Raw genomic sequence first — 144179 nt, forward strand, 5'->3', positions numbered from 1 at the left:
AAGAAACAGCACTGAACGGTCTAAATTTCTAAATATTTCAGATTTGACAACTGTAGTGTAGTTACATTAGAGTCTGTGATGTTTAAAACAAACGGCCGTTAAAATATAATAACAAATTTTGACTAAAGTAAAATAGTTGGACGTGGCTTGGTACTTATACATCCCTCAAAAAATTAAGCAATTTAAATTGTTATATTCAACAGATTTATTTTAGAGATGAGTAAGGTGAAGAAATAGAAACGGAGACTGTAATAATAAGTAATATAACCCAGATGTGAAGCACTGCATGGTGTCGAACTACATCTTTTCATTTATCCCATTTGGTGCCAAAGTTGTTAATTTTCTAATCCAAAATCTTTCCCGAGTAAGTCTATCCTCCCTAGACCAAGCAGAGTTGTGGTCAATGATAGTAATGGTCAGTCGATTGAGATCTGCCTTAGTGTGGCCAGGGGATCTCAAATGTCGACTAAGAGGGAGGTCTGGCTTGCATTGGTAGTCGCTACGATGACCGTTCATTCGTTTGTGAAACGGCTGTTCTGACTCGCCTACATACTGTTTACCACATTTACACTGTAGGAGATACACAACATTTGTAGTCTTGCAATTAACATTGCAAAATATGGTGTATTCTGTACCAGTGGAGTGACTGTTAAAAGTCTGGGTATCCAGTATTTGTTTGCAAGTCAGACATCGTTTGTTTCCACAACCCTTACAAGAGCCCACTGACGAAGAGCCTGCTTGAGAGGATAACTCAGCTCTCACCAGCAAGTCTTTAAGGCTTTTGGGCCTGCGGAAAGCCAGTACAGGTGGCTCGGGAAAGATCTTGGATAGTTTAGGATGTTTTTCGATATCTTTCCAACTTTCGCGGATAAGGTGAGACAAGTTGTCAAATTTTGGATTGTAAGTCAACACAAAAGGCACCCTCCTGTTGACCTTTTTGACTTTATATTGTAAAAGTTCATCTCGGCTGATGTTGCTAGCACGAGAAAAACCTTTATCAATGTCTTTCCTTTTGTAGCCTCGATGTTTTAGGTGACCGCGAAGTTCTTGTAGTCGTTTTTTGGCAACATCGTTGGTGGAGCAAATCCTTTTTATTCGTATGGCCTGGCTGTAGGGAATGCTCTTGGTGCAATGTTTAGGGTGACAACTTGAAGGAGACAGATATTGATGTTTGTCTGTGGGCTTGCAATACAGATCTGTAAATATGTTTCCATCCCTCACTTGCGTTGTTGTGTCAAGAAATGTGATCTTAGAGTCAGAGATTTCATATGTGAATTTTATTGAGGGATGGGCATCGTTGGCATGTTGAATAAACAAATCTAGTTCTTGTTCAGTATTATCCCACTTCATGTCAATATCGTCAATAAATCGGAACCAAGAGAGGGGTTGATAAAGAAAAGAATTGAGAATTCTCTGTTCTAATTTCCCCATAAAAGTATTGGCATAAGACGGGGCCATCTTTGTTCCCATTGCTGTTCCATTAACTTGGAGAAAGTGTTCACCATTGAATGTGAAGTTATTGCATTTTAAAACCAAAGTTAGAAGCTGGATGAGACATTCAGTTGGTGGATGTAAGGTGTTACGAGAGTTCCAGACTTCCCTACAGGCTTCAATACCCTCATCATGGGGGATATTAGTATAGAGGGAGGTAACATCAAGCGAGACAAGGATCGTTTCAGGTGGGAGAGGGTTCAAAGATTCCATTTTTTTAAGATAATGTGTTGTGTCTTGTATATATGATGGTAAATATATATATGCATTAATAGAATGATGTGGGTGAATCCTAATGAGACAGTAATCAAATGACAGAACAATAAAAAGGTGTCTATCATTGTCTATACGATACTAATTGCAAGCTATCAATCGCCCCTAGTCTATAAAAAGAAAATGCGAATTGATTAAATTGTAGCAATTAAGTGCCAGTCTTTGTAAGAATCAGGCAATTTTGAAAAAAATCAAAACATGGCTGAAAAAAACACACCTACCCAGCCATCCTATTTTGAAGTAGCACTCATCCTGAGTTAGAAATGGTAAGTCTTTAGTGTCTGCGTGTCTGGTAACTTGAGAAATCTTTAGATAAACTTTGGTTAGAATGATAGCAAATGACAGAGTTAGCTCCCCTTAATTGTTAATTTCTAGTGCATTGTAACCAAATTTTATCTCCAATTACCAGAACAAGACAAGGAAACGAATGGTATATTTTTGCATCATTATACATTTTGAACATAAATTAATGTCAACTTGAGTGGGGTTTTGTTTGTCATGTTTTCACCACTGCCTGATTCTTAGGTAGACTAGCACTTAAATATCTGCCAGAAATTCGAATTTCTTGATGTAACATTCGACCACAATAGTGTCGGTTCCAATACTTGCGACACACAAGAAAACACATCTGGGGAAACATGATTTATATATCAGTTGTATAAAATTGGCCTTATACAAGCTTTTAGTGACTACTCTTAAAAACCTGTTTTGTCTCGTCTTATTTGAGTTTTTTTTTTGTGTAACTGGTTTGATATGTCTCGTTGAAAAGTTTCATGTGCAATAAATTATTTTAAAGATTAGACCAATTTGTTTTCGCCATTTGATTGGTTTTCACTAGTCATTTTGGGAGCCCTTTTTAGCTTGTTATTCGGTGGAAGACCTTACTGTCACCGAAAACGGTTTTCTTTTACAAATTGTGCCTTGGATGGAGAGTTGTCTCATTGGCACTCATACGACATCTTCATATTGCTATTAATACACGGCAATATTTTAATCAGGCTTGTGATGCCACGAAAAAGTTGTGTAGTTTACAAATAGTTATAGGAAAATGTGATATGAGTGCCAATGCGACAACTCTCCATCCAAATAACAATTAATAAAAGTAAACCATTATAGGTCAAGGTACGGCCTTCTACACGGAGCCTCGGCTCACACCTAACAGCAAGCTATAAGGCTTATTTTTGGATTGTAATTGATTATGGTAATGTATTTAAAGGTTACAACTTATTCAGGCAAAGTTGTGTTTCTTTGTTACATATGATGTGACTCTGTACTTATACATCCTGTTATTGTGCTATGGTAAATTTAAATTCTTGTTTTTCATTTTTGCTATTGTGCTTTGTTTATATGCCTTTTTGTGTTTCTTTGTTACATATGAAATGGCTCTGTACTTATACATACTGTCAATGACTTGTTGTGCTATGATTATTTCTATTTTTGTCTTTCATTTTTGTTTTAAGTACTTTGTTACATATTTGTTTGTTTACAAAAATTATAGTGATAAGATTAAAACACAATTTTGACTGCTGTACGCGTATTTTTGAATGTTTACCTATTATGTCTGTTTGTTTTGTTCATACAATATAATGGATATGTTTGCAACTATCATACAAGTGAGAGGTTACGATAGCTGTAAACCAGTTTTAATCCACCATTTTTTACATAAGAAAATATTGCCCCAAGTCAGGAATATGATACTTGTTACTCATAAGTTTGATGTGTTTGAGCTTTTGATTTTTCATATGATTAGGGACTTTCCGTTTAGAATTTTTCTCGGAATTTTGTATTTTTGTGATTTTAATTTTGATCTATACGGTTCTGGTTCTTCTATTCAGCCCCTGTGGATTTAGGCTTGTCTGTTTCGTCCATCCGATTTTATATATTTAAACCTTTATTTTACATTTACTTTCTAATATTTTGTAAAATTATTGCGACAATAGTTTACTGATGTTCAAATATAGTTTATTGAGTAAACAGAGACAACTGTATGCTACAAACAAAATCTGGGGGAATCGCATTTCCTAAAAAAATTAGCAAGAGTTTGTGTGTCGTCAGGGTAAGTGTCTCATGTGTGTGTCAACAGCTATGCGAGTTCATACTCATTCACAATGTCACAATCGGCAATAGAACAATATCAGTAAAATAACAGATCAGACGACTCAGTAGTTGTTACAGATCTGATACCACTAAAACATGTTGCAAGTGAGTTGAGACACCAACACATCTTTATTGTCAAACAATTCGTGATGGTATTCGTAAAACTTATGTAGTGTCGATTTCTCTCGTTCTTCCATAATTCTATTCGGTCAGTGTTTTTGTAAGTAGCACATCCTTGTTAATATTTACCTGAAGTATTATAGATTTTTATAGTCTGGGAGGCGTGATTTGTCGTGGACGGACATCGATATCGGTGTAAACATTTAAAATAGATCTGACAACGCCATGATAGCTGAAAAATAAAAAGACAAACAGACAAATAATAGAACAAAAGACACAACGTAGAAAACTAAAGACTAAGCAACACGAACCCCACCAAAAAACGGGGGTGGTCTCAGGTGCTCTGGAAGGGTAAGCAGATCCTGCTCCACATATGGAACCCGTCGTGTTGGTCTTGTTATTACAAACCTTTAAATAGTTTAATTTGGTAGATCACATTCGTCGTGAAAAGGGAGTGCATTATAGTTACGACATAAGAAACATATCCGATATAATATGTAAAACGGATATTCAGTAACGGTCATCCAACTCGTGATGGCGTTCGTAAAATTTACGCAGGGATGATTTCAACTTCACCGTTTGGAACTCTTGGTTTAATAGCTTCCTTGTGATCAGCAACCCTCTATCGAGGAAATCATGATAGGAAAAAACAATCCCGGATATATCGTACCAATTGGGAGATATATACTCAGGCGCTGCTGGAATGTTGCTACATGGAAATGGAAAGTTCACTATTGTGAAGCTTAAAACCATCTGTTTTGTCGTACAGTTTTGTTTTCAACCAACCCTCATTGTCAATTTCTAGATGCAAATATGAAAAAGAAGATGTGGTATGATTGCTAATGAGACAACTCTCCACAAGATACCAAAATGACACAGAAATTAACAACTTAGGTCACCGTAAGACCTTCAAGAAAGAGCAAAGCCCATTCCACATAGTAAGCTATAAAATGCCCCGAAATGACAATGTAAAACAATTCAAACGAGAAAACGGCCTGATTAATGTATAAAGAATGAAAGAAACACAAATATGTAACACATAAACAAACGACAAAGATATGAGGCAGACGTAATTGCATCTGTTGTATACATTCTTTATCTCTAGTTCAACGGGATAGATGCGTTCAACATAGTCACCAATAAGAACCGACATATAAGTACTAAGACAGTGTTCAAAGGGCAGTAATTCTATCTCAATCAAGTAAACTATTTTGGATATCTGGTTGGGTGTTTTTTTTTTAAACCGGAACTCTATTTGTAAAATTGTACAGATCTAAAAATATAACATATTATTGTATAGCAATATAATATTTCCCACAGAAAGTAACCAAAAGTTAGCGTGCAATAAATTCTAATATTGCACTAGTGCAATAAATCTTCAAAATCCATGACGTCATCAACGACAAAATCTTAGTTTAAACCAATTTTTACTTTTAAATATTATATTGCTATACAATAAAAGGGTTATTGCATGAATATTGGGGAATATTGTCCCTCGTAGAACATATATTGCACTCGCAAGCTCGTGCAATATAAAATTCTACTCGGGACAATATTCCCCAATATTCATGCAATAACCCTATAATATAAAAAAAATTATGTGTCCATGTAAGCAGTATTACATATGCATATGGTACTATACGTTCTTGGTAGAAACCAAACAAATCATCAATGTATATGATAGCGTTTCTGATGTCGTTTGAATTATTTAGGGTTGTCAACAAAGGGATCTATGAATTTAAGCATAATTCAATAAACTCATCATAGATACCTGCCTTAAATATTTGCAACAGACGAGCGTTTCGTCTACAAATACTTATCAGTGACGATCGAATAAAAAAGTGAAAAGGCCAAATAAAATACGAAATTCCGAAATATTTGCCAAATACAACTAATAATTTTTTTTCTGCATTAGTTGGCCATTTCGAAAATAAATGTCTGCATGTTTACTGATGCTCGAGGTCAAAATATTTGAAAAGATTAAACATATTAAAAAAGGAAAAGCTTTAAAACAAAAAAGGACAAACGTATAGCCAGAGCCCTGATAGAGAATCAGAACTCTGCATAAGTGAGACATATTCCTTAATGTAAAATTAATTGTTTGAACTTGAATAACACAAAATGCATATGTTCATGTCAATACATTAGTACTGGCTACTGGACTGATGATAATCTCGTGTACTAAACTGCTCACCAGCATATGTTTCGACTCAGTGATTGTCATTAACAGTACCATTTTGTCTGCACCAAATGTGCGTTTCGACAATAGATTTCTCTTCAGTGATGCTCAAGGTCAAAATATTTGAAAAGCACGAACATATAAAAACAGGGAAGGGCTTATGAACCAAAAGTAAATACTTTTTAAGACGGACAAGAAAGCAGAGATTTATATGAGGGGTTGTATTCCTTGATTCCCAAAAATACCCAAAATTGTGTTATAGCAAATTTTGAAAACACAATAGTCATATGGCTACTAGGCTGGTGATACTCTTATGAACTAAAGTGTTGACCAGTAGATGTTTCGACCCAGTGGTAGTAAAATCATTCCCGGTACCAATTTCTCTGCATCAGATGAGCATTTCGACAATAATTGTCTCTACAGTGATGCTCGAGACCACAAATTTGAAAAGTCAAAACACATTAAAAAAAAAGGAACAGCTTATAAACAACAAAAAAATGACAAAAAGTAAAGCGAAAGCCGGTCAAGAAAGCAATTTCAAATAATTCCCAAAAGTTTGCAACAGCAAGTTCAAGTTATACAATATCGGTACCAAAATAAGGTAAAATTGAGAATGGAAACGGGGAATGTGTCAAATATTTTCACTTTCAACTAAGTGAAAGAGCATAAAACACCCCTAAGCCACCAATACCTCTTCAACACCGTCTTCATTGACAAGGGTTGTCAGTTTTCCTATCGAAATCGGTGGTTTTCTCCGGACACTTCAGCTTCTTTCACCAATAAAAAACTGGCAACCGAGAAATAACCAAAATGTGGCGCTTAAAAGTGGCGTTAAAACACCAACAATCAATCGATCAACACAGCCAGAAAATCCTGCACCTGGAAACATACTTCAGAGGACCCTTTAACAAAACGAACATCGACATCGTTATAGTCACTTATGAAAGGACACGAAATGACAAATGTAAAACAATTCAAACGAGAAAACTAATATAACGGCCTAATTTATGCAAAGTATTAACGAAGGAAAAACAAGTATGTTACACAGCAAGAAACGACAACCACTGAGCTACAGGCTCCTGACTTGGGACAGGCACAAACATAATGTGGCGGGCTTAAAATCGTTTGAAGGCGTCAACCATCCCCTAAACTGGAACAGTTGTGTAGCAGTACAACATCAGAACAAACTAAAATAAATCAGATTAGTTCTCGAAAATAACGTTTATTATTATTATGAACATATAATTAGTTTTTGATATGCATCACTGAAACTAGACTATTCTCAACATCTGTCAAAATTAGCATGCAAGTCAACCGATCGGTATAACTGAAAGTTCAGGTTTGTTTTTTTCTAAAACAAGTCACCATTTCTGGACTAACACAGCTAGGTACAATGTCTGACGAAAAAATATATCTGATTCGAAAACAAAATAAAAGAAAGATACGAAAAATAGTTCATACAATGTTTATATAGTGATGACAAAAAAAACCCTAAGTACATATATAACAAACTGAAGAAAGTGTATAAACCTCAGCTCAGATGCAAAAATTGAATGTCCCAATACCATATATCATGCTAGATGTATGTTAGTAACAGTTCTGTATTCGAAATCTCGAATCGATCCGATGACAATCAAGTTATAAATTGAAAATGATAGGACAGATGCGATACAGGATTTGAAAAGACGGGATCTGGCCTCCAAACTAGAAAAGGGGAACCTGTAACTGACATGTCGTCATTAACCATACTATAGTAAATGTCGTTCAACAAGCAGGGGTCCGGACATCTCTACATCCGCCTCTGAAAGATTCAAAAGCAGGGGTCCGGACACCTATACATCCGCCTCTGAAAGATTCAAACAGATATAATAAAACAGCATTGAGCCAAATGGTGTGTAAATACTGAATTGCGTAACAAAATTTTAAAGATTAATTTATTTATAACTTGTGGATGCGATTTCTACCTCTCATTGCATGTTGATGCATAGCGGCAGTACTGTTTTCAATATTTTGTAATTTTGTATGGTATTGGTCAATTTAAATATTTGATAATAGTTCCTAAACCGTTATGTTCTTACAAGATTTCTGCTATATGAAATTCTTGAAAGTCGTCAGTGGGAGAAAGGATTATATAGTAAGATATCATTGAATACTATAAATGCTTGTTGGGAATAATTATCATGAATACAATAGACATAAATTATCCAGTCGGAAACCCGGTTGAAATAGAACTAAAGAATCGAAGCTCTTTGTTAGAGAAGGCGATATATATGTGTACTGAATTGTTTACTATAGTCACAAATTTTTAAAAGTTAATAGAAACAAACAAAATTACAATTTTCTTCTCAATTACGAGGTATTTTATTTTAAAAACACCATTTGCATAAGTTTTCAATTTATCTAGTACATAGTTAAGCAGAACAATTAGATTTCAAGTCGACGACATGGGTATCTTTCAAGTTGGATGAAGAAAATGCATAACATCCGAATTTTTTTTTAAATTACCACGGACGGAAAACATATCAATTTATTAGTTCAAAAATTTTCGTGTCTGCCCTTCCATTATGTGACTCAAGAAAAAAATACAAAAAAGGGGTAACAGTTGTATCGCAAAGAGAAAATCGACTGCACCTTTTCATGTTAGGGCGTGTTTGAGTTGAATATTTTGTCTTGATATCGTACAAAGTAAGATTTTTTCATACATCGTCTCGCTTCAAATTCTATTATTTTTATATATCAAAGCTACAGATTGACTTTATAACACAAAAAAAATAACAGTACTAAAAGATGAAAATATATGGGTCAAGTGAAATACCTATATAATGAGTCACAAAAACAGAGAAGGTGTGTTCGAATAGCTATTGTTTTACTGAAATAACTTCAAGTTGGATGATGAAAATGCATATCTTTCAAAAAATATAATTTTTTGTGAGTGAAAACTAGGGTTTATAGTCTTTAAACACTAAAAAAATCTAGTCTGTCCTTCCACGAAATTTTTAATTAGAATTTTTTTAAATGTTTATGAATTTTCCAAAATTCCACCTGACAACCGATCAGACAATACAGTCAGGATCCTACTTCGTCAAAATTATCTCCCCATTACGCCAGTCCATTTTCACAATCGTAAAAATGGAAGCCATTGTAGCGATGACGCGCTACCAATTTTGCTCTTGGAAACCGATAAATTTATCCACATTGCACCAATACGATCCTTATATGTCAGTTATATTTTAAAAGACAAATGTATCAACTAGCTAATGAGCATCAGTTAATGATATTGTTTGCATTGATTCAACTTAAAACTATTGTCTGATTGGTTGTTAGGTGAATTTTCGAAAAATCATAAACATTTGAAAAAAATCTAATTAGATATTTCGTGGAAGGGCAGACTAGATTTTATTAGTGGTTGAAGACTACAAACCCTAGTTATCACACACAAAAAAATAGAATTTTTCGAAGATATGCATTTTCATCATCCAACTTGTAAGACTGTCGTCAAGTACTTTCAGTAAAAAAATAGCTATTCGAACACACCTTCCCTGTTTTTGTGACTCATTAGATAGGTATTTCACTTGACCCATATATTTCATCTTTTAGTACTGTTATTTTTTTGTGTTATAAAGTCAACCTGTAGCTTTAATATATAAAAATGATAGATTCTGAAGCGAGACGATGTATGAAATATTCTTACTTTGAACGATATCAAGACAAAATACTCAACTCAAACACGCCCTAACATAAAAAGGTGCACTCGATTTTCTCTTTTCGATACAATTGTTACCTATTTTTTGGAATTTTTTCTTCAGTCACATAATGGAAGGGCAGACACGAAAATTACTGAACTAATAGATTGATATCTTTTCCGTCCGTGGTAATTTTTTCAAAAAAATCGGAGGTTATGCATTTTTGTCATCCAACTTGAAAGATACCCATGTCGTCGACTTGACATCTAATTGTTCTGCTTAACTATGTACTAGATAAATTGAAAACTTATGCAAATGGTGTTTTTGAAATAAAACACCTCGTAATTGAGAAGAAAATTGCAGTTTTGTTTGTTTCTATTAACTTTTTAAAAATTTGTCACTATAGTAAACAATACAGTAAACATTTATCGCCTTCTCTAATAGAGAGCTTCGATTCTTTTGTTCTATTTCAACCTGGTTTCCGACTGAATAGTTTGAAGTTGAATCAATGCAGACAATATCTTGTATTACATAAATAAGGCCGTTAGTTTTCTCGTTTGAATAGACAACTTTCGAGTTCGATGCATTTCCGTCAAAAACTCTGGTTTTAGTGAACGTCATTTGTGCGTTTAGGGGCGTCGTCACTTCCGTTTCAATGTTGAGCGAGTGGTTGGAAAACTATAATTCTATATTGTACGAATTATTCAGCAAATTAAATTCTCAAAACTGACAATCAGCACTGCTGTCATTAGGGAATTATCATTAAGTACCTACAGAACAACCATTATTTCTAGTTTATCCTGCACAACGACGATCACTAAGACGCTTGATGAACGTAAATAGTGCAGGGATACAGGCGATCCCCTCTATCTGGTAAATGACGTCATAAAGGCGCGCATAATTGACGAGTTTTTGCCGGTGACGGATGAACTCGAAAGTGGTCTATTGTTTTACATTGTCTTATCGGGGCCTTTTATAGCTGACTATGCGGTATTGGCTTTGCCTGTGTCATTTTGGTCTTTTGTGGATAGTTGTCTCATTGGCAATAATACCACATCTTCTTTTTTTATAATATCATTAACTTATGCTCATTAACTAGTTGATACATTTGTCTTTTAAAATACAACTGACATATAAGGATCGTAATGGTGCAATGTGGAGAAATTTATCGGTTTTCAAGAGCAAAATTGGTAGCGCGTCATCCCTACAATGGCTTCCATTTCTACGATTGTGAAAACGAACTGGCGTAATGGGGAGATAATTCTGACGAAGTCGAATCCTGACTGCATACTGTATATGTTTTTTAAATTTTATTTTTGTCATGTCTCAAAATTGTGTTTAGAGGTATACGAAAATGTGGTATGAGTGCCAATTAGACAATTCTCCCTTCAAGTCACAATTTATAAAAGTACACCATTATAGGTCAAAGTACCTGTCTTCAACATGGAGCCTTGGCCACTCACATCGAAAAACAAGCTGTAAAGTGCCCCCCAAATGACAAGTGTAAAACCATTCAAACGGCCACTAAAAATGTATAAAACAAAGAGCCTGAATCGCTAACTTTTATTTCAGAGAAGATATTTAAATGTTGGCAAACTTGATGAACAAATTGTGTAAAAATGTCTTTAAAGGGCAATAACTCCTATAGGGGTCAATTGGAAATTTTTGTCAAATTGAATTTTTTGTAGCTCTTACTTACTGAACAGTATTGTTGTTTACAGTTAATATCTATCTAGATAATGATAACAAAAAACTGCATAATTTCGTTAAAACTACCAATTCAGTGGCAGCAAACCATGCAACAATGTGTTGTTCGATTCGTATGAAAATTTCAGGGCTGATAGATATTGACCTATTGAACAATATTACCTCGTGTCAGATTAGCTCTAAAAGTTTTAGTTTTGAGATATAAGTCGACCCTTATGTTCTATTTTTAGCCATAGCAGCCATGTTTGTCAATGGATCAAAACTTCGAATACACATTATAAACAAGATACCATTAGGAACATTTAGTTAAAGTTTGAAGGTGATTGACCCAGTAGTTTCAGAGGAGAAGATTTTTAAATGTAAGCAAACTTGATGAACAATTGTGTAAAATTGTCTTAAAAGAGCAATATTAAACTCCTTAAGGGGTCAATTGACAATATTGGTCGTATAAACTTTTTTGTAGATCTGACTTTGTTGAACACTATTGCTGTTAAACAGTTTATATCTATCTAAAATAATATTTAAGATAATCATTAGCAAAGCGTGCAAAATTTCCTGAAAACTACCAATTTAGTCACGGGCATCAATAAAAAAATGGGTTGTTCCATTCGTCTGATAATTTCAGGACTGATAGATTTTGACATATTAATCAATTTGAGTTTTTGGCCCAGTAGTCAAGTTCAAAGGAGAAGACTTTTTAAATAGTTTACGACGAAAGACGACGACGATAGACGACGGACGCCAAGTGGTGGCATTTATCAGGTAAATACGAGAAACAAAAAACACTTATGAACCACTTCAACAAACGACTACTAATGAACATCAGATCCTGACTCAGGAAAGCGTGTTTTAACCAAAAGCTTCACCCTTATCTGAAACAATAGTGTAACATAACAACATAGAAAGACACACTATAAAATATCGATTGAAATGGCTTCTTACTCAATCAAAATACATAATTTACACTAGTGAACATAGTCTACACTAAAAGTTTATGAATCATTGACAATAGATATGGTCAGGCAGAGTGAGACGACTTTTGATCACTTTTTTTTTTAATTTAAAAAAATCCACGTGTTGCATTACTTTATTGGAAATGCCTGCAGCAGGAGTGTGTGTAATTGTTAGATCAACCAATCAACAGCCTGATTGACAGTCAGTGCGATTTTATGTGATCGGAAAAAACGGAAATCAGGTACCCGAAAAAACGTGTTGAATATATTCATATGTGTATAAATTTATTGATTAGGTAAGAAAACATCATCAAATACATTACTAAACAAAAATCTAACTAAACAGTCTGGGCTGCGAGAGTATCGATCAACCTATCGAACCGGTTCTTATTACAGATTCAAAAAGTTTTTGTCTTTGTGTTGACTTTTTGGATTCCAGGTGTTCGAAGTATATTTCGCCGTTTATCTGTTACAAGCTTGCAATTACATACATGAAAAAGAATCACACAAACATATTCTGACTTCAACTTATAATATTTATGCAACACAACATTCTGAGAAGCCCAAAAATAAATATGCAACTTTGTTTACAAATTTTCACCTGAAGCCGCCATGTTTGATTTGGAACTTACAGGTTGATTGAACTATTACTAAGCACATCAGCTAATGACATAAGCACTAGTCATATACAGTGCAGGTTTAAACAAAACCATCTTTATTTTACCACAAGCTGTATGTATCTTTTATTCAGCATTATAATTTTAAGTTAAAAACAATGTATTTTAGAGAAGTAAATAGTGAAATTATCTCCCTTACTGTAATACTGAAATATATTTTTTTAATGAATACATGTCTTCATTTTTCAATATTTATACCATAAAAAAAAATGCAGCTTAAGCACAGGCACTTGTCTCTGAAAAAAAATCTATCAACTTTATTTTATTACATCGAAAAATGTCAAATTGGTTGCAGTTTTCCGTTATATTTTGATTTTATAGTTGTTTATACCACTGAAACTTGTTATCCCATAAATCTACATTAAATTATCTACAAGAGGGTGTATAACATGCTTATTCCAATCATTCTTGGTAGGTCTTCCAAGTACTTCAACATGAATTATTTTGTTTTATCACGTAGTCCTACATGTAATTGGAAGGTATCCTTCAAGTGATTCAGACATCAAAGGAATATGTTTCATACACGATTGTGTAGATAAATCAATGTACAGTTTAGTGGGGTAAACACTTTATTGTTTTACCAATTTTCATTTGTCTTCAAGCGTTGTAGGAAAATACATTGTATCACGAGATCTGAAATTATAGGATCTCCTATCAGATTTGCTTGAAACAAGTTAATTAGTCCATGTACATAAAGTCATTGAGGAAACTACCCAAGTTATTGAAATTAATGGGCAGAGGTATAATATCTCGCACACTCAAATTTGAATATTCACATTGTGACATGTTATTTTGTTGTAGATAAACTATTGCTTCACCAGATGAAGATGTAAACAATGCCTGCAGGTCATTATGACCCTCAGACTTCTTACAATGGTGATGATTCTGCAGCTAGCATTCTAAAAACAGTACAAGCACAGGTATATACTAATCTACACATACATTATTGACCTATGATCGTTACTTTTACAAATTGTGACTTGGACAAAATGTTGGATGGACAGGTGTCTCACTGGCACTCATACATGTACATGTGCTACATTTTAAATCTCTGTACATGATGAAACAATTGAAAAAGGGTAATAAATGTTAGGAGTACTCATGTATTAACCTTTGTACAAATGTGTGACACAACTGAAGAACCTTGGAGAGGTTTGTTACAACCTTAACACTTCATAAGAACCAACTCTAAGATCAGTTGGAATGGACTTACATTTTTAAATCATCTGCCAGAATATTCATTGATTGAAATTTAGAAATGGAGTAACTTAGACCAGTACATGTACAAAACACTGCATTTTATGACAAAAATAATTGTTTTCTCCATTTTTTTGTAAGGCCCAATAAAAAGATGTGTGGTTCCTTGTATTTTCTCATAGAAAAAAAAGTCAGTAAGTAGACATTTTTATTGCCCCCCCCTCCAAAGCAGAGCTGGCATTAAGTTTAATCCATGTTAAACTGTATGTGCGGACATCCCAATTATTTTGTTTACACAAAACACAGATCAAGTCTGGATTTGGATGGTGTCACTTACCATTCTAGAGTTATTCCCCTTTACATTCTCTAATTTGCGTTTGCCTCAACTAAATGTTGTTAATCTTAAACAGGGCTTATTACATGTTTTACATGTACCACAATACATTATTATGTACAAAGATCAAGTTTGAATCTGCTGGAGAAATTTTTACCATTCTAGAGTTATGCCCCTTTAAAAATGGAAAACTTTCTTATTTTGCATTGTGTTTTATTTCCATTCTCATTCTAAATTTGACATTTTCAAATTTTATGAAATTCATACACCATGCTTACCACAACAAAAATCAGATAAAGTACTAAGTTCGGTAGAGTCACCTTTCCTCAGTTATATCCCTGTATAGCGTTGTATCCCAGTGTGGGCATCATCGGTGTCCCATAGACACATTTCCTGTTTATCGATTGTCTAAATCCTGGTTATTTCATAGAGTTAGGTTTCAGTATTATTCATACCCCTTCTGTAAGTTCACCACTTGGTGTTTGGTTGTGAAATAAACATGCATGTTATGCTTTTTGATAAATTTGTTGCATCCTGTTAGAAACTGTTGCACTGATATTTTTTCCCAGAGCAAATTTATTCAATTGATACATTTAGATCTACATGCAATGACATGTATTGCATTTGAATTGATACATGTGATATGTACACCATTGTAATTGTACATGTATGTGTATCTTAATTTTTTGGGTGTGTCCTTGGATTTATCAAGCTGTGAGTCTCTGCTGGTAATGAGAAGATTTTTGGCAGTCAAGATCACTGCATTTAAGTTTATATTACAGGGATCTCCATGGATGAAAATTGAACCATGGAGGAACTTTCACCATTACAAACCGTGTCTACGCTGTACAGTGTAGCGCGATCGGAAGTATTTTATCCCTCCATACAAGGAATTGTGAACATGCTAATTCATTGCTTATTTACATTGTATTTATTTGAATTTTCATTATAGAATTAGAAGTATCAATATGTTCATTTATTGCCGTTTTTAACCATTCAAATGCCAAGTCTTCATAGTCCCCCCTTAGTCGAGAATGACCAAAGGTGTCATGAAGGTCCCCATGTAGATTTCTTGTATTTTTGGTAATTGTTATGGGGGTTAAAAATCATATGATGTGGAGCTTATTTTTCGTGGACACTTTCAAATTCAGAACCCATTACCGGTATGGCTGATTTGCAGCAACAACAAAACGATTCGTACGGGTTATGTAAAAGGTTAAAGAGATTTGTAAAGCAAATGAAAAGGTTTTTAATGACTTTATCTGACAAATTGATGCTGTGCAACATGCATCTTTCGAGTCTGAATAGAAACCGGAAACGCAGATGTATCAATTTGATTGTAATATACGAAATGAATTCGGAATTACGATACGATATTTCTTTACAGGAAATATTTATAAGTTTTTACTTTTAAACTTTTAAAGTCATTCTAAATTATTGTTACAGCAGTACTCGAGTTATTTGTGATGAAATAATATTTACTGTTTTGCGTCTTATTTTGTACTTCTTAAAAAAGGGGGATGCTGATTGCGTAAGTCAAAATAAAGCACGTGTTCGACTTGTTAAACTGTTTTCTTTGTAACTGGATTATTAATTTATTTATTTAATCTAAATTATCATAATCATTAGCTAAACTTAGTTGATTAATTCGACAAATGGATCGTCTATCCTCAGATAGTATTCTCCTGTCTGGTTTGTTGATCTACCTGTACAAGCTCAGGTACAAGTGATTAGCGATCTTAATCCGGATATCCCTCAGGCGTTAGAATTGTGTTGGATTATAACATAAAAAGCCTGAGGGTTATGCAATTACATGCATTTGATTATAATTGATAAAACAAATGGCGTCGGGCTACAAAAATGATGAAGTTTTGAACGATGGCGGAAGACAATTTAACGATGGCGCAAGACAATTTAAAGATGGGGCGAGTCATTTGACGATGGCGCAAGACATTTGAACGATGGCGTGGCGCCATCGTTAAACAGGCCATGGAGATCCCTGTATTATAAGTCTGGCTTGTTTAGACTAGAATTGCAAAATTTTTATGCCCCATCTACGATAGTAGAGTGGCATTATGTTTTCTGGTCTGTGAGTCCGTTCTTTCGTCTGTCCCTTTGTCCTGTTTCAGGTTAAAGTTTTTTGGTCAAGGTAGTTTTTGATTTAGTTGAAGTCCAATCAACTTCAAACTTAGTACACATGTTCCCTATGATATCATCTTTCTAATTTTAATGCCAAATTAGGTTTTTGATCCCAATTTCACGGTCCACTAAACTTTGAAAGTGATAGTGCAAGTTTCAGGTTAAAGTTTTTGGTCAAGCTAGTTTTTGATGAAGTTGAAGTCCAATCAACTTCAAACTTATTACACATGTTCCCTATGATATGATCTTTCTAAATTTAAATGCCAAATTAGATTTTTACCCCAATTTCAAGGTCCACTGAACATAAGAAATGATAGTGCGAGTTGGGCATCCTTGTACTGTGGACATAGGCCGTGTTCACATTGACCTAAACTGGGTGTTGTGAAAGTGTAACTCACACGTAAACTAAACAAAATTACGTTCCCATTGATAAAACTCAATGTTTACATGTAGTGTAAATCATGTTTTGTCTACATGCAGTCGATACTTGATGTAGGCCTTGTGTAGATTAATTATATACAAGTGTACACAAAACTAGGCATTTAAAACATTAGTTTCATCGTGTATAGTTAAGGAAGAAACGATTTTTGAATAAAATTGAAAATTATAGCAATTATAAAGTTCTTTACAGAAATATTTGTCTAAACTTGATATATTTATTTGTTTTGTTTAGAAATTAAACTAAACTTAGCTTTATTAAGCCCTTATCAAGACTCAAAGCAGCATCATTGCCGAACACATAATTCATTTGAGTATTAAGGTCTTTCCAAATCGACTTGACTTACACAGAAATATTTGCCACTAGTTTTTACTCAACGATTCACTCATAAATGCATTACTTAAAAAGTGTGAAGTTAATGTATTGTTTATCTCGGATCTGTGAAATTACACTTAAAAATTAAAAAAAAAATTAAAAAAAATTACTCCCTCCCTTTGCCAAATACTTCTTGGAGAAGAAATACCATTTGAACAAACAGAAAAGATAAAAATATAGTGATCCCTTCTTCTTTGTCTGTAAGCACGCTGATGCAGCCTACATTTTCTAATGATTTAATCGAGACATCTTTAGTTTCTTTAAACTACTGCAAATCATCAAAATGGCTTTCATAGAGAAGCAACCACTTAACTTCAAAAAAAGGGGGGGGGGGGGGATATTTTGTTTATTTTTTTCGATGCTGGTAATACAATTTTTTTTCTTCAACATTAAACACTATAATGTATGGGAAAATTCTTGGTTCAGAATATTTTTTATTATCTGTAGAACCAGAATTGTTTTCTTTATCCAATTTGGGTTCGGAATATTTCCATCCCCCTATTTAGAGTCAAATGGTTGTTCCCTTACTGATAGAAAAGTTGTCGAAAACGTTTCATTCGATTCTACGTAATGAACATTTAAATAACATAGAGTTTACAAATGTGAACAAATCTTATGTACAGGTAATTAAACAAGGTGTATAGATGTGAACAAATTTAATGTGAAACCAATGTCCAGTACATTACAAGTTTACTGTACATGTAGTTTGGTGTGAACACGGCCATATTCTTGTATTTTTAACATCTCTGTAGTTTAGCTTGATAACATTCTGTTTACATCACTTTAGGGTACAATATATATCATGCATCTTTTTACCTTAAAAGTGGAGTATTGAATTAGCAGAAAATTAGTATTAATATAATTTGACAACATAAACTATTTTTAATTAATTGCCAAATTAAAAGTATATACATGTACATGTTTCCTGCTTTTATGTGTATCTTAATTTTTTTTTGAAGGTTCAGTTGGTCGCACAATGATCTAAAATGTACATGTTTATATTGAGAAAACTGTAGGTTTCCTCATAAACATGCTATTGGGGTATACAAATGATGTTTAAAATCCTAATGTTACATGTTTAATAATACAATCAGTGGTTTTCCTATTGTGTTGAGGGCCCAGGTCCATGCATGTACATACATTGTAGCAAGAATCATTTAAAATGCTTTACCATGCGCAACGACACTGTAGAACATAAACAGCTTCTTGCTCTAATATTAACATCTATTTGTCATATGAATTGTGGCATAATATCATGAATATTAGTAGACTTGATTCATTTTGGTTTCACAAATAAATCAAAAATACTTTTTCAAATGCAGTACAGACATTGACAGATACCTCATTCTAAACTCAGTGTGGTTATTCAATTCAAAGTCATGTGACTTCCTAAAGAAATAACATTATGAAAAATTTTATGACTAATTTATGACACTGTCACCTAAATTTTTTGGTTGATTGATCCAAAACAATGGGTCATAATTATATATTGCAAAATAAAAGTTAAAATTCAGTGTTTAGTACTGGTTGATGTAGAAGTGTATAAGCATGATATGTACATTTTTTGTACATGGCTTTACACCAACAAAAAAAAGAATAAATGTCTCAGAATTTAAAATATTTAAAACATTGTACGAAAACATGTATATGCATCATTTATCTGTCGAATCAGTTATTATATCTACACATAAAATATGCATGATATGTACAATGTTTTTCAAAAGAAAATATGCTTTAAAGTGTCAAATACAATTCACTCATGTTCACCAGTTTGCCTCTGGTTTAAATTTCTTGTAAAAATTATATACATTTAACAAATAAAATGTGTTTTCTAAAGCAGATACATTATATTCCTTAAAGTGTCAATTACTAGGTTGAAATTTCAGTCTCTGGTTTAAATTTCCATTAATACATGTAGGTGCAGTTGTACAAACTACATACATATGACATTAACATGTAATTCTTCATTAGATATGGTTTAGAGTGTCAAATATGATTTACTTAGTACACATGTCAGCCTCTGGTTTAAATTTCCATTAATTTGTGCAATTGTACAACCGATAAATAACAAGTTTCTAAATTCAATATTCTTTTAAGTGTTAGACACTAGGTTCCAAAGTTAGCGTCTTTTTTATTTCTAATAATTGATGCAGTTGTACAAACAATATATCATGTATATATACATTTGTATATTTAAGCTATGTATTTCTAAATTAAATTTTCTTCTATAAAGTGGCAGACACTTAGTAGGTTCCCATTTCAGCCTCTTGTTTAAATTTCCATTAATTGGTTTAGTTGTACAAACTATATCAAACATGTATTTCTAAATTCAATATTCTTTTAGAGTGAGACACTAGGTTCTCATGTTAGCGTCTTTTTTAATCTCCATTAATTGATGCAGTTGTATAAACTATTAAATTTCATTCCAGTTGCATTGTGGGTACATGTATTTTCTCACGCTGTAATATGATTGCAATAATTTATTATTAAAACGAACACAAACAAATTGTGTAGGAAATGATGTAAGCTAATAAATAGTGGAATAGTCACTGACATTCCAATCATTATGTATTTATAACACCTGAATGAGCACGCTCAGTGAGTCAGTTAGGAAAAGGGTTTTACCTGTAAACATTGCTTTTACCTGTCAGGTGTAAATTAAAAAATCAAATAAATTCGATATAAATTCAGTAATATTTAAATCAAATTAAACTTGTATCGGAACATTAAAATTTTATAGGTGTAAAAACATTTATATATGTTTATCTTGACAAACAAATATAACATACTGATAACATTTTTCCTTTTTTGAACCCTTATCAAAGGATTGAAAAAATGACAACACACATTTGAATACACAATACCTTGAACTCCCACAAATATTTGTGAACTCAAACACCCAGACACATTCTCATCATTGTCCTTTTGTCTAGGTCGTTGTAACATGTAAAAAATGTAAATGTACAAATATACATGTAAATAAATCAGTGCACATATTGGGGCATTATTGGAACGTAATTAAACCATTTTATTGATGTACAATAATATATACATTGATTCATTGTTGAATGACAGTGCATGTATAATGTGAATTAGGGAGTTATTATTCATGTAATCCTTTGTGGAAAAAATATATCTAAAGATATTCAGAGACAGTTACATGAAGTAAGAAAACAGGATTTATTGGATAGTATTATATTTGTGTAAACAAGTTTGATATATATAATATATATGATATGAATTGATATATTTGGAGATGCATGCATTTTAAAAATTGTGACTTGGATGGAGATTTGTCTCATAGGCACTCATACCACATCTTCTTATATCTATATATTTCATTTGTGGATTTAAAGTAATTAACCAGTGTTTGTGCTATAGTATAGATACCAGTGGATTAACATTCAAGAAATGGATTATTAATTTTTTCAGGAAGCAGAATTTGAAAGATTAACAAGAAAATTAGAAGCCGAAAGAGAAACTGTAGGACATAAGTTTAGGGAGGTGAGTGAAGGAAAGATCACATGAATAGTACTTATTTTTTGCTGTTTATTAGACCCTTCTACAACAAATTTTGTTTTACATGCACACATATAAAAATTGCAGTTTTTATCCAACGCAATCATAGGTTTGAACATAGTTTTCAATTTAGACTTGTTTATATATATATACTGTATATCATATTTTTTTCATTCATTCATTATTTTGCACTTAAATCAAGCTGTTAGTTTTCTCAATTGAATTGTTTTGAAATCTTCATTGGGGGCCTTAGGTAGCCAACTATGTGGTATGGCTTTTACCCATTGTTGAAGGCCGTACGGTGACCTATAGTTGTTGATTTTTGTGTCACTTTGGTCTCTTGTGGTGAGTTGTCTCATTTGCAATCATACCACATCTTTGTATTTTGATACATATTTATAGAGATAGAGCTAGACCAGTATGGAACACTTCGCTTTCATTATATTTTCAACTTCTTTCTGATTGTCTTCTCTTGATGTCTGATGATTTCCATCAATTACAATTCACTGTTCTCCCCAGGGGCTTTTAACATTATTGTAAGGTGATGCAATCTAAAAATTTTTCTTTATCATGTTTATAGATTGTGTTTAAGATATGATACGACAATTTTCAAAATGTCATTTCAAAATACGCTGTACAGCAGGATACAGTCGCTGGAAGGATTTCATCATGTTGATGAAGATGATATATAAAAAGGAGTTTTAAACGGGTACTTTTTAAGTACACATAAATACCAGGAGTTACAGACTGCTTGTTTAGCCTTTAGAAGTATTTACAAAAAAATGTGTATCAGTCATATCAATACCTGATTGAGTCTATTTTTCTCCAAAATTTTTTTTTTATTGAAAACTAAGATTTTGGTGAACATGACAAGGTTCGAACTTCTCCTGAAAAGTAGAAGATTAGCATATTCTTTCAGTATACATGATGTACATGGTTCAAATAAATATGATTTAAAAATCATCAAATATTTTTGTCAAATAAAAACTTCCAGATGACCAAACTTTTAATTGAACTTTTTATTTCTAAAATGCCTTTGTTTACACAATGAACAGAAGAAATGTGGAATATGGAGATAAAGTATACTAATTAACACGACCCAATTACTAAGAGGTACATGTATAGAAATAACATACCATATGTTTTATCTGACAGTGCAGTATTTGGCATATCTATAAATAAAGAATACAAACAATCTCTGATTTGAAGTAATTATGCTTTTTACTTCATGTACTTTGAACTCCTTGTCCTAATTGTAATTTGTATATTTCTTTCATTTAAAGAAATAGGTAATACTAATGGAAAGCTCTAAATAGAGTGCTCTTTGTAGGACAGACAACTTTCTACTTTTCTTGTCTTTTTATTTTGTTGTTGTAAAAAAAAGACGACACTCCATTATAAAACAATCATTGAAGTAAGACAACATTATTGCACCATGACGGATCATACAGCATTAATTTAACTTAATAAATAACATTTTCATGAAGTCATTTTTTATGAAGTTACATAAGAATTTTATGATTAAAAGCAGGATATGATAAATTAACAAGAAACTTATTATTTTCTAAAACTAAAATGAATTCTCTAATATCAAACATTGCATTGCAGTATTTATTTATGACTTTTGAAGTATTACACTGTATAAGCAAGCATGATAAGTTTATGTTAAGATTGTTATGTATAAATACAATTACTAAGTAAAAAGAATAACTTGACGTATATCATGTATATTTTTATACATTAGCCTAAAAAATGTATCAATTGAATTACTTGGTATACCAGATATTCACTGGCTTGTAGACCACTTTCAAAATGAAGACTTATATTGACTCCACACAGGATGTTTTGTATAGCTTGATTTATATGGGTATCTATCAGGTATTTTAAAGGTGGACCTAAAAATGTTGTATAATCGGTTTTAGGAATGCATTTGATTATTTTTTGGGCACATACATGTAGTTATTTTCACCTATCACTGATATTGGTCCTAAACAAAATTTAAATACACACTCAACAGCCAAATATTTCAATTCTGTGTCCACAAGTTGTAATTTATCAATGTTTCTGGTTATAAAACAATGTGTTTTTCCTACCTGAATACTTTTGCAATGTGTAAGCACTTTAAAGATTAATCTTGACTTTATACTAAAACATGATTTATTCACTTTCATCAAATTATAAAGACACAAAGGTTTCAAAAATAAACTTGGTTTTAGTTACCAAGATATTTGAGTAATTTAAATTTTTCCTTTATATTCATTTCCCTGTTTAGATAATTACTCGTCTGAAAATAGCCAAAGTTTTCTTTTTGTTAAAAACATGCATTTTATGTTCTCAGTTTACAGTTGAATGATATCAACTCTCATAAAGACATTTGATAAATTAAATCGCTACTGTCTGGGTCAGCTAGAGGTAAAATTTATAACATGTATAAATTACAATTGTACCGAAAATGATTTCATGTCATTAATTGATAGCTAAGTAGATGAAAGTAAAACTAATAAACAGGTGTTAAATGGCTAACAATACCTGATTGTACTTGGCTTTAATATCGCTGAGGTTCATATATTTAGCAAGCTAATTAGCAAGTTACTTGTGTGGTCATATAGGTGTGTACTAGAACCTATGATTGAATTTGTGCAAATATTTATGTTTTGAAATTGACATTTCCTATTAAATCTGAAAGTATAAGCCTCTTTGTGATATCACATTTGCTCCTATATGTATACAAACTGAAACATTGGATTGCTTTCATTAAATGAATATGATATTAGATTTCCCAGAATGTAATCATGTTAACCAATGATTAATTAAAGGTTTTTGACCTGATTGGGTTTCAATCTATCTTTATTGTTTATTGGGTACGCAAACAGTAAAAAAAGAAATCTTTTAAATATTTCAAAAATGAAAAAAATGCTATAACATGAAGAACTTTGAATACATACATGCATTTTAATACAAAGTGGTGATGAGATAAGAAAAAGAAAATATGGGGTCATCAGAAACTTATATTTCTTGCTTTAGAATAAAATAGGTAAATTTATAACACATTTTATTGTAAAAATTACTTTATTTGAGTCATCTCCCCTTATGTGGCAAAGTTTTGGGGGAATGAATCGAAAACAAAAACGTTTCTCTTTTGTGTGAAATACAGCTTAAAAAATATGAAACTACACATATTTTTCTACATAAACATAAAAAGTCTGACACGATTTAATTACTATCTTTGAAATTTGCAAAGGAGTATGTTCGATAAGATCCTGAAATGGCCCCCTTTTATAGCGTAAATTTCAAATTCGGATTTATCGACCAATATCACGATAAATTATAGCTAACACATTGACTAGCTAGGATATAAACCATTTTGTTGAAAATTTTACGTTTCTGCGTTTCATTATGACGTCACAAGTTGTACTCATATTGATTTTCTCGAAAAAATCAATGAAAATGGGTAAATTTCCATAGATTGTTTGACAGGAAACATAGAGCGCATACGTCGACAACAAAGATCTTTTAAAATAATGTTTGTGAAGACATTTCACATGTCTTATTTGAATCTTAAGCTTGTCGACGCCTGCGCTCTATGTTTCTTGGTCCTTTATTTGGTTGGAAACTAGCTGATTTTGTCAAATTTCACCAAAATCCCTTATCTTGACCTTTTTTGGATGTTAAATTCAACGTTTTAGAATTAAACTTTGACAAAAACAGTTCTGTTTAACTTTCTAACATGTCTTTAAGGCAACTTAAAACATTTATTGTCTTGTAACTATGAACTTTATAATTGGGGCCAAATATGGCCCTTACCGAACTTACTCCTTTCATTAAACAATTGGACCGATTGTTATCTGCAATTTCAAATTGCAAGCTGAAGGAAGACACTACAGCTATATAGTGTCACTGTGAGATTTTTAGGAAAAAACAATCATATAATTTTGTTGGGGTAATATACATTGTACGGTACTTGCATTACATAGTTCAGATAGAATTTATGAAATGGGTTTTCCATTGAATTAATGGCATGATCTGAATAATTATTTTTATTAATGTCCGTACATATTATATGTGTGCATTTGATGCCCGACAATATAAGTACATATGAATTTTAAAAAGCTTGTACATTTATTTGTACTCTGCATGTTGTATATGTACAATATTAGAATTGGGTTGCAGCTTGTTATGGATAGTTTATAACTTGTTTGCTTCTCCCAGAATACCATTTATTTGTTTTGGTGTTTGGACTAGTTTTTACCTTTTTAAGTATCCTATTTTACAATAGATCTTTCATAGTCAAACCTGCTATATATAAAGGTCTCGTGTATTTACTGAAAATGTCAGGTCATCCTCATTTGGAATTGTCCCACTGTATTGATACCAATTCATATTGAAGTAACTTTCAAAAGATCCCATCTCATATGATGGGTGACCTTTATACCAGGTTTGACTGTAGTTCACACATATCCAAATTTCTGTTAGGTATTTAGTTACCCTTTTTAGTTTTGCATGGATCTCTAGCAGTGTTTGGTTTTATATCATTGCAGTACAGGGTGGGAAGTCAGGCCGATAGTATGAATAGCATCAATAGCGCAGATGATTCTTATTGGCGTAGTCCTCACTCTGACTCACGACTCCATGATGATACTGTGGGGGACTCTAAAATGAGCTCACACCTCCTTGACTCCTGCCTGTAAGTATTTTTGGTAGAGGGTAGGTTTTACTGTTAGGAAGGTGGTACCTGTATTTAGATTTCAGCAGGCAATGAATTCCAAATATCAAGTTTGCCTTAGATTCTGTTCTCCTTGATTTCTTCACAAAGCATAACTCTTTGTTATCGTTCAATCAAATACATTTTAAATGATTGTTGACACTGATTAAAAGATATAAACAAACCTGATATTTTTGGGGAAAATTATTTTAGGATGAAGAAAAAAAACCATTGCTTTACTTGGCAATGATTTGATGGCAGTTCCTAGAGTTTTATAAGGGCTTTGCATAAATACTGCTTATTCCTAACCTTTGTTTAGTTGCATTAATTGTTGTAGAGCTTTAATTTTATAGGACATCTTTCTGACATATATGTTTTTGCATGATTAGTCATTTATGCATTTAAGTCTGAATCTTGAACATGATAATGTACATGTATCAATAACCATAAACATTATCCTTGTACATATAGATAGAACGGTATATGTATATATACTAATTATATATATAAGTACTCATTCTTATTCCTGGGGTATTATAAATAAAGCTATTGTTGGTTTCATGGTTACATGTACATGTGAAACAGGAATAAAGTGAACAAGAAGGTTCAAATTATTTATTGGCTTTCATATCATTGAAGTCATGAAATGAAGGACTTTCACATGTATAATTTTTCCTCATTCAATAAATTTGGAACCCAGAAAAATAATTAGATGGAAAAAGATTTTTGTTCATATACATGGTTAGCTGCGGAACCGTAGCTCTTAGGTCCTTATGTTATTTTTTGACTATTTGCGGACCATGACCTAAGAGCTACAGTTCCGCAGCTAATACATGGTATACAGTTGTTTATCCACTCTTATCTTGTTTGATAGAAGCCATCTTATAGGCAAACACCACTCAGTTCATAAATGGCAGTCATGAAGGGTAATTTTCAGCAAATTCATGTATTTCTGCTGTTTCTATTACTTTCCTAGCTAGTTTGTAAAAAACTTGATATAATTACAAGCCAAAAGGACAAAAATTGACTTCCCTTTTAAAGTATCAGTGTTTAAATCATCAGGCTAACATTTTGATTTGCCTATTTTCCTTTTTATTAATTTATTTTATTCTGTTGGCATGAATTTGCAAAAGATAGGGAAAGCTGCCAAAAGGCTATTTTGTTTTTTGTCTTATCCAAATTGGATTTTTAAAAAAGCACTGATAGCCCATATGTCATCATGGTCATTGATGTTTGGCATTCCATTTACATTCTCAAAGTCTCCACATTATTCAAACATTTCATTTCTGTTAAAAAGATACCTACCTTACAGGGGATTTAGGTCAAACTGTTGTGATTAAATTTAGTCACTGTTCAAGTGTCCACCAGGGTTAATTGATCTCTAGCTCATTGATCAAAGATCTTTTAAACTTTGCTACTTTTAAAATGTTCAGGACATTCCAATACAGCTGTGTATACAATGAAGATAAAAATACCGTGGCCATCAGAGCTTATCCTTCACTGCTCTGAAGTTGTTTAAATTTCAATTATGTGACACATGTAATACAGATAAAAGATTGGTTACGCAAAAATTAAATATTTTCAGACTAAAATAAGCTTTGGCATAATATGTGGTTAAAAAATTAATTACTTTATGTGATATTTTATTAGATTAAAATATTGGAATTTGTTGGGCTTGGGTTTATTTTATATACATGTAGTACCGGTACTTGTAGTCTTTATTTACATTAAATAAGTGGATTGGTTTTAAAATAATAAGCGTAACTTTGTCAATATTTTTCGTGTATCCTTTATGGTATAATTAGCATGTCATTCTGCAAGGTACCTGTATATGTAAATATTTTCTCTTGTATATTGATAGTGCAATGTTATGACCAAGGAAGTAATAAAACAAATAAACAGAGATTAAAGGACACTTTAGACCCGAGTGGTAAAAAACACAATCGTTGTACAAATGCAGAGTTCTACAAAAAAGTTGGAAAGTTGGTCTGAAGGTTTTGACAACCAAATTTTGCCAAGGACTTAGTCAGACACAATTTATTGTGTTTTGCAATAAAAACAATGGAGATATACCAATGAAAAGATTTTGAGAATTCTGCAGATGCATTTGCAATATCCATCGCCATTAAAATATATTTACCAAAATATAAAAAGTATTTGCAATTCAAATCCAATCAAAAAAGTTGTTTTTCTGTGTTATGTATTAGTAAGAATTTGAGTTTGTTATTGGCACCAAATTGGAAAAATATTTAAGCTTTAAAGTATTCCTTCCAGCTATCTGATGACATCCAACAATAATATTTATCATGTTTATATATGGTTATAAAATCTTTAAAAACAATTTAATTTGTTTAGTCTGAACCTGTAGCACTGTTTCCCTAATATATATAGCACAGCTTTAATATATGTTTTAATATTAAATCTATTCCAAAAGCAGCTTGAGAATACTGTATCTGTGATGTTGAAAGTGTTAGTTTAATTGACGGATATATTAAAATGTTGTAGCTTTAAAATATAAACTTTTATTAATATTTTTGAGAAAATTTCATTTAAACTGTCCAATTTTTTGCCCCTGCACAAGGCAAAAGGGACACTAACTATTACTTTTCTCAGTCCGTCTGTCAAAAAAGAATTTCCCCATATTTTAGCAAGCTGTAGAAGGGTCATTCAGTCCTCAGGCACCTTCTTCTTTGATTTATTGAAATGTTTCAAATCACATATAGCCACTTTTTACCATTGCTTGCAGTGCAAATATTTTTGTTTGAAAAAAAGTGAAGCTGTAGTGGATATAAGTTAATTGAGGTAAATATGGTTCATAGCTTTTGATATAAATATTGGGGACTTTATAAATTACAAACATAAACTCAACCAAAATGTAAAAAGTTTTGTAGATAATATAAGATGACTTGTATACAAGTTTGATCAAAAGTATGAAATTTGATAACTCTATAGACCCTGAGTATTATATTGTGTGTTCTGTTATAAAAGTGGCTTAACGCTTTATGTTATATTTATTTTTTTGTTACTCAAATAAATGCCTATTCATGTTTAAAATTTTAGGATTGAAAATTGCATTAAAAATATGTACTTCCCTTTGTTAAGAGATATTTATGTCGAGGAGTCTGCACAAAGGAGAACACTAGGTATACATTTAGGGTATATTATTGTTTACTGTTCTCGTGAGAAGAGCTTTAAACCTTTTAAATTCAGGGATAATTATGTCATTGGCAAAGAAAGAAAACTTGAATTTAAAACAGGATTAAATTACCAGGTCATAGTAAATAGTAAGTTGTCCAGGACATTAATGTCACAGTTGTAGCACTCCTACGGGCATGTAAGCTTCTTATTGTCAGTGGTTTGTAGGCCTTTCAGTCTGCGGGTACACGTTCCCACTTCTTCCATCACATATCATGCATTATGGAGGGCCCTCATGGGGTTTTTGATTATGTGATTACTTGGCCGTTTTTTTAATGATTATTTGATTATTAAGCCAAATATTTCATGATTATTTGATTACCTAGGACTGTATTTTTAGTTTATGATTATTTGATTACTAAAGATAAGCAAATATTTAATGATTATGTGATTATATTGGCAAAAAATGGTGATTATGTGATTACTAGGACCCCCCCATGAGGGGCCTCATTATGCACTGTATCAACTATGATGTGTTTGTGGTACATACCTTGTATTCTTTGTTCCTTTGATTAAAAAGAGGAAATAAAGTTTATTATTTTTTAGGAACTTCTAACTTGCATGTCAAGTCACATGGGTTCATCAAAAGATTCAGTTGTTTCCACCTGTGTATTTGTCAAAGAAAAACATCTATGTAATAAGGATTCATTACATGATTACCACCAAGTATTTAAACTTGTATACAACATAGTTTTAGATTCTTTTTTCTTTATTTGTAGGAGAGAGCTTGATAACAGGGGCACATTTGGGTATGTTTATTACATAAAATGACATAATATATTGCCATGAAATTAGTCTCAAGTTGAATTAGAATAAACTTTGATTACAGGTCAAAAGTGTTTTACATTTAAAAAATTCAGTCATTAAGTTTATAAATCATATAGAAATAAAACATTTAAAAAAATTGTCAAAAACTTGAATACAAGTACTGAATTAAATGAAATGTTTACTACTAAACTCATTAAAGTTTTTAATGGTTATGAAATACTTTTATGACATTTTATAACTTAGAAATCACTATTTCAATACAAATATTGAAGTTGAATGTTATTGCTTTTAGCTTTATTCCCATATCTCATTTTTTGTGTCTAGAAATACTATACTATATATGAGGTCTGTAACTCTTACACAAGTAACTGCACCTCTCCAGTTTTGCAGACTTCTAAGAGCAACCTTATAAATGGTTTGTGAAATCAGACCTATTGAACAATAAGTCAATAAGATGAAATTTCAATGATTAAATAAAGTATGTATGTATTTGATGCCAGCAATATTCAGTTATTGTGTCAGTTGATATTTTGAGATTATTTGTAAATGAACAAGGATTTTCATCATCATATTGTAAAACAAAAGAAAAAAAAACATACATGTTCACACAAATTTATCATTTTTAAACATTGTAAAATACTGCAGAAGATTGAAGGATTGAAAAGACATCAAGTAGTTAGATATATATTTGCTGAAATTACATGCTCTAAAAGATTGTTCAAAACAGAATTTTCTTCACTTAAAATTTTATAGTCCTGCCACATTAGAATAATTTTGTTGCTATTTTTCAGAGACAACAACATGGATTACGTGGAGGACCCCTACAGTGGTGGAGGGAGACAATTGTACAATGATTCCTACAATCAGGGCTATGACCCCCATTACATGGACCAAAGGTCACCTCACGCATCTCATACATCATTACAGAGTAACGACAGAAACAGAATGGTAAGGACAAGGATTTAGTGACCTTAGTTTGGTTCACTATCAAAGTTTTTTCCTTTGATAAAAACTTTGATAAGATTAACTTGGTCCAAGTCATTGCTTATCACTGTCAAAGTTGTTCATTCTAATATGACGTGCTTCTTTCGCTTTGTGAACAAACCAATGCTCTAAATCCAATAAAATTTGTTTGCACATGCGTATATTGACTTCTTCAGAATAATGAATTTATCAAATTATCATGCACTTAACTTTAAAACACATTCAAACTCTTAAATGGTACACATGATGTTACTAATTCATTTATTATGACTGTAATATGTTGCATTCCAAAATTGACATATTTGACCTAGATACGACAAACGTTCATGCTGGCTGTTCAAACTCCTCCCTCTGAAAAATCACAGTGCCAGCAGTTTGCTTCTTTACAAACAGAAAAGGGAGGTTCATGGAAGAGCCTACACAAATGCTTTTACACTTATACTTATTGGACACAGAAATTACCTTAATTGTCCTATTCAGAATCGAAAAAAACTTGATGCAAGCTATACTTTATTTACAATAAAGTAAGCTTGTATCAATTATTTCTTAATTAAAGACTTTGTCAAAGAAAAAACTGCAATGTAGTTGGACAATACTGTCCAAGTCTGTCAAAGTTATGCTCAATGTTTCCTTTGAAAGTGCCCCATTAAATTAATCTATCGAGAAGATTGACCAAAAAGCTTATAAATGACAACAGGACTTGACGAATTTTGCAACAAACATCTCACATCTTATTCCTTATTTCGTATTTTCTAATATAATGGGCAGATGTAACATTGTGAAGACCCACATGTGCTAATCCCAATTTTCAAGAAAGGCATAACAAACTGGTCTAATAGCATGAATAGAAGTAGTAATGAATAAATATCATATTCTCACCCTGATATGAATGTTACTTTTGACTTGACAAGTTCTAGACACCATTCTCAGTGGTGGTACAAATAACCTAGATAAGGGGTTACCTTTCCTGTCTATAAGGGTCAACTTCTACAAGATTTATGACAGTAACAGACTCTTATTAGGTACTTAAAGATTAGATAAATGATTGACATCTACATGTACAAAAACATCAAATTGTGTATTGGCTTATTGATTTTTACCTAAATTTTGAAATATTTGAAATCGTCTTATAAATCAAATAATGATTGATTTCCTTCTAAATGTTTTATCTCAAGACTTAAAACATTACTGGAATTTAAAAGTAATGACCATGTAAAACTGAATTTAAAAGAAATGCAAACTTTTCAACCTTTTGCACTTCTTAAAGTTGTTTGAAAGATTCAAAATTAAAGTTTTTGTAGATAAGGCAAGATATTGTAGCATTATATGATTATCATGATTATTGTATGCGTTGACATAAAAATAATTTTTCTGAAATGGCTAATAGATTGATTGATACTGTATGTGTATTGACAATTATCGCAATATTATGAAATTTTCCTTTGATCTTACTGACTGATAATTTTCTTTCTAGGCACAGTAGAGTGATATGAAAAATTATCGCTACAAAACTAAGGGAGTATGTGCCCATTGTCTGACAATGAAATTAACAACGTCGTCATAGGTTAAATAGCTATAAACAGTTTATCATTGGCCAAACCGGCTCAAGCAAGAAAATCAATCTGCTTAGATGATCAACAATAATCTATGAGAACTTATGGAAAATAACGATAATCTATAAGAACTTATTGAAAATAACCAATAAGAACTACTAGGTTTAAAAAAATAATTGCGCAGGTACAGAATGTTAATCTTATGTTTTGATAATAATAATAATAAAAATATGATTGACAACCACTATTGGCACTAATGCTGTTTTATTCTTCTTTTTAGGCACAGAGAGAAAACCACCCTAATGACAATTATACATCATACTCCTCATTAGCTAGACAGCCAGGGTATGACGATATGAGAGGATCGCCTGGAACACCAACAAGGTTGAACCAACAGCAATATGCTAGCGATTATTATAACGATAACTCACCTCGCTACAGTTTGGCCTCTAACGATAGCTTCCAGCGACCTCAGCAGCAGTATCATTATGATCCTAGGTAGACGGGTTATAGAGCATGCTCAGTTAAGCTCTAGGTGTGACACAAATGACCAGAAATCATTCTATTTTGAATTTGGACTCAAATTATAGAAGTTAAACTTAGAATATTTGTTATGATTTCTGGAAATGACTTGTCAGCCTAGCCTTAAATGAAAATGTTCAGTTAGGTGTCCCACCATGCAAAAATTGTTAAAATTTTATGTTTGTTAAATTATTAATGAGATTAAATTGTTTTTTAGTCATAAGACATATTTTTTTGACAATGTTGTAAGAAATGTTAGGAAACTTTACATAAAAGACGTGTTGAAAACATTTAAAAAGTATTTGTAAAAAGTAAATAAGTCAGTCAGCAAATAACAATAATTGATTTAAGTTTGTATTAAAGTGCATTTTGTAGCATGTTTTTCAGAATGTGTATTTAATTGTAAGCATATAATCGAACACATATTTTGAAAAAAATTGTATCGTATATTTTAAAAAAAGTTGTCATAAGAGAATGAAATGCATTGTGGGATTTTTGTGAAGTGTTCTAGGATTATAAAAGATAATTTAAAATCATCATCTCTTTGAAAAAACTAAGAAATATATCTCTGAATGAAATAAGAATAAGTTTGAAACGTTTTAATCTGTGTCTTCTTTATCACAGATAGAAAAGGGAGATAACTTGGGGTTGTATTTCCCTTTAATAAGCTTTTATTCATTTTGGAGAAATTCTTTTAACTTGTTAAAAATTAATTTGAATATCAATGTTTTATCATTAGTCTTCAAGGAAAAATGTATTTAGGACAGGATTCAAAGAGTACCAGTTTTACACCATGTCACCTTTTTAAACTTCATTTTTAATCTTACCAAAAAATGATACCACATGAATTCTTTTTTTCTTTGAACTGTAATTTTTTTTTCTATTTTGAAGAACTTTTGAGATATTCTAAACTTAAACTTCAAGTATGTTGTTGGTAATATTTATAAGAAATTATGTGTATATAACTTATGCATATTTTATAATCCTGGAAAACTTATTTCTCATGCTCATGATACTGCGAATTCCATTGTATGGAAGAGGGGTAAAATAACCAAACATGTTAACACTGTCATCATCATTATCATTGTCATCTAGAACAGGTTTCTCTTGTAGTTAGTTCATTGGAACTTGTTAATGGGAAGTTCTGTGGAATTCATGTTGAAGCTGAGAAGGGGCTTATTCAAAATTTTTTTCATATTTATTTATCAGTAAATTTATGATTGGGACTAAATAAAATGAAAAAAAAGATGTCAGTATTTTATTTATAATATTTAAATCAATATTAAGGAGTAAGGATAGTTTGTAGTAATTTGTCTAATAAGCAAGTGAACATGAGTTGTGACAAGAAAAAGGGAGATAATTTTGGTTTATTTCCCTTTGATAAGGTTCTATTTATTTTGAGTAAATTTATCTAAAATGTTTCTTTATCAGTTTTGATTTTGAGGTTGACAGAATCTGTATGCATGATATGTAATCATGTATTATATGCCTGGAAAATTAGCATGCTAGTGTGTATCAATTATAGTAAAACTTAGGCAACTCAAATTCATTACTTTTGAAAAAAGGGTGGTTAGAAAAAGAAAGAAAAGTATCAATTGAATTTATAGCTTTGCAAGAAAAATGTACAATATAATAAAACAAAATATAATTTTAGTTGCCTAGGTTGCATTTATGAATGGCTATTCTAAAGCATTGAAGTGTAGGACTGTTAGTTTTGCAAGCCACTGTATTTATTTTAGCAAAACTTTAAAGACTTCATATACAAATGATATATAACCTTATAAGAGACAGTTAATCTAATGTGAAATATTTTATGTAAGATAAGTTTAGGAATTTTTAGTGATAAAGGGTTGGTTTCCTTCTTTCAAGTCTGGAAAATAAAATATGTAGTATTATTACGGTTTGTTTAAAAAATTCTATAAGTTTATTGTTTGCCACTTATTTTCATTAGTCTTACCAGCTTAATTGAATGGAGAGAGGCCTTCATTCATAAAATCTGAAGATTAATACACTTTTTCTTATTAATTATGTAGAATAGGAACAATGCTTTTATATTTATATTAATAAATACCAACTATTTTAAAAATATTTAAAATTTTTAATCTTTAATGCACTGGTATTATACAAGGTGCTTTTTGATTCATATCATTTTGATACTAACATTAGACAAAACTTTGGGTTTTCTTAGTGATTTGTTAACAATTATTCATAATTGCTGCTTGAAAGTATTTTTTTGGATTGAACTAAAAAATAAAGCTTAAAATTATAACATTTATTAACTTATTTTCATTGTTTAAAATGATAAAAATGATTAATGCAGACAGTTATAAGAGATACAATAAAATAAAGTGTAGGAAATTTGTATAGTAAAGAATTCTCAGAATTTAGAATTGGAATTGAAAATTTTTAAATCATGTTATTTTTAAATTTTCAATAAAATTTTAAAGTTTGTCACAGATTAGTAAAAAAATTGTTAAGTATGTATGGTGATTAAGAAAATTATTTACTGAAACAAAAGTCGTCATGAAAAATTAAATATTTTAGGGACATGGGTCAGCCAACAGAACAAGTATCTTACGGTGGACCTCCAAACGATCGCTATGGTGATGTGTCTGCCTTTAGTGAGCATCCTCCAAACAATCCTCATAATGATTCTCATGTCAGTGACTCTTTCTATCGGGACTCTCCTGTTGGAGAAAGGTACAATGTTCAGAAAGGAATACCCCAAAATGATCCATACCATGACGAGGGTTACGGGGCTCCCTCACAGGAACGTTACAATGAACAGCCTTACGGTAGTGACCCAAGGGGAATAGATGGATACAGGGATGATAATCGTTATGTCGACCAGTATGGTCAGCCTCCAGATGATAGATACATGCCTCCAGAGGATAGACTTGCAGATCTAAGTCTAGACAACCCTAGGAGTCCCCATGATGGCCATGGTCCAGAAGGCTACAGGGGACATGAAGGTCCCTTGAATGATAGTTATGGGGAACAACCACCACAAGAACAAACATTTGGTGATTATGATGACAGTCCTTACAGACCTGAAGTAAAACATCATGGTCTTCCAATAGTTCATCAGGACCCTTTTGCTGACGATCCTTTCCAAAGTAAGGAAAACTTGGCCAATAGAGATCATTTTGATGGTCCAGGGAATGATAGGTATAGAGATAATGATCGATATAGAGATGAAGACCCATACAGAGGAGAACCTCCGTCTGATGAAGATGACCCTTATAGACGAGGTCCACCAGTGGAAGACTTTGGCAGAGAGCCTCCTGCAAATGACCCTTACTTAGGCAGAGGTCCACAAGATGAAGAAGAGGATTCCTTTATAGGTAGAGGTCCCCCAGGAGATGACAGATACAGGGATGAAGACCCCTACAGTGGAAGGCCACGACCAGAGGATAACCCCTATGGAAGTCGTCACCTACAGGATGAGGATCCTTATTCTGGAAGACTACAAGATAGACAACCATCACCTACCAATGACAGATATGGTATGGAGATATTGTTTTGGTTGAGAGTGTAGTTTACCAACTTTTAATGAGAGTACATTTCTTTTGTTGAATACTTTTTGATACTTGAATGCCAACTGATAGTCCAGAATCAAAATAAATAAAAAAATATTTTTGAAAATGTTAATTAAAATATACTAACAGATGAAACTATTTAAAATTCAATGGTAGATATCTTGAAATGAAATGAAAAAAAGAAAAGCTTGTTTGCTTCAGGCTGTTTAAAAAATATTCAAGGGAAATTTTGGAGATCTAAATTTTCCATGTGTGTTGCAATACATCCAACATAAGTGAGAAACAAACTTCAATTATCATATTTTAATCATATTCTTTCTGATGCTTAATTGAACAAATTCATTTTAGGTGGTCCCCCTCCTGGTTACGTTGACAGATACAGTGACGAAGATCCTGTCAATCAACAACCTATGTTTGATGATCGTATGGAGAGGAGCAATGAAGGCCTGAACATGGCACCCCCACCCCAAGATAACTACTCTGATGGAAGACGAACACCTTCAGATAGAGGTAGGAATAATTACTTAAAATGTATAATCTTTTATGGTGCATCATTTGATCTTTGTATCATCCAAACGAAGAGATGTATTTTAACAAGTGCATAAAAGTTCCTCTTGACTATCAGAAAAATTCTTGATTGCATTGTGAAACAGTTTACAATTTCACACTGTAGGAATCACTGAGTCACTGCTATGAAAAGAATGTCTCTCCTAATCAACTCAAGAAAAAGGTTGGGGAAAATACATGGACATGTCATGAGTATTAATGAAATCCCTGAGTGCACAAAAGCAAAAAGCCATAACTGTCCAAGATCTATATTACCCAGTGGAGTTGCAACCCTAGTTTTAGTATAATCAACTATAAATAACATGCTAGAAGCTAAATGATATATTTGTCTAAACCAAATGGTACCATTAGTTCATAAATACTTCATGTCTTGTGTAGTCCTTGTGAATAGAATCATAGTCCTTTTCTCAAGCAACTTATTTTTTGTGTTACAGTAGTTTAAATATGACTTTTAAATTTTTTTTTAAATAAAATATGTAATTATCACATATTTGCTTTTGTGCAAGGGTAGACAACCCAGTCTGTCACCAGTTTCCTTGTATTTTAGAAAGTCAAAGTTTGACAGGAATGAGGAACTTTACATTAAGCCATTATATATATAGGACAGGGGAGGCAACTCTAGTTGGTCTAAAGTTTCCTGTTGTAAGGGCAAGGGAAAGTGAAAAAAAAACACACAGGAAAGAGGAACTTTAACTATGGTTAAAGATGCTTTCTGTGTAGTCGTTGTAAGATACTTTGGAAGAGATAAATTAATTGTAGTATTTCTCATGAGTGAGTTTTTTTTTTAAATTGTCCAAAGATCACATCTTCATGTTTAAACAAAACTTTGTATAGAATGGTCAATGGTGAATATTTTATAATCTATATAAATGTATGTTTATGTTGAGTGAAATAGGGAAGTGAGAGTTACTTGTGACTTTTAATACTTCAGTTCAGTTTAGTTTCCTATATAATACTCCATTAATTGTGGAGCACTACTTTTGGGTATAGTGCTGAAGACCATATGTTTACACATGGTAAACATAAAAGTATCAATAGAAACCCAAATATACTTGAACGTTTAGAATGTGTCTCATGTTACAAAAAATTGTGCAGGTTTCATAAGATAAAGATGTGTATGAAGGACAATAAAGGTGCTAAACTGTACAAGGTCCACAAGCATAAGCTTTGACACATTCCCCTTCTCCATTCTTATTTTTTTTTATTGCAAGAAGTTAAAATGCATGTTGAGTGTATGTAAGTAGATCAGTGGAATTAATGTAGTAACATGTATGTATCCATAAAAAAGAAGCAGTATTTATTATATATATAATTAACTAAAATGGTTCTGAGTATGAAAGGTCGACAAGAATAATTATCTTTCAGGATGATAGAATTTAACAACAGATGTAATTTGTTATGGCGGGTGTAAGCCAGTTGAACCCTTTCAGGAGCACCTGAGATCAACCGCCAGTTTTTGGTGTGGTTTGCGTTACTAAGTCTAGTTTTCCATATTGCATTTTGTGTAGTATTGTTTGATGGTCTTTTATTTTTGTAGCTATGGTGTTGTCAGTTTATTATCCACATATGAATTAGAATGTCCTGTTAGCATGTCTAGTACATGCATCTTTCGCCCCTCTCTTATAGTGTTGATGTAGACGACCCTAACATCTTTAGGACAGTCACATTAAAACAACAAAATGCTGTCAAGTGTCATGTCACAGTTGGCAAGAATTGATTTTCTAGTTCATTGACTTTACAGTAATAAATCAAAGAAGTTATCAAGGTTTTATGTTTTGTAATTAAAATAGACTTTATTGCACTGTTTTGTCAAAAAAATTTCTAACTGTCAATTTACTAAAAGTTTCTGGTTAGGGTAAGGAACACGGGAAACAATTTGATCTCAGTTAAGGACTATGTACTCCTTGCTGATCTGGGCTCTTCAAATATAAGTTCCCTCACAGATTTAGTAATATGTTGAAAGAACATAGTTTTTCATCACACTTTTCTCCAGTGCTGATAAACAGAATTACTTCAATTTTGTTCAGAAACTTGACGAGTTTTTATACGACCGCAAAAATTTTAATTTTTCGTCGTATATTGCTATCACGTTGGCGTTGTCGTCGTCCGAATACTTTTAGTTTTCCGATCTAACTTTAGTAAAAGTAAATAGAAATCTATGAAATTTTAACACAAGGTTTATGACCCGAAAGGAAGGTTGGGATTGGTTTTGGGAGTTTTGATCCCAACATTTTAGGAATTAGGGGCCAAAAAGGGCCCAAAAAAGCATTTTCTTGGTTTTCGCACTATAACTTTAGTTTAAGAAAATGGAAATTTATGAAATTTTGACACAAGGTTTATGACCACAAAAGGAAGGTTGGGATTGATTTTGGGAGTTTTGGTTCCAATAGTTTAGGAATTAGGGGCCAAAAAAGGGCCCAAATAAGCATTATTCTTGGTTTTCGCACAATAACTTTAGTATTAGTAAATAGAAATCAATGAAATTTAAACACAAGGTTTATGACCATAAAAGGAAGGTTTGGATTGATTTTGGGAGTTGAGGTCAGAACAGTTTAGGAATTAGGGGCCAAAAAGGGGCCCAAATAAGCCTATTTTTTGGATTTTGCACCATAACTTTAGTATAAGTAAATAGAAATCTATGAAATTTAAACACAAGGTTTATGACCATAAAAGGAAGGTTGGGATTGATTTTGGGAGTTTTGGTCCCAACAGTTTAGGAATAAGGGGCCCAAAGGGTCCAAAATTAAACTTTGTTTGATTTCATCAAAAATTGAATAATTGGGGTTCTTTTGATATGCCAAATCTAACTGTGTATGTAGATTCTTAATTTTTGGTCCCGTTTACAAATTGGTCTACATTAAGGTTCAAAGGGTCCAAAATTAAACTTTGTTTGATTTTGACAAAAATTGAATCCTTGGGGTTCTTTGATATGCTGAATCTAAAAATGTACTTAGATTTTTGATTATTGGCCCAGTTTTCAAGTTGGTCCAAATCAGGATCCAAAATTATTATATTAAGTAGTGTGCAATAGCAAGAAATTTTCAATTGCAGAGTATTCAGCAATAGCAAGAAATCTTCAATTGCACAGTATTGTGCAATAGCAAGAAATTTTCAATTACACAGTATTGAGCAATAGCAAGAAATCTTCAATTGCACAGAATTGTGCAATGGCAAATATTTTCAATTGCACAGTATTGCACAATAGCAAGAAATATCTAATTGTACAATATTGTGCAATAGCAAGAAATTTTCAATTGATTGGAGTTATCTTTCTTTGTCCAGAATAGTAGTTGAATCAACTTAAATCATTGTTTTATACATTATACAATGTATATTTTTACTTTTACTACCAACTGATAAATTAAAACAATCTTTACCATTCAGTGATAACAAGCACTTTTTTTACATTTTAATATTTTATGATGTATTTAAATGAGTAGTTATTGCTATTTCTTCAATTTTTTTGAGAGGATTAAAATTCAACAGCATAGTGAATTGCTCAAAGGCAAAACAAGCATTTTAAGTTCATTAGACCACATTCATTCTGTGTCAGAAACCTATGCTGTGTCAACTATTTAATCACAGTCCAAATTTAGAGCTGAATCCAGCTTGAAAGTTGTGTCCATACTTGTCCCAACCGTTCAGGGTTCAACCTCTGCGGTCGTATAAAGCTGCGCCCTGTGGAGCATCTGGTTATATCTTAGAGCTTTTCTGAAATGTCATAAACCTAGGCTAATTTATCTACTGTAGAATATTTTTTTTCATTGGATACCAATTTTCGTGGTTTTCATGGGTACATGTGAACCACAAAATTTGAATTTTCAACTTGGTACACTTTTTTTGATAGACTTGTTGTATGAAAATTTTAGCAAAGCCAAGAAAACAAATATCCAGGAAAGTGTACATTTTCCAAAATCCATGAAAATTGGTACCCACGAAAATAAATGAAACTACAGTATTTAAAAATTTGGAATTACAAGTGGTGTATGTTAGCAACAATATGAGTGCAACTTTTTGTTATGTGTTCCATGTACAAATTTCAAGGGACAACTCTTCAAATAGATTCAGTTGGAATTATATTGCATGATAGAATGCATACCTGTTATGTTTTGGTCAAAATAAACTTTATTTTATGCTTGAGTGCCATAGGTCTATACATCAGAAAGGCTTTGTAGTATATAACACTGGTATTTAGTTGTAATAGTTCTCTTACACACAAGTTGAGTCATTATGATGTACATATATATGTTTGATTAACTTGTTTGATGATATATAACATTCTGTGGTTTCCTATATGTTTAAGGTGACCAATTTTCGTGGATTGAGGAAAACTTGCACTTTGGTGGATAATTGATTTTGCACTTTAGCAAAAAATCAAAATGCAAACTTGATAAATTTTTTTACTTTTTTGAATATTCAAACTAATGCTTTGCCTATACCCACAAAAATGGTGATTCAATAATAGTAAGAATCTACAGTATATGATTAAGTGGAGTTCTGAAAAGAATTTCGACTACTCATCTTGACATAATACAAGGGTGAAGGGAACATTTTATTCAATTGCTTTTAAAACCTATTGATCTTCCAGTTGATGTAGACTTACAGCCGATTGCATTGAGTGTGTAGCTAAAGGTAATATCTTTGGTTAGCTTGCTTGCTAGCTGAACGTGAAGTAATTGTTAAGTAAGGTATACTACCGTCCTTTCGAAGTAACCTAGTCATACAGAGAGATATATTGGTAACCTGTCGGACTAGTCTACTCTTAAAGGAGGGTAGTTACCTAACCTAATAATGACTTCACAATTCAGCTAACAAGCATGATAACCAAATATCTTACCTTTACCTACACACTCAATGCAATTGGCTGTAAATATTTGAGGTTCCATGAGGCCTTCCTTTTATAAAGAATGTGTTTCGAGTTCCAAAATACTTCAAAATTCCTAAATTCCTTAATCATTCCATCAAATTGTGTCTATAAATATATTTTATTCTTTGATACATAGAGATATCCCTTTAAAACGTACAGTAATGAATATTCTAATGAATGAAATTGGACGAGTTGTTAGATAGGAGATGAAAAGAAAAGTGTATTATTACGTCTAATATACTTATTAATTCAACACTTTAGGGCTTGATTTTCCTTTGTGTATATATTTTTTATGACATGAATGACTTAGATTATTTCTTGCCATTTATTAAAAAGATATAATAGAAAAATTATGATGACTTAAGCTGTTTTAAAAAACTTATGTACTGAATTGAAGACACACACATAACTAGAGAATGGGAGGTGAACGTTGGCGTAAATAACTTGCAGCTTGGACCAATGTCCACCTTTTAGCTCATTTTGAAGAAGGGGGCAGTCATCAGTGAGAACTCCTCATCAACATACATTAAAGTTTTTATTTGCCTTCCAACAATAGACAGAATCCAGGCTATGGACAAAAACATTGTACAACATCATCAGCCACTGAGTATGTCAGTTGTTTTACAGTGGATTCATTTAGTTTATTCTATTTTCATGGGTACCAATTATCAAGGATAATAGTAAATTCTATTTTTTGTTGATATTAGATTTCATGCTTTTTAAAAAAGTTTGCATACAACCCCTTAATTATACTTCAGAGAACATTTGAATTTGTTGTACATCTGGATCTATACTAACAGAATCCCAAGGAAGTTAGTACCTAACGTATAATAATGAATTAACATTAATTTTTTTCAATTTTGTGTGGTTATCTGGTCATGTTATTCTTATAACATGTCTTTCTTTTATTTTGTTCTTTTATGTAGTTTGCTTTGATATATATATAAACAGTTATCATGGAATCAAGTTTTTCCCATGTCCCCACCCCCTAATTCCAATGTTATTACAATTTCACTCACATCAGAGGTCAGCTAAGCCTATTTTAGAAAAATTTATGCGACATCTGTTTTTATAAGATTTATATTTACTGTAAATATGACCCCATAAACTGATACTAGGATAAAATATCAACTTTTAAGCACTTAAGTTACTGATTATTGTATATCAGTTGCATATTTTTGCTGAGATATTCATTTCGGGACATTTTTGAGCCATGAAGATTGTGGTGAGCGGTGAGTTTAAGTATTTTTTTCAAAATTTAATCAAGATTTTTTTTTTATAAATACATGAATAAAATTAGAAATTTTTAATCTTAGATAAATTGAAATTATACAGATGCTGTGTTTTAGTTATAAGTTACGATTATGGGAATATCATTAATTTTTAGATAAGATATATGTGTGAAATTTTTCTGTAGTCCTGAGGTAGGGATCGGGGTTGGGGAGGAAAATAAAAAAGATGCCAACTAACCATAAAATTTATGAATTGGATTTTAGCAGTCATATTTAATTTGATAGTTCGATCAGTCAAGGGTTAATTTGAAGAAGTTGTAAGATGCAGAAAAGGATCATGAATACATGATTTCTGACATTGAAAAAAACAAATTTACTTTTATAACAATTTTAAATTATTTCTTGTTATAAGATAGTTTTAAAAAGTTTAGAGAGATTTAATATTGAAAATTCTTAATTCGATTTAAATTATCTAAGTAAAGGTAATTTTGACCTGAATCACAGCAGCTATCAGATTGAGAGAAAACGAACAATAACTTCTCAATGTATAAATAAACAAACAAATAGAAAAGCCCGTATTTATCTACGATAAACCTTGTCAGTATGAGAAAGATGTGATAAATGAAAAATTAATGAAAATCATTCACGCCACATTTAACTGATGTTTGGCCTCAAGCCAGTTAGATGACACGAGTGCATGGTCAAATTTAATATGCAATAGTGTTATGGCTTGTTTCACAGATAATTTGTGAAGATTCTTTTTACAAGACAGTGGTGGATTTTAAATATTGTATTGTTCTTGTGAACGTCTGTGGAATGTTTAGAAAGATAATTACGGGATAATAGCTTGGGGTTTATTAGTCGTAATGGAGGATATAGGTCATCCTTATACTTATAATGGTAGGTAAAAACATGACAACATTCTTTTCTCATTAGTGATAAATTTAAAACGTGGACTTTGCTTTTGAATATAGGATAATTTTTACCTTGACGTATTTTCTTACGCATAAATCTGCTACTTGCAAAGAGAATTTAAAAGTCTTCAATCTTGATTTAAGAAATTCATAGCAATTTAATTTAAATTTGTTTTTCTGCTAAATTCATGTATTCAGACCGAAGACTTTTTTTGGGGAGAAAATTAGAAAGAAAATGCATTGTGTACATCTCAAAATAAGTTTGAATTTTACTGTGCAAAATATTTTAGTGATGTAGAGTGGACTTAAAAAAGAAGCATACTTTCAACATTTATTTTGTTAACAAATGGTTAATGTCTGAGGTTAACCAAGGAAATTTGTTTTATACGTAAATTCTTCAGTAGATCTTTCCCTAAAATTAATATTTGTAAAAAATTATTGGTATTGCTTGTCAGAAGAAATAGTTCAGTACTGTTGGAAAATGTTCAATAAAATTAGTAGAAAACCAAGGATATTATATGTAAATAATTCAATTATTAGTTATCTGATTATGGTATATTATTCATTCTGGTTTTTTCTTTAATCTATGTATGATTCATTAAACATGATAAACATGACTGTTACTTTTGTTTTAGTCTATGATCTCATTCTGTTTATTAAGTGAAGGTGTAGTTGAGGTCAGACTATTGTCTTCTTTTTAGCATGCTTCTAGCATTTCCATATATGTCGAGGTTGAGTCTATTTATGTATCCACAATTCTTCCTAAATAAGCATGATTCAGACTTCGTTTTCCTAATCTGTGGCAGAGTTGAACTTCTGACCACGGAAGTATTGACCGGCTTGCGAGCAACAATTATTGACAAACTAGTCAATTCCTGGTAGAATCCAAATTACAAGTGAAGCCGAAAATGACGCTTTATAAATAGATAAAAGTGTTTCTGCTTGTCAAGTGTTTGTTTCTGTCAATAAAGAAAATCACACACGAAATCAATTTCATTAACTGGTGGTAGATTTCATATTTGTTTTGTTTAAAGTTTACTAGTGCATGGGTGACACCTTGTGAACAATTGTCTTTTGTCTTTGTGCATCCATATTGCATTTCCAAATGACATACATGTAATCTTACCTGTCGTGTGTAGGAATATTTAAGTGCAAAAGCTAAAAAAAAAAAAAATGAAAGGAAATAGTTTGAATTCTTCTATTTAATTAGTAGTGTCTAATTGAAAATGGACAGGTTTAAATCAATTTAAATTTTGGAGAACTTTTAATTTTGTAATATAGTCTTGAGTAAGTTGAGTTTAAGGTAAAAATATCCCCCACCTGCAAACATATAAAGATTGCTGTTAGTTAAAGGCAAAATAATCTTTATAAATATTTTAAAATAGTTTGGACATATGTTGGTGGTGACTAAAGTCACTTTAATTCCTGAGCTTATAACCTTGCAGAGCAAGATTCATTGAACAAGTTGTAAAATAATGAATATGGTATAATCAATTTTCAGTCAGACCTTTTTGTAAATAGTCATTATAAAAATTCACTATTAAAATCTCTTAATTCAAATTTAATCTTTTTTTTTTGGTGGAACAGTAAATTTTATAGTTGTGGGAACCTAATTACATAGTTTACGATCTAAAAATTCAGGTTTTATTGAACTTGTATTTAGTTTGTGACCATTATCATAATACCACATGATATTGACAATTGTGAGGTCCTGATTTATAGTGTGCTGATGACAAGGGGAAATTATACCCTTAGTACAGATAATAGGAAAATGAGGTGCAAATTGATACTTCAAGACCATACTTAACATGGACTTGTTGATATTAAAGGGGATGTGTTAGTGTTGAATGAAATAATACCAATTAATAGAAGAGAGAGGGGAGAAACCTTATAATACATGTATACTAGAACACACCCGCGAAATCGCGGGCATATACAGCTTGTGGACTGTTGTAGGAAGATTTTTTGTAAAAGATATTATGTATGGAGAATTTCATAAAAGGTATCAAAAGCCCTCTCCCTTTTTCCAAAGTCCGATATTTGTTTCCTTTCTGTTAAATTCAATTATTTCTCTTGTGTCTGGCCTCAGACCACAATTATTCTTCTCCTTTGCTACAATGCTTCTTTTGGTAAAAGTTGAATCAAATTAACAATTTGCACCGTTTCAAACATGAAATAAATGAAACTGCTTATATATAGACCATTATAAGTCTGATAAAATATGCATCTAGGACAATCCATCAGTGTTTTTCTTTTTCTTTTGAGAGCCTTATTAACATGCCAATGGTAGGATATGAATCATGTATAAATGACTGAGGATAATTTTAGTGGTGATCGGAGGGGTCCTGATCCTGAAATCCCGGACTTAAAACCATGAAATCCCGAGATGCAGAATTTAAAGAAATGCATATCCCAAAATCCCGGACTTAAAACCATGAAATCCCGAGATGCAGAATTTAAAGAAATGCATATCCCGAAATCCCGGACTTAAAACCATGAAATCCCGAGATGCAGAATTTAAAGAAATGCATATCCCGAAATCCAGAAATTGAAAAATATATTCCTGGATCCCGTAAGGATCAATCCCCAAATCCCGAGCTTAAAAACAACCGATCCCGACGCCCCGAAAAAGGCCCTGCTTACTTCTAATCTCTACCTTACTTTCATTTTTGCCAAATCCCTATTTTCCCTTTTAACAATAAATTTTTATGCCCCATTTGTGGGCATTATGTTTTCTAGTCTGTACATCCGTTCGTTTGTTCGTCCGTCCGTCCGTGTCTGTCCCGCTTCAGGTAACAGTTTTTGGTCGAGGTAGTTTTAGATAAAATTGGGCATTTTTTTCTTATTTTAATATATATATGCAAGTGGTATGACCCCTTAAATAGTTAACATTTCAAAGAAAACAGTAGACAGAATACAGGGAGTCTCTATATATTAATTAGTCTAATAGTAGTTTACATGTAGATAAACGCGAAAAATAATTGTCCTCTATAAGGAGGTATAATAGTTGTGGTTCTTGCGATCTAAACACCATGATATGGAGAACGCTCTGATTGGTTTATTTATTTTTCATTTTTTTTTATCTATCATAAGGTTGGTTGTATTTGTGCATCTTTCAAAGCGGAAGTCTTATCTATGACTAAAAATCAGTCCGATGATGGAATCATATCCGGACTCCTTTTTTGTCGTTTTTCTCCCAAAATAGCTCAATCTGAATAATCATAAGAATGGATGACAAATGCGACTATGCATGTTACCTATAGGACACAGAGGCATGATGATTGATTTATTTTGGAAGGAAGAGAAGCGACACACAAAATAAGGTCTTCTCGTTTAATAGTATCGATAGCCTTGCCCGGGTTAACTGTCAGCATACAAGTAGACTTGGCATTTACTTTATTTAATTGTAGATGAATACATTTACTATTTTTACTAAATTATCTGAAAAGAGTATTTACGGGTAGATAGTTTCAATGTTGCCACACTGCAGGCAATTTTATATGATCAACCTCTCTCATGGTTATCAACCCAGCATTCAAACTTTTTTTTATATACATGGAGAATGTTGTCTCATTCCTAGTACACTTTTCAAGGATTTTGGTATATTTTCAAAATGCAATATTCTTACAGGATAGCTATCCATTTTGTGTAAGCAACACCTTATTTTAAACCCTGAGCTTTCCAAACATGTTAGAAATTTTGCATTACTTTGTATTTACATTTACAGAACATTTTCTGTATTAGCTAATCAATGTCACCCAGGGTACTATCTTTTCCTCTGTTGTTCAAAGTGCAGAATCATCTTTCTCCACAAGCTTTTAATAAATGCTCCCCTTTAATTTATATCAGCATTGGAAAAAAGGGCTAAGTTACATTATACAGAAAGTTGCAAATCAATGCTATATCAATGGAAAGTCACTTGCAGGAGAATGGCCCATTGAGAATGATTGCTTTAAATCTATATGTACTTAAAAACTAGGAGAACATGGGTATGCTTCTGAATGGGAATTTTATTTTATAGATATTCAAGAGAAGAATATATTGTTTTATAAAGTTTAAATGATTTTAACTGTTTTAAAGAGTGTAAACGATGTATCAAGTTTAGAATCATTACAAATCAGATAACATAGTTTAATCAGCCAAAGGCTATAGAGATGACCAGATATATGTATTGTTATTGACAAATAACATACATAAAGTTTATTTTGATCATGTAAATAGACCTTCCTTCTTTTCTATATAATAATATTGGAGTTGATTAAAATAGTGCTGTTCTGTTGGCAAGGTTAAATTATACTATAATACATGTATTTGCAGATTTCTGTTCTGTTCTAGAAACTTGCAAGTGCAAATATATTCTAAGATCATAAAGATAGAAAATGAGAGAATATCAAAAATAAAAGGACAATTTATTTTATAAAGTAATATATAAGAACACCATGTATAATGATGGTTAACATAAAAATTTTCTTACAATATTGCTCTTGTGCAATACTATAGAATATTGTAATTTTTATCAGAAGAATGTTATTTATTGAAATTTGGGAAAAAAATCACCATTTTCCCGACTTATTGAAACTTGCATTACTCACAGTTTATCTACAAGAATAAAGCCTACTCCTAGGATAAAAGTGGACCACGACGACGACATAATGATGATGAGATTATGCTGTGTTTTATATGAAGGTCAATTGAGATGGAATCTTTCAATTAAACTCTTAATTCTGTTTACTTCTTCCACCTTTCATAACTTCTAAATTACCTTTAAGAAATCCTTGATGAAACACTTGTTTTATATTGCATGATCAAGCATTTAAGTCATAAGAGGAACACATGAATATGATGAAGGGAAATAAAACTCGACATCAAAACATTGAAGAGTGTCAAAATTTACCAAACGATAGTGTACAGAAGAAGTTTTGAAATATATAAACGAAAAGTGTACTCTTGTTCCTTATTGCATGAGAGAGCTTACAGGCTTACAAGACATTTCATATGAAAATATCAAATACAGACTTAATATAAATTTTATAATTTAATTGAAAAAGTTTCAAATTTGATGGGTAAAGAAATGAACTGCCTTTCTCTTGTATTTTAATGCTAAGATTGTTTAATTGCATGTCATGAAAAAATTGCTTCTTCATGTGTATGAACAAGTGCACGTTTCCTATGTCTTTGTTCTCTGGTTACAATTTAAGAATCATGATGTGCATAGGCGAATAAAACTTGTCAAGGAATAAAGTAAGGTAAATGTTGCATATATAGGGTAATTCAGAATTAGGGAATAATGTGAATGTTGCAGAAGTTATTTTGCCATTAGTTATTTACTATTTATTTGTAATAGTACATGTTTTTACCCAAGGGCATAGACCAAGAATTTTGTTTATTTACAAAATATAAATGTTGACATTACACAGGTATTCCATTTTACCTGGATAAGAACCAGGTGTGGGACGGGGCCTGATGAAAGGGGAAACATGTGTAAGATTTCCTTAGAATAAATAGGTAGCTTTTCCTAATTATATAGGTTACGATAGTATACAACTGACCATTTACGATTAGAGATTTAAATGGGGATTTAAGCCTGAAAGATATCTACAAAGATAAAAGTTTAAATATTGCATGGGAGGAATATATTTAAATGGATGTACTATTAAAGTGTTATCGGAACTTTAGAGGTCATTCCCTATTTCACTTTATATTTATTTTAGTAGTTGAAGTATTTTACAGTAGTAAAACATTGTATAGTAACCCCAGAATGACTTGATAAAATGTGAATAATCACCCTACATGCTTTTAAAAGCTTTTTTGTCTAAAAAAACAACCTTTTGTTCCATTCAGATACAACAATTTATTATATTTATCATAGTCCATAAGGAATGTTGTTATTTATTTCATCATGTATCCCATATCAGACCTGTATGCTTTTATTCTTTATGTATTTCCCCCTCAGCAGCACTTTGCCAGGATTTGTATTGTAGTTTGAATTTATAGTCAGTTCAGACAATCATGTACAAAGGTTACCATATATAGACTGTTGTGATTTCATAATTACATGTATTTGAAATATTCCTCGACACATGCCAACATTTTGTAATAGCCATGTTGTTTTCAGGTAAATATGTTTTGTTTTCCTCATGATAATGTGCGACTTTAATCAAATCACAGTGTTTGATAAACCTCTTGGTATCATCTCACCATTTTACAAGGAATATTTGAGGTATATGCTGTGGATTCAATTATTTTCTTATATACCAATTTTCATGGATTGAGGAAAACTTGCATTTTCGTTGAAAGCTAAATTCATGGTTTTGGTAATGTCTGCATACATTACTTTTGGAAAATTGTAACTTGTTGAACATTTGAATATGTGGTTCTCCTGTACCCATGAAATCCAGGAAAATTGGTTTCCAAGGAATAATAATGATTCCACAGTAGTTCCAGATAGGTAAAAGTGATATTTTTTACTAACGCTATATTCGTTTATTTTCAGGTCGTTACAATGAGAATGATGCCCCAGACCTTCTTACAGTCATTGACTCGCTCAGTCATCCAGATGACAATGTTAAAGCCAATGCTGCAGCCTATCTCCAACACATATGTTTCCATAATGAGGACAATAAAGCTAAAACAAGGTATTTATATGCTTAACTTTATTTTAATGAAGGATTTAAAAACAAGATTTGTATATATGGAAATGGAAGAAAATCTTCAGATTTTAGGGAATCGTTTATATATATAATATAATTTATACAGGGGAAAAGGTGCCATATGAGATCTTGTGTGTACTATGAATATAATAACACATCTTTGAAAATTTTAGTTGTTTGTAAATTTTTTATGTGAGACATTTTAGTACCACTGACCAGATTTCAGCTCCTTTCCTTTTCTGTTGTCATTTGTTTTTTCGTAAGTTGTGCGCTGAAAATAAGTATTTCCATTATAGGGGGATGAATGGTATCCCACCATTGGTAGAATTACTGAGGAATGATTTCCCAGAAGTCCAGAAGAATGCCCTTGGAGCATTGAAAAATATGTCATATGGTGGAAAGACAGAAAATAAAGTAAGAGGCTGAAACCCAACAAGCCACATGAAAGTCAGTTTCTCCAATTCTAACACGATTTAACCTTTTCCTGGCATGTTAATCGACATGTGGTTCGTTTAAGTTTTCTGCATATTGTTTAAAAATCATTAGAGAAACCGATTCCAACACCAAATTTCGTGTAATACGATATTTATCCACTCAATACAGTTAAATTTTTAATATTTAAAACGCTCGGCAAGCATCACGTTTTAAATTTGAAAATTTAACTGTCTCGAGTGCATAAATATGTTATCACACTTGATGCAGTGGTAGAATCTATATTTATCTAGTTGTGTGGATTTATGCTTGAGCAGATTCATATTTATCATTAACATTTTGAAACATTAAGACTTATGAAGCACTATTCAAAAGAAAATGGATAAACACTCCACAACTCACTAAATAATTTTAACACCATTGGTAAAATGAAATATATGAATGAGCAAAAAAACTATAAACAATTTATAAGACAGTGTTTTGAAATAGTCTGATGTGCTTTAAAACTTTGACCTTTGAATTTATAAAAGACACAAATGATCACTTACAGTAAACATGCTTTTTTCCCATGCTGGAAAAGGCAGGGGTATGGGAATTGTGTCATGAAACAACAATCTAATGATAAACATATAGAATAAAAACACATTTATTGATTTTACAAAACAACAATCTCATAAAATACATATAAAAATAAATTATAGATAAGAAGATGTGATATAAGTGCCAATGAGACAACTCTCCTCCATCTAAGTCACAATGTATAAAAGTTAACAATATTTTTATGGCCTTCAACATGGAAATATGAAAATAAAAGCACATTTAATGATGTTTTTCATTTTGACAGTTATGGAAATGTTTACTAATCATTCTAATGACTTTTTAATTTAATTTTTTCTTTCACCTTGATATTTGGATTTAATTGAATTTCAAATGTTTTTCCTTTGAAATATGCTGTTTAGTTTGAAATTAATGATTTTATATAATTTTGAATTTGATGTACATTACAGAAAGCAATAGAGAATGCTGGGGGAATCACAGCGCTAATCAGATTGTTACGGAAAACACAAGAAAATGAAGTGCGAGAGTTAGTGACAGGAATTCTATGGAATCTATCCTCTTGTGAGGTATGTTTGTGGAGGAAAAATAAATAACTTTTGCTTGGATGTTTGCAAACAATAGGTAGTTGGAGTTTCATTCTGTTTAATATATGCTGGGATTTGATTTGACAATGAAAATTGACAAACAGTGTGGAAATTAACCTTGAAATAGATGTTTATTGCCCAATCAAATTCCAGTATATAGTAAACAGACTGAAACAGATTACCTACCTGTTGTTTACAAACATCCAAACAAACATAGCCAGCAAGTTTATCAAAGGTTTGCTTTGCATGCTTTTATAGAAAAGCTGTAAACATAATACAATGACCAAAACTGTATCAAATATAAAGCAAACAAACAAATTTATAAAAGCAGAAGAAGAAAAAAACCCCACCAATGACAAAAATGTATGAAATATAAAGCAAACAGATAAAAACAGAAGAATGAAGTATATCACTATAAATGAGAATGCCAAACAAATTGCATCTATTTATTGCAAGCTTGCACACAAAATGAAATGCATAGTTATCTGAAATTATCTATTCATAAATTCTAGAACCCTTTGTACAATGATATTTGTACAATTTAGGTCCTGAGGAGATATAATTATATATATTTTTGCAAAGCCAGATGAAAACAACTTTTAATTTGCTCAAGGAAGGTTAATTTTTTTAATATGACTGTTTTCACTGTTTAAATATAAATTGTATTACTATTTTATATTAAAAGTTTAATTTTATAATGTCAAAGCTCTAATCGCCAAAGGGAAGCAACTCATGCATACATAGGATGTGAGCCATTTTCTTCTGTCAAGTTTTAAATTAAACAGAAATAGGATCACTTGTTTAACAAAACCAGCAAGAATTTAAAAAGGAATGATTAGATGTTCAGCTTATCATTTAATTTGGTATGAGCATCACTGAAGAGACGTTGATTGTTGAAATTCGCATCTGATGCATCAAAATTGGTACCGTTTATGTTATCATTAGCTTTGATTTAAAATTTTGATTTCCCCTTAAACAATGAATTGGCCAGATTCTAATTTAAAATCAGAAATAGGATCACTTGTTTAACATCTAGAATTTAAAAAGGAATGATAACATGTACAGCTAATCAGTAGCTTTAAATTAAAAATTTATTTCTGTTAAACTATAAATTATATTTTTCGGCAGGATTTAAAGGAAAAGATAATCCAGGAAGGTTTGGCTGATATCGTGAGTAGAATCATAGTACCATACTCTGGATGGGAGAAACGGGGCACCATGGAGGAACAAACCACAGATTCATTCTTAACTACAGTTTACAGAAATGCTACAGGAATAATTAGGTTTGTATAAATATAATATCAGCAGTTCAAAACAGAAAAAAAATGTAAAGTGCTGGGAACTGCTGGCATAGATTCATATTACAGTGTCCGAATATTCAGGAAACTTGAGCAAACTCTACTATTGAAATAGCATGCTAATTGATATAACTGATATATCAGAATTGCAATAAATTTTAGAATAGCGTAGGCCTTTAATGCAGATTTGGCTAGGTGCAAGGAATGGAAAATGTTATAGTTGCCGTATTAAAATTTTTACAATTTTTATTTTTACAGGAATTTAAGTTCTGCTGGGAAAAATGATGAACGAACTGATAAAGGATATAATGTGAGGACACGATTACGTGAATGTTCAAAACTTGTAAATTGTTTAATATATACATTAGATATTTCATTACGTTTCCATGACAAAGAAAATAAACCAGTTGAAAACTGTACATGTGCATTAAGGAACTTATCATATAGAATTCAAGAAGTGTCGGAAAAGGATTTTTATAAGAAAAGGACTCAAACACTTAAACGTATGCAAAAACCACCTAACAAAAAAGGTAAGTTATATTTGATATAATTTATTTTTCATTTTATTGATGTGTTTTGCAGAGATGTAAATATAAATTATAAGATATCTAGTGGTAACCTGGCTAATATTTTTGAATGTCCAGTGTTTTAGAATCAAGAAAATAAATGAAAAAATAGTACATTGAATGGCTTCATTGCCATCTTTACCCCTGCCTTTTTCAATACGTGATTTAGTGCTGAGTATTGGTACTTTTTCTTCCTGCTGAATGACAGAGAATTCCTTTTTACTTTTATCATTTTTTAGGTGAACAATTTATTATATAACTAGAATATTTTCTAATTCTTTTCATCATTATCTGATGTATAATGTAATGGCATTCTAGTCTCTTTAATCAAATATATTGAGAATAATCGATCATTACAACCGATTTCAAAATAAAAAGATATTTTATGACTGCCAATACATGCAATAAGACAACTGTCCATCGGAGACAAAATGATATAGAAGGTTAGAAACTATAGGTCACTGTATGGCCTTCAACATTGAGCAAAATTCATACTGTATAGCAAGCTTTATTAGGGCCCAAAATGACCGACGTAAAACAATCCAATCAAGAAAATTACCAGCCTGATTTAAGAAAGAAAAAAAGAAATGATATACAGCAACAAACTACAACTACTAAAATATATAGCTCTTAACTTTGGAAAAGCACACACAGAATGTGGCGGGGGGTCAAACATGTTTTTGGGCGGACCCCTCCTTGAACCTGAAACAATGTTTGTCAGTGTTGCATCTATTAACAGTAACACAAAACAAAGATTTACACATTATTAAAACTTTCATTTTCAAGTTTTAGATGTATGTCAGAATAACACTTTTTCAAAAATGAAATTTGACAAATATTTGTTTTATTTATTACATCGTTTAGCATGGTTATGGATACATTCATAAATGAACACATATGTTAAATTCTACAACAGTGTTTACTTCTTATGTGATGAATTTTGTAACCATTGTTCAATCTTATTTGTACTCATACATGTCCTGCATGTTATATGAGGAACACTGAAGATGATGCAAGACAATTATCTTGTACTAAACTTTTCCAATTTTGAACTGTAAATGTAATAAGGAGAGCTTTAAAACTCTCTTGGTTGCCGCAAAATATGGAAATGAGCAACTAAGTACAAGCAAACACACAAAAAAAAAAAAACACAAGCATTTATTATCATGATTATAGAAATGTCTTATTTTGAAACATACATTTTAAGTTTAATTGTTCTGTTTTAGAAGATTTTGAAAGATGTGTTGATATGATAAAAAAATAATTGACAGTCGATTTTCTAACATTTTCATGAAATTTGATCATGTTAGAAGATTTTTTTGGGGGTTAAATTTACATGAATAGAGTGATTTTATCATGCTGTCAAAATAACAACTTATTTACAAATGTACTCTATGTCTGGTTTATGATTAATCTGTTCATGTTATTTCTATAATTGTATGATGTTCAATATTGTTAAATAAATTTGATTTAATTTTGTAGAATCGCCTGGTTGCTTTGGTAGTGGAAATAAGAAAAAACAACAGTCCAGTAAAAATAATTCAAAACAAAAACCAGATGTTAATCAAAAGTAAGTTTTATAGGTTGATATTTAACCTTTAAAATTGTAATGTTTAGATAAATGTACATAACCAGTGTTTATTCCTGCTGGATAAAGCATGGACACACTTCACTTCTGCCTCTGTGGATTTTGGTATATCTAACTTTCTATGATTCGAATGGGTGCAGAGTGGACCATTCCATGATGATTCCCTTTACCTGTTTGTGGGCATGTCATGAACATTAAGCATGCAGTACTTTGAAAATTGATTGAAGCTTTAAAAATGTTGTTTTTATGCCCCATTTATCATGTTTATGGGCATTATGTTTTCTGGTCTGTGCGTCCATTCGTTCGTCCAACTGGCCCTTTTCAGATTAAAGTTTTTGGTCAAGGTAGTTTTTGATGAATTTGAAGTCCAATCAACTTGAAACTTAGTACACATGTTCTGTATGATATGATCTTTGCGAGTGGGGCATCTGTAAACTCTGGACATATTCTTGTTTTTAATGCAAAAGTAATACTCTGGTCTGATTGATTTTAAAATGCAATATCAAATTTTGAAAAACAGGAATTAGTGTTGGGTTTGTTAAGTCCAAACTAAATGGGATTGAATAGGCTTGACAAGATTGGCAAGTGACCATTGTACACAGTGGACATTGATCAAGATGAACAATATAACCTCCTTGGAGACAATAGTTGGCCACAAGTTCTAAAAACAAACATCTTTATTCTGTCAAACCTTTGCAATTACAATGGTATACAGACACTACATGACATCAATGATACAGACATAAATACATGATTACACAGAGCAAAATATGTACACTATTTACAATTATACTGATAGTATTTAGTCAGGAGGGCACACATGGGAATTTATAAATCTAATGAAAGTACACAGCTTTCTCAATTTAGATTTTATATTTTTTTAATTCATACATTCATAATTTTCTTAAACATAATTATATTTGGACGATTTACATATTTTTTATCAATACATTTGTTTCTTTTTACTGACATCTATATGCACATCATAATATAATGATACTCATCTCCAAGATCTTTAGAGTTACATAATTTACAATTTCGTCTATCTCTCTGAATATTTGTCCATCTCCCTATCTCCATGGGTAATTTATGGTTGATGGTTCTAAATTTGCATAAAGTATAAATATCATGAAATTCTAAAATATTAAAATAGTTCTCAAACCCAAAAGTATCCTTAAAAATTTGATAATTTAATGTCTTCAAACATGCTTGCACCTTTGAAAACCATGTTTGTTGAAACTGATCTTAGAGTGATGTTCTGATTGTATTCTCCAATGTATTGTGTTGTGTATAATTAATTTCGATTAAAAATAATTCAAATAACAGTGAATGCAATTAACTTATTTGTGCAATTAGCATGTGTACAGAAAACAATCTTCTGTTAGGCAATTATTTAGTGTAAAAAGAGTCTATGATAAATAAAGATTTACTATGTAGTTCTTTCTATAATCATGATTATGATAAATTTAATAAAAAAGTCAAATGGATTAAAAATTTATATGTCAACTGTGGATGGGCCGCTGTGGATACATAATTACTTGTTGGATACCAATTTTCAAGGGTATCTATATATAGGTGAAAAAAGAAATTAAATGTTCAAAGAGTGACAAATTTCTTGACGGCTTGTATGAAATAAGTGAATCCAACGTACATTAATCTATAACTAGGATTTAGTAGATAAACTTTGTTTTGTTTTTGCAGTGGTATCCCTGCTTTACCTCAGAATGCTTCTGAGTACCAGGGATTATGGAATGCCCATGTAATAAAGTTATATCTGGGTATATTAGAGAATGGGTCTAATCCAGTCACAGTAGAGGCAGCAGCAGGAGCCATACAGAACCTTACAGCATGTTTCTGGAGTGTAAGTTAATATAGGTCTAAGGGTCTTTCTTCATTGGGTGTGGGGCCTTGGTGGCGGAATGGTCAAAGTATTTACTGCTGAAATTACTAGCCAGTCAACACTGAGGTTGTGAGTTGGAACCCCACTTGTTAAGGTGCACTAGAGTCAATCTTAATTGACTAGGATTGTTAGTTTTCCTGTCCAAGGTCAGTGGTTTTCTCAGGGCAATCAGGCTTCCTCCACCAATAAAAACTGGCAGCCACAAATAGCCCAAATTGGTGTTTAAAACATGTAAAAGTGGTGTTAAAACACAGAAAATCAAAATCAAAGTCTAAGGGTCTTTCTCTATGGGGTATTTCCTGACATGGGTTTTAATAAGTGAAGGCTTACCTCATGTGTGGCATTTGTGTTGAAAAGAAGTGCAAAGTCTGATTTACAAATAATTTTAGCAAAACAATAAAATAATAATAACAGTGTGACTTTATTAAACCTATGTCTAGTAGCTAAGGATGCATTCTCTTTTGTTGACTTTTGATTAGCCTCAATATTTTTGAGATGCTAATATTTGAAGATTCTTTGAGAAAAATATGTACTAATTTTTTCAAACATACAGATACCCACGAAGGCTTTTTGAACGTAGGCAACCAGCTATAGAGGAAATTTTAAGCTTTTCTGAAAAATTTAGCACATAGTTGGAATTTCGCAGTGACTTGCCTTGGTCCCACTTATGCTGGTAACCTAAAAAAGAATAATGATTCAAACTTGAAAACAAATAATACTATGAACAAGAACTTTTTCACACACAAAAATTGATATCCATGAAATTAATAAATTCATATGAATCTGATTTTCATGGTTTAATTCGATTGACATTTTCTATTTCAGTATGCAGAAGATGTGCGAGCCTGGGTACGGAAGGAAAAAGGCTTACCATTCTTTGTAGACTTATTGACACAAGACCGAGATAGTATAGTTTGTCATGTGGCCTTAGCACTTAGAAACTTAGCCATTGATGAGAAAAATAAAACATTAATAGGTAGTTATTACTCAAATACTTGTTCTGAGGAATTGTCTTTTATAATTTCACCATGAAATAATCTGTTTGGTGGAATAGTTCTTGTACAATATTGTTTGTAGAAACTTTTGAAAAATGAAGTTCATGATATCGTTATCTTTTTGATAAGGTAAACAAAGTAGAAATCATTATATGTTAGCCCTGTTCCAAAGTAAGGTTGCATACTGTATTTCCTCTTTTCGTCTGTTTTTCAGATAACAATTTTCTCACATTTTTCTCAGAAATTACAAATCTGAGATGCTAGAAAATCAGTGAGTTTGTAATCAATGTAAATATAACAGAATTTGATGAGACTGTCATCAAAGTGAGAGGGTTAGCGCTATAAAACCAGGTTTAATCCACCATTTTCTACATTTGAAAATGCCTGTACCAAGTCAGGAATATGACAGTTCTTGTCCATTCGTTTTTGATGCGTTTTGTTATTTGATTTTGCCATGTGATTATGGACTTTCCGAATTGATTTACCTCCAAGTTCAGTATTTTTGTGATTTTACTTTTTGTTCTACTGTTTGATGTGTTTTACTTGAATTGCTTATCAACTTTGTATTTGCTGAAAACTTCTATCAGTGGTATAATTAGTTAACTCTTGGTTGAACTGTTAGAAATATCCCTTTGCATATCAAATTTTGTAGATAGTAGTGTTGTGCATTAGGAAAGAGTAGAAAATAATCATTTTATTACCGGTAAAACAAAATCCACATTAATTCTTTGTAGACCTATACTGTGAAAAAAGATTAAAAAAAATAAAAATGTCTTTACTAGTATAGTTTACTTTATCTAGTAATGAGCAAAGAGTACTCGTTAGAAGAATATCAATGTTGACCTGAACCATTACTTTTTGTCATTTTGTGTTATTTATACGACTTGACCATTACATTTATCGTCTTTATTCAACAAAATTTAATGTGATGAAAATTCATGAACATGAAATATGAAATGAAAGAAGTTTTATTGTTCTTTATATTTCACAGGAACCTATGCAATGAAGCAGTTGGTCAGTAGACTACCACAGGAAAGAAGTACTGATGCCGTCTCTGATCCAACAGTATCAGCCATACTTGTCACACTTCTAGAAATCGTTACGTGTGATGAAAATTTCGCTAAGTAAGTTCTTCTGGGAATGTATTGCATTCCTTTATAGTGTTAATCATTTGAGATTTCGATAAGTTCACATTTCAGGGCTGTTCCATTAAAATGTATGTGGGAGAGTAAGCAGGGACTTTTAAAATATCCCTTCAGCCAAGAACTATTTGTTAGATATTTTTGCATGATTGTAATAGATGCATACTGAAAAATAAAAATTCAATAATTTAACCTCTTCCTGCCTTCCCACATATATTTTAATGGAATAGCCCTTATGATTATTATATCAGTTTATTAGAAGTGTAGAATATAAGCCGAGTATGATCTGTATGTGAATGAAGGATATTCAAAAACCTCCAGAAATGAAGACTGCGTTAATTTTCACATATTTGTTCATAAAAGGTTTATATCCTACTTAGAAAAATTGTGACTAAAGAAATAACTAATTAAACACTTTATTCAAATGAATTTTGACAAGAATTTTGTGCAGTATATAATTTTATACCTTTTAGCCTATCTTCTCACAGTATACAATAAAAGTTTGATTTCGTGCAGCAGACTTTCACATATTTAGCATGTTTAGGTGTTAGATGGAATAATTTTTTTCCATTGAATTTATACAATTTCCTTTGTGATCTAAAATGTGTTTGCTACAAAGAATAAAGTTTTCCCAATTCCTCAGACATGTAAACAGATATTCAGATGAATATTAAAACAGTTAAAAGTCTTTTTTGTCTGTGTGTGACAGGATTATAATAGCAGTTATTGCAGTAGTATATATATTACGTTGTACATAGAGTGATCTACATATATTCATTTAAATATTTTTATTACTTTCAGAACATTAGTTGAAGCTAATGGTTTACCTAGGATCAAGTTTGTAAAATTTGTGAATGGAAAATATTCTCGTAAAACCAAAGAAAATGCCAAAAAGGTAAAACACTATTAAGAATAATATTTTACAACACACACAGATTCTTCAGTAGTTTATTATAGTTTGGAAGTATTAAGCAATAATTGTTAATTCAATGAAATGTATGGTGTATTATGAGAGTAATTCTGTGTTTCCCAAATAAATGCTTTCTGATTTTGATTTATGAATAATAGAGAAATATTTTTATGGTTGTCTCTCATAGAACAAAATCTGACTTCACATTTAGTCTCAGATTTGACATACACCTACTATTTAATACTATGCTGCCAAGTGTCTACTTTATTATAGAGTTAGCTCCCCTATCTAGCATGTTTATGATCAATGATTATCTATGATTAAAATATTTTTAAGTAGGTAATAATTGCCATCACTGATATTACTGTTAGAACTTATTTCTGAAAGCTTGTAGAGTAAAATTTTGGTTGGCTTGCTTGCTTTGTTTGTATAAACATTAACCCAAGCTGTGTAATTAATGTTGGCATCTTCAAACAAAATCTAGTCATATTTTAACCTTTATACTTTAATTTAAATTTGATACATTATCCCAATTACAATTGTACAATATACAAACAAAGAAAGCAAGCTAACCAAATTCTTGCTCTACATGCATTAGGAAATTAGCTTTAAAAGTGTGGATAACAACCTGCTTAAAAAATAGCTCATATCTGTTAAATTTGTTTTAATTGGTTGTGAAAAAAGTTGTATATAAACATAAGATGTTGTATGATTGCCAATAAGACAACTATCCTCTAAAGTTTGAATGGATATAAGAAGATGTGGTATGAGTGCCAATGAGACTTCTTTCCAACGAAGTGAAGTCACAATTTGTAAAAGTAAACCATTATAATGTTAAGGATATAAAACTATGTTTATGTTTTTTCAGTTACTTGATTCTATGTGGGAATTTAAGAGCCTAACACCAGTTTACGCAATGCAGGGAATCACAGAAAGTGATGTGAAAGCAGCTTGTGCTCCTGGCAGGTAGGACATGATAAATAACAGGCATTAAAATTATGGAGACTTGTGAAGGATCAAATTTATGATTTCAAATCGATTGTGCTTTAGTAATTCATGTTTCAAGTTGTATCCAAATTCACGAATTTTTTTGAATAATCGAATTAGTGAATTGATTGAGATTTTAACCTATGAAAAAGAAATTTTAAATACCAGTTGTAGCAACAAATTTAATATTTAGAATTTGATAGGGAATTGATATGTTTACAATTTGAGATAGATATATTTTAGCAAAGCAGCCAAAGGGAGATAATTCATAATTTATTTGTTGATGCACTAAACTTGAAATAAAAATTTGAACAAATCCCATGGGCTGAAATGATATAACATGTACATGATTAGTTGTGTTTTACTTTCAATGAGAGAGATTATCTGTTTTCTGCAGAAAAATCTAGATTCTGTTACTCTGGATTCCTAGACCTTACATTTGTAAAAGGATAAAATGGCCCTTGAAAATCTCCATTATGGCATACTCTTTCTGATATTCAGAAATACAATTTATTATTGTTAGTGTAAAGTAAGATTGAAATCATAAGTGTAAAGTAGGGTTGATATTATTATGTAATGAAGAATTGATATTGTTACTGTACAGTAGAATTAGTGTTAAAATAACCAACAAGTTCTTCTTGTAAAAAGTTCCAATTATAATTTCAGGGAACCAGATAGAATTGGTCTTACCAGTACGACCCCTTATAACACCCTAGGACGTCCCCAAGGCAGTCAAGGTTATGATGATAACACAATATCTGCAGGAAGGTTACCAGCATATAAGGGTACCATGAATGGTAGGATGGATGGCACTATGGTCCATGGACATAGTAATCCTGCCATGAATATGGAACCTGGTGAGTTTTTCATTGTCAGTAACTATAAGGTGGCAAATGGTAGAAATATGTTTAAATCAGACTGATGACTTTCTCATTGAATTAATTTACATCTTGTAATGACAGACGTTTTATAGCTGACTATTAGTATGGGTTTAGAAATAGGAATTTTAGAAACAATTTTTATACGACCGCAAAATTTGAAAAATTTTTCGTCGTATATTGCTATCACGTTGGCGTCGGCGTCGTCGTCCGAATACTTTTTAGTTTTCGCACTCTAACTTTAGTAAAAGTGAATGGAAATCTATGAAATTTTAACACAAGGTTTATGACCACAAAAGGAAGGTTGGTATTGATTGTGAGAGTTTTGGTCCCAACATTTTAGGAATTAGGGGCCAAAAAGGGCCCAAATAAGCATTTTCTTGGTTTTCGCACTATAACTTTAGTTTAAGTTAATAGAAATCTATGAAATTTTGACACAAGGTTTATGACCACAAAAGAACGGTTGGGATTGATTTTGGGAGTTTTGGTTTCAACAGTTTAGGAATTAGGGGCCAAAAAAGGGCCCAAATAAGCATTATTCTTGGTTTTCGCACAATAACTTTAGTTTAAGTAAATAGAAATCAATGAAATTTAAACACAATGTTAATGACTACAAAAGGAAGGTTGGTATTGATTTTGGGAGTTTAGGTCCCAACAGTTTAGGAATTAGGGGCCAAAAAGGGACCCAATTAAGCATTTTCTTGGTTTTCGCACTATAACTTTAGTTTAAGTTAATAGAAATCTATGAAATTTTGACACAAGGTTTATGACCACAAAAGAACGGTTGGGATTGATTTTGGGAGTTTTGGTTTCAACAGTTTAGGAATTAGGGGCCAAAAAAGGGCCCAAATAAGCATTATTCTTGGTTTTCGCACCATAACGTTAGTATAAGTAAATAGAAATCTATGATATTTAAACACAAGGTTTATGACCATAAAAGGAAGGTTGGTATTGATTTTGGGAGTTTTGGTCCCAACAGAATAAGGGGCCCAAAGGGTCCAAAATTAAACTTTGTTTGATTTTATCAAAATTGAATAATTGGGGTTCTTTGATATGCCGAATCTAACTGTCATGACTGTGTATGTAGATTCTTAACTTTTAATCCCGTTTTCAAATTGGTCTACATTAAGGTCCAAAGGGTCCAAAATTAAACTTAGTTTGATTTTGACAAAAAATGAATCAGTTAGGTTCTTTGATATGCTGAATCTAAAAATGTACTTAGATTCTTGATTATTGGCCCAGTTTTCAAGTTGGTCCAAATCGGGGTCCAAAATTAAACTTTGTTTGATTTCATCAAAAATTGAATAAATGGGGTTCTTTGATATACCAAATCTAACTGTGTATGTAGATTCATCATTTTTGGTTGGTCTACACTAAAGTCCAAAGGGTCCAAAATTAAATTTAGTCTGATTTTAACAAAAATTGAAATCTTGGGGTTCTTTGATATGCTGAATCCAAAAATGTACTTAGATTTTTTATTATGGGCCCAGTTTTCAAGTTGGTCCAAATCAGGATCTAAAATTATTATATTAAGTATTGTGCAATAGCAAGTCTTTTCAATTGCACAGTATTGCGCAATGGCAAGAAATATCTAATTGCACAATATTGTGAAATAGCAAATTTTTTTTTAATTAGAGTTATCTTTCTTTGTCCAGAATAGTAAGCAAGAAATATCTAATTGCAAAATATTGTGCAATAGCAAGATTTTTTTTTAATTGGAGTTATCTTTCTTTGTCCAGAATCAACTTAAATCTTTGTTATATACAATATACAATGTATATTCACTTTTTACTACCAACTGATAAATTAAAATAATCTTTACCATTCAGTGATAACAAGCAGTTTTTTTACATCTTAATATTTTATGATGTATTTAAATGAACAGTTATTGTTGCAAACTACATTAGAAATTTTAATTGAGATTAGTTTTTGAATAAGGGAAAGGGGGATGTGATTAAAAAAATTGGGTTCAATTTTTCTCATTTGAAATTTCATAAATAAAAAAGAAAATTTCTTCAAACATTTTTTTGAGAGGATTAATATTCAACAGCATAGTGAATTGCTCTAAGAGAAAACAAAAATTTTAAGTTCATTAGAACACATTCATTCTGTGTCAACTATTTAATCACAATCCAAATTTAGAGCTGAATCCAGCTTGAATGTTGTGTCCATACTTGCCCCAACCGTTCAGGGTTCATTTTTATTGTTTTATACAATAAACAATGTATATTCACTTTTACTACCAACCAATCTTTACCATTCAGTGATAACAAGCACTTTATTTTACATTTTAATATTTTATGATGTATTTAAAAGAGTAGTTATTGTTGCAAACTCCATTAGAAATTTGAATTGATATCAGTTTTGGAAAAAGGAAAACAGGGATGTGAAAAAAAGGGGGGGGGGGTTAAATTTTTCTCATTTCAGATTTCATAAATAAAAAGAAAATTTCTTCAAACATTTTTTTGAGAGGATTAATATTCAACAGCATAGTGAATTGCTCAAAGGCAAAAAAAAACTTTAAAGTTCATTAGACCACATTCATTCTGTGTCAGAAACCTATGCTGTGTCAACTATTTAATTTTAGATTTAAAAAGTTTGAAGAAGAAATCTTTAATTGATTTGTAAAATCTTGACATTTGTTTTGTGTAAAAAAAACCCATGTAATGTCAAAAATTTGATCACAATCCAAATTCAGAGCTGTATCACGCTTGAATGTTTTGTCCATACTTGCCCCAACTGTTCAGGGTTCGACCTCTGCGGTCGTATAAAGCTGCGCCCTGCGGAGCACCTGGTTGCACTTTGTTTAGATGTATCATAAAATTCAATTTAAAAAATCATCACAAGATGGAAAGATCTGTTAAATATCAAATATAGATTGAAGAAAAAAGAGAAAAGAAGGTTGTTTATTCTTCATTCATTTCATTATGATTTGTATCAAACTACTATTTTATTGCATAGTTTCTGTCAAACATCTAATTATATTGTTGTTTGTTTTGAATTGTAGAGCGATATCAACATGGAGGCAGCAGACAGAGAGGGGTCAGTATTTTTCATAGGTTCAAAGTAGAAGTAATTTTAAGCACTCTTTTATGTAAGTGACATCATCATTATTGGAAAGAAGGTGGTCGTAAATGCATATTTTACAATTCTCCAGTTTACTTCTGAACTCCTAATGAATTGTATGAAAATGCTATCTATAAATAGGCATGGGTTATTTTTCAAACATTCAGCAATAATAAATACATCACAATAATTTTTGAATTTACAGTAGTTGTGTCTATCCCATCTATATACAACAAAGATAAGTGTATACTTATATATGTCATTTTATTCTGGTATCACCTAAGTTGGACAAAGGTATACAGAAAAACACATTAGTTTACATTACATTGCATATATGTACATTTGTTGAGGAAGCATTAAATATGAGTTTTTTACAACGGTATGATCAGTATAGCCGACAGGTTAACATCAGAGGTAGGAAATCAGTTCCACATACCAAGCTTCTCAATTGACAATATTTACATTGTATACTTTCAGATGGATGAGATCCCAATGACTGATTTAGGACCAAGTTATGCTCCTATTGAAGAACAACACAACAGAAGGAACAAGCCTCCAGTAGGGGGTGTCCCTCTCTTCCCTAATCTACAACCAGCAGTAAGTATTTAGATAGACAGTTAACATACACTCCATTCTATGCATTGATATAAGTGGTATCGTATAACAGGTTATTTTCATGGGTGTAAAATTTCGTGATTTTCATTGAATAAGGTATACGAAATAATGTGGCGGTTATTATTTTGGCGAATTCAAAACTTTTATCAATACCTTTCCATGTGCACTTTTAAATTGGTGGAATTTAGTTTGGAGATTTTGTTCTATCGGCGAAAATAAGTGAAAATTTACACGCCACGAAAATAACCTGCTATACAGTATGAGTGTCAATGAGACAACTCTCCATCCAAGTCACAACTTATAAAAGTAGACCATTATAGGTCAAGGTAAAGTCTTCAACACGGAGCTGGACTCAAACAAAACAGCAAACTAGAAAGAGCCCCAAAAATGACTAGTGTAAAACCATTCAAACAATAAAACCAACAGTATAATCTGCATAGAAAACAAGATATGAGAATCACCAAGGAAAAGTTAAGATCATTGATGTGGATTAAGATGTTACTGCAATGAATTCTTTCATTTTGTTTAAGACATGACCTTTCTTGTCTTAAGAATAAATTGTCTATAAACAGCACTGAAATTTAATGGCATTGAAGAAATTCCTCTAAAATTTTGTGTGTAAAATATCCAGACTTATTAAAATTAGGTGTTTAATTATACAATTATATGTAAGTTTATAAGAAATGTAACCAAATGTAAAATATTTTCATTGTTTGACCATGAAACGTCAAAAGGTCAGATGTTGAAATCAATCAATTAAACGTCATTTATTTTGTTTTGTAGAGTCCACAAGACTATCCTCCACATCAACAAGACAGACTTGAACCACAGTCTGGACACGAACCACTTTATGCACAAGTGAAAAAAGGACATAAACGACCTGAGGATGATATTGTCAGCCCTAATAATGTAATGTTAGAAAGTGGTGGAGGTGGTCCCCCAGGTGGAGCAGATTCTTGGGTGTAGTGCTGATTAAGGGGAGATAACTGCTGTGTCATTTGAGAAAAAGAAACTATTTTCTGTCATTTCCATAGATTTAAATGATTTAAAACGTGGAAAATAGATTCAATATTCATGATGAAGAGAAATAACAGATAGAGTCACAGATATGGGATGCATATTAAGTGTATTGCAATAGCTCCTATGTTTTAAAAAAAATTTCCCTATTTTTCTAGAACAAAGTAATGGACATGAGTTTCTATTTATTTTATTCATGTTAATATTGAATGTATAAAATATATAAAACAAAAATTAAGGGAGCCCCAAACAGCTGAAGTTTTCATATCAGACATGTACAAAGAAAGTGTTTTCCATATTATGATTTATCATGAATTAATCATTCAGAAGTTTTTATCAGAATCATTTTTTAATTTATGAAATATATATATTAACTGCCATGTTTTTTGTAAGAAATTTGGTTTGTGATAATTTTTATATAAATATTATATCTCTACAGAAGGAAGGTTGTATATACATATATCTATATTTTTGTCTGTGAGACAAGATTTTTAATAGAAACCATAACTATTTTACCTGACATTTTTTTTTTTACATTGTAAACATTTTACTGGTAGAGGTTGTGACAAAAAAGGCACAGTCTGACTGTGTTTCTAATCTCTGTTAGATTTTTTTTTAATATTCATAACAGAAATTAACATTTTCATTATAATTTTATGTTAAAGGTCATCCTTGGTTACTGTGGATTCATTTATTTTCGTGGGTATCAATTTTTCGTGTATTGAGGAAAACTTGCATTTTCGTGTATATATGAATTCATGGTTTTGCCAATCTCTGCATGCAAAACCTGTAGAAAATTTTCATTTCATTGAACATTTGAATTCATGGTTCAACTGTACTCACGAAATGCATGAAAATTGGTATCTAATGAATAATAATGAATTCACAGTAACTCTATTGATATATGAAAAGATTTTTGTGTTATTTGATATTAGTTTATTTATATTTAGTAATCTAGATCTTTTTGTGACCCAATTTGCCTCAAATCAATTATATAGATGTGTCGGAGAGGTAAGAATGTTAAACTTGAAATATATATGATCAAAAGCTAGTAGTGCTTACAAATAGTATAAATATGTATTGTAAACTGTGCCACTGTATTTATAGTTTTGCCATACATGAGTGTTATTATTTTTCTTTAAGGTAGCACAATACAAAGATTTTATAACTCCAACTCCCAAGTTTTAAAATGCTGTAACTTTCTTAATAATGCTTGAAAATTTACAAAAGTGGTAGTTTTGGATAGCTAACAGATTACTCTATCAGATTAATGCAATGCTAGTATTATGCAACAATTATGTAACCAATTATAAAGTTAACTGTGTCTAAAATATTTTTCACCAAATTTCCACTTTCAAATGAAATTAGCTTCTGCATATGTATCCCTAGAGGGTTGATTTTATTATATGTTGTTCCTATGGCCATTATCTACAAAAGGGTGTCTCATATTTCAGATAGGATGTATAAAACAAATTTTAGCCCATGATGTGTTGATTAAGATTTCGTTAAAATATTCTGTATAGTTAAAGAGATGATAGAGCTAAATTCATTCAAGTGAACTTAACAAGATTTTGCCACTAATTACATAATGATTGCATAATAAAAATATTGCATTCAATTAAAAGATTAATCTTTTATCTATCTATATATACCTCTTTTATTATTTTCTATGCATTCATAAGAAAGTTACAGCATTTCAAAGGTTAGTGATTGGAAGTAAAAAAATCTTTGTATTGTGCTACCTTAAACCATTTAAATTCTGACATAAAATGTTATTTTATCTTTATAAGGTAGAAGTACCTTCTTTGGTATAGTATGGTAAAACTTTAATGGTTTTAGAAATAGAATGAATTTTCTTATCCCATATAGTAGATGTATTTAAATTTTCTTCCATGTTGTGAAAAAGGCCATCAGGCTTGACTGACGAAAAATTATTTTATTTTTGGTTGGTGTATGCCTTCAATAATTGTTTGATAATTGGATTTTTAAAGAAAATCTTTCTTGATCAGTTATTTTATTATCCCCCTCTGAATGAGACATAGATTCAAACCTTCCTACTAAATGGAATTTCTTCTGTCTTCCATTTGAACCATTTTAGCACTAAGCTTAGACATATTGAGATGATGAGCAAACTTATGTTCGTTTTTATTTTAAACGGGGAAGATCTATCTTAGTTTTATTACTAAATTATACTATTTGGTAAATGTTTTGACAATTCATAAATATAAATACATGCATTAGATCTGTATTTATAGTACAAATTTAGTTTATATAAACTTTCATTATCAAATTTGGCCTGTCAGAGTTTAATGTCATTGTTGTGGATATCATATTATATAATTTATCACCAGCAGTCTCACAATCATGAGTGTATATTCAAAAGTAATAAATGTCCAGCTAACTTCAGGCTGATACAAGACAATGGAGAAATCACCTGTAATTATGTTACAATAGTGTACAGACCACTACTAAATGGTATCGTTGATAATCATTTTCATTGGGAATTTTGTAAATTTATACATATCATTTACCATGTATGTAGTAAATGAAGTTTCTTTTTATGAGGCATTTATATATTTTCTATCCATCAGATCCTCTTATAAGGCAAAGAAAAGTAGGACATACGAAATATATCACGATAAATGCACATAGATTTATGTCTCATTATTTTGTATAACATAATAAATCATGAAAAGACCATCTGTGTTTTATACTAAGACAACTTAGACAACTTTTAAAGCATAATTATCATGAACAGCTCATTGTAAATATTGTATTTTTCTATAATTACATACTTGAGGACAAAGGCTATTGACGATGTAGAAATATAAATAAAAGCAGATTGATTTTTAAGTGGTATATTTAAATTATAGAAATAGTTTTAATGAAATATTTTACGAAATCAATATGTAAAACTTTTTTATTTTGAAGGATTAAAATGAAAATAGCTACTTTATACCGAAGTTTATTTGGAAAATTGTGAGATAATAAGCAGTGTGTTGTGTACTGACTTTTTTAGTTGTATTCAAATTCAAATGGTTGTCTGAATTCTATTTACTTTATAGAAAAACGATAATGATGTCTGATCTAAAAAAAAGATTGTAGTTTATTTAGGAATGGGGACATTGTTTTTCTCCCTGACCATAATTGTTCTATCCACATGCATATAAATAAAAGTTGACTAAATTCATATTCTCCAGACACATATTATTTTTGCATTGTAATAATATCACATATGAGTATGGCTTCTGTCATTTGTAGAATTACATGCATATGAAATAAAACTGAAATGAAATGAATATTGTTTGTTTGGATCATTACAAATAAAACATTTCAACTAACTACACTTTCATGGGAAAATGGATTATGTTTGATACTGCTGCATACAAAGTTTAGGGTATATAAAAATCAACCGGTTTGTCTCTGTACCAACTGATATGTCCATTGTTTTGATTGGTGTCAAACTGAAGAACCATATTAACATTGCAATGTACTTGGATTTGTTATCAAGAATTATACTCCTTGTTACTTATTTAAAAGAAATGTCTCCTGGTCAAAACTCCTATGTGATTTCAAGGCTTTTGATTGTTGTATCAACTTGAAACTTTGTACACTGTGAGATCTTTTACATGTAGGTAGAATGTTCCAGGTTATTTAGTGTATTACCATGATTAAACATAAAGTATGATGTGAGCTATTTCAATTACTTAAATCATCCAAATTTTTTGTTTACTTTGTTTTCATTTCCTATTGAAACCACTTTTTCCAATGTCAAATAAATGTGAGAGCCATAATGTATGTAAAAACATGGTCTTCAAGGGCAAATTTCATAATTCCTTAAAGAAAAAAAACAAAAATGGACAAAAACACTTCCATTTTCAGTTGTACACATGAATGATGATTTGGAGACTTTTTCATGCTGATCAGGCTGTATGTACAGTGGCAAGGATTTAACCTTGAAACATTTCATTGTTATTGTACTCCATTGCAAATTAATTTTTCATTTTCTTTAACATTTCATGGCCTTTTGACCTCAAAACGTTTGCATAATCAACATGATGAAGTTTGTAATTAATTGTTCGTCTAGTTTCAGAAAAACCACACATGATAAGTCTGATATTTCGTTTGCAGTTATATAACCATTGGTACATGACATTCCATGGAAATTAATTGACCATGCCTCTCAGTAATGATATTTTAACTCTGATACTTTTGCATAGATAGATATAAGAAGATGAGTTATGAGTGCCAATGAGACTACCCTCCCTCCAAGTCAAAATTTGTAAAAGTAAACCATTATAGTTCAAACAAAGTATGGTCTCAACGCAGAGCCTTGTCTCAGACCGAACAGCAACCTATATAAAGGGCCCCAAAAATGACAAGTGTAAAACCTTTCAAACGGGATAATTAAAGTTTGTGTTTAGGTCAATTTAGTGGAACCACATATGTTAAGTCAATGATATTTGATATGCAGGTGAACTTTTTCGTAATCATACATTTATTACCATTAAGTAATCAAGATAATAATCTATATCACATTTAAGTTTATAATCCTGGAATAATTGAATAAATAATAAAACACTATTTCAGTAATATTTGAAATGAATACCAAACAATGTTTGTTTTAATATATTCTCATAATTCATAGTAATGATTTATTATAAACTAGTTTTCTTTGTAAATTTCTAAAACAATAGTAAATTAAGAAATGAATAATAGATCAAATTACACCAAAGAAAGGTTAACAAAATTGATGAAGTTATTGTTTAAAGAAAAGTTGATATTCAATTAAGATTATTCTGAGAGATCTGAAGTTTCAAATTTGAATTTCATTAGTATAAACAACAAAAGTGAAAAAAATGTAAAATGCTTTGAATTGTATGGGAAAATCTAATTAATACGATCTTTTAATAAATTAAAGGCAACAGTAGATGACTGATATTTAGATCTCATACATTCAACAAGAAGATACAAATTAACACTAAACCAAATCTGAGACAATAGCTTGATCTTACAAATGAGCGAAAACAATAAGTGTCTCCTGTATGTGTAACTTACCATTAAAATCAACAATCCGCTAAAATGATGCAAAAGGAAATAGAACACAATTGGAAATTATACACATCAAACTACTATTCTAGTGGGTAAAGATTCGAATCAAATTGAAAAAAATGCTCATAAACAAATAGACTGGTGACTTTTAAGAGTTTTGTTTCTGAAAAGTTCATTTTGTAATAGCGGCAGAAACCATTAAAATTATCTTTGCAGTTTGAGTATTCAGGTAAGAAAAAAATGGTGGTTTAAAGTTCAAAGAGTCGTCTGTACAACTATCTTTCTTGCGTTAAGGATGCACACCTCTAAGGAACCAAACATTTCTAGAATTGAACTTTTTTTCTTAACCTGATTTTTTGGGGAAAGACGGCTTCAAGCCGTCAATCCCCTATGGGATTGACCAGAGTGACACTCCCTCACATCATTCATTTTGATTTTATACATGTTATAGTGTGGAAAACCCCCCAACAAATCTTACTTAGATTGAAGAGAAGGAGACCCAGAAATGAATAGTTTGACTTTAAACACTTTTTTACACATTTCCCTTCTGTTTCTCACAAAATTATCGTATCTTGAACTCTCCTTTACACTATTAACGCTTATTTTACAATCCGGAAAAATTAGTATGACGAGATATTCTAAATATATCCAACCTACATTGCATTTTATAGTGACGTCATTCTTGGAAGAAGCAGGGATATCCTTCACCAGTTCACTGGTTTAATATTTCAATCATTCTTAGAGATCGTGCACTAATTACAAATTTGTATTTGTTAAATCTAAACATAATATTGTTTACTGTAGATGATTTAAACATCAACAAACAATACTTTAATTTGTAGGTCAACAACTTTCAAAATCAACAAAGATCGTGGGGTTACATGAGACAGGGGAAAGAAACGATTTTATTACTTTTTTCGAGTCCTACTAATCAGAGACAAGAAGCGTCAAAAAGCGACAAGAAGCGTCAAGAAGACTATTTAGCGACAAGAAAAAAATATTCTTCTTGTCTCTTCTTGTCGCTAAAATTCTTCTTGTCGCTAATTAGTCAGACCACTTTTTCTGTAAAAATTCTGAGAATCTTCCTCCAATTCAGGAGCACCTCAATTGATGAGTAATTATCCACTAAAATAAAAGTTAATGTATTTAAACACTTCAAATGTAACATTTCATTGGATTAGTAGTCTTCTATTAAAACTAAATTTTTGTGTACCTACATAATCATTGTAATGGTAAAAAAAATAATAATAAAAATTTGCATTTTGTAGTTTAAACATATTTATTATTTACAAATATTTCAAAATTAAGATTTGGAAACAAGCTTCACACAGTTTACATCTCTCATATTGTTTTTTTTTTTTATTAGTACCTGATTCCCTGTGATGAGAGTTATAACTCCGAACTTCATAAAATTCATTGGAAATTTAAAACTGAATAGATTTTTCAGTCCACACTTTCTAAAGAAAAAACCTAAAAATCCAAGAGAACTGTCACAAAAAATGGAAAATGGCCCGAGCCTGCAGTTCAGTAGTACACAATCAAGATTTCAGAAAATATTGTAGTTGTTGTGAAATGACAGAATTCAGTTGAGTTTTATAATTAGCTATCAACTTTAATCAAATGTTTAGATTTAGAAGATGCAGATCTCTTTCATTGGTCCAAATTGAATCCTAAACTAAGGAAATGAAATTACATAAACAACAATTGATTTCAATATTGTCAACCTTTCTACATGTTCTAGCTGTTCTCTTTTTCATTCTTCATATGAAAACTATCAAAAGATACCCCCCCTTTCCAAAAACATAATTAAATAGAAACAAGGGCCGTCTTTCCCCTCAGAGCTATTCAGCTCTTTGATTAGGTCTATATGACTAAAAAATATAATTGTCGAAAAAAAATCTTACGGTGGTGCACTTCTTAATTTTGCCACGGCCATTTGAAAGTATCCAAGTCTGATGATTTTCACATTTTTCATAAATTTTTAACCATTTTAGGGCGTCCGTCGTCCGTCGTCCGGCGTCCGTCGTCGTCGTTAACTTTTACAAAAATCTTCTCCTCTGAAACTACTGGGCCAAATTCAACCAAACTTGGCCACAATCATCATTGGGGTATCTAGTTTAAAAAATGTGTCCAGTGACCCGGCCAACCATCCAAGATGGCCTCCATGGCTAAAAATAGAACATAGGGGTAAACTGCAGTTTTTGGCTTATAACTCAAAAACCAAAGCATTTAGAGCAAATCTGACAGGGGTAGAATTGTTAAACAGGTGAAGATCTATCTGCCCTGAAATTTTCAGATGAAGCGGATAACCCATTGTTGGGTTGCTGCCCCTGAATTAGTAATTTTAAGGAAATTTTGCTGTTTTTGGTTATTATCTTGAATATTATTATAGATAGAGATAAACAGTAAACAGCAATAATGTTCAGCAAAGTAAGATTTACAAATAAGTCAACATGACTGAAATGGTCAGTTGACCCCTTTAGGAGTTATTGCCCTTTATAGTCAATTTTTAACCATTTTTCGTAAATCTTAGTAATCTTTTACAAAAATCTTCTCCTCTGAAACTACTTGGCCAAATTAATCCAAACTTGGCCACAATGATCTTTTGGGTTAATTGTTTGAAAAATGTGTCCGGTGACCGGCAATCCAACCAAGATGGTCGCCATGGCTAAAAATAGAACATGGGGTAAAATGCAGTTTTTGGCTTATAACTCAAAACCCAAAGCATTTAGAGCAAATCTGAAATGGGGTGAAATTGTTTATCAGGTCAACATTTATCTGCTCTGAAATTTTTAGATGAATCGGACAACCCGTTGTTGGGTTGCTGACCCTGAATTGTTAGTTTAAGGAAATTTTGCTGTTTTTGGTCATTATCTTGAATAATATTATTGATAGAGATAAACTGTAAACAACAATAATGTTCAGCAAAGTAAGATTTACAAATAAGTCAACATGACCGAAATGGTCAATTGACCCCCTTAGGAGTTATTGTTCTTTATAGTCAATTTTTAACAATGTTCATAAAATTTGTAAATTTTTACTAACATTTTCCACTGAAACTAATGGGCCAAGTTCATTATAGATAGAGATGATTTTAAGCAGCAAGAATGTTCAGTAAAGTAAGATGTACAAACACATCACCATCACCAAAACACAATTTTGTCATGAATCCATCTGCTTCCTTTAATATTCACATAGACCAAGGTGAGCGACACAGGCTCTTTAGAGCCTCTAGTTTTAGAACAAAAAGCATATTATTTCAAATATTTTATTATAAATGATTGAAAATAAATACAAATCTAAGAAATTGGAAAAGAAGCAATTGATAGGGAGGCACAAGTTTCTGGTAAAATCATTTCTTTTACCCCTCACCCATTTTCTCAAACTTTTGGCTATTGAGACTGACTAAATTTGTAATAACATTTGAAAATTTAATGTATATCTATCGATCCTTTAAATAAACTTATTCAAAACGATTATCAATCAAACAATGTAATGTTTTGTCGGTACAAATAAAGGCAACAGTCGTATACTGCTGTTTGAAATTCATAAAGCGATTGAGAGATAACACAACAGAAACTAAAATGTAACACACACAGCAACGAACTATAATATAACAATGGCCATTTACCTGACTTGATACAGAACATTTTAAGAAAAAAATGGTGGGTTGAACCTGGTTTTGCGGCTCACGCTTTTATGGCAATGTTAAATATAACATTACAATGACAACATTACATGACAGGACTATAGTACAAATAAATGGAAGAACAATCAGGATAAAGAAATACACACATAAACATTACAATAGGACATTTCGACATGCTAATAGTTATCTAAGGTATCAGGCTTATAATTTGATACACCATACGTGCGTTTCGTCCACATAAGACTCACCAGTGACACTCATATCAAAATTGAATTTAATCCATTGATATGAACTGATTGATATTTTAGTCTTAATATGCATGTCACGCATCGGTGACAATAAAATGGAATTTGATGCGACTGTCATACTAGTGAGAGGTTTAGCTAGCCATAAAACCAGGTTCAATCCACCATTTTCCACATTTGAAAATGCCTGTACCAAGCCAGGAATATGACAGTTCTTGTCCATTCGTTTTTGATGCGTTTTGTTATTTGATTTTGCCATGTGATTATGGTCTTTCCGAATTGATTTTCCTCTGAGTTCAGTATTTTTGTGATTTTACTTTTTTCTGTACAGCATCTTCCTTTTAACGAAGGCATACTTATCATAAATAGGTACCAGGATTATAATTTGATACGCCAGACGCTCGTTTCGTCTACATACGACTCATCAGTGACGCTCAGATCAAAACAGTGTGAAAGCCACAAGTAAAACAAGTAAAATATTAAAGAGCAATGCGGACCATAAAATTGAGAATGGAAATGAGGAATGTGCCAAAGAGACGACAACCCGACCATAGAGCAGACAACAGCAGAAGGTCACCAATAGGTCTTCAATGCAACGAGAAATTCTCGCACCCGGAGGCGTCCTTTCAGCTGGCCCCTAAACAAATATATACTAAATATATACATAAATTCCATGAAATTGTGCCAAATACGGCTAAAGTAATCTATTCCTGAGATAAGAAAATCCATAGTATTTCGAATAATTCATAATTTTGCAAACAGTAAAACTTATAGAAATTACCATATGATTTATATTCATGTCAACACCGAAGTGCTGACTAATTTATTGGGATAATTTGTAATTCTGACGAATACTATTACGAAACAAAATTTTATGTTTGGTTTTCTTCCGATTGTTCTACATTTAGAAAAGGTATCAGCAATCACTAATTCAAACCGACAACAAATTAAAAGTAAAGTCACAATATAGCAAATATCAAGCAGTAAGGAATTCTACATAGTAAAACACTTGTTCATAATGGAGCAGGTAGGTTTTCGATAATTTAGAGCAAAAGAATGTAGTAAAAACAACCACAAACAAGGTACATTGATATAGCACACATAATATATAACGTAGATATCATACATCAAATTCAGTTCAAGGGGATAAGAGTTTGAGGGAGTGTCAGCATATATGTGCATTACTTGAGTACCTTTATAATTTGTTTGTTGTAGTCATTCGGCTTGGTACTAGATGGTGATTCCTGCTACCCGTTCTTCCCGAAAATATATTCTGCTAAATTAGTAAAGCGTTTAACCAAGAATACTAATAATTAGTATCTTATCTCCTTATTCATGTGTAAATACATGATTCATATACAGATTTGTTATGACAAATGTCATATTAAACCATCATTCTATTTTAAATAGGAAATCAGAATACAATATCAACATTTAAATTCGAGAGAAAGAGAAAGAGAATGATATAATGGTCGAGTGAAAGAAATTCGACTAAAAACGTTAGTGTCTATGAAAAAGCCGATCAAAATAGAATAAAACATTATGATGATGTCAAACTTGATTATTGCTATCAGATATTATGACGTATGTTGAAATGTAGTTGAGAAAACCAAGTAGAAAATAATATGGCTAATACTTTTTTTTTATAACCAGTCATCAGAAAGAATAATGAGTATTTTTTTCCTAGAATAGCAGTTAAGCAACAGTTGAAATACAGAAAACAAATATGTTTTCGGATAAAAACTCAGTTGTAATGGAATAACAATGAAGAACATCATTAGATCGAACGTGCAATGCAAAAACTGGATTGTGCTATACTTAGGCAAGGGAAATCGGTAACGGACACCTTTGAATTTATTTGTCAGAAATTAAGAGCTTTTCAATATTCTTGAATAGAAATTTGTTGAAAAATACCTGATCAACTATATCTGCAGTGTCATTTTATTGTGTTCACGCATATGCGATTTTTCTTTTAAAACTATTTACAAAGAACACATACGTTCAGAGAGGGCACTGGTGGTCCAGTGGTGTAAGTAGTCGAACTACTGTTACACTAGCCGCTAGTCGACATTGATATTGTAACTTCGAATCCCACATGGGGCAGGTGTACTCGACTCCAATCTTAATTGACCAGTATTGTCAGTTTCAATGCAACATGGCTTAAGTGATTTTCACAGACCTTTTAGAATACTTTTTCAGTACTAACCCTTAAATAAGAAATGTAGTTTTGGAGGATCCTCCAATTTGTTTTCAATATATGTTCACCTTGTAATTTAAAATAATGCATCTTAACTTCTAGAATAAACATAAATGGATGCGAATTTTGCTCTGAAAAAAAAATGTTGTTCTGATTTTGGCATAAACATGCCCGTTATTTTTATGGTTATTTCCTTTGTAAATATCACTTTCGTTAAATACATCTACACAGAAAGCTACTTTACAATAGTTTTATTTTTTTTTAAAGGGGCACTAGCTACGATATATATATAAAATCTAAAGTATATTTTTTTGTTCAATCATTAATGAAAGTGAAATAGTGAAATAATAATTCACTTTTAGCAGCTAAAATGGTTCAATTTTGTCAAATTAAGCTAATTAATATTGATAATGAATTATTCACTTGCAAGACCTCATTAAACCTGTATTCATGTGAACTCCAATATTACCCCGTAGAAAGAGATAGAATACCGCATGCATTGTCCGTGTACAGTTATTTAAAGGAAAAGAATGTCAACATTGAAAGTGAAACAATGGTAAATAATTTGATTGACTGATTCAATCCACCAAAAAATCATTCTTATTTAGGAAAAAAACGTTGATAAACATAAATTTTTAATTTATAATACAACATTTAGTAGACCTATAAAAATATAACTGCACGATTTGCTTAATCTATTTATATCTATATTTATGTTTACATCGCTTATATGGTCATAGAAGGTCAACTCGAAATTTAATTAGATGGCGTCATTGCTAAAATTCACACGAAACGAAGCTAAATCTTATTCAGACCATGGCCTGCAAATAGTTTATTTCATACTTTTGATAGTTTGGAAAAATGTTTAACATTGTTATAAATAAAATGTGAGAATTTGAGCCAAATTAATGAACATGAATTTGACAGCTAGTGCCCCTTTAAAGATACTTATTAACATGCATATAACATGGTTTTCATTTCAAATATCACCAAAGAGAGATAGTGTTATTGTCCTTCATCTAATGAATCCAGGAAATAGACTTTGAAATGTGATATGACTTGTGCTATTTATTACCGAAATTAGTAATATGAGTAAGGTGTGACTGCATGTTCATCAACAGTTTAGAGAACCAGATGAACTATTTTTACAATGAGTGTAGATTGGTTTCATTACTTCAAGCAGAAATTTTCACAGCAATAAATAAAGAAAAAACCACACGATTCAAGCCATATAACGCTTGCAAAACAACTTTTAAAATAGTTGCAATATTTGTTAATTGAAAAAGACTGTATAGCTACTTAAGTGGGAGGTTACTTACTTTTTACAATAGGTAGCCGGAATTTTCTCAACTTCTGTCAAAGATGTCCTGCCCAATTTATATGCTCATTTTACGAATGTAATATCTGTATTTTCGTCGGAGTTCGGTATTTTTGTGATTTTACTTTTATTTTTTATAAGAAGATCTATGAATATTGTCTTTTTATCGGTACAGACATGGATTTCGATATAAACTTTATAAACTAAATCCATTGGATGTGTACTGATTGATATTTTAGTCTGAGATACATGATATATTTATTAACTGTAACTTACTGTGCATTTGCCAACAGTTAGTGCGAGTACTTTCGTGTCAGTACTTTTTGTCATAAGTCTTTGTGTTACATGTTTTGTTTTGTGTGTTTTGTGTCAATCTTATTAGTCAAGCATTTTTCAACCAATGTGATAATACTTTGAACGACAAACGACAAAATTATTTTACGCGCGTAGTAGTGTTAAACATATTTGGATTCTTAAAAATTCTGAAGAACTTGTGAATAATTTTTAATCTCTGTCTGTTTGTGTAAATAACTCTAACATAACTTTTGAATTTATAACCGTGCATACCACAATTCATCATGTGAAATTATAATTATTTTTTTGTATAGACATTGAAGGACAATTTTTTTCTATGTGACTTATGCATTTTCTGACGGTAAACACGCGAAACAATGAATTTGATTTTTAATTTGATAGATGCTTTTTGTGTGTTTTTTTTTTGTAAATGTTTGTTTTGAGATTGTAACACAGTGATGACCGCTGTAACCATATTTTGACTATTTTACCGATTATGTCTGTTTTATACACGCATCGTTGTAAACATAATGGAATTTGATGAGACTGTCATACAAGTGAGAGGTTTAGCGCTATAAGACCAAGTTCAATCAACCATATTCTACATGAGAAAATGCCTGCACCAAGTCAGGAATATGACAGTTGTTATCCATTCGTTTTTATGTTTGAGCTTAAGGTTTTGCCATTTGATTAGGAATTACACTAAAAAATTTACTAAAAGGGTCGGTTGGAAACAAAACTTTACGAAAAAAGAGATTTTACGGACGCCATCACGAGTTGGCTGACCAATGTGGAATATAGAATACAGATGATATCGGATATGTTCCTTAAATCGTAACTACAATCCCATTCCCTTTTCACGATTATGACCTACCGAATTAGAATTAGACTATTTACCGACTCTGTGATAACATGAGCAACACGCGCATACGACGGGTGCCGCATGTAAACAGCACCTGAAATCATCCCCAGTTTTTGTTGTGCCCCTATTTGTGACATTTTGTTCACGCATCTTTGTATATAATATAATAATGTAATGGAATTTGATACGGCTGTCGTAAAAGTGAGAGGTTTAACGTTATAAAACAAGGTATAATCCATCATTGTTTATATTTGAAAATGCCTTTACAACAGCAAGAATATGACAGCTGTTGTCCTTTCGTTTGATGTGTTTTATCATTTGACTTTACCATTTGATTGGGGACTTTCCGATTTGAATTTTCTTCGGAGTTCAGTATTTTGTGCTGTTTTCTTATGTTGTCATATAAACATATTAATTTTAATTAGAGCTTCTAATGCAGTTATTAAAAGTAATATTCGATTAAGATAAGCGTTGACATTTATGCTTGTTTTATTTAAAAAAAAAAACCCACAGAAACAATGGTAAAACATTTATAAAAGAGAGAAGAATGCAACTCAAATCTTTAACATTCAAAAAGTAGACTACACGACTATATTAACAGGAAATACAACAAATTGTATGTTGCCTCTTTTTATTGAGCCATAGTTTACCATGGGTTCAACTTGCACGTTTGTTCAGAAGTAGTTGTCTTTAAATGATAAAGGAAACTTCATATCGGTATACAAAAAAATAGTGTTATTGTGTATTAAGAATAATACAGGATATGAAGACTGAAATGTAATATGACGTCTGCTCTTCATTACCGTAATCATTAATATGTGTGACAGTTCATCAACAGTTCATTCAGAGAACCAGTTGAACCAATTGTACAGTATGTGAAGATTTTGTTTATTACTGTAAACACCAGATTTTCACTGCAACAAAAAAGCCCACCTGATTCAAACTATAATGTAGAGTACTTATTGCAGAACAATTTCTGCATAAAAATATGATATGTGTTAATACAAAGGTGTTATCGTCGATCTTAGCATATATCCTTCTGCTTTTCAACTGTTAACGGGAATGATTATAAAACATTGCAATATTCCGTTTTTCTCCATTGCTTGTCATTTGTTTGATGTGTTTAATCTTTTGATTTTGCCATTTGGTTAGTACCTCTCCGGATTTTTCGTTTTTCTTGAAGCTCGCTATTTTTGTTACTTTTTGCTACATTTCCTGAGAGGTGAGTCAATCGTCACTATAGCAGAAAACGAATTGTCTCAATTTTTGTGTCAAATAATATATCCTTCCTAATTAGATTTATATGCTCCATATTAAACAAACCACACTATTTGCTACCTACAATTAGTTAACTTGGAATATGAATTCACATCATAACACTTTTCACTTTTACTTATATTAAGTTATAATTCATTCAAAATATCTGGAAATAGATAATGAATTAATTAAATATTCAGATTACGGAAACGTCTGATAGATTTAATAACATACACAATACGACGGGTGCCACATGTGGAGCAGGATTTGCTCACCCTTACGGAGCACATGAGATCACCCCCAGTTTTTGATGGGGTTCGTGTTGCTTAGTCTTGTTTTCTATGTTGTGTCTTCTGTGCTATTATTTATCTGTTTGTCTTTTTATTTTTAGCCATAGCGTTGTCAGTTTATTTTCAATCTATGAGTTTGACAGCCCTCTAATATCTTTCGTGCCTCTTTTATAGATATTCATTGAGATTTATCCTAAAAGACTTGTAAAATATACATGTAGACACAAGTTGTTTACCGATGTGACAATCTCATCAATTAATTAAAGATGTTTGCTACTATGTTTCTAATTAACAATATTTTCAAAAGATTTTTATAGATTGATAGTAATAAATAAAGGAAAAAGAAAAGCCAAAACAAGAAAGAGAGACATTGTGCTTGTTTTCGAGATAAAAGTCATTGTAAATTTGGCGGGAAATAGTTTTCTCTAGATTTTTTGTAATCGAATTAATCGTACTCCAAAAGGAGCAAGACTGGGTACGTCGACCGGATAATCGTGTTCTGCTATGCATTTATCACCCGCCATGTAATTCTCACTCAGTTAAAACATCACAAACAGAAACAGGCACAATTGGTAAACATTACACAATAAAATTAGTAAGATGTTGCTTAAATAACACAGAATCAAACCATTAAGGTATTTTTCGGGTGTTGTTTATCGTCGCATAGGAATTTTGTGTCTTCATTTGGTATAACGTACCCTTATATTTTCACTAGATATATGTCTTAAATGACACTCTATAGTTTATGAAATAATTGTCACGATTTTACAACCACATAAAGACAGTATATACATGACTGGGAGAACATGATTTATTTATAAGTTGTATTTGACTTTGAACCAGCGTTCCGTACTCTGATAACGGTGTTATGTCTTTATTGACTTTATGTAAGTTTTTTTTATGTTGATGAAGACTGTTCGAGTTCAGTTTATTAGAAATTTATTTTAAAGTTTGTTCTTATGTTGTGCTATAACACCCCTGTACCATGTTAGGGCGCGTTGAATGCTAAAAAAAATGTTTAAGTACCCATTTGCCATGTGCCTGACAGGATCAACTTTTGAATAATTGATCACTGTATGATATATTGTTGTCGGTGAATTGATTTTACAATTTTTTTCATGTCGGATAATTTTGTAGCCGATTATGCGTTATGTTTTTCTTTTATTGTTGAAGCCTGTACGGTTACCGATAACTGCTGACATCAATTCCATCGAATGAAAAGACACAAAGGTTTGCCTATATTAACTATATTTTTTTCGCAGTCATTTTATGTTTGGATATCAACCATAAGTCGTACTGTTTCAAGTATGGTCAACCTCTAAATTGACTTAAAGGATTCCTTATTTGTTAGTCATCGTGTAATATGTTTTGTAAACGAACCATTACAAATCAATCAATATTTACGTAAACTGATTTTTAATTTTCATCTATAGTATCACCAAATTGATTTTAAGTACGAAAGTTGGGAACATTTAACCACTTAACTGAACCGTACCAATAATCGATTTTTAACTCCATTTCAGTTAATGTTTTGCTACCACATTCTCGATGTTTGACTTAGAATTTTAAATCAAGCATCTTATTTACTCACCATGTTTATTTTAAGATGAAAAAGGCATAAAAAATCTAAATCATTACCAGCTGCCAAAAATATTAAAAAGTCACTGTACTATGCCCTAATCGATTTGATGACATACCTATCTGTAAAAAAAATATTTGAAGTTAATATCTTATTATTGATTATTTTTTTATGTATATATACATTACGCAATCATGTAAGTATTTATAAAAACGGTAATATATTTTGCTATTCATATAGGTTGGCTTTGTTTCGATGATCTGGGTATTTCATAGAAATTTGATCAGAGTTAATTGAAATAAATATTTAAGAAAAGTTCCCTTGCTGTGTATTATACGTTATACGCAAGTTCGTGATACAGTATAGTAGGAACAACATCATGAACAGTTTTTCATTGCTTGAAACAAACATTCGAAGAAATTGTTTCTTATGATTATTTGTTCAGCAATCTAAAAATATCACTCTAAACTTATAAATGTATCTTCTTTGTAATTTTTTGGGGTATTCATTCCTTTCACATTTATTTTCGTTTAAATTGAACAAGACGTGGCATTTGAAACACATATATTTGATTATGTGCAATGCAGAATGTTTTGGCTGTCGTATATATCTCTTTGAATCTTATTTTTCTATGTAAAGGGCAGTCTTTCAATGACCTATTAAGTTTAATAAAATCTTTGTATCAGTAAACTCTTTGACAAGACATTTGTACTCCATTTATTTGATGTGTTTGAGATTATAGGTTACACTTTGTACAGCTATTTCAAAAACTACGCCCCGGTTAGAGATATATATGATATTCATAGATAATTGTTATGTTTACTTACGGGTTTCCAAATAGGATCTCTATGTTTCATCTTGAGATTCAAATCCGAGAAAGACCAAAGGTGAAGGGAGGGGTAGGACAGAATGTTAGTACAATTTAAATTTCAAAAGAAGTTTGGGGCATATGAATGTTGCAAACATGCCGAACACCTCAATTTTTATCTTTTAAAAAATAGCAGTGCAGATGAATTTTCTAGTATGGGATATTATTTTTGACGAAATGGCATAGTAAAAGGGGTGCAGTTTTAGCCAAAAAAAAAATAAAATCACAAAAATACTGAACTCCGATGAAAATTCAAAACGGAAAGTCCCTAATCAAATGGCAAAATCAAATAATATAAATAAGCTCATCATAGATACCTGGATTAAATTTTATATTCACGCAAGAAGCTGGTTTCGTCTTTAAAAGACTCATCAGTGACGCTTGGATAAAAAAATGTTAAAAAGGCCAAAAAAATTATGAAGTTGAAGAGCATTGAGGACCAAAATTCCTAAAAGTTTTGCCAAATACAGTTAAGGTAATATATTCCTGAGGAAGAAAAGCCTTAGTATTTCAAACGTTTTAAAGTTTTGTAAACAGTTAATCTATAAATATGACCATATCAATGATAATCCATGTCAGCACAGAATTTCTTACTACTGGGCTAGTGATACCCTCGGGGAATTAAAACTCCACCAGCATCTACCCAGTGGTTGTAAATAAACTCATTATAGATACACATCAAACGAATGGACAACAACTGTCATAGAATTCCTATGGGAAATTGCAAAATCTACATTTATAAAAGTGCAACCATTAATTTTGTTATTGGATAAAGGAAATTCCGATTTGAATTTTCCTTGGAGTTCAGTATTTTTTTGTTGTACTTTTTTATTTACTGATTGAAAGCCTTTTTTTCTTTTTTTTTTAAATTTAAATAAAATTGAGAATGGAAATAGTGATTGTATGAAAGAGAAAAAATAACGATCAAAGAGCAGAAAACAACCCAAGGGCACCAATGGGTCTTCAACACAGTGAGAAAATCCCACACCGAAAGGCGGGCTTCAGCTGGCAAAAAAAAAAGAAAAAAAAAAGACCAAAAATGAGTAATATTTAGTGAACTTAACTCCGAACGTCTAAATGGACTAAAATCGTATTTTAGCAATAATTACCCCGTTTCAATGAAAGCCTTCTTAAATTATTAAATTTTATTGTAATTGAAAAAAATAATTATCAAACTAACTCTAAAAGAAAAGTCGCATATTGTCAAATACAATTGGATGTAAATGAATTTTAAATATGAAAAATGCAGTGGCAACCTGTGGTAAAAAATGATGGACGTGATTGAATATTTATATTTTAACTCTATTAATTTTCAGAATCTCAGGCTATATGCTTGAATAATTTTTAGACGGAAGTTTTATACTTTTGACTCAATTGGTTGGTGTGAACAATCTTTTGAGAAGATATAACCGATCAAATAAGTGCTGTTTTTAGGAAGCTTGTCTGACCTCATAAAAGCAATAACGTAGCTAGACTATTGTTAACGTCTTAATATCCTGAATTAATTTAACCAATGGAAATAATATAAAATCTTCTGAGAAAGAGATAACAAATAATTTCAAATTTGATATACGTTTTTGCATATCGTATTTGAGTGCACTGTCATGTTATCCAACTTGGCATGGGCTTTTAAATTAATGTTCACCTATTTGACTCAAATTTCTCATATTTGATTTACAATATTTTTAACATATATATCCAAATTAAAAATGTCTAAAATAAAAAATTTCCAAGGCATAGGCTCGATAATATATATAACAGTTTTATGTTGTTTAAGTCTAGATGCCATCTTATTACCTATCGAGTTGCTCTCTGAAGACTGGCGACAGTCATACATGCAAAATAACATAAATGTTGGTACAAATAGATAGAAAACTCGTGCAAGTTGATTGTTCTAGGTCTGTTTAATTTATTTTAAAGGGTTACATAAATGTTTATCATAATTGTTACCTGTATCAGAATAAGTTTTGTTTTGAAGATCGAGTCAGTCAATTAAATGATTTACCTCTGTTTTACTACCAATGCTGATATTCATTTTGTTCCTTTTTATAATTGAACACGCACAATTCATGCGTAAACTATCTCTAGGTAAGAGGTTAAATAAAAGGTCACATTAAACGGATTCAATTAGGTCGGATTATTCTTTTGCACGTGAATATGATATCATTGATGTGTCTTACCTTATTTTGACAAAATTGAACCCTACTGGCTGCTAATAGCGAAATATTATTCCACTATTTCACTTCAATCAATGATTGAACCAAATAAAACTCATATTTTATCTTTTTTATGTATCACGTAGCTAGTGACCCTTTAATAAGTATGTAATTAAAATATCACATGGCAGATAACAGAATACATAAAACTAATATTTTGATGTTATTGTTGATAGACAGAATGTTTTAATTGCAATTCAATTATATACGAATATTCGAAAGCACAAATGAGAAACCAGTCATTTAAACTATTATGAATATAGCTACTTATCAAATGATCAAAGTCCGAGATATTTATTTTCATATAAAATGGTATAAAACAAAATTTAGTTTTGTGTTGCAAAGTTGGTGTTCGTTCGTTTAATTCCATCAATTTTAGACAATTCATGTTATGGATGTTAAAGATTTGCTTGTTATGAATTACTCTTGCAAGTAGCTATGTTTATATAAAAAAAAAGACGCAGGAGGCACAACAGTAATTATAAATCGCAGAGAAATACAACATATAATTTTTTTAACGGAAAACGACCAGAATAGAACAGCATCCCTCAAAACACTTAACAGAAAACTGAAACAAAGCAATACTTACATGATTGCATACTAGTATTAAATTAAAATGTAGAAAACTTTGGTTCTATCTGAAACAAAGTAGTATTTCTACAAAAATATGTTAAAAAGTATAAAGGCTATCTTGAGTATACATATAATCACCTTTTATATGAATTATAAGCAACCAGAACACACCCGCGAAATCGCGGGCATATACAGCTTGTGAACTGTTGTAGGATGATTTTTTGTAAAAGATATTATGTATGGATAATTTCATAAAAGGTATCAAAAGCCCCCTCTCTTTTTCCAAAGTCCGATATTTGTTTCCTTTCTGTTAAATTCAATAATTTTCGTGTTTCTGGCCTCATACCACAATTAATCTTCTCCTTTGCTACAATGCTTCTTTTGGTAAAAGTCAAATTAAATTAAAAATTTGAACCGTTTCAAACATCAAATAAATATAATTGCTTATATATAGATAAAGGCAACAGTAGTATACCGCTGTTCAAAACTCATAAATCCATGGACAAAAAACAAAATCGGGGTAACAAACTAAAACCGAGGGAAACGCATTAAATATAAGAGGAGAACAACGACACAACACTAAAATGTAACACACACAGAAACGGACCAAGCATCAGACAAAATCCCACGAGAATAACAAATATAACATCAAAACCAAATACATGAATTTGGGATAGACAAGTACCGTGACACGTCTTATCGCAATGTGAAATTACACTAAAAAATAAGAGAAAACAAACGACGCAACGTTAAAATGTAACACACACAGAAACGAACAATAATATAACAATGGCCATATAGACCATTATAAGTCTAATAAAATATGAGAGCCGTATTAACATGCCAATGGTAGGATATAAATCTTTGTATAAATGACTAAGACCGACTAAGACTAATTTGAGGGGTGGTCGGAGGGGTCCTGATCCGGAAATCCTGAGATGCAGAATTTAAAGAAATTCATATCCCGAAATCCCGAAATCGAAAAATATATTCCCGGATCCCGTAAGGATCAATCCCCAAATCCCGAGCTTAAAAACACCCGATCCCGACGCCCCGAAAAAGGTCCTGCCTCCCTCTAACCTCTACCTTACTTTCATGTTTGCCAAATCACTATTTTCCCTTTCAACAATAAATGTTTATGCCCCATTTATGAGCATTATGTTTTCTAGTCTGTGCATCCGTGCATTCGTTCGTTCGGTCGTCCTTCCGTCCGTCTGTCCCGCTTCAGGTTAAAGTTTTTGGTCGTGGTAGTTTTAGATGAAGTTGAGCATGTTTTACTTATTTTAATATATATGCAACTGGTATGACCCCTAGAGTAGTAAACATTTCAAAGAAAATAGTAGACAGAATACAGAGAGTCTCTATATATTTTAAAGTAGTATAATCGTAGTTTACATGTAGATAAACGCGAAAAATAATTGTCCTCTATAAGGATGTATAATAGTTGTGGTTCTTGCGATCTAAACACCATGATATTAAGAACACTCTGATTGGTTTATTTATTTTTCATTTTTTTGTTATCTATCCTCGATTGGTTGTAGGTATTTGTGCACGTTTCAAACCGGAAGTCGTATCTATGACTAAAAGTCAGTCTGATGACGGATTCATATACGGACTCCTTTTTTGTCGTTTTTCTCCCAAAATAACTCAATCTGATTAATCATAAGAATAGATGACAAATGCGACTATGCATGTTACCTATAGGACACAGAGGCATGATGATTGATGATTTCTCTATTCTAACCGTTCGAATATAAAGGCTTCTTGACAAAATCGCCGAAAACAGTATGAAATAAGAAGATGCAGGCATGCTTTTCAATGAAACAACTTTACAACTGAGTAAAAATGTTATGGAAGCATGGAATTCAAGGTCACCATATGGCCTTCAACAAAGAAAAAAGTCCATATCGTCCATATAGTGCAATTAAAGTTTTAACAAATTCGTCTACGAAAGGAACCCTGTATCAAAAATAAAAATAATGAAGGATCTTTGTTTCAAGTTATATCGTTCAATATTTATATCAATGACATACATGAAACTTGACCACTGCATCAGCTATCCCTTTAGTTTATCAATTACGTTGTCTTATGACGAAGAGGGACTAGAAATACAGTATATAAGCAGTCAACAACTAAACGTATTCAACTGACCCGGCAAAATACAAGTATGGTCAATGAAGAGTACTATAACTACGGTTATATATCTTTTGTCCACTGGGTAAAATTTTCAGATTTTGAAGAATTGTTTCGTTTGAAGGTTCCCAAGTTATTGTTGACACTTTATTGTTATGTAATTGTATATATGTGTAATTTATCAAACAGAATAATTATTTTATTCAATTTCTTAATATTTTATATATGTTGTAAAACACTATTTTCATGAACTATATATTTTTGTTGAAAGAGATCAGTTTCAACCGAAATACTCTGTACATGATTTTATTGATTATCTCTCGATTCTATCATTTACAATTTTAATATGAAAGCTCTTTAAAAAGTGTCACAATTAAGAAGAGATTAAATCGCCGTTAGTGGTGTTGATAGTAGAACATCAATTTGAGGGATTGTTTGATGAATTTCAAAATTTAATAAGAATTATAATGCAATAAGTTTGTAACGAAAATGTTCATTGGACGTTGACACATATTTTGAGGGTCAGATTCCATGTACTACCAGTTCGCAACTAAGAATGCCACCATTTTGAATTCCGATTGTTTTAGGGTATGTTATTTCTCAAAAAATAAACAAGATAGTCAAATGTTAAGCTTCAAAATCTTATTTTGTCTATATTGAAACTATTCTGAAGCCTATGAAAAATAAATATACGTTTAGTATTCATGTTTGACATGCAAAGTATACATAAGACGTCACATTGTTTAGATGCTAAAAACGATACAACAATTTAGCGGACTTTTTCATTTATGCCATTTTTAAGCCAAAATATTTATTAAATGACATCTCCGCCCCGAGTCGCTAGGAAAACTCAATTTTCGACAGTGAAATCTACGTTTAACGAAGGCCAAGCTTAAAATACAATACAGTTATCTCCTGATTTTAATTACCAAAAAGTGCATGGAACAAGTTTGCTTTTGTTCATATGATAAGACATAAATTAAAAAAAAAGAAGGGAGATATATGACATTTAATCTAGTTTTTGTGTTTAGTCAGCTATAAAAAGCACCTAATGACTAATGCACAACAATTCAAGCAAGAAAACTAACAACCTAATGTATGTATAAAACAATGAAAGAATATTTTTTTTTAAACAGCAACAAACGAAAACCGTTGAAAAACAGGCACTAAACTAAACATGTTGAACAGCTAATGTTTGCGGTTTATTTCGTCAAAGGGTACGTTTAAATGATAAGAATGTGAAATATAGAAAACAAGCTATCCCATTTAAAGATCTTATTTTTGGCTCAGGATTATCAGATAAATTTTACTTTTGCTTTATATATGTATCTGATCAGACAATGAAATGATCAGTGAATTTACAAAACGAATGTTTTATACAAAGAATTTAGAAGAAGTTAAATTCTTAGTTAATGTAAAACAAATTAAAAAAGAAAACAAAAGAAAAAAATTTAAAAAGAAAAAAAAATGTGAAAATTTTCTTTCTGTTCTTCAAAGTTTGTTTTGGGTTCTGAACCTTTTGATATTTTCACGTTGAGCACCACTAAAGAGAAATTAATACACATGTAGTCGAAAAATGCATCTGATGCGATAGAATTGGAAACGAAAATGTTGTAATTACATGCAAATGGACCATTATGAGCACCTTGATCATGCTAGTACAAAATCACTATAATTCTGATATGATGTGCATATTAGGGAATACGGTGATATGATTTGTCGAGAGGACTTCCGGCAGTTGATCTTGACGTTGTTTATTTTTTCGATAGACGACGTTGACCGAACTTCTTTTCGTTACCAATGTAAACAAGATGGCGGCGGTACTAACATCAACGTTAACAAAGTTTATTTTCACTGCACGTTAATAGTTAAATTAAATAATACACACAATTATTCGTTTGAATGATAATAAGAGTTTTTGCAGTTTACTTTTTATCAGATAGCAAATTTCATTGAGAACATATTTTTGCGTTAACCAACATATATATTCATGCGCCAGGCCTATTCAATGACATACATATATGCAATTTACGTGTTGTAGAGGTAACGAGTGTGGAAAAACATATTCCCTATCTCCAACTTAAAAGAATTATAAGGATTAAACGCCTTTTAAAAGGAATTTATTGGTGTATAAACTGGACCTAGTCATTCACAAGCATATTTTATTTGTTTGTGAGCTAGTAAATAAAGTTTATATACCAATAAATTCCCTTTGAAAGGCGTTTAATCCTATTATGTCTTGGATGGGTGGTACTATTGTGAAGAGATAGTCCATCAGCGACTTCATTGACTGAGAGGTTCTGAGAAACCGAGATCTGCTTGTCTAACCTGTTTTTCTGGATTAACTTTATCATCATGTTTATTAGGTTCGCATGGTACAAAAAAAGTGAAAAACTTGTTGACATAACTTAAAAGTGTTCTCCATAGAAAAACGTAAAAACTTAGAACAAAAACATTCCTTTAATAGTTTAAACATATTTTATTGTTCCAAAAAGAGACAAATGGATTAGACACAAGTTTTTCAACTTAGTAACGTCTTCTCCAATATATACATAAATATACACATGAATGAACATTACATAAAAATGACTTTAACCAATTATTATTTAAGCATGAAGATATAACATTCCTTTGATGAAGAGTCAACAAGATACCACTCATAAAATTGTTGCAATCCAAAATTGAGTACAAAAGGAAAGGTGTTTTGCAAATATACACGTAAACGTACATCTTTTGAGTTTAGTCAAAATGGCACTACGAATGCAAAGCAAGAACTCACACAGCTGACGTCTTTCCACAGTTACATAGATTTCTTAAATTGTATGATCTATGCTAATTGTTAAATGACTAGACATTATATTTGCAATAATCTTTACCCCAGGCGCTTGCAAACAAAATTTATTTAAAAATAGATCCAGTTGCAAATATAATTACTTCTAAGCAAGGTAATACGTTGCATAATTTATTCTTATGGCCTGTAAGAAATTTTTTCTAAATTCGGATAAAACAGACGAGTATTTAAATCCATATAGTCGACACTACACATTTGACAAAATCAACTCCTTTTAAAAAGTCAACCAATTCGTGAATGAGCACTGATTCTTGCTTAATTGTTTTGTTTGTCCATCAGTTAATGCTGATTGATGTCAAGTGTTTCAAATTATCAATAAATAAGTTTATAACTGTGTTTTTTATTGGACAAAACTGGTGAACAGTTTCTAAAGGTATATGCAGAAAATTGAAACTAGAAGAAGCTGACGGGCAGTTGATAGTTCGTACGTTCATTTATACACAAATAAAAAGATATTTGAACAAATGTGATAACAAATGGAATACTTTTAGTAGTACCACTTTTGTAAAACAACGATTCTTATTCCGACCAAACTCTGATATAGGGAGAAGTAAATTAAAATATCAAAGAATAAATTAATAAATTGGTCTTAATGCTCTTCAACTTCGTACTTCATTTGGCCTTTTTAACTTTTTGGATTCGAGCGTCAATGATGAATCAATTTTCCTCAGAGTTCATTATTGTTGTGATTTTACTTTATACTAAACTCCGACGAAAATTCAAAACGGAAAGTCCCTTATCAAATGTCAATATCAAAAGGTCAAACATATCAAACGAATGGATAACAACTGTTAAGTCCTGAATTAGTACAGGAATTTTTCTGATGTAGAAAATGGTGGATTGAACCTTTTTTAAAGTGCTAAACATCCCACTTGTACGACAGTCGCATCAAATTTTATTATATGGACAACGATGTGTGAAAAAACCCAACGGACACAATAGTTAAAAATGTCACAAATATGGGTACAACAACAACACGAACCCCACTAAAATGGGGGTGATTTCAGTTGCTCCAGACGGGTAAGCACATCTTGCTCCACATGTGTTACCCGTTTTGTTGCTCAGGTTACCACAAAGCCGGTAAATATTATAAATCGGTAGGTCACATTCGTGAAAAGGGAACGGGATTGTAGTTACGCATAAAGAAAATGTATGATATCATCTGTAGAACGGATATTCCATAACGGTCAACCAACTCCTGATTGCGTCTGTAAAATTTAGGACGTAATGATTTTAACTTCATTATCTTGGGAAGCTGAAATCATCTCTTTTTTCGTAAAGTTTTGTTTCCAACCGACCTTCAAAGTCCATTTCTAGATAGAAATCCTAATCAAATGGAAAAATTAAAAGTTGATTGAACCTGGTTTTATAGCGATAAACCTCTCACTTGTACGAAAGTGGCATCAAATTCCATTATATTGACAATTATACGTAAACAAAACAAACAGACATAAGAAGTACAAATGTCAAAATTACGCGTACAAATGTCAACATTGTGTTATAATCTTAATCAGAAAAAAAAACAAAATCAAATTATTAATAAAGAAGCACAAAAAGGCATATATAAAATTTCATAACCTCATTAATTGTTTTCTTATTTTTGTATTTTATTTATGTATGTTACAGTAAATGGGACCGAACGGTTAGATTAACATTAATTCTGATGTAGAATCTCGCGTTTGACGTCAGAATATTAACGTCACACAGGTAGAGATATGAAATAATTTTGTTGGTCAAAGTATGAGAAGAATATAATCTATAGTGTACATGTATCCTGTGCATAAGTACAGAGCAACGTCAAATGGATATCACCAAAAACAGTAAAACATAGTGTAGTTCACTTGTTAACGAAGTAAATAATCGATTTTTACAACGTATGAGGTTTGGGTTGCTAATCAAATTCTTTATTATTTTGTCCAAGGAACAATATGTAAAATGCACTTCAACACTTATTATAACATGTTCTTCAAATGAACGATTTTCTCTTGATTACCTGTGGTCCTTGTATTGTGTTATAATCTATCAAGCGTTAGAAGCATGATTTTTATCTTATTTTTTCCGTTTTAATTGGATCTGCAAATGATGTTAGAAAAAACAATGAGCATCACCAGTGGCCGTTTTTACATCAAAAGACGGACGAGGATAAATCTTTAGCAAAAAGAAATACTAAAAAGCAACAAAAATAAAAGTTTGCAAAGAGCATTATCAACCAAACTGGTTCTAAAGGAGACAATCCAAAACATAAAAAAATAAATAAATTATGTGAAATAAGTATTTGCAGTGTTGAAATCAATTTGATTTTTTCTCAATAATCTTGTCTTGATGAGTGGCACAATTATTGCATTTGAAGTTGACTTTAATAATTTATTATGCTACCATCAGCTGTCCATGAAATAGTGAATTAACAGTTCAATCTTACCAAAATAAACTAAGGAACATCGCTAATGAATTATTCACTTGCAGGAATGGTATATTATAACACATTGAGCACAAACTACAGATAATCCACTTACCATATGAACATGAATCAACTGATGTTCCGATGTGTCGTCACTAACAAAGTGAATAGAAAGTTTCGTCAATATCTTTTACAGTTTTTCAGGACAAGCCATTAAGAACCTCAAATCAAAAATTTAGAAACATGACATTGACCTGTGATGTCGAAATCATTTTGCTAGTTTAAGGACAGACGTTCCTAGGTCTCTGTGATTTGTGGTATACGGTTAACAGTTGATGGATAATAATTATTTTTCACTTAATATGAAAAATACATAAACAGAAAACGATCTTCAAATAATTACCCCTAACACTTCTATTAAATCTTGGAGATTTAACGAGCGATGTTGAGAAAAATGTTGTCGACATCTTTTCCGGTTGTAAATCAGAAAAGCTGTGTTGGGAAAAATCTCTGCTTCAAATGGGTATTCGGTTACAAAGGTAAAATTTCAAAATTGTGATAACATTTGTATATCATTTAGAAAAAGACATTATACGAAACTTTTGGTTAAAGGCGTGTTTCAAACTGTCGGCAAGCAGAAAGTCAATGCACGGTGCATGTAAACATTAATTACCCTCTTCAACTCATCAGTATAGAGGTGCAAATATCACATTGTTCTCCTTCATATAAGCCAAGAAAGCTGTACCGAAAATGTCCTTTGAACAATGAGTGTTGTTAAATTGTAAACCGTCCACAAATAGGGAGTGGCTTCAAGGCCAACACAACAATCGCGAACTCGCTACAACTCGAAATTTTAGAGCTGCAGACTACATATAAAATAATTTCTTTTTATCGGAGCCAGGAAAACCGTGGTCATATTTCCGTACCAAAGGTCTTTTCAGGCGAACTGAAAAAAGGACAGGAGAGTTTAGACATGTTAGATGTTACTAAACATTTTTTCACATTAGGCGACTCCGGTAAAAAAACCGGTAATTGAAAACAAAATCAGAACAAAATCGAAAACTATCTCCAAATAAAGTAAAAAAGATCACATTAATTTTTGCCACTGATTTATACATATACTGTAAATTCAGAAATTTATGTTTCTATATAATATATCAAATAAACATTGCGATAATTTACAATTATTTAAAACACGAGATAAGCTATTGCTAAAAGATAAAAAGATTAAAAAAAAAGCGACTTTTGATATTTGAGGAAATAGTAACAGCGCTATATTCGTGATCATAAAAAAATCGTCAATATGTCTAAAGTAATTAAAAAACAACAGGAAGATTGGATATGATTGCATATTATGTTTCCCTTTTCTAGAGATCAATTGACGTTGAAGTTGTACGTTGGCGTTGAATCGAAAAAAGAAAAAGAAAAAGAAAAAGTTCAGTGATTAATTTTACGCATAGTCACTTTTTGTGTTATATAATCGAACCCATTCTGATTTCAAGAAATCATGGTTTTAAGGGACTTTTCCGTGAAAAAAAGGAAGAAAATTGCTACATCAAAGTATTTCCAAATCCATTTTGAATTTCTTACTTTAACAGATCATGAATATATATTTATAGTGTTCTTTTATATGGAAGAATTGAGAAATATTGCAACTTTTGGTTTACAAAAGGTCACTTGTCGTAGATAAGTCACATGCTAGGAATCATTATACAAAAGGACCATTATTTTATCATGTTCTATTATTCACTGCAATTAATCAATTCTAATTTGAACTTACTAGGGACAATAATTCCGATAAAATGACATGATACATCTTTGATCAAAACAATTCAATCAACTACAATAAGGTTGATCGAACGCTTGTACCCATAAACCCGAAACAGATTTCGCTAATTCGAGACATGGTATCAACGATTATTGAATTTGTCGCATGCGTGTTTGACTTCCGTGCTGATATTCGGTGTCAAGAGATTGCATTTCTAAAACTGATACTAAAAAAAACCAAATATTTTGGTATTATTTTTCTGAAATATCAAGATTTTTTCGATTTGTTGATGTGATGTAAATTATATTATTTCTTTTTGCTTCGTCCATATATGAAAGCAAACAATAAAACATTCCTTTTAGTTTTAAAATGTATCAGTATGAAGTTATATCAAGATCAAAAACCTATACCCTAAATGACATTAATCTTAAACTTAATTTAAAAGTCGTGTTTTGTAGTTACAAACGCAATTTAACGTTATTGAATATCGGTATCAAAAATTACCACGGATATGTTCCAACTGTTTAAACCACACTTTCCGCTTTTCTTCGTTATTCCATATTGATACTTATTACATAATTTATACGTGTACATGCGTTTCGCGACGTGTACCTCATGCAAAATCAGAACTGCTACCACACGAGTATGTTGTGGGTCCCTCTCAATCAGTCTTTAGTATTACGTGTAGTGTTTTGTGGTTATCGTTAGTTATTTATTGACATGATGATTTCTTTGACTTATGAGTTCTTGTAACTTCCTTAACTTTCTTCAATGTAATGGATCCCAAATCAAGATACCTCCAATCTGTTATATGGTTGAGAAGTTCTAACGATTTCATATATATCAAGGAGATAGTGTTCATGAAATGTTGACCCAAATGTATTGATGTTGTATTCATCAATTTTGAAAGAAATATCGTATTTGTTACTGTTCTAATGAATATTTAACTGTAAACAAGCATTGCAGGTCCTTGACTTAGAACAATACCCAAAAGAAACCTCTGACAAGTGACTGTTCCAACTACAGTCCCTCTGCCCATGTTATAACTGGGGATATAAGCATAATTCAACATTAAAATCTCCAAAAGGTGATTTCTCATAGTCCTAAGTTTAGAGAACCCCAACACATCAATTGGAACCATAACTTCAAAATAATTATGGATTTAATTGAGGATTACGTTAGAGCATGGGATAAACGAGAAGTTGAACTGGACACTTTGTCAGAATAGGTCAAAACTATCAGGTCTCTGATAAAACATAGCATTCATAAGTTGGAAAACTGTCTGAATGATCGACCAAAGTCCGTTTTTAGAGACAAAAAGGCCGTGAAATGTCTATCATCTTCATGATAAGTAAGTTGTCGTTCCTGCGGACAAAGCTTCAAATAATATTGTCTTTGTATGTAAATCGTATCACTACGAATGTCTTGTAAAAGAATTAGGAATAAATGAGCACTAAGGTAATCCCACTTACAAAGACATATCATTTGAAAAGGATGAGATTTTGGCAAATCATAGTAAAGTCCTTCATGGCTTCAATGAACATTACATTGAACAGCAAATCGGAGGACTTACCTTTTTTGCATAGAAACCTAAGCTTCACAAAATTCCATACAAACACTGGTACATTCCCGGCTCATCTGCATATTCCACAAAATAATTGTCCATTAGATTGACTACAATTCTGTCCGCAGTGAAAGAGGGTTTTCAGAAATACTGTGAAACTGTTTACTCGCGTAGTGGTATTAACCATATGTGGATTCTTAAAATTTCTAAAGAACTTTTATACAATGTTAAATCTCGGTCTTTTTCTGAAATAAGTTCTATCAAAACTTTTGATTTTTCACCCCTGTATACCACCATCCCCCATGTGAAATTGAAAAATCGCCTGAAAGAAATAATCCACAATGCCTTTCATCATAAAAATGGTAGTATAGTACGCTATAAATTTGTTATTTTATGATAACATAAGGCATATTTTGTTAATTGTGAGAAAAAGGGTAAAACATGCTATACAGAGAAACAAGTGATCAGTATGCTGGAGTTTCTTATCGACAACATTTTTGTTGAATTTGGAGGTAGACCTTTTTAACTAATTGTCGGAATTCCTATTGGAACGAACTGTGTGCCTCTCCTTGCCGACCTCTTCTTATTTTCCTTCAGACACTTGTCAAAAACAAGAAGATCAAAGAAGTCAGATTATTGAATTTCACTTTCAGATATATTGACGATGCTCCTCCATTAAAAATCCGAACTTTTCTGATTGGGTTTTATTAAGCTATCCCCCAGAACTATAAATTAAAGAAACAACAGACACGGCTTCCTCTGCCTCATTTTTAGACTTATATCTCGAATTTGACATACACAGTCATCTCAGTACCAGAATCTAGAACAAACGAGACGATTTTGATTTTGAAATTATAAATTTCCCCCACCTTAGTAGCAATATACCATCTCCACCTGCATATTGGATATACAACTCCCAACTTAGTCGATATTCAAGAGCTTGCAGCTCCTCCTCAGACTTTGTAAAACGTCACCAGTGTCTCAATAGAAAGTTGATGAACCAGGGGTATATCAAAGAACGTCTCGTTCTTTTTGTAAAAAAGTTCATCTGAAGGTACCAAGACCTTGTTGATAAATATTCCGTATCAACTTCACAAATAGTACACAATGGTCTTGATGTATAGACTCTGCTTACTGACGTTGTTTATCATCTTAACAACGTGTTAAATTGTTCTTTTATTTGTCTTTGTTCAATTATTAATATTACTTTTACTGTTTGGTCTGTTTTATGTGATATCCATTTGACGTGGCTCGGTACTTATACATCCCGTCAATGCGTTTGTATTATCTTTAATTGTTGATGGTGTGTTTTATATATGCAATTTTTTTGTGATTCTATGGTTCTTTTTACGGACTCTGTACTTTAAAAGATTCCGTCATGATGTTATTTTTTTTTATATAGATGTATGTTATTGTCCTTTTATATATTTGAAAATACTTTGAACGACAAACGACAAAATTATTTTACTCGCGTAGTGGTATTAACCATATGTGGATTTTTTAAAATTGTAAACAAACTTCTGAATAATTTTGAATCTCTGTCTGTTTCTGAAATTTATTCTAACATAACATACAGTTATCAGCTATATTTTTGCAGCTTGACTAGTTATCATACCTTGCATCAAACTAGACTACTTATGTTTTTAATCAAGGTTGTTAAATCATTACCATTGTTGTATTTAACGTTGATTGTTGATACTGTTTCAAATGTTACCACCGTGAAGAAAAAAATAATATTCATGATAAAAGTGTCTAGTATATTATGTGTTGGCAAAATGAAGGTAAAACCCATTATAAAAATTAGAAAAGCCATATAATTGCAATTTCCAATAATCATAAGCGGACTGCATAATGTTTTATGTATTGCATTGTAAAAAATATATTCTTGTACGTCTTTTCGATAAGAAGAGATAATTGTTAACATCTTTTAAGTTTACAAACATTTGATCAAAACCCAGAATAGTCAATGGCACACAGTTTACTTTGATTCACTGCACTAGACTTTATCCACAATGTACCACTTATATCAATGGTCATAAGACTTGGGAAAGAAAGTCCAATATGCGTTACGTCTACAATGGTAAGTAGACTTCCCATTTGTGTAATGATATGCAAAGCTCCTTCATATTTATCCGAAATTAAAAGATTGTTCGATCTTGTAGTTAAAATTTCAAGAGGGTAAAAGGGATGATCGTCAACGTTGAGAACCGAATTCCCATTATATTTCCATTGTACGACTCCATTGTTATCTATATTTACGACACAGCCTTTCAAATCAGTCAAGCAACTATCTATATAGGAGATATTTCAAATTTTCAAAGGTTGTACAGCTTCTAACAGGTTCGTTTTGAAGCAGACGAGTTTCATAGTTTTTGTAGACTTGTTTAGATTTCCCGTTAAGTTCTAGTCTACTAATAACTGGTTTATCTTTTTTCTCCTTCGTTTTTTTGATGATATAATCCAACTATGATTTCATTTTCGTGTGATACATGAACTGTTGAAGGCTCGTATGGATCAAAGTTGATCAATTCACTCACTTCGTAATTTTTCAATTGCATGAACTTAGTAGAACTTGTAAAGATGATTTGGTTATTTCTCAAGCATCGTATTTCTTCAATGGCAACGTCAAGCTGTGTCGATTGTAATGTTTGAACGTTTTCCATCATCTCTATCTGTTTAATACTTCTTTTATTGTCGGCAATCCAAATATAGCCAGCTTGATCGCTTGTCATACTTTTCACGAAAGACATGTCACATTTATAAACTCGTTTCGGTGCAACTATGATTTCTGTTGGGAACATTTCAGAGAAAATTTTGAAGTGATATTGTTTCGGAAAAAAATGCTGTACATGAACTTTATATCCATCTTTCAATACCACAGGGAGACGAACTTCTAGAAAGCTTTCTAAATATTTTGTTTGTTTTAAAAATTTATGTATGTCTCTTTTTTCAAATAAACTCTCTACTTTTTGCACAATTGCGTGAGCCGATTCTTCGCATTTCCAAAACGCAGTTTCTTTTATACACACCAGTTCCAGAAACTTGGTCTTGTTTTCGTTGAAACGACAATAAATTTCTTCATATTCTAAGTTTATTTGATTTATTGCCATTTCTTTTTCTTTTATTAGCAGATTTTCCATGGTACTATAGTTATTAGTCTGAATTTCATGCATTTTACGTAGCCTAGATATAATTTTTTCAACAGTATAACGTTTTTTGCTATACATTGTTTTCATTTTTTTAATTCTGTTGTGACAAAAACTTGATATGTCCTCTTTTGTATGAAACAACAACATATATGATTTTTATGAGTAGATGTAATACAATCTTCACACACTAATGCATCACACTTTACACAATAAAGATGGTAGAGTTTCTTGTTATGATATTCACATTTAACAGGAATTAACTCCTTTTCACTTTCGTTACTCTTATCATGAGAATGGACATCTTTTACAGGCAAAACAACATGTGAACTTGCGTTCTTGACCTTAGCGTGTGCCTTGTATTGACATCTTTGACACAGAAAAAGATCACAATCAATACATATAGCTTTAACCCGTGTGTCCACTTCACATAATCCACAAACAAGAATATGTTGCGAGCTTTTTGCACATTCTGAAAATACAAACATTTAGAAGACAATTAATAGATTTTTGCACCTTCTGTTGTACTTTAAATGCCTACCAAACTCACTTCATATACAATGATGATAAATAAATAGCTACAAGTATATTCTTTGAAAACGTACTGTTTACTCAACTGAATGTAATATTTTATTAAAAGAAATGGAATTGTTGTGAATATTGTCAAGATTCTCGTTTTTTGTACTTTTCATAGATATATCAATTAACAGGCCTTTAACATTTCCAAAGATAAATATCTAGATAAAAGGATGAGAACTAGTTACTAGTAACTCAAAAAGAAAGGAGATGTGGTATTCCTAGCAATGAGAAAACTATATATAGTGCGGTGACTGAAGGCAGATTTTTTTTAATTTAATCTCCCCACCGAACACACACCTACATAATATATCATTGGAAAGAGGAAATCGTGTACTATAATAATATGCCTGTCATCAGGACTTGATATGGTCACATTTTTTTTAAATTGAGGTCAAAGGTCATATGTAAAAATCTGTGAAAATTTGGGAGGGTTTCAATTTTGGCATTTTTTTCTATTTCTAAACTCTACCTAAATACAAATGATACTGTTTTGTCTTTAGTAATGTTTGTTATTATACATAAACCTTAATCATTGAGATTTTTTTTATCAAAAAAATTCCTAAACGACGTTTTATAAATAAAACTTCAAAAATCAAGTTTTCAACCTTTAAAATGTTTAGAGCACCTTAGCCTTATGAAAAATATCAATTTCAGGTAAAAATCAAGTGTCATGCAGGACAATACTTTAAAATTATTTTTTAAAGTGTCATAATGGGTGAGGTATCAAACCAAAGCCATTGAACACTACAGTCAAATATGACCTCATATTGAATTTGCGAATACTTCAGGTTTTTTTTATAGACTACTCGTTGCTTTTGGTTTTTTTCACAATTATTACTGCTACCATAGTATTATCTTTTGTAATTGTGTATTTAACTCTGGTTAATATCTATTACATTTTAGGTTTTGTAACTATATCCCCCCTTTTTTCCCTTGCAACGTACTACAAACTTCAAAAGTATTCCATATATAAAAAAAGAATATGTCATATGATTGCAAATGAGACAACTCTCCAAATGAGACCAAATGAGACATAAAACAATTATTGGTCCCGTACAGGCTTCAACAATGAGTAAAATCATACTGCATAGTCTTTAATTCCCGAAATGAATAATGTAAAACAAACAAAAATCCAACGGCCTGATTAATGTACAAAATAAATAAGAAAGAAACAAATATAGTATAGATAAACAAACGACAAACACTGCAGTACCGTCTCGTGACTTGAAACAGACACATACAGATAGTGGCGGGGTTTAACTTTTTTAAGGGCACGTCAACACTCCCCTTACCTCGGGGCTTGAACCATGTGTACCAGTGCAACAAGCATTATACCCAATCTACCGTTATCTCGATCATCTACATTTTCATCAACCGTCACAAGACGTGTTTTAATATTTCTACACATTTCACTCATGGCAACAGGTCTGCAAATGAAAGGTTCTGCTGAAAGCGAACACGTTATTTTGAGTTTTTCTTTACAAGTACAGACAAGATATTGTAGGAAGTCCAAAGACATTTTTTCCTAAAAAATACCAGCTTCAAACCATCCCTAGGCTATCAATTCATCCAAGATTTAACAGAGATCTAAAAGGGGGGTTAGGAAGGTGTGATGACATCCATATGCTTGTCTGCAAAGATGTTTGGGAAACATTATACGAGACGTACACACTATCTGAATTCGCTCAATTTCATGGTTGGCAACACATTAGATAGCGTCGCACTTTACTTTAAAATAAAATCCATTGGCATTCAATGTTTCAACAAGCTATTTTAAACCAAACTCATGGTACATTTGTAAAGCCAATCCTAAATGAAAAGGAGTAAAACAAAAACGATTGCCTCAACAATCGTGAAATTGGTGCCATTTCCTGAGAAAAATCTTGGCTGTATGCAGTTTCATTGAGTAACCATAGAATGAATTGCAATAACTACGAAGGCATTGACTGAATTAAGAAGGAAGAGACAATTCATCCGAAGTTGGGTAGTCTCTTTAGAGTTTCGATGTCTTTTCTAAGTAAACTTTCAGCGGAATGAAATATCTGTCCGTTATTTGTATCTATAACAGTTGACATTGAGATTTTGAGGTCAGTTTTCAATTGACTAGAAGCTTATATGGCATCATAAATAGTTATTTTGCTACTAAATATTACGTTATATTTACCTTGAACTTGTTAAAATTGTTTGACAATTGAATTTCTATAGAAATAAATGAGTTTAGACTGCACTTTACATGTAGAATATTTTAATTTAGAATCAGCCGGAAGAAATGATCTATATTTATCAAGTAACGGTGTCATGAGAAATGACCAATAAATCGTTGTCAATAGCCAAAATAAAATTAACAAAAGTAGTATCGTGTTCTGAGATATCTGCTTCCACGGGTTTGGATTTTTTTTATTTCGTTTTTAGCAAATAATTTGTAATGTAACCAAAATGACAGAGTGCTTGAAGTTTAAAAGATGGACGGGAAACTATTTCAACTTTAACTTTATCTGACACGGATGAAACATTTTTAATACGCTCATCTGATTCAAACTTGAATAATGTTTTATCTTTCTAAAATGTTTTGTTGCAACAAAATATACAAGCGCTCCAGTTGAACGACTGCATTCTAGAACGTGTACAAATACCCGAAGCTGAGGGACAATTAACAGTCAGATAATTGTATTTCGTCATTAAATATCAGACTAGAAGCTTCCTCGCTCTAAAAGGGCGAACACATATGTTTACTTGTTTAAGTTTTGTAGTATGAACGATGATAAACTGCCTGCACGGAGTTCTTCAAATTAACAGATATGGCATGAAACATCTTGATGTTCACCTCATCCAATCTTTTATGCAATGCAGATACACAAATCGACTTCCCTAAACTGGTAAATTGACTCAAAATTTCAATCGAGTTTTCTTGGGCATATTATGCATTGCATAAAATTTAACGACTTTTGTCTTTTCATGGACTTAATGGAGCAAGTTGCAAAGGACTTGGCATATCACGGAATATTTACTGAAACTATCCGTCAATTATTTTGATTTTACAATAAGACTTTTCTGACAAAGTATATTTGATGTTTTATAACGAAAAAACATAGAATATAAGCATATACAAACAAATTATGTGGCATATATCAGTGCACTTTAATTGAAAACATTTGTATATAATAGCGAAAAAGGTAGTAATTTCATATATCATTTGAGAGCAAATTATTGACTAATACACAAAATGTGACGGAAGGCAAGTGATTGAGTTCCGTGTTGAAATTGAAGATTTTTACTCCAATCTTTTTCCATTGATTTCTTAAGTCTTTTTTCATATTTTGGTTCCGAAATTTTTATGGCTTATCAGTTCTATTAAATACTGTATGCTTAAAATATTATGGGATATTTTTTATTAATACTTTGAAGAAGAAACTAAAGTTTGAGTCTGAATTTGCAATTAAAATTACCTCAATTTTAAATAGTCTCAACTTCGCAAATTTTATTGATTAGAAGGAAATAAAATACCGAATAGAATATTTTGACATATAAGAATAGCTTCAGGAAAAACTATTTCAATTAAATTTAAGCAAACATACACATTTTTTCATTTTGAAAAAGGGGGGTTGAAACTCTCAAATATACTACCAGTCATAAAAACGACTTTTTAGAAAAATGTGACCGTACAAAATTCTGACGACAGGGCAAAAACTAAAGAAGACATATTTGTCTTTAAGTTAAGACCATTTTTAGCCGTGTGTTATTTGCGGAGATTAAACTCGCGATCTAGACGACTTTTTACACTTCTGTCACCGCACTAATAACAGAGCCAAACTGAATTATATTAAAGCAGTTATAGACCTCTTCTTAGCATTTAACAATTAACAAAGTCAATACCGTATAGTAACCTGTTGCCATAAAAAAAAATGCTGACCAAAGGTTTAAAACTTGAAAGCAAAAAAAAAACCACAAAAAAAAAACAAAAAACAGCCTGCTTAAGACATGAGGATAAACAAAACTAGAGGCTCTCAAGAGCCTGTATCGCTCACCTGATTCTACTTGGGTTTTTGAAATCATATAAAAAAATATAAAATTTGGCTAAAAGTGACAACACAACCTCATTTATAAGGAAAGGAACATGTTTAATTTCATTCAAAAGTCCCCCACTGGCGGCCATCTTGGATGATGGATCAGCAACAAAGTAACAACACTTGGTCAGCACCTCATAAGGAACATTCATGCCATGTTTGGTTTCATTCCATTCAGTGGTTCTCTAAAAGAAGTCATTTGTATGCATTTCCCATAGGGTCCTATGTTAAACTAAGTCCCCCGCTGGCGGCCATCTTGGATGATGGATCGGCTACAAAGTAACAACACTTGGTCAGCACCCCATAAGGAACATTCATGCTATGTTTGGTTTTATTCCATTCAGTGGTTCTCTAAAAGAAGTCATTTGTATGCATTTCCCATAGGGTCCTATGTTAAACTAAGTCCCCTGCTGGCGGCCATTTTTGATGATGGATCGGCTACAAAGTAACAACACTTGGTCAGCACCACATAAGGAACATTCATGCCATGTTTGGTTTCATTCCATTCAGTGGTTCACTAGAAGAAGTCATTTGTATGCATTTCCAATAGGGTCCTATGTTAAACTAAGTCCCCGCTGGTGGCCATCTTGGATAATGGATCGGCTACAAAGTAACAACACTTGGTCAGCCCTCCATAAGGAACATTCATGCTATGTTTGGTTTCATTCATTTAGTGGTTCTCTAGAAGATGTCATTTGTATGCATTTCCCATAGAGTCCTATGTTAAACTAAGTCCCCCGCTGGCGGCCATCTTGGATGATGGATCGGCTACAAAGTAACAACACTTGGTCAGCACCCCATAAGGATAATTCATGCTATGTTTGGTTTTATTCCATTCAGTGGTTCTCTAAAAGAAGTCATTTGTATGCATTTCCCATAGGGTCCTATGTTAAACTAAGTCCCCGGCTGGCGGCCATCTTGGATGATGGATCGGCAACAAAGTAACAACACTTGGTCAGCACCTCATAAGGAACATTCATGCCATGTTTGGTTTCATTTCATTCAATGGTTCTCTAAAAGAAGTCATTTGTATGCATTTCCCATAGCGTCCTATGTTAAACTAAGTCCCCCGCTGGCGGCCATCTTGGATGATGGATCGGCTACAAAGTAACAACACTAGGTCAGCACCTCATAAGGAACATTCATGCCATGTTTGGTTCCATTCCATTCAGTGGTTCTCTAGAAGAAGTTCAAAATGTAAATTGTTAACGACGACGACGACGGACGACGGACGCCAAGTGGTGAGAAAAGCTCACTTGGCCCTTCGGGCCAGGTGAGCTAAAAATGTTATATACGACATGAACGATCGTAAACCACCTAGGACGTAGGACAGGCGCATGAATAACGTACCGGTGTTAACCATGTGTGTGAGCGCTCAACTCTTACATAACCTAGAACGGTCGTGTAACATAACAACATTAGAACTAGAACATGTGTCGCTCACCTTGGTCTATTAGCATATTCAACAAAGTACAATCTCCAAAATTATAGACGAGAAAAGAATTCATTACAAAAATCTTTGGTTTGTTCATCTAGTATTTTGCCGATCATTTAGTCTGTTTAGTTTCTTCCTATTTTCTTTAGTTTTTGCTCAAAACACAAAACATGGTAATAAAATTCTTATTTAATGGACTGGTCAATCACTGCTATAAAGAGTGACAGCCTAATTAATACCTGTATCAGCAAAATGTGACTTGTTAGAAGATCTTGTCATGCTGATAATTTTTGTGATTTAAAGTGTTCATTTATCTATTATGATTTTTATCATGTAAGGCAAAACCAAAACCAAACACACAACAAAAACAGATAGAATTCGTCTTTAAAAGGCAATAACTTCTAGGAGAAGTTCGACAATTTCTTCTATGATATCTTGCTGGTACTTTTTTGCTACCTATTTTTTTAATAAAGATATAAGCTAAAAAAAAAACATGTCACTCCTATGTCATATTTTAAGTCATAGCGACCTTGTTTTTTTTTGAAACATGATATAAAACACAAACTTTATACTAGACACCCTACCAATTATTCACCGTTAGTAAAGCTGACATTGCTTAATTAGTTTCAGATGACAAGATTTTTAAAAGTTAGCAATCATGTTTAATAAATTGTTTTAAATTGCATATGAAGCTCAACAACTCCTTAATGGGTCAACTGAAAATTCAGGACATTTGACTTATTATATGATAATGATAATATTCAAAATCATAAAAAAAAACTGCTGAATTTCATCAAAATTATCAATTTAGGAGCAATAACCAAAAATCGGTTGTCTGATACGTCTGAAAATTTGAGGGCAGGCAATTCTTGTTCTAATGAACTCTTTTTTTTTCACGTCAGATTTGCTCTATTTGTTTTAATTTTTGAGATATAGATCAAAAACTGCATTTAACCCCTATGTTCTACTTCAACTTATGGCGGCCATGTTTTTGACGAACAAAAAAAATAAAACACAAACTGTATGCTAGATACAATACGGATCATTCAGCTAAAGCTTGGTTCAAATTGTTTCAATAGTTTTAGAAACATGTTTGAAATATGTTACAACAGACAGACAACGACGGACAACGACGGACGCAAATTGATGACAAAATCTCACATTTTCTTTCAGGAAAATAAACTAAAAAGTTGAAGAACTATCAAGTAGGCGAATTGCATCCAAATCGGCACGAGACAAACCAAACAACTAATGTAGAGACATAACAGACAAGTACTAATTTGAGTAAGTAAGAAAGAAGGTATTTATAGAGGGTGACTCAATTAGCATTCACTAATCAACCTTGAGGCCGTCACTAAGAACAAACAGTACAAATATTATAAAGCTTACAATTTGAATATATTATGTAGATGCAATATTAATGCTAACTATAGATTGTATGTAGAACATGAGAAAAATAAATTCATATATATATATTTCACTCTTTTAATCTTTTTGGAAAATGTTGTTTGTGCTGTATTTAGACCCTTCTACAACGACATTTGTTTCACATGCACACGTATAAAAATTGCGGTTTTTATCCAACGTAATCATAGGTTTGAACGTTGTTTTCAGTTTAAACTTGTTTATATTTATTTCGTTTGGGCTTGTATTATATTTTCCCTCCAGTTTATATAATCTGTTTATCCTATTTCGACTCTTTCAAATGCAAGAGGTAAATTATAGGGCCTTCCAAATACTTTCCGATCCCTAACATCACTGAATAAACTCATCATATATACCAGGACTAAATTTTGTATATACGTCAGACGCGCGTTTCGTCTACAAAAGACTCATCAGTGATGCTCGAATCCAAAAAAGTTAAAAAGGCCAAATAAAGTACAAAGTTGAGCATTGAGGACCAAAATTCCTAAAAGATTTTACCTTGGCAATCCAGCTAAGGTAATCTATGCCTGAGGTAGAAAAGCCTTAGTATTTCAACGGCTAAAGAGACATTAGTTGTCGAAATCCGGATATAGTGTAATAAATTCTAGCACCTCATGTTTGTGGTTTACCATCTTTGACACAAGTTTACTGTTTTTTATTTGGTATTAAATTAATATGAAGATCCATTTTTACATCTTGTGACCAATTTATTTGGCAATCGTCAATGGCAGTCAGCAGGATTTAAGAACATCAGTTGTTCGACCTGTCAGTCAACTGCGTTTTGTTAAAATATACTTTCTCACTATTTTTGGTCTTTTTCGAAAATGTTGTTTGTGCTGTATTTAGACCATTCTACAACGAAATTTATTTTACATGCACACATATAGATATTGCGGTTTTCATCCAACGCAATCATAGGTTTGAACGTTGTTTTCAATTTAGACTTGTTTATATATATATATAGTTATCTTACCTCCTATAGATTAATAGAGATATGATTGATCGAAGGACTACACGTGGTGACTATGTATATTTGAGATAGGGTGTCCTAAAAATATAGGGTTAGTTACCATATGGCGTTAGTAAGGAGTTACTTCCCTTTCAAACCCAAAAAAGATGCCACAACCCTTTATAAAAGCAACACGTTGTTGAGGAAAAAATTGAAAGGATTCAACAGACGAATAAATTGATGATGAAAGGTTGAAATAAGTTTATAAAACATAGTTACAGCTACCATGTATTTCAAATGTTGGCATAACGGAGTTATTTCCCATTCAAAACGAAAAAAAGAAATCTGAAAGGATTCAATAGACGAAGAAATTGATACATGTAATGAACGATTGAAATAAATTCATTAAACAAATTTAAAACTAAACAGTTGGTATTGTTGGCATTTGTTTTCTGTATAGACAAATGGAAGTAGGATCTTTATACTAAGTATTGGAGACGTAATCACTTTAATAGGCTGCTAGTCAAAATACCACATGTTAAGATATTCCATATGGAATTTACTGTCCCCATATATATCGTATAAGGTCACTAACACACCATGTAACTAATATAATATATATACAATTAAATACAAAATCATTAAAATATATGTGTGAGTTGGTATAAATCATTTACAGTCGAGAAATCTATAAATTTGTGTTTAAAAGGGCCAAAATTTTCATAACATTTTATTTCGTTTGGTGGTTTATTCCATTTTTACTCGAGGTTACATGAAACTAGTTCAAGGCCAATTACAATTCTCGGACCACAGATGAATTATCACGTTGTGATTGGTTAAATGCCGTCACGTGATGACCCTTTATGAGACCGTATGGGGTTAGTAAGTTTCATATGGGGTTCATGACGCGTTAATGGCGACGTCATTTATTAATGTTGTTGTGTTTCATTGTTTATTTTTCAACAAAACGCCGCAGAAAAAGACCAGCGTCCGATAAATTCGTAATACGGTTAACTACGGATCCCCTACGGATCCATAGAGGGTGAATAAAATTCATAGGGGACTCGGCCTCCGGCCTCACCCCCTATGGATTTTACTAACCCTCTATGGATCCGTATGGGGTCAGTAGCGAACCATATAACTTATATTAGTAAATGAAGAGAAAAAACATGACTTTGTGCAATACATAAATAAAACATATACTTTCGCGAATATGCAGAAGCATAAGTTTTCACCAATGCAAATCAATACATATCAATTTATGTTTAATGTATCAAAAAGAAAATCAATTTTGCCTGAATTGTATTTAAACTTATGTGCTTTCGAATCAACATGGCCGCATAAAAGAAATACTGATTTGGTTCCTAAACGTTGCCTTTATTTAGATATAGATGTAATGTTCCGTATTTAATTAAGAATTCTACAGATTCAAAAAGAAAAATTTAAATGTCCTTTATCAAATGGCAAAACAAAACGCTCAATAACATAACACGCATGACAAAATACTGTTCATAGTCCTAACCTGATACACGCCTTTCTATATGTAGAAAATGGTGTATTATACATGTTTATAGCTTGCTAACCATCTCACGTGTATGAAAGTCGCACTTCTTTAGTTATCAGTTATACACACATTAAGTTTATTTGAATATAAAATGTCACTTCAAGCACTGACAAAGCGGACTTGTTGGGAAATGTACATACAATATTTATCGTGAATATATGACTATACAAAGGGATTCTTATTACTACACTGAGTGCCAATGACACTTGTAAATTTCAAATTAAAAAAAATATATAAATAATTTTTTTTAAACGATTACATATATCGGTTTGAAAATGAACTGTGTGACTTCTTTCGACAACTTTACACCTGAATGATTTTTGAAACAAAATACGTGCTTGGTTACAGAAAAGGGGGAAAGTCGAGTGCACCGCTATTTTACAAAGGAGTGATTTTCTTATGTTTGTTTTGGAAAGGCTTGCGTAAGAATTGAAATTTCCCATCCTTTTCTGTAAGCCACTGCAATAAACTAAGATGTAGATGCCAAGACTTTCAAACTACCAGAGATATGAAGTTTGGGGCATGGTGCAAGGAGGCATTTCAAATCGTAAAATTGCACGCCGGATACAGTGTTCGTCCTCAACAATTACCGACTCATCCAAAGCTTCAACAAAACTAGACCTTTGAATGGTAGGCCACGTCCCGGAAGACAGAGACCAAATTCTGTCCAACAGGACCGATACATTCGTCTTTAGAACCTGCGAGATCGTTTCCATATGGCTGTCCAATCAGCACGAAAGACTGTCGGCGTCCATAGGAGACAAATTGGAGCAAACACGGTAAGACACCGTTTGTGCAGCAGTGGATAAAGGGCACGGCGGCCTTTCCGTGGTAACATGGGAACATGCTGACAGCAGTACGACGCCAAAATCGCCTTAGATTGATACACAAGCGTCAGAAATGGTTACACAGGCAATGGACAACTGTCTTATGGACGGACGAATCAAGATTCAATCTTCGCCGTAGTGATTGACGAAATCGTGTGTGGAGACGAAGAGGAGAACGCTATGCAGATTCATGTTTTCAAGAGACAGATCGTTGGGATGGGGAGGAATATCGTTCAACCATAAAACTCCATTCATCACTATCAATGGTAATTCAAACGCCCAACGCTACATTGATGGAGTTTTACGGCCGACCGTTATACCGTGTATGGCTAGACATCAAGATGTTAATTATTTTCAACAAGATAACGCTCGTGCACACTCCGAACGACTTACAACTGCGTTCATCAAAAACAACCATGTTTATGTGATGGTCAGCCTTTTCGTCGGATTTGATTCCAATTGAACACTTATTAGGATCAAATATGACAAGACGTAAGCCGACGACAGCCACCACCAGTTACGCTGCACCAACTTAAAATTGCATTGGGAAAGAATGGACAGACATACGTCTGTTCAGGTCAGTAACACGTTGTAGAGATTGCGTTGCAGCACGCATTGGACACATTCGTTATTGAGACTGTGAGTTAGTGAATTAAAGCGTTGTTTTGCATGAACGCATTGCATTTGAATCGTGGTAATTGTCCATTCTGTTTGACTTTTATCTTTAGATAAACCCATTAACTGTCATTAACAATTACTGTAAAAAATATTATTTTGTTTAAAAATGTTATTTTAAAAAAACAAAGTGTTGCGTTTTCATGGACACTCAGTTTATTAACACTATAATTGCTTATATTAAGCATAGTACTCTGTTATAAATTTCCGCAGTACAATTAGGAAATTATTCATTATCCAGAGCCATCTTGTTATCCAGAAAAAAGAAAGTATGATCAAATAGGTGAACTAGATAAAAAAAATTTAAAACTGTGTTCCGATATACCTGATTGCCAATTTCAAGACAAAAAAGGAGAACAAAAATGAGTTATAATACAGCACAAACATATTTTCCAAAAGAGAAAAAAAGTGAAAAAGCATATTTAAACAAAACGAATTTGACTTACAGGTTTAACTAAATTTGAATATCGAAACGACTGCTAACAGCCGGTTGGATATTAAATATCGAATTTCGAACAACGAACCGGCTGCTAACTTCACATTCATTAACAACTGATGTTCCAAAACCCTGCTGACTGCCATTGACGATTGCCAAATAAATTGATCACAAGATGTAACAAAATAGATCTTAACATTAATTTGATACCAAACAGAAAACAATAAACTTGCGGCAAAGATGTTATACCACAAACATGAAATACAAAAATTAGTACACCATAACCGGATTTCGACAATCAATGGATCTTCAGTGATTTTGGTGATCAAAAGGTATTTTAAGGCCATATAATTTACCTCAATTTAGGATAGACTCTTGAATTTTAAGGAGTCGAGATAGGATGAAAGGATTATATAAACCGGAGGGAAAACATAATACAAGCCCAAACGAACAAATATAAACGAGTCTACATTGAAAACAACGTTCAACCCTATGATTGCGTTGGATAACACCGCAATTTTTATATGTGTGCATGTCAGGCAATCGTTATCATTAATCGTAATCAGCTTTAATCGATTACATTTTGCCTTGTAATCCTATGTAATCAGTAATCATGTCATATCTGATTACAAGAATCGTAATAGAATCGATAACATTGCAAAAAACAGTTGTAATAATGATTACTTTTTAGTTTATTTTAAGATTACATTCATATGATTACTTGATGATTACAAATATTGTATATATATGAATAGTTTTTGATAGACAATTTGAAAATAAGAAAATGTAAAGCATGAAAAAAAAAGCATGAAACTAGTATTCACTATGATGGGTTTGCCTTTCCAATGTTTCGTTGTAAGATTGAGCTCTTATGATACAAGAATATACATTGAAAGCAGTTTTTGTTCCGCTGATATAAACTCCAATTTCATATAAGTTTGCCCAATATTTTGATAAAACTACATTGAAATTCAAAAGCAGAAAACATTTATTTCAAATTTCAAACAATTAATGACAATAAACCACTTAAAACTTTATTGATATTGCAATTAAGACCCAAATTTAATACCCAAGCTCAACTGTTGTTTGTTAAAAAAAATGAAAGTAGAGATTAACACCTGTAAAACATTTATAGATGTGTCAATTATGTCCCCACAGACAATAAAACTATATTTTTTCCTTATTTGTTCAGGTTATTAGTTAATTGGGCAGTTGGTTAGATTTGTAGAAAAAACAAAGTTATATGTTTTACATAGAGAAAGGACACTTGTCTATAGCTATGTTATAAAATTACACATGTTACACTGTACTTGTCTAAATTCTTTAAATTAAGATGAATAAATTAAGGCTTTAAAAAAACACCAAAATTAGCGTTTTCGTGAGGATGAAAAGTTATCAGAAATTCTTTGATATTGCATATACAATATAATCATAAGCTATCCATAGTTATCATGATTACTTTAAAGAAAAGTAATCTAAAATAATCGTTTACATTTGAAATAAGGTGTAATTGTATTGTAATTGATTACATTTTATTAGCAAAGTAATTGTAATTTAATCGATTACATTTTTAAGTAATCGACCCCATCGCTGGTGCATGTTAAACAAATATCGTTGTAGAGGGGTCTGCATACAGTACAAAACACATTCTCAAAAAGCCCAAAAAGTGAAAAAAGTATATTTTAACAATATATGTATATATGGTATGTCTTTTTAAAATACATCTGTTGTAAAAAAGGTTTTCAATATATCATAAGAATATAAACGTAAACAAATATTAGTGCCATGACTTTGATTAACAATTGATGTTTGAGTTTAAACATAAGATATGCCGTTCTCTCGTGCAGATGGTTAATGGTAGTAAAGCCTCGGAAATTGCAAAAGTAGCACAATTCTGACTGTTATATGTAATATAAAGGAATCCAATGGCCGAAAAAGATGCTATCACAGGAATGGTTATCAACTTGTACCTATTCACTGGCAAAACATCTGTTGACGATGCTTCTGTTTTATATTAAACAGTTTTACAAAATTTTTGAAAACGGCTTAAAATCTGAAAAGCCCGGATGTCATCACTCAAATCATCAGGGCATGTATTTTTTACAGAGCCAAAAATGCCCTTAAATATGCCTACATTAGACCTAATGTCTCCACCTAAAATGGAGGATCTTTAATCCACCACGCACCCCATTGTAGCAATATTTTCCCACAGTTCGATAGAAAGTACTCTTTTGGGTTTGATAAAAGGTGGTGGGTATTCTTTGATTAGACAGGGTTCCAACGATAGAAAACAATTAAGACACTCAGATTCAACTTAGATATAGTCATTTTGTTATAAACAGATGCCTGCATTTAATTGAGACGTAAAATGAGAACGATGGATGATTGAAATAAAATTATGTGTTTGGATGCAGTTTATTGTTTTTTAGAATGATTGTCAATTTTGCCAGCTTATCACAATCTTAAACGTTTTGAGTGAGCCACGCGAATAAATATAAATGAATCCTGAAGATATTGCATTTAAGCTGTTTAGAAACAGTTTTATTGATTGAAGTTGTTATGATTTTCTTTATTATTATTAAAATAATTCATAAATGAATGGGACTGAACAGGAACCATCGTGTTCATTTTGCATTTGCATGTTCTTAGCGTAGGTAAATTAAACATTAACTTATACGACGATTTCTCTCGGATCAGTGTCTTTTTGTTGTTGGGATATACAAAAAAACTGACCACGTTCACTCTGTGTTTCTTGTGTTGTACGGTCACACACTGTCTAAGGTTAGGGGGAGGATTAGGATCCCGCTAACATAAAAAAAATTCGTACATAAATTAGGCCGTTAGTTTTCTTGTTTGAATTATTTCACATTTGTTATTTCGAGGCCTTGTTTTAGCTGACTATGCGGTATGGGCTTTGCTCATTGTTGAAGGCCGTACGGTGATCTATAGTTGTTAGTTTCTGTGTCATTTGCCGTCTTGTGGAGAGTTGTCTCATTAGGAATCATACCACATCTCCTTTTTTTATTTATATAAAATGATATTCAATATGCATATACTAATCATGCTAATGAACCTTTAGCATTAAGTGCTATTTGACAGAAAGTTGTAAAAAAAAGCTTCTTATCATTTGGTCTTTTCGAATCTATTTTCTAATTACTGACAGATAAACAAACTTCAAGTATAAAATAAAAAGTTCTTGTGCAGAACATTCATTGTATAGGTTTTAAGTGATTAAGTCATTCATAAAATTAATAAAAAATGGTTATTTTAGAAATTTGAAGTTAACTAGTTTACATTTTTCCTGTTTATTTTATTAAAACCTAAGTATGTTTTTAATATCGAGCAAAAACTGTTTAATAATTTAGTGACTAAATCATCATGTAACTTTCAATCATATTGTCCGTTTTCGTCGCAACTATCATAAGTAACTGTTTTGTGTATATATCAGGTAACACACGGCCAGCGAAAGCTCTTTTTTGAGAGCCCAGGTGGTCGTGTGGTCTAGCGGGACGGCTGCAGTGCAGGCGATTTGGTGTCACGATATCACAGTAGCATGGGTTCGAATCCCGGCGAGGGAAGAACCAAAAATTTGCGAAAGCAAATTTACAGATCTAACATTGTTGGGTTGATGTTTAGACGAGTTGTATATACATTATGTACACAGCCATGTATCACCATCATTGATGGCGATCCGATGGATACATCTGTTGTAGGGTTGTCACTGACTCAGACGTACTTATAAATATAATTTGTGGTCGATACTTAAATAATCTTGGCAAATATTGAATATACTAAACTGTTTTAATACCTGATTCGTGCAATCGCAGTACCGCTGACACGGAATTGTTTTTTTTAATTTGTTGACCGTTCATGTCCGTAACAACAGCTTCCACAAATGTATTCAGGTTTTGTCGAAGGGACTCATCTGTCTGAAAAACTTTATTCTTCACCGTAAGATCTAACACGAGCTTCTTCTGATCTGTTTCCACTAACGGATTTTCGTCTTCTTCGTCTGAAGATGAATCACTCGGATAGCTCTCTGCGATAAAAAGACAAATCATGATACTTGTTTGTTAAGATGTAAAGTCGATTTATATAACCTGACATTTGCGTATGCATTTCTAACAAAATGGAAAAAGAACATGTATTAAGAGCAACAATAAGCATAATGCAAGACTAATTAAAATAGTGGCATACTATATCGTTCTTATACCATTAAATTAACATTTTACAATTCATTTGAAAGCGTTTAGATAAATAAATGTTAATTTTTTTTAGATAAATTATAAACAAAATATACTAAAAAGGATATTCAAGCTCATATGTCGAGAACACACTGACAATGCCACGGCAAAATACGAAAAACGACCGAAATACATACAACAGTATTCAAAACGAACCCCACTAAAATCCAAGGGTGAATTCAGTTGCTCCAAAGGCAGACTATATAATTAATTATTTCTAAAATTGAAATTATATAGATGTAATATATATAAAACTTCAATACATATAACAACTTACCATCATGCAAGATCAAAATATAACTGTAGATTGAGATTTCAGGCTTGAATGAAATAACTTCAAATAAAATCTTTACAAAACTGTCCATTTTTCCATGAAATAAATCATCACTTTGAAATATTTCATTCTGAACTTCTAGATACAAAGTCAACGATCCTTCACTGGCTTCATCTAGTTCAATCAAACAGTCTTTGCATGCCCGGTTTATTTCTTCAAGACGAGAATTGATAATTTCAGCAAGATTGGCTGTATTAGTAAGCCCATTTAGAACCATTCGTATTCGTTTTTTACCGTCTAATGGTTCTGAAAGTCAAAAATTAAAACACAATTAAGTGAACTAAGGCGATTGTATGTTTTGGTAAATTCGTGTTGTCAAATCTAATTTTCTATGAATGTTTTGGTAAACTGTTCTTCTTTGTTTGCCTTTTTCTTTTTTCTTTGAAAGTCTCACATAAATCAACACATCCTGTTCCAGAGAAATATTTGAATGAGGGCATACGATACAGCGTTGATCACATGGTGATTTATTTGCATACAAGCCATTTTCACGTAGTCAATGTAAATGGGTATTCTCATATGACGTACGTGCTTCTTTTGATTTTTAAACAAAACCTTGATAAAAATGTGTACTTAGCGCGGACTCAGAGTTGAACATAACGATTACAATATACCTCCCAGTAAATCCACATTTCGATTTCTGGGTTAAAAATTGCAGTTGCAATTGGTTCGTTTGATCTCAGTTCATTATTGGTCAAAATTCAATTATCACGGGAAATGTTCTTGCTTTTCTTTGAAATTCGTATTGCGACGTAATGAAAACAAGAGGCTCTCAAGAGCCTGAATCGCTCACCTTAATTTTTTTGGTTAAATCTCTCATCAATGATTATTTTGGCTTTTCAATTTATCTAAATGTTCTTTGAATCGTCCTATTTTCTTCAAAAGCAAAAAAAATAATCATTTTCTCCTATGTTCTATTTTAGCCATAGGAGCTATGTTTCTGACATACAAGGAAATGAAATATAAAATTTATACTAGATACTCTGAAACTCATTTAGCCTAAGTTTGGCTGAAATTGATACAGCAGTTTCAAAGGAGAAGATTTTTTAAAGTAAGTCAACATGATGAACAAATTGTGAAAAAAGTCTTTAAAGGGCAATAACTCCTTAAGGGGTCAATTGACAATTTTGGTCAAATTGTCTTATTTGTAGATCTTACTTTGCTTAACATTTTTGCTATTAACAGTTCATCTTTATCTATAATAATATTCAAGATAATAACCAAAAACTGCAAAATTTCTTTAAAATCATCAATTCAGGGGCATTATACCTGAAAAACCAGTTACCCAATTCGGCTGAAAATTTCAGGACAGGTAGACCTTGACCTAATAAATACTTTAACTTCTTGTCTTATTTGCTCTAAATGCTGGAGTTTTTGAGATATAAGCCAAAAACTGCATTTTACCCTGTGTTCTATTTTTAGCCATGACGGCCATGTTTTTTGACGAAATAAAAAATAAAGCACAAACTTTATTTTATACACCCTACTGATCATTCAGTTGAAGTTTGGTTGAATTTAGTTTAGTAGTTTTAGAGGAGAAGATTTTTTAAAGTTAGCAAATGTGATTAACAAATTGTGAAAAATTGTCATTAAAGGACAATAACCCCTTAAGGGGTCAATTGACAATTTGGTCATATTAACTTATTTGTAGATCTTACTTTGCTGATCATTTTTGCTGTTTACAGTTTATCTTTATCTATAATAATATTCAAGATAATGACCAAAAACTGAAAAATTTCCTTAAAATTACCAATTAAGTGGCAGCAACCCAACAATGGTTTGTTTGATTCGTCTGAAAATTTCAGGGCTGATAGATCTTGACCTAGTGAACATTTTTTCCTGTCAGATTTGCTCTAAATGCTTTCGTTTTTGAGATATAAGCCAAAAACTGCATTTGACCCCTATGTTCTATTTTAAGTAACGGCGGCCATGTTTTTTGACGGATCAAAAATCGAAGCACACACTTTGTGCAGGATAATCTAAGGAACAGTTATGCTAAGTTTCATCCAAATCCATTCAGTAGTTTCAGAGGAGAAGATTTTTTAAAGTTAGCAAATGTGATGAACAAATTGTGAAAAATTGTCATTAAAGGACAATAACCCCTTAAGGGGTCAATTGACAATTTTGGTCATATTAACTTATTTGTAGATCTTACTTTGCTGATCATTTTTGCTGTTTACAGTTTATCTTTATCTATAATAATATTCAAGATAATGACCAAAAACTGCAAAATTTCCTTAAAATTACCAATTAAGTGGCAGCAACCCAACAATGGTTTGTTTGATTCATCTGAAAATTTCAGGGCTGATAGATCTTGACCTAATGACCATTTTTACTCTGTCAGATTTCCTCTAAATGCTTTCGTTTTTGAGATATAAGCCAAAAACTGCATTTGACCCCTATGTTCTATTTTAAGTAACGGCGGCCATGTTTTTTGACGGATCAAAAATCGAAGCACACACTTTGTGCAGGATAATCTAAGGAACAATCATGCTAAGTTTCATTCAAATCCATTCAGTAGTTTCAGAGGAGAAGATGTTTGAAAAATTGTTAACGACGACAGACGACGACGTCGACGACGACGACGACGACGACGGACGCCAAGTGATGAGAAAAGCTCACATGGCCTTTTAGGCCAGGTGAGCTAAAAAGGTGACCATGTCTGATGACGTCACATAGAAAGAACATTTATTTTGCAGATCATTCAAAAGGAAAGATTGAGTTTGTCTGCACATCGTTTAAAATCATTCGAAATGTTCAAAACCTGTGCAATACGATATTTATCCACTCTCCAAAGTTAGATATTAAATATTTAAAATGTTCGGCAAGCCTCGCACTTAAGATTTGAAAATTTAACTGTTTCCGGTAGATTAATATCGTTTCACACTCGATACAGTGGTAGACTCTATATTTCTCTAATTTTTACACGATTTATGACCTGTTGATTATTTTTATTTTATGAACGTGTTGTTCGTTTGGTCTCAGTTCTTCATTGGTCAAATTTCTATTATGACCTACAATTGTTTTGCTTTACTCAGAATTTCCTATCGTGACGTAATGAAAAAAGGCGACCATGCCCGATGACGTCAAATAGAAAGGAAAGATTAAATTTGTCTGCATATCGTTTAAAATAATTAGAAAAACAGATTCAACCACCAAATCTTGTGCAATGCGATGTTTATTCAGTCTCGACAGTTAGATTTTAAATATCTAAAACGCTTGGCATGCCTCGCGTTTTAAATTTGAAAATCTAATTTTCTCGAGTGGATAAATATCGTATCACACTCGATACAGTGGTAGCATATATTATGTAACAATTCTCGGAGTGATGTTTTTTAAATTAGTTTATGAATTTTTAGAAAGTAACCATAAATTATAGCTAGCAAAACTCTCACTTGTATGATAAATAAAGGCAACAGTAGTATACCGCTGTTCGAAATTAATATATCGATTGAGAAAACAAAAAACAAATCCGGGTAACAAACTAAAACTGAGGGAAACACATAAAATATAAGAGGAGAACTATGACACAACAGAAACACAACATTAAAATGTAACACACACAGAAACAAACAATAATATAACAATGGCCATTGTCCTGACATGATACAGGACATTTTAAGAAAAAAATGGTGGGTTGAACCTGGTTTTGTGGCATGTCAAACCTCCCTGTATAACAGTCGTATAGATTCCATTATATTGACAACGATGTGTGAACAAAACAATCAGACATAAAATGTAAACATATGAATATAGGGGTACAGCAGTCAACATTGTACAAATGATTCCCATACATACTCAAGCCAAATGTCATTTTTAAAAAGAGGGGTCCAATGTATTCGTTTTGAAGGATTTGATTCAAATGGGACAACATCCCTAATGCGCCTCGAAATGAGGAACTCAAAAGTCACGTGTAAAGAAAAAATCCCTGTGTAGTGATATTGGACATGTTTCTATTTTTAACAAATGACTGAACTTAATTATTTGTGGTGATTAGGAAAGTAGAGGAATATAGAATAAATGTGTAAAAACTATGGAGCTATTGAATGTGTTCAAAGTATTAAATTTTCAAAGAACTTATTGTGTTAAAAAGGGGATATTTTACCACAAGGAGCCGCATCACAAAAGGATGTTCGGGGTTTGCTTATTTACGGAAAAAGTAATCTCACTTCGTACCCCGAAAATTTAACCACATATGTGAAAATGTCAAAGCTTCGAAACGAGCTATCATACATATCCAAGTTTACGATATGGACTGAGCTACAGGAAAAAACGTTACCATTACCGCCTATGTAAAAACAATTAAAGATATTGAGCCAAATCAATCGAAAAATGCATCTTTTCTCGATAAGTCACAGTTTGACGTCGCTAAAATAACATTTAATGTGAGCAACGTCTACCTCCCCTGTGACTGTATCGTATGCCCTCGATCATTACATTTATACAAAAAAAAAACAGAAAAGATAGCAAAAAAAACCAAATACTACAGTTATAAACAAACTTTCAAACCTGTTCGTCTGTACCTTGTACAATCGTGCAAACGCAAAACTGATTTTCAAAGAACATTCATATACTAGTAGGCAGAAAGTGTTAATAAATTTTTTTTATATTTTTTTCAGGTGTTTGCTTCCAGTAAACCAAATGGTGTGCAACCACTTCGGTTACAGTCGACATGAATGTTCTCAATCAAATCTTTAGCCAATATTTTGATGACATTGGAAGATATCCAAATTGTAAAGTAAACAACATACGGTATAAAATAACAACTGAAACATCAACAGTACAATACTTATACATGTCATCCTGAAATTTTTCGTCAAAATCATGAAAATATACGGAAAGGATGTCTAAAATAAATGATTTACTATTCCAAGGATTTAAATTGCAGTTCCATTTCTAATCAAAATCAATTTTTAAAAGTTTAGTTTCTTTTTTAACACAGAATGCAGGTATCCACTACGACTATAAAGGTCATTTGCATTCTTATCAAATTAACGATTTCCCAACTATAATTTTATTGACCAATCGTGTTAATTTTAAAAGGTATACGTTGAAAGAATGTTAATATAAAAATACAAATTATGCTAGTAATAAACATTAACTTGTGATATTTCATCCTCAAATCGAACTTTTTAAAATTTAACACTATCCTGATAATAAAATTTAAGTATACGAAGACGTTACGCCGTTCTACTTTCATTTCATAAGTGATCCATTAGAATAACTTTCGCAAGGAAAACTCAACAGCTAATATTTTAAAGCTTGGAAAATTGTATGTTCACCCCATTTATTTACATCGTTCTTTACTTAATCATGGTCCTCAATTAACTTCTTCAAAATTTGCAAATTAATTTTAAGTACATACCATGTCTACTGTGAATGTCTTCAATGTACAATTCAATCTCTTTTTCCATAAAAACGGGAAACCGCTGCAACTTCACCATTTCTAGAAATTGAAATATGATTGTATTTCACGTATCTTACATGATAACCTGTTTTATTCTTTTATGGAGGAAGACAATTTGAATAATGAATTATGTTTCAGAGTCTATTGAAAAGTGGCATCAACATACATTAATTTAAACAAAAAACGTCCACCTGCTATTGAACCAGGTTTAGCCTACCAGAAAATGTCTATACCAAATCATGAATATGACAGTTGTTTTGTAAATGTTTATTTGGTACACATAGTCTAGCGTGTGATTGGTTACATGAAAACATATCAATATGATGCATGTCTTGGTTGTGTACGATCCTTTGCAGTTACACCTATTACTTGCGTGGTAAAAGCTAGCCTTTCTAGCGTGCAGGGGTACCGAGGTCTTGGGCAATTCCGATGTGTCAACGGTGTTTTAAAGAAGCGGTAGATCTCCAATATCGTAACAGGATTTCAGGAAACCAGCAACACATGGCCTCTGAAATCTTTTTCATTCATTACTTTCTAGCGAAGTTCCATTGTAAAAAGTCTCAAATATGTACGATACTCATCTTTACTTAACATGGTTCTTTTTTGATAATTGTTTATCTCATGCTTCTCTAAACAAAATTTAAGAAAGCACGTTTTGTTTGACATTCTATTACTAGTATCATGGTTAGTCTTCTTTATCTCATATAAGTTGTTCTGAAATAAATACATTTCAATTATGTATCAAGATACATACGATACACTTGATTTCATTTGTTCTGAAATTCTTTGAATTTCTAATCTGTAAATTTTTTACATGTTATCTTACCTTTTAAACTTTCATTTTCCTTCAATGTTTCATTTAATTGCCGTGTTGTTTCAGGGTCAATAGGGCAAGTTCGTAAATCTCGTATTTGCTGTTCGTATGAAAATTCGTGTGTAATATTTAAATGTAAATTTGCTCTTTTTCCAACATCAATGAATTTGTCAAAAAATTCATTTAGTTCTGGCTCTGACGCAATATGATTAGGGTTGTGCATTATGTTGTCTCTGCAATGTCTGATGCGTTCAATATCATCTCCTATTGTAATCTCATGAGGTAGAGGTTCAGTTCCCCACTTTCGTGTGGGATGTTCCTTGATTATCATTTTGAAATTTTTATCCCTAGCTATTTTATACATTAGCGTAATGTCAAACTTTTCATATCCGCTACTTGGTAGTGTTTGAATAACACCCATTTGTATCTGCGAAAGTTTCGTTCGCAATGCTTTACAGTATGGCTGCATAATAGTCTGGTATACTGTTGCTGGTGGAACATTGTTAAGTTGCATATATTCTCTCATCAATGGAGTCAAAACTTGACCAACCAATTTATTGCATCGGATATATCTTGTTATGTCGTCTGATGTAGCCATTGGTTCTAAATCCTGTCAAAGTAAAATGATATAGTATTGGATATATAAGACTTAAAATAAGGTTGTTGAAATCTAAAAACATAGTTGAAGGCTTAAATGGCTTACACAGTGTAAAACTCTGAAAAGAATAAACATTTCGAATACACTCATGATATATACCAGGATTGAAATTTAATATTTGTTGCAGACGCGTGTTTTGTCTACAAAAGACTCACCAAAGACGCTCCAATAAAAAATTGTAAAACACGGACCAAATAAAGTACGAAGTTGAAGAGCATTGAGGACCAAAACATCCTTAAAGTTTTGCTAAAAACAGTAAGTGTACGGGTAATATCCTCGCGGAATTGCAACTTATATTATCCTGTAACAACAATTCATTTAATTAGAATTGCCCTAAGGTGAAGAATAAATAAAGGCAATAGTAGTATACCGCTGTTCGAAATTCATAAATCGATTGAGAAAACAAAAATCTGGGTTACAAACTAAAACTGAGGGAAACACATATATAAGAGGAGAACTACGACAAAACAGAAACACACTTAGAAACGAACTATAATATAACAAGGCCATTTTCCTGATTCTGTACGTGACATTTTAAGAAAAGATAGTGGGTTAAACCTGGTTTCTGTGACATGCCAAACCTCCCGCTTTTATGGCAATGTCAAATTTAACATTAAAATGACAACATTACATGACAGTACTGCAATACAACAAATTGGGGGAACACATAGAACAGAGAAACACACGAATAATAGCCAACAAAAGGTACCAGGTTTAATTTAGGATTAAACGCCTTTTTAAAGGAATTTATTGGAGTATAAACTCGACCAACTCACTCACAATCAAATAAAAGTCCGAAGGACTTTTATGATATGTTTGAGAATGACTTGGTCCAGTTTATGTAAACAATGAAAGTAATTTTAATTTAATATTGTGTTAATGATGAATTTGGTTGAATTTGGTTGTTATATTTATTCTGCCATACGAAATTCTTAAAAATAGAGTGTTTTGTTCTCCAATGTCATATAGTGTGTAAATGTAAAGTTACAAGTTACACATTAACCTTAAAATGTTTACATGTATAAGCAAAAGTCAATGTCTTATATTATCTCTCTTGAAACAAACGATTATTATTACTTATTATTTTTAATGAAATATTAAATTCCATTCTACAGCAAGTAACTATTCTTTGTTTAGTACGAACTCAATTTACGATTTCTATGATCTATTCCATTGAATGCATAGTACTTTACCAATATTTTGATATGCGTTATTTGACATATGTATATGTTCCCGACCATATGATCATTTGGACCATACGCGTATGGCCATGATCATATTCATATACGCGTAAAGTCGGACTATATGAGTTTAATACTCGTTTGGTTATCAACGGACACACTTTATTCTTTTTTAATTCCTTTACCGTTTACATATTGTCTGAACCTGGTCTATCTGTTATTTTACATTCGCTAGCATCAATTTAAATCGCTTTTATGCTACCGATATTTGAATTTAAGGGAAACCACATATATTTGGCGCAAGGATTCCCCCCCCCCCTGATTTCTAAGTGTTTAAATTATTATATCAGAAACAAATTTCTTCTTATTTCTGCTTATTTTATTATAAACTATTATTAGTTAATAATATGTTAATTAAAATATATTATTAATAAAGTATATAAATAAACTCATCATAGATACCAGGACTAAATTTAGTATATACGCCAGACGCGCGTTTCGAGGGAGTATAATAAAGTACACAACTTTTAAAATTAAAGCAAAGTATGTAACTCTTATTTTTGTCAAGAAACTTGAGATCATACGTTGATTTAGTGATAAAAAGATATTGCTTTACTATAAAATACCAAATGCGTATTACTAATTGTTAAATGCAAAACCTCTGGGTCTTTTCCTCCATTAGTCAGTCATGCGTTAAGGCATATCTAATAACTGAATTTATAGTTTGTTTTTAAGTTGTACTTTTACACATCTGTCTCAGGTAAGTCGAGTGAAGGTTGCCCGAAAAAAGGGATTAAACCCACCGCGTACCAAGTCAGGACCCAGATATTCAATGGTGGTCATTCGTTGCTGTATATCATATTTGTTTTTCGTTTATTGATGTTTGGTACATAAATCGGGCTGGTAGTTTCTCGATTAAATTAATTTACATATTTCATTTTGAAACTTCAAATTTACATTCTGAAGAGGATTTATCTAAAAGAACTATAGACTATATTCTTTTCATACTTTGAACGAAAAAAATATTTAATATCTCTGCCTGTGTGACAATTACTTTCTGACCTCAAACGCGCAATTCTACGTCAGAGTTAATGTTAATTAACCAGTCGGTCTTAGTACTTACAATCTTTAAATCCTTTATGGGTAGATTTAACATACACAAATAAATACAAAAATAAGAAGGCAATGAATAAGGTTGTTAAATTTGATTTATGCCTGTTTGTGCTTCTTTGTAAAACATTAGTTAGTGTTTCTTGTTATTAAGATTATAACACAATGTTGATTGCTGTTCCCCCTAATACTGACTTTTTTAACCATTATATCTGTTTGTTTTGTTCACGCATCGTTGTCAATATAATGAAATTTGGTGCGACTGTCGTACAAGTGGGAAGTTTAGCGCTACAAGTATATGCACAATTGATAAAGTAGTTATAATCTTGTGTCAGTTCAAGCAAGGAATAGTATAGAATCAAACTTATCAATTTGTTTTTATAAAATTCATAGCATTGTTTGCAATGTTAAATTAGGACAAATTCGTCTAACGAATATTTTTCTTCTTATAAAGATGGTAATACACTTCATTTACAAATTAGGATAAAGTATTAAAACAAATGCAGATATACCAGTATGTATCAAACAAAAAAGCACAGCAACAGCAAAATTAAGTAACAAACAAATATTAGTTTCTAAAATTCAAAACCAGATGTTATTTTGTGTTATTGATAAAACTAAATTTGATTGATGTTCATGACAGAATGATTTAAAAATGATTTTCAAAACACATTATTCGGGGCAAACAGTTTTTTTAACACCTCCTATTAACAACAACCATTAAACTATTGGAAGAGTACAATCAAATTTAAACTTCTCGTTGTTTTAATAATTTACTCACTTGATGACTACCAATTGATCTGACATTTTGATTTTTGTTAATGATCAATACACCAAATATTAAAAGCACAAAATCCTAATTCTCAACCATAAATAATTCACTATCAACTAAGTTCATACTTGTTTCATCGTGTATACTTAACACCGAAGTACACTTTACAAATTTCGGACTTATAATGTATTATTCCCATGCAATAAGAAAATTACTTCTGATGACAATATTTTTTATGGACTGTAGTCCATTAAGGAGATACGACCACATTGCAAGAACTCATCAAATATAATTTGGTATTTCAACAAGCGATACGTCTGCATATGAATAATTAATAGCTGGAGGAGAGAATAAAAAAACTCCAAAAACATAAAAAAAAAAAAACCAAGAGAAAACGTACATCTGAGGCAATTTTTTACTGGGACTAAGAAAACTTGGTGTTTGAATGTTTGAACATTTTATTTACAGTAAATATATAGAAAATGACAGTATCAATGATACATGATTCAACTCAACAAGCTAATGACTTCTTGGCTAATGATGATGTACATAACGAATCGTCCACCGGCAAATCAAAATGATTCGGTCTTTTTGACGATTAACTTAAACAATTATTGTCTATTTCGTAATAAGACAAAAATTAGTAATGACACAAGTTACCAAGCACGAATAAAGCAACAATATAACTAATCATAACTAATCCCAATGTTTAATTGAGTAAATTAGTATTGATTCTTTTAAAAAAGGATATATTTTATATTTCATTTCAAAGTACATGTAAACAAATATCATGACACAACTATATAACCACTATATCAACAACCCAATTATAAAATATCAAATATTTTGTACGTTTTTATGTATCAAATTCAAACATCTAGACTGCACAGCTTAATGCATGCATTTTGTGGCTTAATGCTATCCTGTAATGCATATGTTGCAAATAAAGCTAGTTCACAAATCACACTTATTTGGGGAGTAACTCAATTTCTATATGATCTTAATTTTTCTGCTCAATGAAACAAAAATTGGAAATTTTACCGATATAAATAATGTTGGGCTCACAGTAATGGGAGGTATAGTACATAATTAGAAGTTAATGACATACAAATGTTTAAAATATACCGATCATTTATGTTTTAACATTCCAGGATATGATGATTTACGAAACTTCAAAGTAAAGTGGCATATATTTAGCCGTAAAACTGGTTCAAATGGAAAAATGCAGTACAATTTCTAATGTTAGATATATGCATTTGAATAGACTACTGTAAGGTTGACAAATGCGACAAACTCATTCGGGTTATTTTATTCATTAATTGCTCATAAATAGAATATAAGGAACGATTAAAAAATCCAAAAATAGATAATGATTTAAAACCAAAATAATATGGGTTATATTTTGTCATGGACACGAAAGGAAAAAACAATATTTCGAATTCTTATTTCAACCTTTGTAATAAGAAGACATGCAGCCAACCTTAAAATGATTAACAAAATATAAATTTGTGTATACACGTTTTTTTAAGTGAACAGAGAAATAATAGGCTATCCGTAAAAATATAGTCACTCCCGTCGATAAATGATTGTATACTTAACATTGATTTCAAGAATATTTCATTTATATGTACTTTCACTTAAAGTAAAGGAGATAATTCCTAATTGCCTGTGGTTAACAGTTCCTCTGATGTCATAAACTGAGTACTTCATATTATTGATTCATAAAGAAAATATTGGTTTGAATAAAGTGCAAGTATTGTTCAATGGTTTGTTCTAGGTATTACAGATTATTTGCTTCCCCAAAGTCACATACTTCTGAACATAAGATCTAATGGCAGTACAATTACTTTATTGCAAGGTAACAATCAATAAAAAAAAATAGTTAACATTTTGAAAGTTTTAAGGGTTTAGACAGTAATCGATCGGTTCTTACCAATCGTAACTGATTTTTATGTATATATCTCAAACAAGGATATTTTTATAACGATATATTTTCTTCTTTAAGGTAGATATGGTGTCTTCCTCCATCTCGCATGTAGCAAGAAAACGGATCCGGTGACCCCATATTTTCTTTTTCTTAACTCAAAGCATACTATTAAAGCTATCTTCTCATATGTTATCTCAAAATGCTATGATGTAGAAAATTTGGTTTGCCATGCATAATCTATAGAAAATCTGTCAATTTTGAACACTATGACTTACGTGAGAATAGGTTCTGTGACCTTTTTTTTAAAGCATGATATAAACGAATTTTTGCAAATTATTACAAAAATCTATGGATTATTATTTAGACACCCCATCTACCTTATGAGGAGATTCGATAAGATAACAACGTCCATTTTCAGTTCTTGTGTATTGCTGTTACACGATTGTCCAGGATAAGGATAGGGTTGAGCACTCGTCATGTGCCTGTCTATTGTCAGCAGGCTATAGTTCAGTGATTGTTGCTGGTTCATATACGTCATATATTAAGTTTTTTTTTCGTATTTTGTTTTGTTGTAAATAAAGCCTTTGATTTCTCTTTTTGAGTTATTTTGCATTGGTCAAGCGTGGCCTTTCATAGCTGCTTATACGGTATGGGATTTCCTTATTGCTTATATCATATATATCAACTTCATTCCATCTCTATTTGATGGTTCTTTCGTTGCAATCATACCACATCCCCTTATTGTTATACAATTTTAATTTATAGCACGACATCGATCTCAGTTTCTTAGTACAGAAAAGACAATTTCGCAAATATAATCCATTATGTAAACGACTTACGTTTTACGAGTAACAAAAATATAAATATCTTTTTGGATTGCATTGGTCATGGTTGATCGAAGAACTTCGAGAAATAAACCGAACATTTCAACAAAATGCTAAGTCAATATCTCTTTTTATGTAGATATTGCAATACGCACGAGGATAATAATGCATGAATAAAATATCCAAACGAAATATGCTATGTTTCAAAATCGTATAACTGATCGATTGGTTGGTTGGTGTTTGATTTACGCCGTATTACGGTAAAAAGGCGACATTTTTTGAAACTAAAATTATCCGTTTAATCGATTTATTTTTATTTACAACAATTTTATTAAGTGCTCAACAAAATAATATACAGAATGCCGTTTATATCATTAAACAAAATATTATACCTTTTGCAAATGTAAGCCTCAATTTATAATTGAACACTAAATGATGGTATATGGTTTTCCAAAAATTATATATTCATTATATATATAATTATATATCCAGTCGATACATATGTTATACATAATAATGTTATTATTCTCTTCTGGTATTTGTTCTACAAATAAGATTTTCTTACCTTCTCATTTATGTTCACTCTAAACTAATGTCCTAAATTTTCATATCTAAATTATCAGTCTGGTAGTTTTAAAGTCTTCCCGATAAGCGACATGTTTTGATGTGATATAATAAAATAAATATTTGAACAATGACACGATCACTAACTATACCCCTGCAAAAATGAAATTTACGTTCGGTAAGGATCAGTACGTTGAGATATATAGTATTGTATTTTAAATCAATATGAACGACCAAAAGTAGATTTTTAGTTTCTTTCTTCACTTCTTGCATACCAACAATAAAATGTCACTACATTTACGGCTAAAATTATATATCATATTTATAATGGTATCAAAGCAAAGTTTGACAAAGTCACAATAAAATACATTAATCGATGATGAATCAGCTAAATAAAGAAACGAAGGAACGACAAAACCATCCATTAAAAACTCACCGAACACCATCCTAAAAATGGCAAATATCTCAGATAATTAGGTCTTCTAAACATATAATTATTTCGCAAGAAACTTTTTTTGTCATTTTGTTCCGTTGAATTATATTAGGTCTTACTTTGTATCTTTTGTTGCTTCCCTGAGCAAGGGAATAACGACACAGTAAGGGATATTGCTCATTTCACAGATGTATGTATTCAAGTGCGAAATTTTAGGTAAAATAGGTCGAATCTTTTCTTCTATGGCATCGTAATAGCATCGCCTGCATTATGTCCAACTTCGTAGCCCACTCAACTAACTAATTAGTTTGATAAAGGTGAGGTATTCGTTTGTCAAAATATGTTTTTCTTTGTTAGATTTAACAAGGGCTAACACAATACATGATGTATAGGGGAAAGGAGATTATCAGCTATGTTTTGGTCGTCCATAAGGTTGATAATGTCGAAATATATGACTGATGGTACACAAAGGGGCTGACTAATAAAACATAATACCAATAAATCACCACCCCTCTCTGGATTATTTCATATATGTAATAAAGTAGTTTTAAAACAAAAGAAATATGCAAAAATTTTCAAATTTGTTTTATTATAATATAAGTAAAATATTTAAAAAAAAACACAACAAAAATCGATGTAAAAGCTTAAAGATAATGTTGGGTAATCTAGAACATTATTCATTTTTCATTTGTTCTTGCAAACGATCTATTGTTTCACTTAACATTAGTTAAAAGCAAACTACTTAAAATGACAATTTTGATCTTTTGAAATATACCCAGTTTTGGAATTTTCTTGTTTTGAGTTAATTAAGATAATCAAAACCTATTGTATAGCTTTTGATAAAGAAAATGCTAAAAGAGGGACAAAAGATACCAGAGGGAGAGTCAAACGCATAGATAGAAAATGAACTGACAACGCTATGGCTAAAAATTTAAAGACAAACAGAAAAATAATAGTACAGAAGACACAACATATAAAGCTAAAGTCAAGCAACACGAACCCCACCAAAAACTGGGGGTGATCTCAGATGCTCCGGAAGGGTAAGCTGATCCTGCTCCACATGTGGCACCCGTCGTGTTGCTTATGTTATTACAAATCCGGTAAATAGTCAAATTTGGTAGGTCACATTCGTGAAAAGGGAAGGGGATTGTAGTTACGACGTAAGGAACATATCCGATATCATATGTGAAACGTTTATTTCATAACGGTCAACCAACTCGTGATGGCGACTGTAAAATTTACGACGGGATGATTTCAACTTCACCATTTGGAACGCTTGGTTTAATAGCTTCCTTGTGAGAAGCAACTCTCTATCAAGAAAATCATGATAGGAAATAAAAGCACTGGAACATCGTATCAATTTGGAGATATATACCCCGTACGCAAGTGCTGCTTGAATGTTGCTACTTAGAAATGAAAAGTTCACAATTGGATAGCTGAACTCATCTCTTTTCTCGTAAAGTATAGTTTTCAACCGACTCTCATTGTCAATTTCTAGATGTAAGTGATATGAGGCCGACTTAACTGTATCGGTTGTATCCTTTATCTCCAGTTCGATGGGATAGATGACTTCAACATAGTCACCAAATTTTGCATTATTTAGTGAAAGAACATCATATTTATAGCGGAAAGTAAAGCTAAGGATATTGCTGACTACTTATATTTCTTCCTAAGAAGTTCCTGTATGAAAGTCAGTCTCATAATAATAAAGAAACAAGTCGGCAAAAAGAGGGGCACAACTCTTTCCCCTTGGAATGCCTACAGTCTGTTGAAAAACACGTCATCTGAACGTAACAAATATTTTGCCAATCAAAAAATCAAGCATCTTGATAATGTCAGTTTCAAAGAATATTTTGTTTGAATCCGAGTCATCCTTTACAAAGTAGGATTAATCCCTTCCGTAGACAAGATACTTGTATCTACGATTTTTTATGAAACAAAACAATACCAACTCTTTCAATTTGTCCTTTAGTTTGGAATGTTGAATACTTGTGTAAAGTGTAGAAAAGTCAAATGCTTTAAAACTATTGCAAGAAGAAAGAGAGTTAGATTATATGTACTCTAAAAGATCTTTGGAATTTTTAGTATCCTCATCTGACTCACGCCACCTCTAAAATAGATAGTTTCACAATAACTTTGAAGCCTATCTTTGATTGCTGATAAAATAGATGTTAATGATTTAGAAAGAGGTTTCGTGAAGCACTTGGAAGACCCAGCAATATACCGTTGTTTGTAAGGACACTTATATAGTTTAGGTATCCAATACAGTGATGGAAGATCCAGTTCTTCATCTTTGGTTGAAATTCCAAAGGAACATACAACAGACCTATAATTGTCCAGAATTTCCTCTTTGGTAAGTGTCGTGAGGGTATATGTTGAGTTTCCAAGTTAATTGTCAATACATAATTCGTTTATCAAGTAGTGAGTGTAATGAGTTTTACACACAAAAACGATGTTGTTTGGGGCTTTATCTACGGGGATAACAACATATTTGTCATGGAGGTAGGATCAGTGTTTTGCAACATTTGGGTCTTTACATATTGACGTAGCATGGGCATTGATAGACCCATTCAGTTTCTGAATTCTGATTTGTATCAACGACCTCATAGCCTTAATCCATTCTGAAAGAATGTCTACGTCTTCCTTCTCGCACTTAGCCCATTGCCTGGCATAATTCCTCGACTGAATCCATCAAAATTTTGAAGTTGTATTTCCAATTGATGGATTTAGGCTCACGATATTTCGGATCTTTCGATTACACATTTCGCAGGGAAGTGTTATTGACAATGTTGATGTCACCGGCAATAACGTGGCCAGCCGGATCATATGTGAATTGTGAACTAGCACAAGTGCAATCTATGTTTAAACTTGAAGTCGTCAATATTGAGATCCTGCAAAACGTGTTTGGAATTGAAAATTTTAGTTGCAATAGGTTTGGTATAGGTATAAGAAATGATCGGTACAGACTAATCTTTGAAATAAGGAGGTATTTTCACACTGAACAATTTTATGAGGAAGGATATTGCCTAAGTTGTCGCCATAGAGACTTTTGTTGGCAAAGGAAAGATTAAAAATATAAGTGTGTATTAATGTTTCAAAATAGCCAAATAAAGATAACAATCTAACAGCTGAACTAAAATATTTGTAAAAGGAAAATCAATAATCGTGTTTTGTTTAAACCTTATCGTTCAGTCTAAGCAAATAGTCATGCATAACTTCAAATACGAAATAAATGTAACTTATGAACGTTCTCATTGAAAGGCAGTTGTTTTAGTAAATAACATTTTTACCCAAATTGTTTTTTAAAGCTTTGGTTTCTAGTAGACGTTGGTTGTATTTTATTATCAAATTAAAAGGTCTCAATCCCATACTGTAAAAAACAAACACAACACATAAGGGAAACAATGAATCCCATACGGAAATACTAAGACATGCAACACTGATGTATATTGCAGGAAAATCGCATTGGAACAAAATCCAATAGAAAAAATCTATAGTTTAACATCAGTATAAGTGTAATAGTAGATGTAAATTGAAAAGTTGCAATCAAAAGCAAAAACTAAAAAGAAAAGCATCAAATCATATTTGGTCAAAAACAAAAAAGTATAAAGTTGTCATAAAGCACAACATGGAATCAAAATAAACTTATAAGCTTCGGAAAGAGTTTTGTTTTGGGGTCTAGACAGCCAAGGTTCCACAGGCTCCCGTCTATGAACCGGTACATACATAATGTGGCAGCTGTAAACATGATAATGAAACATGAACACGGTTTTACCAATTGAATTGATCACTACCAGTACATTTTCGTCAATAATTTATACATGTCTATATATGCTATGAACTTTATAAGAGGAACATTTGATAATGTGTCTCTTAATCTACTCTAACGATACCAATAATGTCTATTCATCTATGCCCTGCAGTTGGTTCTGGATATCATTCTTATAATCTGAAGTTCTATTTAAAAAATATTAATTAGGACACTTACAGTTGTTTGAACATGTTGAATTAACCAGCAATTTACATATTGGTATTAGTACTTGATTTTGTAAACATTACATGATAGCAGTATAAAGCTATACTTCCGGAAATTTATGAATGTTCAAATATTACTCAATGTAAACAACGAAATGTATGCTTATATGTGAGGTTTTTTTTTAACAAATATCAACTATCAGTGTTGTCTTGTTTTAGTCGTGTGAAGAGAGCTCCATGTTGGGGCCTCGAGGATGTTTTCGTTACTGTGACTGCTGTTATGGATATCACTGCTCTTACAGAAAATGCATGCGCAAAAGGGGCTAGTGAGTTTAGCCATCCATCACTTGCAAGTCCTATATAGCTTAAAAGATTCCAAAAAATCGTGTTATTTAAAATGTTGGACTTGTGTAAATGATAAGCGATAATAAAAAATATTCAGATTTATTTTCTTTGGTATTTTTCTTGCATTATTGTAAGTTGAATGATACCTAAAACACAATTTCACTAACCTTCAAGGCAACGTATGCTGCGAGTCAATAACATGGCTTTCAACATTCAATAAGTAAATGCTGCAATCGCATCTAAGCAAATTTACTAATAATGTATAATGAAAATTACTTTCTTAAAGGGTAAAGGTATTTTCAGATTATGTGTACAGCTCCTAATAATTACACTGTGTATGATAACGTGATGTAAACTCTAAATAGCAATCATACCGTTTGCAAATTAATATTCTGAATTAATTAAACAAATGAAAATAATAAGATTTTTGGCGAAATGAATATGTATAAATATATAATTTGTTACACATTTTGCATATCTTATTATTGGTTCACTTTCAAATATTAGGTTTCTGTGTAATTCTATCGAATGTAATTAAGAAGAGTATAATTAAACAATGAATGATGTTTACGACTTCATCATATCCTAAGTTTATTAAATGATAGAAACAATAATATTTGCTGTGAAATATGAGATAAGAATAATAATTTTTTTTTTAAATTAGATAGTAACAGAGCAAAGTCGTAGAACTTTATTTGCATACGTCGAAATTATCAATTTATTTTCTTTTTCATTTAACTAAAAAAAATTGTTGCATATTTAAACAAAATAGCCACAGATACATGTATGTTTTGTATAAATCTTATTTATAATTACTATTGATACTTCTAATCGATACTCATGTTAAACTGACACTTTAAAGCTATAAACATTTACATTACTTCCAACCAAAACTACCTATGAGCAGAAAAACAATTAATCGGGTATAATTTTGGTATTCAAATAAAAGTAACACATGTTACATTCATGATTACTCTTCATATCAGCACAAATAGCTAAATTTGAAAATTTGAGTTAACTCGGAGTTATTTTGAGTTATAGTTAGTTATATATGTTACAGGCATTTTATAAATTAAAGCTTTTTGTAAAATGCCTGAAAGTTTAGGCATTCTCTAAAATGCCTGCACGATTCAGTCATTATATATAATGACTAATTTTTCTAGGCATTTTACAAAATGCCAGAAAAAATTGAAAGGCATTTCACAAAATGCCTGAAATTATTTTAAATAATGAAATATTAAATTAAAGAAACAATTGAACGCTTTGAACACAAGAAAAGATATACTTATGATTATAATTACTGAATTACATTTAAAAAGAAGAGTTTAGATAATCAAGAATAAATTTTACTAAATTATTTCAATAAACCCAATTCATTTCTCAATTTTTGGATGACAGGGCTGTTACAAAATATTTGTCCTGAACTTTTGTAAATACATAATTGTTTGGCGTAAAATATGGTTTTAGCACTTCAACCATATTTGCAGAATTGGAATAATCACATTCAGCTCTTTCGTTACAATTACTGACAGCATTATATTTCGCAATAAACAATTGTCAATTGACCCCTTTTGGAGTTATTGACCTTCATAGTCAATTATGAACATTTAAAAAATTGGTAGTCTTTTGCACAAATAAATTTAAACCTAGCTATAATTTTCAATAGGCTATCTTGGTGGGGAAATGTATCTGATGACACTATCAATCACATCTTTGCATAACATCAAAAACAGAGAGCCGTGTATGCATAACACATATCGTAGAGGGGAATTTGTTTCGATATGGGTTTATAAAATTAAAATTCTCATTATTTCTGAATGGGAACATTAAATATTGCCATATGTTAGTTAAGTGCAATACTTTCTCCATGTTAAGAACTCTACATTTTTTTTAATTTTTATTTATGGCTGTTCTGAAGGTGGAATTTTCTGTCCCTATCCAGAATACCTTCATTTCAATTGCAAACAATAGTTGAAATTTCTGTTATTTATTTTGATCAATCCCCTACAGGAATAACCAATATGAATTTTAAACAAAGTGGTCACGTCTAAAAAATGCATTACATATTTGCATTTGAAAGCAAACAAAAAACAATCAGTCAATTTAAAAAAGATGTTTTCACTGCTTCATATGTTCTTTTATATTTACTGATTTGAATCCTGAGAATTTCTAAAAATTCTATTGTAAATTTTGTGCTATTGTCCATTTTGTCCTTCTTTTGACAAATAATCACAAATTCATACTGGTATCTGAAATACAGAGTGAGTACATACTTAATGTAGTTTCACTAAAAAGTACACATCATATGACATATACACCTTTCAAGCTGGTTTATTAAAAATAGATTAGTTTTACTAAGCCATTAGGTATTTTGTTTTGTCAACTTTTGTCAATTTTAACCTTTCTAGAAATTGCCTGAAACTGAACAGGCAACTTGTTGAATTGTGCTTCAAAATGTCAGTCATTTTACAAAATGACTAGACTTTTTTAGTCATTTTGTATAATGCCTGTCAAGGTTAGGCATTTTATAAATTGCATGAAAATTCAGTCATTTTACACAATGCCTAAATTTAGAAAAAGCCTATAACATATATACAGCACTAATTGAGCAAAGTGACTAAAACACACCACAGAAACCAAGGTTGTCTTTTCAATACGTATGATAGACTTGCGTTACGTTGACGTGACAGCAGTGATGTATAAAATTGTGGAAAATCGGATTGGTGTCATTTGGTTCAGAAGGTAGAATATTTGAAGATTTTGAAGATTGGACATTACTTAGCAGTACAGGAAATATAATGTCTTAGTATGGTATTTTCACAAAAAGAAAACTTTAAATACTATTCTCTACTGTTACAGAAATGTGAAATTCTTGCTGGTTAAAAAAAGAAATCCTTATTTTCTTGATTCATTTCATGCAGCAATGTCTTATTCAGACAGAACAACAATACTTTTTTATAGAATATCTTAGGGAAATGCTCAGATAACATAGATAAAAAAAAATGAAACTTTGTCAATACACCCGAAACTATATAATATTCGTATGTTTTGTGGTTTCCCAACATGATTTCTTGATTTCAATACTATTGATAATGATATTAGCATAAATATACCTCGTCGATACAGAATATAAATAACAAATTCCCTGACAACAAAACAAAATAAAGAGATGCGAGTATGATAGAAAATGAAACCAAAAAACAATATAATATAAGATAGAACCGTCAATTAAGAATATGGCGTTCAACAATGAGCAAAGTCCATATTCGTATCGTCAGCAATAAAATGCCTTTCAATATGGTCTTTTAAAACGAAAAGTTCAAGTAACACATGAGGTTTTGTGAGGCTAATTTGGTCATGTTACTGGTAATTATTAACTTGTTTGTGGATTGTTTTTCGTTAAAGGATTATTAAAGATGAAAGTGTATCGTTCTATATTTGAACTTCATCTTTGAAAACAATAACTTTAAACCAGTAATCCGATAATATTTTACGATTTTCTTCATTATTTTATTTTTTATCTAATATTGCGTAGACCTACATCTAAATGAGCAACCTCAATCGTTCAAGGCTTACATTGTCATACTAGTAATTTAACAGAAATGCCGACTCAAAAATTGTTAAATACAAATCAACGTATATGTTACATTATGTATATTTGAAGGCACGAACAACAGGCTAAATCATTTCAAGTTGAAACACTCCACATTATTTTCTGAGACCTCAAGAAAAAATTGAAGAATCATGGTATCAGACATTTTCAATTGATGAGATCAAAAGTTTTTTTTTTAATTTTTCAATCTGAGGCTCTTACAAACGCCATTGTAGATGTATTGGAATATTAAACATCATGCTTAGCCTCATCGATAAGCTTTGTAATGCCAAAGGACAAACCTCAAATCATAGTATTATAACATGTATAAAACGTACATTTGTCGGGTACTATGAAAAACACCTTCGAACATCGACTGAAACTACTGCTATTAGTGACATTAATATTTAGTCCTGAACGTCATAATATAGCACAACGTAGGTACTATATAAAACGAAAGTGAAAGTACATAATTAAAAAAAAAATGCCTTCTAGATTTTCTTTCATCTATTTAATTTCGGACGGTATTTCTTAATAAAATATCTTTCTTTATTAATTCTCATTGGTTCCGCTGTATTATCTGAACACTGATAAAATGTTAAAATGAAGAAATTTGGATGACTTGATCCAGCTCACCTATCAATATGTTCGCTAAGCGGGATTTTTCTTTGGCTCGGGACTCGAATTTTCTGTCTATGCACTGTCATCCGTTTTCTAATGGTGTTGCCGGTTTGCCCAATATAATTTTCTTGACAACCCCTGCAAATGATGATGTACAGAAGATTTTCAGATGCATATGTAAAACTGTTCTTGATTTGGAAAATATGTCCGGATTTAAAGACAAATTCGGAAAAGTATAAACATAATTCACAATTTGGTCGTCCATATTTTTGTACCTTTGGTTAGATATTTTCAGTTTGGAATGTTGCGAGTGTCAACATTTTTTTTAATGATTTCGGTTGCTGTTTTGCTGTTAATTACTTTGAGTGAATTAAATAATTTCATCATCCTTTTGTTGCTTTGTAAAAATGGAATACTGTTATATATATATTGTTGAAATCTTCATTATTTCTCGGGTTGTGAGTAGAAATGTACGGTAACACGTTTTCTGTTGAATGCGGTTTAGTTTTCCGTAATTCCTGTAAGTTAAAGTATTTGTCTCAAGTATTCTCTTAGGATATTTTGTGTCCAAGAACATGTATCTTATTTCCTTTAATCGTGTATCCCTTAATTCTAAATTTGAAATGATAGTAAATTTGCGTTTAGCTAGGTTATATGGTTTATTGATTAGGAAGAAAGATGTGTGCGAGTTTCATTACTGCTAAATAAATTCTTAAAAGTCTCGTTTTGTGGCAGTTATTCATTCCTCGTAATTTTAAGCCTCAATATATATATAAAAAAATATGTTCGACCACAAAATATATGACAGAATTTTGTCTCTATTTTGTCTCTGTAAAACGAAAGCACCTAATTTCAAAAGAGAATCTGCATGTGATTTAAATTGTCATTTTATATAAGAAAAAATGTATGTCTACGCTTAACGTATTTTTATATAGTTATTAAGATAAAAAAAAAACAACATTCAGGTGAGATATTTTTAATAAGCTGAATATTTCTCGCTATATATACTACAACACTAACATTCGTTCTTATTTTTACTTTAAGTATATCATTTGTATGGAATGAGTTACGTGGCTTAACAATTGTGACGTTGTTACAGTGTTAAAGTTGTACAATGAAAACAATTAATATAATATTCCTAATCAACTTTATAAACTTCTAAAATATTTTAGTTTCCAGTTCGGTTCATGTACATATGACAACTAGTAATCTTTAAAAAAAAACCATGCGATATCGTAACAGTAGCTATCGTATTGAAAGTTATGCACAATATATAAATAAATGTATTCAAATTCCTGTATACCAAGTTCTTACAATTACTCTTTACAGTCGTTTGCATCCAGCTTTTTCCTTTTCAATACTTGGACAGATGATTCCTTCTAACAATTTGATATCATACATACATAACTAAACCAAATTGGTATTTTTTTGTAGTGTGTAGCAGAATAATAAAAAGAAGAATGCAGAATTCTGTTTGTTTAGTCGCCTGTCTGTTGTTAATGTTAGTTGGAGGTAAGAAAAAATACTGCTGTTTTTTGCCTTGGAATTTTATTACTCTTCCACGAGTAATCAAAGGTGAGGAGAAAGTATTGAGAGGTTTGGCCAGCTATAAAACCAGGTTAAATCCACCATTTTCAACTTAAAACAATGCCTGTCACAAGCTAGAACGATGACAGTGGTTATCCAATTGTTTGATGCGTTAGGGCTTTTTTTTGCCATCTGATTAGGAACTATCCGTTTTGAATTTTCCTTAGAGTTCGGTATTTTTGTGAAAGCAAAACCTGAAAAGAAAACATGAGATCATATTTGGACAAAAACACAAAAGTATAAAGTTGTAATAAAACACAACATAGATTCAAAACAAACATATAAGCCTCGGAAAGAGTATTTTTGTTTAGACAGCCAAGGTTTCGATTATCTTCAGTAAACAGATTATCCAACCATTGAATCACAGGCTCCCGACTAGGAACCGGTACATATATAATGTGGGTGCCGTAAACACGATAGCAGGCGCTGGTTTACCAATTGAATTGATCAATACCAGTACTTTTTCGTCAATAATGTATACATGTCTATGTATGCTATGAACTTCATAAGAGGGACATTTGATAATTAATGCCCTGTAGTTAGTTCTGGATATCATTCTGATGATCTGAAGTTCTATTAAAAAAGTATTAATTAAGACACTTACAGTTTTTTTTTAAATTAACCAGTAATTCAAATATTGGTATTATTACTAGTTTTTGTAAACATTACAAAATAGCAGTATAAAGCCGTACTACTGGAAATTTATCAATGTTCAAATATTACTCAATCTTACCCTCGAAATGTATGCTAATATGTTTTCTTTTAACAAATATCAACTATCAGTGTTGTTTTGTTTTAGTCGTGTGAACAGAGCTCCATGTTGGCCTCGAAAATGTTCTCGTTACCGTGTCTGCTTTTATGGATATTACTGCTCTTACAGAAAATGCATGCGCAAAAGAGGCTAGTGAGTTTAGTCATCCATCATTTGCAAGTCGTATGAAGCCAAAAAAAAAGATTAAAGAAAATCGTGTTATTTAAAATGTTGGACTTGTTTAAATAATCACCGATAATTACAGTGACTTGACTGTTAATGTTGCCCTCCACCAATTGCAACTTATTCAAATTTTGACCAAATTGCCATTAGTTTTATAAAATCAAATTGTTCAACTGGTCAGAAATTTGAACTTACTGCTGTAGAAAACTACAGCCAAGTCATGAAAGTGCAAGGTGATAAAATAAAACATACTTACAATCTTATAAGACTTTAACTCGACAATGATGTTGTGACAAAATCAGTCTATCAGTTTGTATAGGTATATTATAGTCATTTCCATGCTGAAGGAACTGTTATTATTTTGAATTGCTATAAAAATGTCCGAAGTAAGCTTTCGTGTAGTTTTCTTTCTAAAAGTATTCTATATTCATAAGAATCAGACATTATGTGAATTAAAAATTTCATATTCAGTAAAATATGTGTAAAATTGCAATATGTTTGTAGGAAGTTTCAATGGGGAGATAAGCATTTTTCTTTCAAAAAGTCTTTATTGAAAAGAATAATATTTTAGGTTATCTCCCCATGGAAAATTACCAATGGCATATAGTTATTTCACACATATTTTACTGAATATATGATGTTTTATTTAAAATGATATCTGATTCTTATGAATATATAATACTTTTAGTAAGAAAAACTATATGAAAGCTTAGTTTTGACATTTTTATAGCAATTCAAAATAATAACAGTTCCTTCAGCATGGAAATGACTATACTATACCTATACAAACTGATAGACTGATTTTGTCACAACATCATTAAAGTGGAGTTAAAGTCTTATAGGATTGAAAGTATGTTATAGTTTATCACCTTGCACTTTCACATTTTGACTGAACAATTTGTTTAATGTTTTGACCAGTTGAACAATTTAGTTTAATAAAACAAATTGCAATTTGGTCAGCATTTTGAATAAGTTGCAATTGGTGGAGAACACTAACAGTCAAGTCACTGTAAAATTATTCAGATTTATTTTCTTTGGTATTTTTCTTGTATTTTTGTAACAAGTTCAATGATACATTAAAAAAAACAATTTCACTAACTTTCTTTTGTTCGATTCGATAACAAGGCTTTCAACATTCAATAAATAAATGATGCAATCGCATTTAATCAAACTTACTAAAAAGGCAGTACTTTTATAATGAAAATTACTTTCATCGAGGGTAGAGGTATTTTCAAGTTGCAAATGTGTACAGCTCTTAATAAGCACACATTTTGTATTAGAACGTGAAGTAAATTCTAAAAAGCAAACAGTATCTTAATAACCTGAATTAATTAAACAAATGAAAATAATAAGAACTTTGATGAAATGAATATGTAAAAATATATAATTTGATTCGCATTTTGCAGTCTATTAAATGAAGGAAACAATAAT

The 144179-nt window shown here is 31.6% G+C and overlaps 2 protein-coding genes across 7 annotated transcripts; one reads left to right on the forward strand and one right to left on the reverse strand.

Moving 5' to 3' along the window:
* The first annotated feature begins 12676 nt into the window (after positions 1 to 12676).
* LOC139481589 (splicing regulator ARVCF-like) lies at positions 12677 to 70511 on the forward strand. Of its 6 annotated transcripts, none has more exons than XM_071265016.1 (24): positions 12677 to 12799; positions 13982 to 14100; positions 21097 to 21168; positions 25722 to 25867; positions 29800 to 29829; positions 30640 to 30796; positions 32666 to 32883; positions 35452 to 36413; positions 36795 to 36956; positions 50520 to 50661; positions 50973 to 51090; positions 52116 to 52232; positions 53379 to 53533; positions 53807 to 54078; positions 55597 to 55684; positions 57404 to 57563; positions 58428 to 58578; positions 59589 to 59721; positions 60541 to 60634; positions 61518 to 61615; positions 62303 to 62493; positions 65522 to 65556; positions 66058 to 66177; positions 66979 to 70511. In XM_071265016.1, the coding sequence occupies exons 2-24, from the start codon at positions 14017 to 14019 to the stop codon at positions 67159 to 67161; spliced, it is 3888 nt and encodes a 1295-aa protein (XP_071121117.1). In that variant the 5' UTR covers positions 12677 to 12799; positions 13982 to 14016; the 3' UTR covers positions 67162 to 70511. The 6 variants fall into 6 exon arrangements, with proteins under 6 accessions (XP_071121117.1, XP_071121120.1, XP_071121121.1 ...); XM_071265018.1 differs by having other exon boundaries at positions 12678 to 12799; positions 32666 to 32769; XM_071265017.1 differs by having other exon boundaries at positions 12710 to 12745.
* Positions 70512 to 101123: 30612 nt separating this feature from the next.
* LOC139481575 (uncharacterized) lies at positions 101124 to 131364 on the reverse strand. Its single transcript, XM_071264996.1, has 6 exons — positions 131263 to 131364; positions 124238 to 124835; positions 123370 to 123450; positions 117948 to 118250; positions 117235 to 117465; positions 101124 to 101944 (listed from the first exon to the last, which is right to left on the reverse strand). Exons 2-6 carry the CDS (start codon positions 124821 to 124823, stop codon positions 101559 to 101561), a joined length of 1587 nt encoding a protein of 528 aa, XP_071121097.1. The 5' UTR covers positions 124824 to 124835; positions 131263 to 131364; the 3' UTR covers positions 101124 to 101558.
* Between the last annotated feature and the right edge of the window lie 12815 nt (positions 131365 to 144179).

The sequence above is a fragment of the Mytilus edulis genome, chromosome 7 (genome assembly GCF_963676685.1).
Source record: "Mytilus edulis chromosome 7, xbMytEdul2.2, whole genome shotgun sequence".
Classification (NCBI taxonomy): domain Eukaryota; kingdom Metazoa; phylum Mollusca; class Bivalvia; order Mytilida; family Mytilidae; genus Mytilus; species Mytilus edulis.

Excerpts from the sequence above, each read along its gene's own strand:
- LOC139481589 (XM_071265016.1), top strand. The coding sequence starts at position 14,017 with ATGCCTGCAGGTCATTATGACCCTCAGACTTCTTACAATGGTGATGAT. Across the intron at positions 14,101-21,096 it reads TAAAAACAGTACAAGCACAG|GAAGCAGAATTTGAAAGATT; the intron begins GTATATACTAAT and ends TAATTTTTTCAG. Across the intron at positions 60,635-61,517 it reads CCAAAGAAAATGCCAAAAAG|TTACTTGATTCTATGTGGGA; the intron begins GTAAAACACTAT and ends ATGTTTTTTCAG.
- LOC139481575 (XM_071264996.1), bottom strand. The coding sequence starts at position 124,823 with ATGGCTACATCAGACGACATAACAAGATATATCCGATGCAATAAATTG. Across the intron at positions 118,251-123,369 it reads AGACATTCACAGTAGACATG|AACCATTAGACGGTAAAAAA; the intron begins GTATGTACTTAA and ends TTTGACTTTCAG. Across the intron at positions 101,945-117,234 it reads ACTGCGATTGCACGAATCAG|AATGTGCAAAAAGCTCGCAA; the intron begins GTATTAAAACAG and ends TTGTATTTTCAG.